General features: G+C 39.4%; 2 protein-coding genes across 2 annotated transcripts; both read right to left on the reverse strand.

Annotated features, from left to right (window-relative positions):
• Positions 1-4,104: 4,104 nt before the first annotated feature.
• On the reverse strand, positions 4,105-119,657 carry ARHGEF10 (Rho guanine nucleotide exchange factor 10; the record flags this gene model as incomplete). Its single annotated transcript, XM_084285218.1, has 29 exons — positions 119,592-119,657; positions 108,448-108,523; positions 88,880-89,050; positions 87,305-87,595; positions 85,938-86,001; positions 85,453-85,532; positions 84,400-84,456; positions 81,463-81,626; positions 78,314-78,430; positions 76,998-77,112; positions 74,938-75,050; positions 71,227-71,304; positions 70,819-70,998; positions 69,385-69,501; positions 67,292-67,384; positions 66,042-66,212; positions 64,061-64,206; positions 60,929-61,104; positions 43,894-44,009; positions 42,066-42,193; positions 41,425-41,525; positions 40,337-40,458; positions 36,907-36,993; positions 35,541-35,764; positions 34,954-35,111; positions 23,579-23,721; positions 14,793-14,967; positions 6,620-6,742; positions 4,105-4,619 (listed from the first exon to the last, which is right to left on the reverse strand). The coding sequence occupies exons 2-29, from the start codon at positions 108,482-108,484 to the stop codon at positions 4,105-4,107; spliced, it is 4,062 nt and encodes a 1,353-aa protein (XP_084141344.1). The 5' UTR covers positions 108,485-108,523; positions 119,592-119,657.
• A 6,124-nt stretch (positions 119,658-125,781) lies between these two features.
• CLN8 (CLN8 transmembrane ER and ERGIC protein) lies at positions 125,782-132,708 on the reverse strand. The gene is made up of 4 exons (XM_084284980.1): positions 132,574-132,708; positions 131,706-131,822; positions 130,680-131,375; positions 125,782-130,265 (listed from the first exon to the last, which is right to left on the reverse strand). The coding sequence occupies exons 3-4, from the start codon at positions 131,220-131,222 to the stop codon at positions 129,954-129,956; spliced, it is 855 nt and encodes a 284-aa protein (XP_084141106.1). The 5' UTR covers positions 131,223-131,375; positions 131,706-131,822; positions 132,574-132,708; the 3' UTR covers positions 125,782-129,953.
• Between the last annotated feature and the right edge of the window lie 11,471 nt (positions 132,709-144,179).

The following is a 144,179-nucleotide window of genomic DNA, read 5'->3' on the forward strand; positions in this document are numbered from 1 at the left end:
TCATTTTGTATCTTTGCTAATGCAAGAATAGGAGTGGCAAGGAAATTTACAAAAATACCAATGATCTTCAGAAGAGGGAATGAAAAGTTGGTGTTTTCCAGAACAATAAATAAAATAGATGTGGTATTAAAAACAAGAACAAAAAAGCAGGCTTTAATAGCTATTCATTTTACTTCAATAACTCTCTTCTTGTTTAGTTATAACAGCGCAGGTACACAAAAAGGCTATTGCTGAGCCTGATGAATACAAGCCTCTGAATTTAAACACAATCAGGGGATTCTGTATGCATCCTTTAGGGCAGATTAATTAGGGTGAATTGCCAGTTACCAACTGAAAATTAATTTCCTCTTTTAATGCTTTTGCTCTGCCATACTCACTTGGAGCATTAATGCATCTCATTTTTCTATACCATATGCACTGCCCTAATGCTGACTCATACTCCCTCTAGGCAGCACAGAAGAAATTTTGCTGCTTGAGTTCTATTCATGTCCATTCATACAGGGGTCAAACTTATTATGAGAGTCTGCATCACTTGCAGAAATTGCACTCGATGGTGCTTAAAACCTAGAAACTATAAAAATTCAAAAATATATCTGTTGTCCTCATTACATATCCTATTTTCCCTTTCATGACTTCATTTATATATATATATTTCTCATTAATGCATGCCATGGATTCCAGCCTTCCTGTTAAAATGACGACCCGAGAAATGTACTTGTGAAGTTAATTTTTATCACATTTTTTATTAAACATTTTTTCAGTTTATACTTTGAACATAAATACATACGTTTTATGGCTCATGTTATAAAAGACCCTACTATGTGTTAGAAAACATATACAGAGTATATCGTAGTGGTTACACTTGCTCCCCTTTTTCCCTAATGTTTTCCATAACTTCTATTAATCTAGAAAAGCAGTATCAGAAAGCAAGATCCAACCTACCCAGCAGCAGTCTGCAACGGCTATGAAGGTTATTTGCCTGCTGTAAAATAAACTTTGGTTCCTCTCTGCTTTCACAGTAAGGTAATACCTTGCTACGTACGCTGTGTATCAGAAGATAAGCATTGCACGTTGTGCTCAGTTCATTACTGAAAATCCAGTTCATGACAGTGTGTGTCTCTAACAAAAGACATACAGCTTCTCTTTCTCTATACCACTCAGTAAGACAAACAGATTCGTTCGTTTTCAAAACAGTGTAATGTAAATGTGGGACCCGGTGCTGGTCTTACTGAGGTCAGTGGCAAAACATTGATGGACTTTCAGAAGAGCAGATTTGGATCTGTTTCTACTGTTCTGTTATCTGAAGAAAGCAACATTTCAGCTGGAAGATAGGATGAACATCACTTAAAACTCTCATGCATCATTGCCAGCAGATTCTGTAATAGCGCCACGCATGGATTTCCAGTTGAATGTGTGGGGGACTCAGCTCACCATATAACGAACTGATAACGAACCACGAGAGAGTGGGCATAATAATGATTCCAGTCCCAAAAGCACGGACATGGAAGCCCACACCCAAGGGGCACGTAGAATCACACCTTTAGTCTTTTTGCTGTAGCGTAGCAAAGGGATGCTAGGTTATATATGCTTTATACACAGAAGAATCTTTTAACATGTTTTTTTCAATATACATACATTAAACTGTACGATTTAGTACTTCCACACAGTGGGCAAAGAGCAACTCCCAGGGCCATAGCTATGGAAGAGTGTAGAAAATGCTACCGGCCTTGATCCCTCAGGCCAGGCAAGACCAGGCACTAGGTCAGGAAGAGGACGAAAATTTGGGGAAAATGTTATTGGCTGATGGCTTAGAGGCATGCTAAATTGTTTTGCACAAGGACTCATGCCAACACTAAGCCCATACCAATGCTGACAACACCCAGCTGAAGCGGTGAGATGTATATGGTGAAAGACACAGTGTAAAAGCATAAAACAGTAAGGAAGGACCTAAACCTACAATCCAATCCATAAGAGATTTCCTTCATGACCTATCCAAGTCCATGTTATTATGGCTTAAGAAGCCCATTCTCATCAGGATGTAGGATGTGGGCCAAACCTCTGAAATGTGTGTGCATATCTGATTTTTGAAATGTCTATTTTCGTGCCAGCCAAGAGGCAAAGGTTCTCCGCAGCAGCATTCCCTCTGTGTGTCACGTGGCAGGAAGACACGATGGTCTTGTACTGCGGTGCTCCATCAGGCTTGGTGAGTCAGCACACCCACTGACTTCGGAGTCAGCTTGACACAGGTTTGCTCTTTAGAGCAGACTGAGAATTTAGAGAGATACAGATTTGGTGAAAAATAGCAGAAGAAATTTCAGGAACGCTTAAAATGCTGCTGCTATTTAAGAAAAACAAAAACAAAACAAAACTATCTTATATTGAACAAACTAATCCAGTCTCTGGTACTGTTTACGTTGAAATATAACGTGCAAGGAAACACTAATTATGGCTAAAGCTGATTAAAATTATGCAGACTGAAACAAAACGTGGTGGAATCAAGGAGTCTGTATTAAAAGTAGCAGAAATAATAATTTTAGGGAAATCCATCCCCTTAGTGGGATAAGAAGAGTGCTGAAGCAGCCAAAACTTGCACTTGACTTTAGTCAATGCAAACATCTGGCAGACTTTCTGCTTTGGACACATTTAATTTATATTTTATTGAACCAATGGACAGTATTTGAGTTCTCAACATATCCAAATGAAACTTGAGAGTCCTAATTTCTCCATGTCTTTCAGTCTATTGACAAGGGAAAAGGATGTTCCCAGTTCCTTCACTCAACACACATTAAATGCATTTTGATTGAATGATGTGTCTCGTCACCATTTTTTGCAATGTCTTTCTGAGCGGAAGGCTTTGTCTTGTATTTCACATGCACAACTAGTGCAAAAAGCAATGTCAGTAGTAATCCCCAAATTCAACATTCCCTTTGGAAATATTTTGATTCATGAAGAAAAGACGATTAATTAGGTCTCTGTTTAGATTTCAGCCCTCTAACAGCACCAAAGCAACACCTTTCCTCACTGAGTGAATGAACGCAAAGAAACGGTGAACACTGTTTCCACAATATCCACTTACAAAACCGTGTTTGGCTGAATCTCTGGGTGAAAAGATAGGACCGTATCTCAGCTGTCTGCAGTTGTGCAGTGACACTATTTGATAGGTGTTTGCCTGAGGATGTAGCAAAAATCAACGGATGCAAGGCAAATGCCCACAATGATTATGTGCGCTTCCTATACGTACTGCAATGTTAGTGTGTTTCTCATTATTTATATACTCGTTAGGCACACCTAATTAAAAACGGCACAGTCCATGTCTAGCTTTGATACCAAGCTGCCAGGAGGGAATGTGTTACCAGCACTACAATGCACAGCTGTTCTACATCTGTATTTTCTATTTGCCCTATGCCATAACATCCTTAGAACTTTATCTATGTGACAGACACAGTGCACCTACTGAGAAAATTAATGCACTTTTTATACTGCAACTTTTTTTTTAATAATACTGAGCATTAGAAATAAAAATTATCTATTTTTTTATGTTGAAATAAACAAGTGTCAATTACAATAACTGCTTTTGTTCAGACCAAAGTCTGGCATATGGAATGATGTTAAAAACTATGATGGTAGTTACCAAATTAATATTAGCTTGCATTAGAATATTTATTGTTTAAAAATATTTGCTATTTTGTTAAAATCTACAGTCCATGCAATATGTCACTTTGGAAAAGGGAACAACCACTGATTTACATAACCGAAAACGGCATGCGACAGAGTACATGTTCCTTGCCTTCCCTAAGTGCTATAGAACATAATGATATTTATAAATGCAAATATAAATAAGGGTTCTAAAGTCTTTAAAAGTGTCTAACAAATCCCTTCTGTTCTAAGTATCAAAGACAGAATCAACAGCTAATTTTTTTCCAATACTCTTAACACTGTAGGATGTTCTAAATATGTGAAGACTCTGCCTTGTATCTGTGATCCAGCCCTACTGAAACTGCTCTCATGTATATAAGGTCTATTGGTTTGGGTCCTAGGCTGGCATTTGCTGTAAAAAATACCAGACTTTGTTTCATAGTAGGAAGTATTTTAGATTTTGTTCGCTCAGATATTTAATAGTGGGATCTGCCAGACCATCACTGAAGATACTAATTCATCTTGTCGTTGCTGCTTGGTCTTCTTGTTCACTCTTCTGTGTCCTTGGCCACCAGAAATGACTAACACTGAAATTGCTTTCATTTTCTTGGATTTCTGTCTTTTACTTTTAAGTGAGAAATTTTGATCCTTCAAAAGCTCATAAATGTTACTGTCCTCTGGTCTATGCTCTAGGGAACTTGATCCATGAGACAAAGTAAGGGATCCTGAAGATGAAGACAAGTCACTTTTTTGTGCAATGGATCCTGCTGAACCTCCCAGCCAAACTGAAGTATCAGGGTTGTTACTCAGGGAAGAGCCTGGTCTGTCATTGTGCAGAACATTCTTTTGGTCATCGTCTTTAGATTCTGAGCCAGGAGGCAGGCTGTTCCTCAACTTGTTTTTGTTTTTCTTGTTTATAGACGTAGCCATTACAAGAAACTTGACTGGCCCATTGTGTGCATGATATGACACCATTCCTCTTCCTGGAGCCAAAAGAAAAAGACAATTACAGGATTAAATATAAATAAATTAATAGAACACATAGCACTCTGCTATAAGTAGTTCATTAAATTTGCTCAGGAATGCATAACTCTTAAAATTCTATTATATGCTTCCAGTCTGTCTGTAGCTTGTCTGTTGCCTTGTATGTACACAATTTACACAAAAAATGTAGAAAGAAAAAATCATCTATTGTGCCATAAGGGTGTTTTAGGACTGTGATAATAAACCAGCTGAAATGTGACAGTATGAATTCAAATTGACTTCTGCTGCATTCACAACAGCGTGAGTACAGAAACTTTCTACTTCTTTCTTTTTTTTTTTTTTTTTGGCATTGACACAAATATAACATTGTGAGTTTTCTCCAGTAATCCACAAAGAAAATATGTGGTTTTCAATTAATCTACTGCAACTCTGTACCTTTCTAGAATAGCATACGAACATCTGTTTTATTGTAATAGAGCTCTCCACACTATAAAGCAGGAACTAAAGCTCATCCTTCTGAAAGCTTTTCTAGTTACCATGGCAGATTCATAAGGAAATGGCTGAACAATTTCAATTATTTTTTTAAGATATTTAAACAGTGGGATGCTGGTAGTACAAAGAGAATTTACACTGTGCAAATCATTAGAATGTATGAAAAAGAAATTGCATAGTGCTAAATTCAGAAGCTCAACCAACATCAGTGTATGCGGCTTTTACGGTTTATACATATATATATACACACATATTATACAAAATCAGCTAAAATATAAAAAAGAATTAGGCTAAAAAACAACTCTATAAATCACTCTGTCCATCCCTAGCTCCCTAATACTTTTCAGGTTATAATAAAAAAAAAATCTGCTTTTACAGCAAGTGCAATGATATTAAGATGAATTATCACTACTGGAAGCACAACTGGAAAAAGTCAGACATTTTTGGTTCAAATTCCAAACACTATATCCGAAGACTACAAAAATGTAATGCCTAGACCTGTGAAATCTGACAAGTCTTGACCCAAAATAAATGCAAGAATATGCAGATGACATAAAACACATCAAAAGAGAAAATGAGAGAATAAAATGAGATGCTTTTTTGACTTGACAACTATGTTTTTTTTTGCTTTTTTTTTTTCTTTATATTTCTAATATTGCTTCCCTATCTTTTAAGAAACATTCATCTGTTGTCATACTGGATTATTGCTGCGTATCTTGCTGAACACAGAGGATTACGTTTTCATTTTGAAAAGTTACATAAGCTTTTTTTTTTTTTTTTCTACCCCTGAAGGAAGTTACAAATAGCTTGCTTCATAAAATCTGCCAGCTTCCCTCCACAGCTCAGCAGCTCTGGCAGAATTCTGAAACCAAAATGCAGAATGGCAAAGGGGTGTTTAATTGGAATACAACATACTTAAACAAATGTTGGTTCTGCTAGCAGCTTAAATACTTGCAAAATGACACAGCAGCATTCAGATATATTTCAAACAGGGCAATGTGAAACTAACTCACGAAAGCATCTCTCAATGCAAAAATACTGATCATTGTCCAAAAACCAAAATGTTCTCACATATACCAAGTCTCCAGTTTTGGAATAAAAGGGTACAAAACCAATTTACCGAATAATCGAACAACATACTACATTTTCAGTACCTATGTCTCTAAACTTAATGCTTTCCCTAAATCTGGAAGAAAGATTGTTTGCATGCACCCTCTTCTTCTTCTTGTATTTTTACTGTACTCTGACAGGATTAATGCCTATCACATTCGTATTCCCTAAATAAAAACATTTGTCCTGACTCAAACAACTGAGAGAAATCTAGAATATCTGTATATATGGTGAAGCTGAGGAAGAGTGACAAATACAATTTCATCACAAAGCTCTGATAAGTATTTGAACAATACATGTAATTTGAACTACTGACAGAAAAAAAAAAAATAAAAAGAAAAAATAAACGTTCAGTATAACACCATTCTACTCAATCCATTTGAGAAATTTCACTCACCAGTTACTTTGGGAATCCCCTGCAGGCGTGGCACTGGCAATGCTACTATTATACCCAGATTTGTTCCAACCAGTAATAACCCATGGCACACCAGAAGGCTGGTCACAGAAACACGCTGCTGCCCTGTGAGGTGTAGGAAGCACTGCATTATTTCAGGGTGATGATCTTTGCCTAGATCAAAGTAACCTCAAACACACAATCAGCTGTACAGTCTCATTCAGCAAAGCACTCATCAAAAAGGCACACATTTTGCTGGGTTGAGGTATTAAACTTTTGTTGCTACGTGGCAATTTAAATACAATTGAACTTCTTATATAGTCTGTCCTAAATCTCTAAAGCACAGTATCTAAAAGTAGACAGAATCACAGAATCATTAGGGTTGGAAAGGACTTTCAAGATCATCTGGTCCAACCATCACCCTACTACCAATGTCACCCACTAACCCATGTCCCTAAGCACCACGTCCAACCTTTCTTTGAACACCCCCAGGGACGGTGACTCCACTACCTCCCTGGGCAACCCGTCCCAATGCCTGACTGCTCTTTCTGAGAAGAAAGGTCTCCTCATTTCCAACCTGAACCTCCCCTGGCGCAACTTGAGGACATTCCCTCTAGTCCTATCACCGTAGGACTCTGTAGTACTATCATCTGTGAGAAGAGGCCGACTCCCAGCTCCCCACACCTTCCTTTCAGGCAGTTGTAGAGAGCAATGAGCCTCCCCTGAGCCTCCTCTTCCCCAGACTAAACAACCCCAGCTCCCCCAGCCGCTCCTCACAGGACTTGTGTTCCAGACCCTTCACCAGCTTCACAGCCCTGCTCTGGACATGCTCTAAGGCCTTGACGCCCTTCTTGTAGTGAGGGGCCCAAGTATGGTTTTGCAAATATACTGTGTGTATTCTCAATTAGAACAAAACAAACAAATAAACAAACAAAACCAAAACAAACTGAAAGGCATTCCACTTCCCAATGTTCAATAATGTATTACTACTACAACACGCCATACTTGAGACTCAAACCTGTTCACAATTACTTTTTTCTCCTAGCTTTTATTTTGTGAAATATTATCAGAAGTACTCTATCCACATTTGGGTTCCCCCATACAAGAGTGACATGGGCATACTGGCGTAAGTCCAACAGAAAGCCACCAAGATGATAAGGAAACTGAAGCAAATAATGAGCATGAAGGGATTAAAAACAACACCTGTCTAATGGGACAGTACACAGAAGACAGAGTCAGACATTTAGATGTGCACACTGACAGGAAAAGACACCATGGACCAAATCTGGGACATGGAATATTGATATTAAATGTAGGGAGAAGCTCCTTCACCATGAAGATGGCCGAACACTAGAACAGGCCACTCAAAAAGGCTGTGGAGCCTCCATCCTCGAAGATTATGAAAATTTGGCTGGACAAGTCCTTGTGGATTGATTTTTTTCTTATGAAAACAAGGTCATTTCTTGCTTATAGTGAGTACTAAATATGTTTGATTCAGTGTAGATGGATTTTCAAAATGATCTTCACAAGTTACATAAATGGAAATACTGCCAGCCCAAACTTCTGGCATGACCCAAGTTTACTCTGAGGAGTATTCAAACTCTGCTAAAGTCATCAAGGTTCAAAGCTTACACATTTTTGGATTTACAATTAACTTTACATGCTAGGGAAGCAGTCATTCCCATCTCTATGATAGCTCTCAAGTTGTTAATCACCTTCATCAGTAAGCAAGGAACTTGGATACTACATCTGATGTAACTGTGATGAACCTATATGTTCCACACTTTGGAAAAGTACCTTAATTACGGTGTATCACAAATTGATGCATTTTCCATCTCTTCCCTTGAAGCTGACCCAATTTACAGCCAAGAACATACGAATCACAGACCCGGTAGGAAAGCAGGGAAGAGCAGCTTGACTGCAGCCCAAAGGTTAAAACACTCATCTGGAAAGCAGCAGGTGGACCACAGTCCAAGTCTTTCCTGACAGAACTTTACAAAACCAAAATATTTATCCAGCAATGGTGTGTTGTCAAAGGCACACGTCAGCTGCAGGGCCAGATCTGGAACCTCGGCTTAGAAAACACATTCTAAAATACCCTACAGGCAATTAGGTCACCCTCGGCAGGTGCAGCAAGCATGAAGAAGTTGAAGAGGCTCCATCTACTCATGCAGGTTTTCAGAGACCAGCTTCCCACCGGTAGGTAGCTCAGCTCCACCACACCACTCTCTCTCTCTCCATCCTCAAAGGAACAGGGGAAGAAAATACGATGAAAAAAGCTCGTGGGTTGAGGTGAGGACAGGGAGATCCCTCAGCAAGTAACATCACAGGCAAACCAGACTCAGTGTAAGGGAGATTAATGTAATTTTTGCCTACTGATAACAGACCAGAGCAGAGACACCTGTATTTTTCCATAAACTGTAGGTATTTATGCGGTATGATGGCATCATCCCTCTTCAGGTAGGTAAGCATAAACGGGTTATGTCTATAGACAAATTACAAGCCTTTTGAAGCCCCCTTTTTTTTAATGAATGAGATTAATTTAGTTTCCAAAACAAAGTACATAGAAACATTCCTTCACCACTGGCTCGATGGAGAGCCCTACGGGGAGACAGATTTCTACCTCTCGAGTCAGAGGGTGAGGGGCAGTAAGGCAACCACACAGTATCGAAAACCACTTCAAAGCCTAGAGTGATGACACAGATGGCAGCCCTGAGAGTGAGAGAAAAACACTGAAAGCCCCACAATAAAAACAAAAGACTGCTTGTGCTGTTTTCAAAGCTGTCCATGTAAGAGGTGATAACCATTCGGCTGTCCTCAATCATTTGCTAATGTAAATTTTGCATTTACCTTTATAACAGGTCAAAAAATACCCTCCATATATTGGATTTGTCAAAAATCAAGCCTCGAGTTTTGTGATTTAAAGCTCAAACCTGCTCAAGTTACATATAATATTCAATGATCTCCCACAACCTGTGTCACAGCAACTGCAAGGTAACTGCAGGTTAGCTTAACCTCACTGCATTTTGCCTACAGCTTGTTTTACAAAGTACAGACAGAAATAATTAAGTACAATTATATTTTATTTTTAAATTGTAAAAAACACCAGGTGTGCTTTTGCCTGTCAGACCCCTTGCAGAAGCAAGATGCTCACATTTTTAACAATCGATCTTTAATGCTTTTTTGACTGTTTAAAATATAAAACAATATGCATGATTTTATACACCAGCCCTGAAGCAACTTCCAATGAGTAATTGTTACCAGTGAGAACCGGTAATGTGCATTACTGTTTCCATAGGTGAAAAGAGCAAATTACAGCCAGCAACCTGGAATCTTAAACACCGAGCACAGCCTCAAGCACGAAACATCTCTAGTGAGGTCAAAAGGAGTAACATGTGCTTTGAAATCTGGGAAGAGCAGGAAACATCTGCATCTGAAAAAATCCTTTGAAATAGCACATAATAGCAGCAAAAAAAATAATATATATATATATAAACAAACTATTAAAATAGATATTAATTTTAAATACCACTTTAACTGTTACCCAAGGATTAACTCATATCTTTCAATGTTATTTTGTGACTTACTTTGATAGATTTCAAATTGAGAGAAAAAAATATAAAACCAATTCTCCAGGAACTTTTAAGCAGTAAGCACAGAAATCAACAGGTTAACAAGGGAAAATCATAAACAGCAATGCCAAAACCAAGTATTGTTATCTTTATATGAAAACTTTTATTTCACTCTGTCCCAGTGCAATGATGCAATTGTTAAACTCATGAAATAATCTTACCAAGATCTTGACTTTACCAAGAGCTGAAGCCAACAATTAAGTTAACACACAGACAAATAGTTTTATTATGTTTCTGCTCTGTGTTCAATCTTTCTCAGGTCTCAACTTCTGACCCAGTCTCAACAACCACATAAATCCTCATGGGTTTCCACAGAGATCTGAATTCAGCTCTAGGTATTTGCAAGGACATAATGGTGCATTATCCTCTTACATGAACTTGCTCTTCCTGTTATATAAAAAAATTGTCTAAAAAGCACACTGCACAAATCTAATGGGCTGACCTCAAATTTTCACCCATCGTTTAATCATTTCTCAGCAGTGAAATCATAAAGCAACCACGTTTTATGGTGTGGCACCTGGTGGGATGGGATCAAAATAAAGCTATAAGTCTCAAAGTATAGTTTGTTTTCTGCAGAGAGGAAATGATATATTTTTCTCTTTGCCCTTTCCATCTGTTTCCAGGAAACAAACATGTGCCATGAGAGGATATATGGATATATACAGAACACAGCAACATCAACAGAATTCACCTCTTTGTTAAACAGGTAACCCTTCATCATCTCCATGAGCAATGAAATTACATCTATCAAGGTCACAGCCATCTCTTTAAAAGACACGCTGGAGGACACTTTTGAATAATGAAATATTTTATACAAGGGTGAAAAACAAGACTACTAATAACAAATGGACTGCATACCCATGCTCTGTACAATTGATTGATTGATTTAATAACCAGGCTATGTGAACAGTGAGGAAGGTGGGTGAAAAGTTGCCTTTGCTGAGATTTCAACCACTGATCATAAATACTAAGCATAAACTTGCTCTACTAGATGAAGCAGATTTCATTAGCAAGGTGTTTCTATTTGACTTCAAATGTTAATAGATTTGTTTCTTTTACTCAGCTTGTCTCCTCTCCAGCTAACAGACAGCTTGTGCCACTTAAAATCAACCTCACTGTACTGTACTGTTGTGTGACCTATAATGATGATGATCTTCTCCAACTCAACAATTATCTTGTGGTTTTTTGTTTGTTTGTTTTTCACAATGAATTTGTGCTTTCTGGTGTGTTTTTGTTGTTGTTGTTGCTGCTGTTTTAATAGAACATAAGCTTGTTACATACTATTAGGAAGTATTTTATGGCTTGTATTTTTGATGATGTATGAAGTAAAGGGTCTGTGGAGCATTATGTAGTAAACATATACCCCATAGCTGCTTCAGCAACCCAGATTTACTTTTCAGTCCTGTGTTCCTACATACAAGCTTCCTATAACTCCAGAAAGGCACTGTCTTGAACTCATACCAGGGTTGTTACTTATATCCCTTGGTGTATATGGACTACTATGGACATGGTTGATAGAGGATGTTCTGGGATACAGTAGTTGTTTAATACCTGCTCAGATGTCTCAGCAGATTCACTGTGGTCTTTTTTAAGCCATTTAGCTGACATGTATGACATGAACATTATCATAATCTGATCTATTGACTTGGGGGCATTTTCCCAGTCAAGCTGTCTTTCCTTAGCCAGACTTTTGTAAACAAAAGGTGTAAGAAATCCCCACAAATGAACCATGATAAAACAGTTGATTTAGAAAAAAAATTACTTTTGGTTCACGTTGTGTGTGTCTGTTTGCTTTTCTACATTACTCAACTTGGCCGAATTGTAATGACAATAATTTCCTGTTACATTTCACTTACACTTCATTATTCTGTCCTACCCAGTTGGCTGCTGAGTTATCTTTTTCAAAGTAAAAGAGGCACGTCCTTTAAAACAAGGAGAGAAAGCAGTCATGTTTAAAGCTGTCTTCTCCCCAAAATGGGGAAATCTACTGTTATGAGAACTGCATACTGAGGTTACGAGAACCTCCTACTCCTCTGTCTTAACTGACTGCTACAGCTATCCTTTAAAAATAGCCTTGTAATTCACAGTGACCATTCTTAAAACAGTGACGGTAAATTTTTCTTTTACTTTTACTGTGTAATAACAGAAAAATTATAATTTCATTAAGTTAATGTAGTTATGCTCCTCTCATTTACATTGCTTTAAATGAAGATGCAGATAACTTCTTCAGGTAGCCTATTAGGCAAATATTACATATCATTGCTCCTACTACAAACTTGGCAAATGTAGGCCAGGTTCTTGGGAGTTATTTCACGATCTTGCACTCTCCTTTTTTCTTAAGAACCTTAGAAATATTTTTACATCAATTTCTTCTGTCTCATTTTAATACAAATTGAATTTTTATTCATCTGTTCTTTTTGCATATTAAAGAACTCCTGTTGGATTACAGAAAACTAAGAGTTGTTTCTTTTAAAACTAAATGATGTCCTGTAGCACACTTACCCTTCCAAACGTTAGTTCCTAACTTTTCAGTCCCTAAAAATCCTCAGAAAAGGCACAATGCACAATTCTAACTACGAAGCAGCTTCACTCCTCCTCCTGTTTCAGTTTTTTTCTTCTTTTTTAATCTCAGCATATACTATACAGAGTTTGATTTATTCTTTGTCTTCTTCTTGTTCCAAAAGTTTTTACTGCTGTTTATTATGTAAACCTCCTACTCCTCCATCTTTTAGCCTTTGTTGTTGCAGTATTATTGGTATCATATAAAAAGGCCCAAGACCTGCTGCTAAATAATTGAAATTCATTTCATTTATAGAATGGAGTCTTCCCTTGGAACACTTGCTGTAATAATGTTCTACTCCTGAAATAAATTTCCATTTCCATTCACCGAAGCACATTTTGTGAAGAGACAGAAAAGGAAAAGAAAAAACACCAAGAATCTAAAATGAGTAAGAATGACACCAAGGAGATATAATTAGCTAAAACTCTTTTACAGAAAAAGAAAAAATATCATGTTACATCAGCAGTTTTATTACCATGGCAATGAACATTAAAGCTAAATTTGTTTGAAGATTTTTATATGCAGAAAAGATGTGTAAGGGAGGCCCTACTTCCTTTTTATCCCCCCTATAAACAAGAGAACATCTTGGAAGTTATCTTTTTAAAAATCTAATCTTGATTTCTTTGCATAAGGCTGATGAATTAAATTATGCAACCTATTTAAAACTATTTAAAGGCGGGACATTTGCTGTTGTTCATTGTTGGTGCTACAGTCAAACAACACATGTGAAAAACACCCAGGCTAGAACACTGTAAATGGACACAATTTAAAACACAGCTTTATTGCAAAGCTAACATGCTCTTAAAGAAAACATGGTAAGACTAAGACTGAAGAACTAAAACATTTTGATGCAAGATTTATACCTCATTCTCCTAAGAATATAAATATAATGTCAGTGCTGGAAGATCTGATGTCTACTAAAAGCAAAGCAATGAAGCTGGCACACACATTCCAATAAAAATTGCAGTAGCTTAGTCCATTACAGTTTATAAACAGGGACATACAGAAGGAATGTTTGTCCCCTCACGGACAACTCATGGTCAGCCATGCCAGTATCATTCTTCTGTCTCTGTCTTCTCCTAACATTCTAACATCCCCTACATGATGTGCATCTGCTTAGTACAGAGTAAGCCAAAAGACATCCCAAAGCATTTGCCCTCCAGCACTACACAGTCCATATTCACATTAGCCTACATCAGTCTGTAATAACACCTGTGCATGGCAATTGAAATAAAAGTGCCAGAAACAGGTTTATCTCACGTAAGTACTTCCCTAGTTATTAGAGAGCCACTCACTTCGATACAGGCCAGTGCAAATTCGATACAGGCCAATGCAACTGCCTATGACAATGATGATTTTGGGATGATTAAAAAGCTTCTGTCTTAGAACACTTAAAGATCTGCTAAATGTCAACCCAACACCAACAGGTTCCACTTTTGCCTATAACACTAACCTTTTAATTCAGCAAACTACAGCTCCAAACAGCAAAACATGGAACAAACTCTTAAATGGAAGAATGTGAGTGGTTCAGCTGACTTCACTGGGAATACTGATGTAACTAAAATTAAGTAATTGCCTTGGTGGTTTGGATCCTAGGCTAATTGACTCCATAGTGTACTTTGATATCAAGTTCCAGAAGCAAATACTAAATTTTGCAAAGCAAACACATTTTCTTGGTAGACTGCACTGCCCTCATGTTTTGTAGTCACAAAAAAAAAAAAGAAAGGACAAAACAGAATACTCTGCCTGCTTATCTATATAATTTATAGCCTTTAAGGAGGAAAATTGCTACTCAACAAGCTCAATGCACACATGATTCTTTTGGGAAGGCAACAGACTGCGACTGACTAAAGTAAATAATCACAAGACAGTTATCAAAGCCTGAGACTGATGTTCTGATTCTGGCCTTATCTATAACACTCTGGAAAATAACACTGACAGAGACAAAACAAAAATGTTTTATCATACAGTGTGATTCAACTACCTGGCAACATGTTGTGAACAGGTGTGGCAATGTTAATATCCTGGAGGTGTTTCAGTGTCTCCGTGTGGAACAGCCGAAGCGTAGATCCAGATGTGAAGGCAATCCAGACTCCCACTCCAGCAACAGCCATGTGAGAGATTACCATGCCTTCCTCTTGATGAGCTTCAAAATGGCTCTGTAAGAAAAACAAGATAAATATAATCTTATGCATAAGATCTATTAATTTTTCCTGTTACTTTTTTTTTTTTTTGAAAATACATCATCATTGGTATGGAAAGATTCTCAGCTTTTGAACCAAAGTTCTAACTACAGATAGAGTAACTTCACCATAACTTAGATGGATATTCAAGCGGTGTAGTAGGTTGCTAACTATTTCCCCTTGGATTTTAAAGGCTTCATTCTGCTCCATGCTTCTGTCTTCTAGCTCAGCAAGTTGGATACCCTGAGAAGAATTAGTTGAAGCAATAAAGACTGAGGCAAAAAAGTCATTAAGTATCTTGGGTTTTTCCTCTTATCTTGTCACTATGATTCCCCTCAGATCCAATAAAGGATGCAGATTCTCCTTAGTCCTCCTTTTCTTGTTTATGCACTCAAAAAACATTTTTTTTTTTACTGTTTTTTACTGCAGTGGTGAAGTTAAACTCTGTCTGGGCTTTGGCCCTTCTAATTTCCTCCCTGCATAACCTCACATTGCTGTAGTCCACCTGAGCTGCCTGCCCCTTGTTCCAAAGGTCGTAAACTCTGTTTTTATTCCTGAATTCCAGAAGTTCTCTGTTCAGCCAAGCTGTTCATCTTCCCTGTTAGCTTGTCTTTCAGTACATAGGGATGGCCTGCTCCCGTGCCTTCAAGATTTCATTCTTGAAGAACATCCAGCCGTCCTGGATTTATCTTCTAGAACTGCCTACCAAGAGATCCCATCAACCAGGTCCCTAAATAGACCAAAAGTAGCTCTACAGAAACCCAGAGTAGCAGTTCTACTGACTGCCCTTCTTGCTTCCCCAAGGACTGAGAACTGTATCATCACACAATCACCATACCCAAGAAAGCACCTTTTTGATTCAGACATTTCTGAATTTAGTAGTAGTAGAAGAAGATAATATTTAGAAGTATTAGCTATTTTGTACCCCTGACCTTCAAAATACTGATGCTTCTTGTTAGAAAGATTAAAATGCTCCTTCTGAAGAAAGTAGTAATGCCAGACTTTCAGGATCTAGTGCCAGATTTTTTTCCTTGATCTGGTGATTTCACAGTTACGACTTCTACGTGGCTCCAAGAAGGCTGACACCCCTTTACATGTTTGTATAACACATGAAAGTATAACACATTAAATAAAGTTGTAGTGAAGATCTTTAATCGTTTACAAGAAGTAAAGATTTTTTGTTTCTTTTTTTTTGTCTTGTCAGTAAACTGTCTATAAAGTTAAACAGAGCCTTTTAATATTGCACTAGCTATATCAAATACAGAGAGCTAGTCTGATAAACAAAACTTCTGTGATTAAATAAATGGTAAATTGTTCCTTGTATACAAATCCCTACCTGAAGGATATGTAAGTAAATATCTTCATTAATATTCACAGTACATATTATATTTGCAGATAAAATGCAAAAGTACCTTGTTACTCCATATGAAAGCATACTTCAGTTTTCTCTGTGTTATAATTAAAAGTTATATCTTGGTCATTTTGCATGCAAATCTAAATTACAAATTTAAGATGATTATGTTTTGAATGTATTTGGGTTATATAGTTCAATTTCTTCATCTAAATTCAATGAATAGATGAAGACCACAGACGAAGAATAGAACTTCAAGCTTTCACAAAGCCTAACTTCTGATATTTTACTTAGAGGCCCTTTTTAATTTTATTACTTACCAGTACAAATAAAATCCATAAATTAGTACTTTCCACTGAGAAATTGGCTGCTTAAAAATAATGGGAATTATTTATTTATTTTTGAATTTGTTTATGCTATTCTTTAAATGTTAATTTTTAAAAAAATGAATAGAGAAGTTTCTCTCCAGCTGTTAGGCAGTAGTTCAGATTTAGAGAGCATTGTTACATTACTTTTTGACTCTTCTAATAACAACACTGCAGAATGCAAGGTAAGCACCTCTGACAGGTACATTTATATTCATCGCTTTCCTCAATCTCCACTCATTTTTTATTTTTTTTTAATCACATAACATAGCTTTGAGCACCCTGATCTAGTGGCAGGTGCCCAACCCATGGCAGGGGGGTCGGATCTAGGTGATCTTTAAGGTCCCTTCCAATCCAAACCATTCTGTGATCATGCAATTGATTCAACGGAAGTTACCCATGAACAACATTTTCTGAAGCCAGAAACAGATCTTATGACTAGATTTCACGATATATCATAATGCATGTAAATGTTTTATTGCAGACAGCCCTTTGTAAAAATAGTTTTACCCATCTAGTTGACCAAGGGAAGCCAGCAGAGGTAATCTTTTTGTATTTCAGCAAAGCTTTCAGTACTGTCTCTCACAGTATCCTTCTGGACAAAATGCTGAGCTTACAGCTAGACAAAAACATAATGTGATGGGTGAACAATTGGCTGACAGGTCAGGCTCAAAGAGCTGTAGTAAGTTTGGTTACACCAGGCTTGAAGCCAGTCACTAGTGTGATCCTACAGGGTTCCATTTAAGGGTCAGTTCTCTTTAATGTTTTCAAAAATGATCTGGACACAACAGCCAAATGCTCACAAAGTTTGCAGATGACACTAAATTAGGAGGAGCTGTTGACTCCTTTGAGGATGGAGAGGCCTTGCTTAAAGATCTTGACAAATCAGAGGGTTGGGCAATCACCAACCATATGAAATTTAATAGGCACAAGTGCCAGCTTCTGCACCTGGACACAGGCAACTCTGGCTATACATAATGGGTGATGAGAGGCTCAAGAGCAGCCCCATGGAAAGGGATCTAGGGATTCTGGTTGATGGCAAGTTGAATATGAGCCATCACCGTGTCCTGGCAGCCAGAAAGACATCCATACCCTGGGGTGCATCAGGCACAGTACTGCCAGCCAGTTGAGGGAAGTGACTGTCCTGCTCTGTTCTGTGTTGGTGTGGACTCACCTTGAGTACTATGTGCAGTTTGGGGCACCACAGTATAGAAAGGACATAAAATTATCATAGAGTGTCAAAAGAAGGGCAACAAAGATGGTGAAGAGTCTAGAGGGCAAGATGTACAAGGAGCAGTCGAGGTTCCTTGGTTTGTTCAGCCCAGAGCAGAGCAGGCTGAGGGGAGGCCTCATGGCGGCCTGCAGCTCCCTCACGAGGGGAGCGGAGGGGCAGGCTCTGAGCTCTGCTCTCTGGGGACAACGACAGGACCCGAGGGAATGGCATGGAGCTGGGACAGGGGAGGGTCAGGCTGGGGGTGAGGAAAAGATTCTGCACCAAGAGGGTGGTTGGACACTGGGACAAGCTCCCCAGGGCAGTGGTCACGACACCAAACCTACAAGAGTTCACCAAGTGTTTGGAGATCAGAGTATGAACTTTGGGTGGTCCTGTGTGGAGTCAAGAGTTGGACTCAGTGATCCTTGTAGGCCCCTTACAACTTGGGATATTCTATGCACTTTTGTTTATAGACTCATACACACACTGATCACAGAATCGTTTGGGTGGAAAGGGACCTTAAAGATCACCTAGTTACGACCCCCCTGACATGGGCAGGAACACCTCCCACTAGATGAGGCTGCTCAAAGCCCCATCCTGACTGGCCTTGGCACTTCCATGGATGGGGCATCCACAACTTCTCTGGGCAACCTATGCCAGTGTCTCACTACCCTCAGAGTAAAGAATTTCTTCCTAACATCCAACCTGAATCTCCCCTTTTAGTTTAAAGCCATTACCTCTTGTCCTATCACTGCATGACAAAGAGTCTCTCTTCAGCTTTCTTGTAGGCCCCCCTTAGGTACTAGTAGGCTGCTATAAGGTTACCCTGGAGCCTTCTCTTCTCTAGACTCAACAACTCCAGTTCTCTCAGCCTTGACGGTAACCAATTGACTTAAAAACTTCTCAGGGACAGATCCAAGGCCACTGAAGTGAATTTTAGCAATTTGAATGGCTTGAAATACGAAGAAAACTGAAGCTGATTGTAAAAATTAATTATCTCTGGTTTTCTGACCACAGAGGACAATTCTGTGAGTGCAACTGTAAACAACTTGCACAGGCATTTTTGTCACATTCCATTTTTACCAGCTAACTCATTATACTCCCACTTTGTCTGCCCTGCAGTTGGTACAGCTGTCTGTTGAAACAGACACATTTAAAGGAAAACTGTAATATTGTCAACACCACAAGAAGTATATAAAAAGAACTATTCTTCTCATTCAAAGGGCCTTCTGAGATGGAGCAGGAACATACCCAAACCTGTATATTCTTTTACAAAGCACAAGTTTTTGTATAGAGGATAATGTTGACATCTGTTTCAATTACACATCTATCTGAAATCCAAGAGCCGTCCTTTTTCCTCAAGTTCTTTTTTTACACATTACAGGAAATCCAGATATGCGAGGACAAAAATGTCTCATTCCCTTTGTTATTAAAATAATTGAACTCCATTTTACTTTTTCACTTTTCATAAATACATTAGTCTCTGACTTCTATTCAGTCGTTTTTTTTTTCCCCCCTCAGGCAGTCTTCTCCTAACTCTATGGCAACATCAGAGCTTCAGAACACACTGGATGCCACAGCGAGTCTGTCCTGCAGTGGAGGCTGACATAGCTAACTATTGTTTCAACAGCACGGGGCATAGCTGAAATGTTTCTTTTGAGGGGTTGCCCACTTGTACCATACAGCTGTGCCAAGAACTGAACCACATTAGTTCAAGGTTAATGAGAGATGCATAATGGGTATCATTGTCCACAAGGTGAAAGAAATTGTTTTTACTTCTTTAAAGAAGATACAGTAGTTGGGCAACACACACTCAGGTATAGGGATTTTCATTTGTTTAGTTTATTCAGCTAAATATTTTGGTTTATTCTACTTATACATTGTTAAAACTAGAGCAGCTCATAAATAGTTAGCCAAGTTTTAAAAACAAGACGAAACAGAACAGGATGGAATGCCATTCAATTCTCGACTTTATTCCGTTACATTCTCTGGCTTTTTTGTTGTTGTTTTTAAACGGACTGCCTTTGCAGAGCTTAAGGCTCTACGTGCACAGAGAACTCCGTAGGATCAAGGCTGATACTAAACAGCAATGCAAATGCCAGATCAAGGGTCAAGGCTAAGAACAAGTTTCTTCTTCACAGAAAGAGTATCAGAAAATAAAATTAATACATAACAACAATTGATGCATTTCTCACATGTCCTTTGCCAAGTAGCTTGAGGCATTGTGCCAGTGTGGGGCACTGCGCCGATGAAAATGATTTCCTGTAACACTACAACTACTACAGTAATGTATCATTAAAACAAGTGAATTGAAAGTCTTATCCAAGGGTGGTTTTTTTTTTTTAAAAAAAAAAAAAAAAAGCAGGAAAAGTGTGTAACACCCATAATCAATACATTGGATGCCAAATCTGCTCATTGGGTAACAATTTTTTTTAAAAAAAGTTTAAATCAGAGTCTTAAAAAAGCAGGGAGGTGTGCAATGAGATTGTGTTCAGAGGATAATGTACTTTGCACTTAGCAAATGCACAGGCAGTTAAATTAAATGCTTATGAAGCTGGGAGTGCCTTACAAGGAAGGCATTTATGAAATGATCTTGAATATGCTCTTGGGCTTGCGTGAGTAAGGTCTTCAAAACTTGTCAGGTACCTTTATAAATAGTTTATAATGACCCAGAGCATATAAAATGTATGCACAATAATAGAAAGCAATCAAGAAAAAAGCAGCAGTAACTTGAGGAATATGGAGAAATAAAGGATTTGCACAAAGGGAAGAATAACAGTTGAGCCTTGTGTGACACCTGCATTCCTGTTGACAGAGCAAAAATGAATATTACTGAACTTGATGCCAAAATTCTAGAGTCAAATCTTTACTACTAACTGAATCTCCTCTCAAGAGAGGACACAGAGGAAGAATACACCATTTCTTTGCTGATTTCCCTCCATACAGAAACACTTCTGCTCTGCACAGTACAGAAGAGGTAGCTCAGATATATTTTGTTTCTGATATTGTTAAAATATATCCTACAGAGAGTGCCTAAACTTCCTTGTGTATTAAAGCAATACTGCCAATAAACATGGTATGGGCATCATAGCAGGTAACTTTCAGAAATATAAAACCAGGAAGTTATCAGAACAAGTCAGGTAAGTGAGGACAGCAATAAAAAGCACTGAGCTGTTTTGTCTGGTGAGATGATTAACACAGATCAGTAACTGTGTATATCTTAGGATCAATAAAAAGCAACAGAAAATCAACATTTGTTTGCACTTCTGTGAGGAAGAAAACATGCTATGGTATGAGTATTTCTGTGAAATAAACATGACCATCAGCTAGTCATGCAAAAATTCATCACAGTCTTGAATACAATGATCTGTGCTGCAAAAACATTATTCAACCCAGACACACCATTTCCAGTTGCAGCATTTCTTTATGTTGCTTGCTGCACCATTCATTGCTTGTGTGTTAATTATAGCTATAGAAGTCAGTGGATCTATAACAATGTAGGCTCTGAAAACAACGGATGGGTTAGTTTACAAAGCATTGGGAAATTGAAAGAAACCTCCAGTGATGTTTTTGTAGGAAAACCTGAAGTAAAAGCTAAAAAATGGAACTACTGTGTCTGAGAGAGATTGATAGAATCTTATTTGTCTCTCTCTGAACTTCTGTTTTCACTACTGTAATTGACAATGCCACGCTGTATTTTAGTAGTGTAAACTTAATATGTTCTTTAATCCTCCAAGCTTGTCTGGATTTGTTCTGTGCCAAAATAGCACACCATAATCCCACCTGCAGGCACGCAACCTGACCTGGGAAGAACTTGGTGACTGAATCAGGCCAGAAGTGCCAAAATTATTTACAGTGATCTGGCTGTATAAAACCAATCTCAGGAACAATCTGACTGTGATCTACTACTGCTGCCACGTATAACTTGTGAGAATCAGAGAGTTCAGAAAGATCACAGAATCAAAGAATATCCCAAGCTGGAAGGGGCCCACCAAGGATCATTGAGTCCAACTACTGACTCTACACAGGACCATCCAAAATCAAACCCTACGTCTGAGAGCATTGTCCAAATGCTTCTTGAATTTTGTCAGTTTCGGTGCTGTGACCACTTCCCTGGGGAGCCTGTCCCAGTGCCTGACCACCCTCTCAGTGAAGAACCTTTTCCTAACCGCCAGCCTGACCCTCCCCTGTCCCAGCTCCATGCCATTCCCTTGGGTCCTGTCGCTGTCCCCAGAGAGCAGAGCTCAGCGCCTGCCCCTCCGCTCCCCTCGTGAGGGAGCTGCAGGCCGCCATGAGGCCACCCCTCAGCCTGCTCTGCTCTGGGCTGAACAAACCGAGGGACCTCGACTGCTCCTTGTACATCTTGCCCTCTAGACTCTTCACCATCTTTGTTGCCCTCCTTTGGATGCTAATAGTTTTATATCCTTTTCTTTGGTGCCCTAAACTGCATGCAGTTCTCAAGGTGAGATCACACCAGTGCAGAGCAGAGTAAGAATTCATCACACAAGTCTATGTCAGTAACTCCAGGTGTCCCAGAGGCTACCCCACAATCAAGGTAATTGGAAGTCCATCCACAAGAACCTATTTCAAAACCATTTCAAAACCACCATTTCAAAATCTTTTCTTCCTCATAACATCCAAACCAAGAACAAAACAAGGATAAAAGAAAAATGAAAGGAAAACATAGAAGCAAAATATATGATTCTAGCATTTACTTCGATGAAGCAAGTCACCCAGAAATCACAGATAAAAACAGGAAATTAGGACACTCGCTCTCCCTGCAAACCCATGACAATGACTCACAGAATCAATTGTTCCAAACAGACAATTGTTGGGAGAAAACAGGATCATCAATGAAAAAAAAAAAAGGCAGCAACAAAGCACACACAGAAGGAGGCTGTGATCTCATCACAAATTCCAGCCTGAAAGAATTTCATGGCTGTAAACATCATGGCACTCAGTATAATTGTACCGTAGGTTGAAGGAGAGGCTTTAATCGCTCACATTTCATCAACTCTTAAACTTTAGGCGCTGAGACATTCTTTTGGTGGAGCGCTGCAATTTTAACAGAATGGAAGGCTTCATGCTTTTTGGAAAATGCGGTTGTAAATATGAGTTTGAATCCTTAACATTCTTCTGTCCTTCCAGAAAAGCTGACGTTTGCACGATTATTCATTTGAAAATGTTCTTACACAAAGCACATTTCTGTAGACCACTGAGAAACAGAAGTGATCCGAAATATGCTAAGAAATCCTCAGAAAGTAGAAGTCACATCTAACTATGCAGAGGCAGTCTCTTTGCATCAAAACCTTCTTCTGGAATTAATGGGCAATTCCTACAGGCTGCTTTTGTTGCTGCTTTCTTTTCCTTTCGATCTCATTTTGAAGCAAACCTCTTCCCCCAAATACCCTATAAGCACTTTATGTAGAAACATGGGGGGAAGAAGAAGCATACCTTGATCTAATCAAACATCAGCAAAAAACATTGCGGTAGAATTTCAGGCTGTAGGGGGTGGGATTTAACACAATAAATGAAACCACAGTTTACAAAACGCTTCCTAAATCTTCACGTTTCTTAAAGAGATTTTAATGTTTGAATTTTACCACTTATACATTGCAGCATAGCATGTGAATAATAATTAATTTCAAAAGCACTTACCTCTATGGAATGCGTCACAGTGCTGATTATAAAAATTTGTCCACCACATGCAGCCCAAATGGTATCTTCCATCACAAGCAGACTTCTGACAGGCAGAACCCCCAGCTTAACTGTCTTCTGAGGTTCAGTGTTCCACATCCCATCTTTAAGAAAAAAGAATAAAAAGGACTGTACAACATATTGCAATCATTATTATAAAATACTTTTGGAAACGCTGTTTTAGTTTATTGATAATGACCAAACAGCACCCTCAAAAGGAGCTGCAAACTAATCCAGAGGCTTTAACATGAAAAATTGTAAATACACGAAGAATTGGAACAGTGATACCATAGAGCCTACTATGCAAAACTTTGCAAAGCTGCACTCTGTTTTGCACCTGTTTAATTTTAACTTCGAAGGTAAGTTTGTAAGAATAATCCCCTTACCTTAATGTTTTAAGAGGAAAAAACAATGCTTGTGTATTTGTTAAATGAACAAATTTCATCTGGATTAATTGATAAACATGGAACCAAACCTCACATTGCTCGTATAAACACTTTTCTTTCCAGAAGAAGTACAGTCAGAAAGCCACAACTGACACAGTTTTCTCCCACTCAGAAGGAGCTCACAAGTGAACTGTTTCAGCTGAAACCAAATTCCAACTAGAACAGATTCTTATTTCAAGAAGTTAGGTTTTTGTGGTAGGTTTTAATGAGTTCCAATAACTCTCTAGCAACATATTGATGGGGAATGGATTTTCTGTTACTAGATGCTTTGTGTAAGAAGGTGTTTTTTCATTTGGATGTTTTTTGTTGATGGTGGTTGTTGTTTTTAATTAAAACTGAATTCTGTGCTGTATCTTCACTTTTATTGTTATTCCCCTATTCTGGTTTTGGCAGGGATAGACATGTTTTTTAATTGTTTTTATTTTTTATTATATCATTATGTATTTTTATTATCATTCTATTATTATTTTTATTTTTCATATCATTTTATTCATTATTATTTTATTTATTATTACTATTCACTGTTATTTATTACTATTTATTATTTATTAATATTTATATTTATTATTGTATATTATTTTATTATTACATATTATTTTTATTATTTTTAATTATATATTTTATTATATTATCCTCATCTCAACACTGCATTTTTCAATTTTCTCCCCCACCCCACTGTGGGCTGGAGGGAGTGAACAAACAGCCGCATGGTGTTCAGCTGTCTGCTGGGTTAAACTACAACATCCCCAGCTATAACCCACAGTGTTTTCTGTGGACCACATTTAGCAGATCCAAATTACAATACGCAGTACATGTTGCAGCATCGTTTTTTCAGAGACCTTTTAATAAAAGCTGCATGCCACCGCTTACTGCTGTGGTCACTTACACTTGACATATCTTCAAAACGAGGATTAGCAGATCATTTGTCTAAAAAATGTAACAGCTAGCTATACTGTTGAAGTATTTGTAGCTGTCTTTTATCCATACATTTTGACCTTACCATTTTAATACTTCTATGAGTTTATGTCTATTGTAAGAACTCACTGAACATTCTCTAATACGACCTTTCTGTCCATTACTTAGTATTACTATCACAATCTGATAATGTATCTGCTTTAACGTTGAGATAAAATGCATCCAAAAGGCCCCATTTCTTCATTTGAAAGCCTTCTTCCTGCATAAGCTGCAAAAATGTTGTTTCCTTTACTTACACTGGTTTCAACTCAGTAGCCACTTGAATTTTGATTTATGAGACCAAGGTAAGCACATCTTTAGTCAAGCACTTGAGCACTTTTTTTTTTTTTTTTCCTCCTGTAATGAGTCCACCTTTCATTATCTGCTTAGGCATTATCTGCTTGTACAATAACAACAGCAACAATGATAAGCCTCTGCTTTTTTGGAGTGCTTCTAATTGCTTCTGCCATCTGCATTATGCAGTCTTCACTGAGTCATTCCCGGGATGTGGCTCTGCTCTGAAAGCATCTTTGCAAAAATGGCATTTAGTTTCAGACTGTCAAAATCGTTTTCATGATTTCAGCTTGCAAGTAAGAATGTTTCCAATTATTAGCCTGCACACTCTCCCAGCAATGCAAAGTCACTGTGCTCTTCGTGACTCATGTGTACCATTAGCAATAAAGAAACTTCTGGAAAAGTTTGCATTTGCTAGCAACCACACAATCCTCAAATTAAATTCTTACCTGGAGGCTGCCCATACCCTGTGGATGCTCTAACCACTGTGTGCAGTTCAGTGCACACAGAACTTCACAGAAAAGAGCTGTACGTGTGTGCATATCCTGGCTTTCATTGCCTGTTACACTGACTGCAGAAGCTGTAACAGCATCTAGTACATAGCACCCTCAGCTTTCCTTTTTGGGGATAAACCCAGCATAATTCTACTACTGTCTCTTCTGAAGGATATGCCAAACAACAAGTTATCTTTTTCTTTTTTTTCCCCTGTAGTTATATGGCCCACACGGAACAATTAATGTACAGACAAAACTGCTCAATGAACTCAATAGCTCTTTCTCTTAAACACATTCAATCTATACATTAATCTATATCTAACACATAGTTGACTCTAAAGGGACAAACGAGTGGGGATTTTCAGCATCTCAACTGTGGACTCTGGGATTTAAATTTTGTTTAAATTCCTTTTCAAACATTTTTATTTCATTGAGGATCGTGAGCATCCTCAAGTTCTGTGCAACTCCTCAGGTGGCTTAGCATTAAGCCACCTCATTAATTTTGATCAAGTCTCATTTAAAATCATCATCTAGCATTTGTAGCAGTTTTTGAATAAAAATGAAAATCAGTGCTGCTGTCACATGGATGTCAACTCTGAAAGAAAAAAAACAACATACTACAGGGTAAGGAGGTGGAGTTCAGTGTCACTGACAAATAGCAATGTTATGAATATTTGATTTAACAATTATGAGTATCAAAACCCACTTCTCAAAAACATTTTCTGTTGGTACTTTTAGCATAACGCTTTATCAACCCAGTTACTTTTAAGATTTCAGGGGACTGGAAAAAGGTGAAATAGAGACCTGATGTCTTTTGTGTTTCCATGACTTTATGCAAAGAAACAGCAATCCCACTTGACATCACCCCAGGAAAAATCTGGAGCTCAGTATCACCCTACACAGATAACCTAAATATGAGATAAAGCTATTCTGCAGTACTTTTTTATTTCTTTTTGCAATCATTGTCCTCCAGATCAGCCAACGTCTGAGACAGAAAAGGTTAAAAAAAAGAAAAAAAAAAAAAGAAAAAAAAAAAAGAGGGCAAGTGGGAAGACTCTAGCCTGGTAATGAGGACAGGATTTAAATGATGGGTAAGCTGTATTCTTATCCCTGCCTCAATGAACGCTTAATTAATTATACAAAGTGGGATGACACCAGGAGGAGAAATTAAGCATTGCTTCTTTCTCCTTATTTTGTGACGGCTGTTGAAATCTCTTGAGAGTTGGAACCATGGGTACAAATCCTCTCAAGCAAGGCAAGGGATTAAGCTTGGTAATCCAACACACTTCTGTGAATGCTTTAACCGCAGACTCCTGGCTAAAAGCAAGGTCAGGGCTTCATTCTGCTGACCAAGATTATTCACACTGCTATTCCCCACCCAACCCCCAACCAAATTACTTAACAGATCTGAATCTAGTTCACAAATAGATTCAAGACCATCACAATCACAGTTTTGAGAACACATACTGCTCTCTCTGCCTGTCCTCCCAGATCTCACCAGGTCCTGTTCGATACAGCCTGCACAGATTTCATGTTTGATGTCCGTTTTTTCATGTTATCTGTCTGATCCAAAGTTCATTGCTTCTAAAATCTTAGTGAAATACTATCTCCACCTGTGTAAATGGATGCAAATTCAAGACACAGTTATGTAAGTATGCTCAGTAAGTGGCACTATCTATTCAAAACTATGCACGGCCCTTGCAAAAGAAATGGAAAGGCTTCATATGAAGTTATAAATACTTGGTTAGGTACTCAATTAATATATTGGTTTCCTTGTAAGGAAAAGAAGAAAAAAAAAAAGGTGGGAAAGTAGTAGCTGAAGTAAAACTTTTGTCGGTAAAAAGGCAAGGCATACAACAGGACAAAGCCAGACCAAGGAGCCCAGTGTGACTTCTTGCAAATTGTTTCATGAAAAGCAGGAACTGATCAAAAGAAAAATAAGCAATGGAGATGTATATAATGCAGCTCACAGAGACCTGGCTGGAGAATGCCCTTCAGAGTGTCCACAGAAATGTGGCTTAAAATTCTGTTCTGTCAATGAACAGAATTTGTTCTTGTCTCTGTTCTCTAAATAATCATTGTTTTAATTTTTAAGATTTCCTGGTCATCCTTATCTTTAGACTGCTAAAAAGCTACAGACAATAAATTCTTCTTTAACCTACAAGGTAAGCATATAGATACTACATGAGATACAATATGCAGTACATTTATCCCATAACCAGAGGCTGGTCTGCATGTAGAAAAATCAGTTGTTGCACTCTGAGCAAATACAAGATCGGAGCCTGACACCTGTGGAAACAGGAAGGGGAAACAGTGGGAGAAGAGAGAGGAGTTTTCCTTCTGCTCTGTGAGAAAAGTCTGAAAGTATTAACAACACATAAAGATGAGCATATTTGCAAGTTTTAGCGTACTCAGAGGTTAAACCGAGCACATCAAAGCAGGCATCGACTATTATTACAAATATATCAAATAGCTAGTACATGAGACATGACAGCCTTCACAGACATCACTTGAATAGGAGTCATCAGTATGGACTGCAGGCAAGGTATTCATTTGCAGGAATGAGATCTGTCTACAAAACCTGAATACAGGGTCAAATACATAATTTAGTATAGGGACTTCTAGAAATAAGATGTGATAACTTCTGATATTTTTATCTTTTATTAATATTTAAAACATGAGAACAGTTTTTAAGCACTGTTGTATCCACACACCAATATATTTTATGCCACTGTTTATAATACACTTTGTAAACTACATTTTTCCAACAGTTATGTGCCATAGTTTACATCCCAAAGTTGAACAGTATCTTGCAGTGCTCGTATCAGGCTGCTTAGCTGCATCAGAGTAATATATCTCATGCTCAGAAAATGTTTCTAAGCCCTTTATGTAAAAGGACATTGTTTCTATTAGTGTGTTTTGCTATGTCTCCTGATTTTTAAGTTTTATAAAATCAGTTATCCTGCAACTCACTCAAATTTAATCAAGTAGGCAAGAAACGTTTTAAAACAAATTTCATTTTATAAGACTGAGTAGTGGCTATTTTATGATTCTGTGGTTTGTTTCCGCAAAACCCAATGCATTAATATTACTTTTATAGATGATTATAAAAATAAGTTCATTATTTATTTTTAAAACAATTTATTTTTAATACTTTTATAATTTGTGTGTGTTCTCAAGTCTTGATCTAACCTGATAAAATACAATTTACTTCCTCAGAAAGTCTTTTCAGAGGTTGTAGTAGTTTTCCCTTCCTTTCTGCTTTCAGCAGAGCTGAACTAAACCCGCTTTTTTGTTGGTAACTTCCTCTCTTGCTTAGCAGCACTATTGATGATTTCGACAGAGCTGCCAACACAGCCCTGGGAACAGTGCTTGTTGGTTAATTTGTGCAGTGGAGCACAAACATTTTTCCATCACATGGTACACAAACCAACACAGTTGAGGAGTAAGATAGTAGCTACAGAACTAAAAAGTTCAGCACATTTCTTATCACATGGAAATAAGCCGAAGGACCCAGGTCTGCTCTTCTAAAAACAGGCGTAAATAGGAGTGTCCTGTGCTGCACATGCATATAGTTGATTTTTCATATATATGCAAAAATGCTTCATGTTATATAGCCGACAGAGCCCTACCTAAAATTACAGACAGAGGTGGCACTGGAAGCCCCAGCATGTGATATCCAAATAAGACTGATAGCAATGTCAACACATTTCTGGTAGCAAGTATTTGGAAATATTGCTAACAGTGATAACACAGTCAAGATAACAGTATTTATTTCTTTTTCAGTATCACTGCTTTTCCCTAACAGCTTGGTACCATTCATTACTTTTCATAGCAATACCTCTCATCCCTTTCTACCTCAAGTGTTGATCGTATACCAGAACCACACTCTTCAGACACACTGCAACTGTGCTTAGATACTTGTCCTTCAGACCCAAGCTCTGAGGTTTGATATCAACCCTTTACATTCCACATATTCCCCCTTTCCTGGATTTGTCAAAGTACATATGCCTTGATCAGCTTGGCAAGACATCCACCTTGCTAATGAAATAACCTGCTCTCCCTTAACTTTTTGATCTATTTCCCCCTACTCTTATATTTCGTCTTAATTTTGTTCCTTTTCCTTGATATTAATCCTCTGAAAATAACTAATCCATGTCCTGAGGCCTCTTCAGACAGGTAAGTCATCAAACTCTTGACTAACTTCAGAGCTGCCAACATTTTTCCTGGTGAAGTCTTTGTAAAGAATGCAAAACTCTGCCCCGTTCATGGCCAGAACTGCCCCAGTTCTTGTTTACACAGCACATTAACATTCTATTGCAATACTCAAAGCTGAGCTTTCTGTTATTCCTTAAACCTCAGGGACAGAAACTAGCAGCATACATCTACACAGGATCTAAAAAAACAAACCAAAACAAACAAACAACAACAACAACAAAAACACTGGCAAACACTGCTTTCATTAAAATATATGAGGCTTCCACTTCTAGATGTGTGGGTCATTTCTGGCTATGGCAAAAGATTCAAATCAGCATCTTCTGGATTCCAGGAGAGACCTCCAGCCACCTGGGTGAGCTCCACTCAAAATGGAAATGGCAGCAGACCCAGTCTCTTCTTTGTGTTAAAACTGAGCCACTTTTCAAAAAAGGTGAGAAGGCAACAGAACAAATGAAGTTTAATACAGTTCATGTACTAAATCATCATTGGATAAAACAGAGATCTCTCCACTTGAGAGCTTAGTGCCTTAGCCATTAGGATACAATATGAAAGACTACATGTCCTCTTTCTCCTATCCTGTTTAAAGAGAAGAGGAATGATTCATCCTCAGCTTAAAAAAATAATTATAGATGCAAGCTCTCCACTGTGAATCACAAATGGAGATCGGCACTTCTCTAGCTCTGCAGCACCTGGAAGGAGGATGACATTAAGAAATGCCTTGCTTCAATTCTTTATTAGCTTGCTTGGATATTACTCAAAGAATCACAGAATGGTTGAGGTTGGCAGGGACCACTGGAGGCATCTGGTCCAACCCCTGCTCAAGCAGGGCCACCCAGAGCAGGGTGCCTAGGCCCATGTCCTGGCAGCTTTTGAAGATCTCCAACAAGGAGACTCCACAGCCCCTCTGGGCAACCTGTGCTCAGTCACGCACACGGTAAAAATGTGTTTCCTGATGTTCAGATATTTATCTGTGCCTGCTGACTCTTCTGCTATTCCTGAGCACCGCTGGCTCCATCCACTTTGCACCCTCCCTTCAGGTATTTATGTAAATTGATTAGATCCCCCCTGAACCTTCTGTTCTCCAGGTTGAAGAGTCCCAGCTCTCTCAGCCTCTCCTCATAGCAGAGAGGCTCCAATCCCTTCATCATCTTCATGGCTCTCTGCTGGACTCTCTCCAGTAAGTTCATGTCTCTCTTGTACTGGAGAGCCCAGAACCAGATGCAGTACTCCAGGTGTGGCCTCACCAGTGCTGAGCAGAGCAGAAGGACCTCTGAGCATGCAGAGTGCTGTGAACTTCATTTTCGGGCTGAATATGCAAGGGCTCGCTGCAGGTACTGCAAGTGAGAGGCTACAGATTGCAATTGCATGCTCAGAAGTCAGGCACTGTAATCAGAGCAGCAAGTCTTTTTAGTGTATCTGTTCTCTCATCTGAACCAAACCCTTTCTGAAATTACTAATATATTAACTGTTCTAGTCTTTGCCACAATCATACTGAGATTTTATTTCCTTTTCCTGTTTCTATCCATTCTCTTTATAGACTTCATGGGAAGGAAATGTGCATAAGTGTCCTGAAGAAAGGAAGTACCTGGAACTGACTCCAGTACACCAGGGACAATACACCTACCTTTTATAAAGATTGTGATTTCCTTTTCCTAAGATACTTTTGTGAATGGAAGTCAAACATATGCTGACCTTTTTTGCTATTACGTCACTCAGAAAACACATCTGTTGGTCTGTCTGCAATCAGCACAAAGAGGTTTTTGTTACATTTCTTACACAGACAATGCAACGTACTTTTTCCTTAACCTCATCTAAAAGTGTTTTGCCTGGAAATATTCCTAATAATTTGGTCTGGGGCAAACACTGAATACACAATATTTCAGAACGATAACTGTGCAAACTTCCTAGCACTGTAAACAAGTTCTCAACATGCAAAGTGTCAGATGAACACTACAATCCACATCACTACCATTCCCATATAAACATTTAATGTGCTAGCTGTTTTATGGTTTCTCAAACTAGCTTTCTTACTCACAAAACAAAACAAAACAAAACAAAACAAAAAAAAAACCACGTGCCTAGGCGTAATTATTAAGGCTTCTATTTCTAGGATTAATATTAGTTCACCTACCTCCTAGCTCTTCTGTGACATTTTCTCAGATGACCATGCCAGCTCACATTTTGGAACTGAGTAGATTTTAAGATAACAGTGCCCCATTGCCTTTAATTTATTTTCAAATACATTCAGGTTCAAATACTTTTTAATCCAAAAGTGAAAACCCACCAACACAGAGGTGTCTGAGTAAACATGACTGCCCTCCATGAAGGAGGAAGTTACACTGTGAACCTCCAACTCTCCCATTACCATGCCATGTGGTCCTCAGCTCTTTACTTCCCATTTTAAATTACTCCATGAGAAGACTTCTCTGCAGCCAGAGCATTGCAGATGCTGTCAAATGGACAGAGTTTTCTTGAGAAGAAAGTCAGAGTAGAGTACTTGCTATTTCTAAACAAGCTGGATGCTTTTATGTATTAAGCCATCTGAAAACAATAGGAGCAATTATACTTATTTGGGTGATGAATACCAAATGACAGAAGTCTACATAAGACTACATATGTACAGGCATTGAGCTTCAGTGACTGAACTGATCCACAAAACACTACCTATAACGGAAGAAACAAGGATCATAATTCTAATAGAAACAGGCAGATAGATTTTTCACCCTGAAAGATTACTTACTCCTTCTTATTCATGAAGTACCACAATAGGCTGCACAACTATTTTACCTGTGCATCCCAAAACATTTGTCTTTGAATGCAGGCTTCTAATCAGGATGTCTGGTAATGCAGTTGGTTATATTTCACTTTCACTTTTAATTTTTGCCTTAATCTCCTCTATGCTGACAGACCAAAAAAAAAGAGTTGGTTCCTATATGGTTGGAAGGTAACCCCCTCTGCAGAAGAGAAGGCGACACGGACGAATTACACAAAGCTCTTATTAGGCTGCACTCTCTGTCCCTTCTATTTCCCTGCTCAGATTCCTTTGTTTGGTAAAATAGGTCAGTGCTCATAAAAACACCCCTTCAGGGCTGAAGGATCACATGACAGCAGCAGTGAGCTATAAGGAATCCAAATGCTAATGTGGGGGCAGCTCATTTGCACTACTTTCACAAGGCATGGAGAACTGAAATAACAAACATAGACCAAACTGCAAAGGAAGGCACCACAGGATGAGTCAGGAAAAAAAAAATAAATAAATAAAAAAAAACACATTTCCCATTTGAGCTTCAGCTATCCTGAAAGAGAACGTAACAAGCTCCTTGAATACTCAGCTGCACAAAACCGGTGTCTTAGAGGAAGGGAACACTATGATCCTGGTCAATCCTCCAGCTCACAATTCTGTCTGATTAACAGCTCTGCCCCATTCTTAACTCGCTCTGTAGATATGCAACCCATGCATCCTTTCTTACCTATACTGCTAAGGATGCCACTCTTGTTTTTCAATGGTCTTTTTCAGAAGAAGTTGAGTGACAGCAATCTTAAACACACCCATCGCATTCAGAGAAGATCGCAGTTGCACTTTCTACCCCACACAGGCAAATACAGAAATTGAAGTGTCAAAAAATGATGCTGTGAGACTAGGGTCAAGGCTTCTCTGCCTCTGAAACAAGGATAAATTTGCTATTCAGTGGGGAAAAAAAAAAAAAAGGGGGGGGGGGGCACTGAAATGTAATGTCTGGCTTCAGATAAGAGAAGACAGCTCAAGAAGGAAGGAGGAAACCCACTGAGTTGAAGATGGCACTTGGTGAAAGAAAATCTCTTTCCCAACACTTTGAGATTCTTTGCTGCTTGAAAAGGTATTTCCCAAACTCTTTGTATTATCTAATACTGGACAATACAGGTGGCATATCATTTCTTCCACAAATTTAAGTCACTGAAGTTGGCTTTTCAGTTAGAGGCTCGCAGGATTCAGTAGTTAAGGTGTAGTGCCACACAAACACAGCTGTACTGTTCACAGCACCTGTCATATTAGAGAAGCACAGCAACAACACTTATGCACCTCAAGATAACAAGGTATATTAGGTAGTAGTGCCAGCTCTGCACTTCGCAAGGTTAGGTGTGTCTCTGCTAACATCTCACTTAGAGCTATTTAAAAACTCAGGTGTCGCTGCTCCCCACTGCTTTTTGAGCTGAACTAACTGTACGTGTACGTGGTACTGCAGGAAAGTTCATTAAAAATTCTCAAAGTGCACAGACTTCCACCCAAGCCAGCTCTGAAGAAGACAGTTCTAGTTCAGAAGTGGTACCTGGGATTCTCCTTTACTCAAATTATTTTGAACAATTATTTAGCTAGATAGAGCACAAACGGCCAAAATGGCAATGAAAAATGAGTCCTACTGTGAAATATATGAGATGCACAAAGAGGAATCACTTTCATCTGAAAAATAAAAGCTGACTCATTATTTCAAATGAGATATACAGAAATCTTTACCATTAGGAAATTTTTGTCTTTCATAAACATAACAGTTCATAACAATTGATTTTTCAGGAGTGAAGAAGTGTTGAAGTCGATATTGAGAAGTAGAATGGAATTAGCATACTGCTATGTAAAATACAGCAAACAATGTTATCAAATATAGGGAGTCATGACACTGAATACCTAAGGTTTTAAGCTGGAGCACTGATCAGTTTTCATATGTATTTTATGGTACCAAATAAAAAGAACAGTATCAAATTACCAAGTATTCTTCAAAGTAATAAATGAAAATATGATATTTTTTTTTCATATATATTTTTCCCCTGTAACTGCAGTAACCTTACTTCAGCATTTCTACATGGAGAAACAATATGGTAGTGGAAAACTGCTTGTGCCAAAATATACTGACATGCAAGTTCCTCAGGATGTTATCAAATCATATCACTACATTACCTTCTGCTTTTGTGTAGATTGCAATGTTTCCATTTACCAAGCCAGCAAACAAGTATTGCGACATATACGTTAAGCTCATAACAGTTGATTTTTCAGGAGTGAAGAAGTGTTGAAGTCGAATTTTCTTTGAACCTTGGCAACTTTTGTAAACAGAAATGCTACAAAGAGAAACAAGAAAAAATAAAACTACAAAATTGTATTTTATTTAGATCTTAATATAATATGCATGAAAGAGTATGTAACAAAATACCAGGGGAAAAATTTACAATACCTAAAAATTAGGTTGCAACATTACAAAAATAGTATTTATATTGTTCAGACATTATGTATGATTAATAAAATTTCATCAAAATATAGGTATTATTTTCATCAAATACAGGTATTATTTTCATTTTATATAGTACAAACTATATTTCAAAATCATGTGGAGCGTATTTTTTCTTGATTTAGGTGGAAATGATGAGTTGATGTCATTGGGTATTCATGAATACATTATTAAAAAGAAAACGTGTTCTAGAAAGCATCTCACACATTTTTGCTAGAGTAGTAAAGCTAATCATATATAGTATACTGAAAATGAGAATCACCTTCCTTCTTCCATGCCAAGGCAAATAGTAGGCACATTAGAAGCTTTTGCAGGAACATTTTCAGAATCTAAAGACATATTTCGTTCTTTTAGTTTCTCCTCCTCTGGTATGTAGACCATGCAAAGAATCCGTGATTCCACATTGAAGCACTCAATAACCTTAGGGCCAGAGCTCTGAAATGAGACTATTGCAATCTGGCCCATCTGATTAGTACAACTACCAATCTGAATTGGGAGAAAAAAAAATAAAATAAAAGATGAAGTCTAATGCCTGACTCCAGCAAGACCAGCATTAACAAGAAAGAATACTGGAAAGTAAAAGAGTGCGTCTCTAGTTGAACAAGAAAATAATTCAGCACAAACATGTTTTTAAAGATTACGTAAGAACACAAAATTCCCTCATATACTTACAAAAACACTTTTTTCTTTGAAAACAAATATTATGACCTGGGACGTTTAACTCATATGCATATGTACATACTGAAAATAATGCAATTACAGAAACTAATTGGTATATTTTAGGGAGCTGGGAAGCGTGGAAAACTAAATTATCTGCCTGGGCAGCAATACACATTTATATAGTATACTTAATTTATAACATTTAAAAATACTATTAAAATGTTATATATTATGTTTAATTTATAACATTTTAAAATGTTGTGAACATTTTTATGTTTATACGAAATGAAAAAAACATGGCAAATGAGAAGAAAGAACATTACATTGTAGTAAAAAGGCTTTATTGGCAGGTATTTGTGATGACTGTTTACGAAGACCGAAGACAAAAAGAAATTACACAGGTCATCCTGAAAACGACCGCCAACAAAAACTTTTAACTCTCAAAGGTTCCAGAATATTGCCCCTAAAAAATTTCAGTATTGTATTAAAAAGAAAATCTACTGAAATTGTTTTAAAAACAAATTTTGGCAAATGTCACTTTGTCTGCTGGAATATCAGCATATTTGGGGTTGCAATAAAGTAAGTCAGAATAAAGCTATTTCCTATGTACAAACTTAAACAGATTATTTATGGATAAAACATTTTTAAAATATGGAAACAGACAAAAGGACAGTGTGAGCTCTTATGGGTTTAAGTAGCCCTCATTAGAAATTAGCACATAACTCATGTCTAACTGTGCTCAGCGCTTTGGAATTCATTCTGTGCCACGCTAACAAATCACATACACATAAATGAAACCCTGCAGAGTACAGTGAGATCATGTGGACAAAATTACTATGTATCCTTTACAGAATTCCATCGTAACATGATGGTAACAATAATAATAATTTCAGATCCATATGCTACTAAGAGTCACAATGAACAATTCAAGAAAGAGGAGACAAACCCCTTTGTAAGACTAAGCTTACCCAAAGAAAACCATGTTCCATGGAACAGGAATCTGACTCATTTTCTCCAGAGAGGTATGGTTCAGGATTATAAGCAGCACATTCGATCTTCAAACAAAGAAAAAAGAACAGTTAACACATTAAAAAAAAATAAAAATGCTTGATTCTAGTTAATTTAGTGTGTAATTAACTAAAGCATTTAAGGATATCACAATGACAGAAGAGAAGGCAAGAAGTCAGTCTGGCTCAACCAGCTTCCAGTGGGCAGGGTCAACTGCATGTGCATTAATCCTAACCCATTCTTTATCTACTTTTACAGATATTAAAGATTAAGATTACAAATCATATACCTGATGTGCTCAAATGCTTCATGACTTTTGTTATTTTTTTCCAAACATCCAACCCCAAACCACCCTTTTAGTAATTGCTAGTCTTTACCTCCCATGTTAGCCACTAGGTATTTCCTTCACCTCAGCAGTGCTCTTTTATAAATAAGGCTGCTGTATGTTATGAACCTCCCTGAGTTTCTTCTTCTTTATGCTAAATGAACATTACTGCTTAAATCATTCAATTATTTATAAAATAAAATAAAATAAATCTATTCTATATTTAATTAGTTTATAAAATTCTTGATTGTGATTGCTGTTTTAGAACTGGCATCTCCCCATCAGCTCTGAATATTTGAAAGTGCAAAACTTTCTAGAACTGAACACACTGTTCTAGATGAACTGTTATAGTTCATCTAGAAAATTCTAGATGAACTGTTATAGTTCATCTAGAGTACATAATGAGTACCTTTTCTGAACCCTGTGTAAACCCATTGGTTATTTGCTCTTTGTCACAATATTACATTCTTAACCAATTTTTGCATTGTTGGTTTATTAAAAATTACTTTTACAGACTTTCTACTCAACCACTTCCTCAATCTCAACTTGTGAAGTTATTTATTTCTGCCTGAGCATACCTATCACGTGCCTGTCCTAGTAGCTATCATCCTCATTATTTTTGTTTTTTTCCAGATTATTTCTCCAGGTGTTTTACTCATTTTGAATGACAATGCTATGCTCCAAAGCACTCTCACTCACTCCCAACTGCATGTCATCATATCACTGTCAGTAAAGTAATAACCACACTCATGATTTTATCATCCAGGCCCCTTAAAAAAAGAACAAAAAAAGAAAAAAAGAAAAAAAGAAAAAAAGAAAAAAAGAAAAAAAAAGAAAAAAAGAAAAAAAGAAAAAAAGAAAAAAAGAAAAAAAGAAAAAAAGAAAAAAAAAACATCCTGAAAGCTACATGAGACTCAAGATCTATGCAAGTCTATCCCATCTCAGAAAATCATTCAAGCACCAATATGTAGGCTCTGAAAAAGTCATTTTTATGAGCAGTCACAGATTTCTGTTTTCCCTGATTTATCTAATATCCATGGAAGAGCTGCACAAAGTTTATGTAAACACTTTATAATATATTCAAGCAGTTCATAATAACGTACAGAGTAAAAGGTTCCTGATGAGGTGTGATACTATGTTTTTAGACAAGATCCTCTACAATTCACGCAAATGTTATTGTCTAAGACACCAATGACACTATGATTATATTGCTAATGGCTCTGAAGACTATTTGGTTAGTATGAACTTACACACTTCAACAGAACCTTGCAACATCATCTCTGTACAATGAATAATTTAGAAAAAAAAATAAGGAAACAAGAGTGGGCATAAGTTAGAATTCTAAATTCCCAGTTTATTGAATTTTCAGAAGTGCAAAGAATTTCACAATTCTCCATGAAGTCAGCAGGCATCACCAAGTGAATAGCAGTAGTAAAAATGATGGTTTGTATTCACCAAAGCAATATACTACATGTGTAAGACAGAAAGATCAGAAAAAGAATAAATAAAAAGAAAGCATCTATGCCAGTCTTAGCTTGTCTCATTTAACACATGCTGCAACTATCTTCTCACAAGGGCGATTTGATTTGATTAGCTGAGACAGCTAATCCAAACTGCAGCTGAAGCTGCAGAAAAGCACAAGTAATACTTAGATGATTTCATCCACTAACATCAAGGCCTTAAGAGCATCAAGAGTAACCGTTGGGCTTGCACAGCTCTTTAGGAGCTGTAAAACTGGCAGAGCAGACCTGAAGCTCAGGCAAACTCTGCCATGCAATGTCTTCTGCTGAAGTGATGATAGCAAAGACCATTACACACCTGTATGGGCAACTGACCTCCCCTTCTTTCCAAAACAAACAGATCCTCTTGTAACTTGATTACAGGGGTTAAATCTGGGCTTTCAAGGCAGCTGGCATGGCCCTACAGAATTTGCAAATGCCTAGCTCTATGGAAACGTAAGTATTTTACATTCCCTTACAAAAAATCAATTCTTTTGGTTATTTACCTATGGTGACATTAGAAAGTATTCACTAATGATAAATCTGAGGTTTTAGTAAGATATGAATGATGATGGCTGTATGGGAGACTAGAGACTTTCAGCAGACTGGGTGCAACTGCAGCTCTGCTTGGAAAAACAAAACAAAACACAGGATAATAGGCCTGTCCCCATTTAAAAGTGTTACACATTTCAAATGCATGTCCAGCTAGCAATTTGCCCCTTAACATCCAGCCCTGTATACTCATACTTGCAGTGAAGCTCTCAGATAAACTTCTTTCCTGTTTAGACTGTCCAAGCAACAAGAATCTGCAGACCTATTCAGGCTTCAAGCAGTACTCATGTTATAACATTAAACACTGTCATTCTGGTCACACATATACAATTTTATTTCCATCAGTCTTTTTGTACAAGCCTAACTAACTGATACTCAATAGAAATCCTGCTGATGCACAGGAAAAAACAGCATCCAGCACCCTTTCCTTTCATCTACTAGCTTTGACATGCTGTACTTATTTTCATCATTAAAATCAGTGGTCAATATGACTTCAAACAGATTACTTCGGAAAATGAGCCATTAACACAATTTATGCATCACCTTTCAGAACAGGACTACATTTGATATATGACCCCATAAAGCATAATTTAAAAAAATATTTTAAAATTTGCTCTCTGTGCATTAATTCAAATCAGAAATTTGAGCAGGAGATCAATTTTCTGCCCCAATTGTAACTGAGGTTTACTCTGGAGCTTCAAATAAACACTTGGAAACCTCGAGATAAGTTCAAAACTCCTACTAATTTTGCTTTCATTGAGTGATGAGCTTACACCTGAAAATAAAATTCATATAATATAAAACTAAATACCATGTTCTCTGAAGTCTCAAATACTGCAGGTATTGTTCATTCCTGAGACCCTCCTGGACCTTATATTGCTATTGGTCTTACATCCAAGAATAACTGTAACTCACGAGAATATATGTATATACGCACACACACAATACAGCATTCCTTAAAAGAGAGATCACTGAAGAAAGGCAATTGTAATTTTGCATATCACTTGTGTTCACCTTGAATTCCTGTTGCTTGGCCATCATCACTGGCATGTGTCTAACAAGGAGAGGATGTTTCTCCTTTTTGATCTGATTCCCATCATCTTCTACGCAGAACCAACCTAACAGGTTATCCTCCGCTGTAATGGAAAGAAAATAGCAACAAACATCTCACGATACTTTTACTGAATAATTGCTTACACCTCTCTACAGAACTAGAAAATAATTCTAGAACTGGTTAATAATGACCAGGCTCTTCTCATGCCATATATACTTCTGTTGGTATAAATGACAACTTACAACTATGAGCAGAAATTTGATATAGATTACATAACTATCATTAATGCAAAAAAAAAAAAAACACAAACCAGCCACCTAACGCTAGTGAATTGTTAATGGTGTTTTCATAAGTCAATGATCCTGTCAGTAGGTTATTAAAAGAGGAAAAGGTACATTTGCCTTTTCCCTTTTCAATGCTTGAACACCACCAAACCTTTCCTCAGATTCCAGCAAATCTATCTTCTGCAAATATGACCACTGCTCTACCAGTTAAGTGACATTACTGCCATCTACTATTCATCATAATTACAAGGATCCTCAAAATAAAAACTTTTTTCATGTATCCAACTAGAGAAATGTTTTATTAAAATTGCATAAATGTTTATTTTATGCTCAGAAAGCTAAACACGAACCCAACACCTTTCTGCCATTTCCTAGCTAAAATCATTCTTGAGCTAAAACACAGGAATTTGAACTGAAAGGCGTATGGTTGAAAGGTTTGTAAGATCTGAAAAAATAAATCTACAATGAAGTAAATTTCTCACTTGTCTGTCCTCTAGTGCATTTTGATTTTGATATTACAATTTTGATTTTCGAATTAGAAATGATTATCATAGATTTCATTAAAATACTGTAGAAATTATATTCCTTGACAATGATGTCCAGATCCTAATGTGTCCCTGATGCCTAGATCCTCATTAATTTGTAATGATACACAGTCACTATTACCTATTTTATTGCAGATAGAATTTTGTCCAAAAAATCTAAGAAAAAAATTTCACCGTACATTGAGAACTTGACAGGAAATATAAGTAACCAAGAATTACCAAGGGCTAGTTTAGCCATTTGTAAATTGTTGATCCAAGACTGTTTGATGGCAGGGGTAAATGTATTGAATACAGCTGTAAAGAATGTAGGCCGCCCAGACCTGCAAGACAAATAAATAAATGAATAATAAAAAAATAAAAACAAACTAACAAAACAAAACAAACAAATAAAAAACAAAAACAGGCCATTCTAAATGCACAAAGAGATACAGTCAAGGCTAGAAATGTTGAGCAAGAAGAAATTCCATTATTTTCTAATACTTAGACAAAGACACAGCTATGACAGAAACAGAGGCTATGCAGGCTATGATATGCCATATGCCCCTGTTCCTGCCCTTCACATGAAATGGTATGAAAAGAACAATCCTCCTTGGTGAATTGAAATAACAGAGGCTATTCCCTGCTAACTCTCATTGCCGTAACTCCCATCTTTCATCTTGCATCAAGAACATAAAGCTGAGGAACAAGAGAAAAACTACAGGGCTGTCCTGCAACATGTAAGTTGCCAACACTGTGGCACGACAGCAGAAGTGAGAGGCTAACCTTACAGAGAGTAGAGCAGAAAGAGCTAACGACTCCCAAATACTCCCTGGTACATCCCTACCCATTTGGAAAGTTTTGCAAATTAGATTACTACTGACTTGTCCTGTTTTCCTGGAAGCTGCAGCTGAATTCTACAGCGATCTGCTGCTCTGATTTCATCTTCTTTTTTCAAGATCAGTTTTTGTAAACCTGAGGTCCAGTCATGGGCTACTGATTGGTTTAAGTTCTGAAAGAATAAAAAAAGGTAAGGTTCAACAGCCACTTACTGACCTATTTCCAGTAAACTAAGGTAATCTCCACATATCAGCAAAAAATTCCTGGCACCTGGGTCTCATTTAGTTCTGGATAATGAACTAAATGAATTTCATTTAGTTACTAATGAATCTCATTTAGGTCATGGATAATTTAGCCAGATTTGTAAACGTTTCAAAAATATCTGTAAAAATATCTCAAAAATAACTGTAGACAGGTTGTTAACATATTTTATGTGATGATTTACTCTCACACTGTTCAGTTTGACAATACGTAAATTATGCTCCCAAGCATTTGTCAGATTAAGAAATGTGAATTTGCACCAATTGCAGCAAAACCCTTTTACTTCATTTCAATGAATAGTTATAAAGAACCCCCCAAAATTCAAATGTTTCTAAAGAAATTTCTGTTCTTAAGAACACCTCTATAAAACATACTGCCAATGCTTCTGTACAAATCTTTGAGGCAAAAATATTTATGTAGCCATCACAAAAGCTCTGTGTAGATGCAATCTGCTTGGGTAGGATGCTGCAACAACCACCCTCTGCAACCTCAGTGTTCAGTCACAGAGGGCAAGCAGATCTGAGTGACACTGAAAGCATCAGTAGTAACAAGCTATTTATACAGAAGAGCACATGAAATGCCAATAGTTAGAATTTTATGAAAATTCAAGTATCTTTTAAAAATAAAGAAGCTGACCTCATCTAAATTGTCCTAATTATTTTACATGTCTCAACCTGGAAATATTGATCACATTTTTAGTTTTTAAAAGGTAGTTGGCTCTGACGGGCAGCACAGGTAGAGAGGTTTTGTATATTTTATTGGGTGAAAGTCCCATAGTATTTGATACACACATACTTCCAATAATGCAGCTGAAATTCACCTCCAAATCCTGGTGAAATTTTGTCCAAACTTAAGTACTGCTTCCAAAAGCTTCCTTTGCAGTACACGTTTTCACAAAGTTTTGTGTTTTATTTAATGCCCTTGATTCTGAAGGTAAGATATCCTAAGAAATTCAGATTTCATATACATACTCACATGCATTTATATACTATGGTGTCAAATAAGAGTTTTAAAATCTTTATTTATTAAGTCTTAAGAATGTGGAGAATGGAGAATGCATTCTGAAATTCAGTGTTAAGGTGCTGTATCTGCTTGCCAGAATAAAAGCTAAATGAACGGGATGCAAAAAAAAAAAAAAAAAATCAAAGCAAATTGCTTTCAGAATTCCTCTGAACGTCCATTAATATTTTTGTGATTTGCACTCAGTTTTAAGCACAATTCCATCCTGAAAGCTAGGATTATAAGCTTGTACAAGCATCAAGAGCTTTCTCCAAAAAAACACCCTCCTACTACATTGTCTAACTGTAAGAATCCAATTAATTAAGATCAAAACCTAATTCTGTTTCCATATAAGCTTATCAGCTACTGAGGAAATGCAGACAATTGTAGTATCCACCTACACTGCAAAACAACAAAGTAGATCAATATTAGAAAGACAGTTGTAATCTACTTATAACACTAAACATTTAAAAGTAAATGAATTACTGGAGCTAAACATGATTTCTTTACAGAGAGAATTACATAAGGTCTTGCACAGACCCTAGGGAAAAACAATTATGCTACTTTACAACAGGAACTTATTTGAAAAATAAACCCAGCTTTGTTTATTACCTGATAGTTTCCTTTAAGGCTGCTTATTAATTGACTAATTTGACCAACTACATTCAAGTCATGCAAAAGGTTCTGCAGATCATGGTATAGTTGCCCTGGTCCCATATACAGCTTGTCTAAAATGAATAAGAACAGAAGGTTATATGTAATAAAAAGAGGTAATTCTCAGTTAAAGGATGAAAGCATGGCAAAGATAACACTATTAACATATGTAATTATTTCTTAACACTGAGAAAATTAGGCTTATCTAAATAGGCTTTGCTCCCTCTGGATCATAAAAACAACTAATGCATCAAGGTCCAAGTAGGTTCTTCATTGTTTTATTTATCATGGCCATTTCATTTTGTTGCTCCAGGTGCTTCCAGTGTTCTTAACGACAGATAATTGTAAAATGTGTCATTGGAAATTACAGATAGTAGTATATATTATTGTATGCTAGCTTTGCATATACACAGGTGTTACCACAGCCATTTCCTTTCAGTTCATTAGTTGTCTTTTTCACTTTGTTCATCTATTAGAAAGAAGAGCATCATCTGTAGCTTTAAAGCATGAATGAGAATTGTGACAAATATCAAAGCCTCGCTGGCCTCCAAACCTCTATGTAATACTGAATTTTTGCTTAGCACCGACAACCAAATTTGTTGTTACACATTAGTTTGAACATCCCTTATAAGTATTGCTTTCTGTCATGTGATGAAGCAAAAAAATATATATTTGTAGCTTTCACTATGATGGTTTAAAACTCAAATCTTGTTTTACCTTGAGAGAACGAGAATGCAGGATCATATGCCCACATCCCAACTCTAACACGAATCTGCAATTTCACTGAACCACTTGAAACATTACTGCAATAATGCTAAAATAAGAAAGAAGCTGACCTGAAAACAGCACCAAGTCTTAGCAGCAGCAATATTTTTCCCTAGCCATCAATAAGTATGCTTGTTCACAGAGTAACAGTGACTCAGAAAAATATTCTGACTAGTAGAATAAACTGCCTATTCATATGCACAAAGTTTTCAAAGCCCTGCTAGCACCTTGACTCCCAGACGTGTTAGAAGGATGGCTACGCAGCTCTTGCAGAAACAACTCTCTCCCTCTCCCCCAAAACCTCACACCCTGACTCATAGAGAGTCTGCACATTTCCCGTTGGCTGAATGACAGGAATCAGGCAGGATTATTTTTCCCAGGACGCCCCTGCAGATTATTTAGCTCCTGCAGTGTGCTATCTGAACTATGGCTCCTTTACCAAGCCACAATTTTGGAAGCTAGTCTATGGGCAGCAAACTACCCTGAGCAGTTTTCAACCCTGAGCTGGCAAGAACACGATTTAAATATAATTCTGGCTACGTATGCCCAGTATATAGGCAGCTTCTGCCTAAAAGTAATGCCAAACACTCATTTCACAAGGATTACATGGATATTATTCCTAGGACTGCAGACCACAAAGATGCTCTTAGAGGGTAAAATTACAAGGCCTACGGAAGATGTTACAGGTTACTTTACCTATGAATTCTCCACTGCAGGAAAACATAAACTGGAGATATTATACATGCCCAGAAAATTGCAAGTTATTCCCTTGCCTTTAGGTGTTTTGGTAAATTGAACAAAAGAAAGGATTTCGGAGTATTGCCCTTGAGCACTTATCAGGGCTTACTGCACTTACTACTAGTTACCCAACCACAGAATAGATTCGACTTTCATCCACCCTCCTTTGCCTGTTCTGAATGTTAATTAAAGGCACAATATAGTCTTTCTTATCCTCACAAACAAATCAGTCTGTAAGAAAAGATTGTTACATTCATTAAAAAGAAACAATCCCAAAGTAGTCCTAAGAGCTTCCTCTTAGGTTTTTAACATTATCTTCAGCTGAGAAATGATTTGTTTAAAACAAAAATTTAATACTTTTCTGGAATGGCAGACTGTGCTTTCATTGAGCTGTATTTTCACTTTCTCCAGTACAAATACTTGAATAAAAACAATACCTGAAAACTGTAAACTCTTTTCTCCTTATATCCCTCTTCTGCTAGCTTAAAATCTTTTACTAACGGATGTCTACAGTAATTATAAATTATTAAGCACCAGAATTGCTAGTTCCTAGACACATCAAATTGTTGATTTCAGTGGGGCTACTTGTAAAGAAAAGGACTGTTCAGTGTTAGAAGTCTGGTGAAATCTGGCTGGAAGCCATGATAACATGTTTGTCATTGTAAAGAACACAAATGAAACCATTCTTGCCCCAAATTTCTGTAACAAAAAGTTAGTTTCTGCAAAACAAGATTTAGAGTGATTGTAAGTAATTGGCAGTTAGCTGAGCTTCTGGCAGAAGTCCATTCATTTACCTGTCATTTATAAATCCCACGGTCAAACAAACCAAACTGCTGCACTGAAAAACCTACCACAGATATTTCCAAAATTTATACTTGTGGGTCTGATCCAAGAGAAAATTTAAAACTGTCTTGCTGTGAAAAGCTGGAAGTTTGTGAGAATTCATTTGTAATAGGATGGATATTTTCACTCGAGGGAATTTCAGCTACACCATTTCTAAAGTTTAAAAGCCAGGATCACTCTTTGCAGCCTCATAAAGATGGAGTTCCCTGAGATTTTGTTTTATTACCGAAAGCAGGTCAGAGACAGGACACTAACCTGCAACAAATCAGGCAGCAAGCAAGCAATCTGGCAGCTCTTAGATACTGCAGGATTTTGTGCCATAGGCTTCAACTGAGGCCATAAAGCAAGCTTTAACTACTTACACTGACTGGATTCCCCATTATAGCATATACGTCCACCACACCTGGAAGTAGCTCTTCTCTACCTTCCTCTTCCTGGAGCTTCAAATGCTTCTATACATATCCTAGTTCCAGCATTAAGAGTAAGGCATAAATCTTCAATCCCCTTCACTATTTGTCATCTGAGTCTATTTTGTTTGCATCATGCATATTTTATACAATTTTAATAAATCAAGATTAAAAAGGAAGCAATGAGAATGTCAAAACAAATAAACTAACCTGGCATATGAAATGATTTAGAAAAGCCAAACGGAAGTCAATTCAGGCTCATTCATTAAAGACCAAGTTCTTAGCACAGAGAAGAAAGCCAAAAACCAAACCAATCAATAATTAAAGACAGCCTGCTTCCATCCTCTGATCTCTGATATTCATGTGTGACAAATGGTCACATTAAGAAAAATTTGTAATGGTCAGCCAAGGAAGAAATCAATAGCTGTGGCTATCATCATTCCTCCCTGAAGGTCCTTAGTAGGCACAAACTGAAACAGGGAAAAATAACTGAGATCATAACAATATACACTTCAGAAAATAATTTTCTCAGAATTTACCACTCGATTTGTGCCTCAATACTGAGTTCTAAGTTACAGCAATTTCATCTCTGAATCAGGTCCTGCAAGGGTTACTCAAAATGTCTTTTAAATTAGGATTAGCTTGCTTGGATCCTTGGTGGCTAACAATATGTTAACTATCAGTTGATTTAGCTGAGAATTGTCTAACCAAGGGTTTTTTCCTGGGTGAAGTAGGTGGTGACGGTGGTGGGGAGCACTGCAGTCTGCTCATCAGATGTGTTTCTCAATTCATAGCCAGAGGTTTGCCCACTTCAGCCTCCACATGTTCCTTGACCGTTAGATTGCTGGCGGGTTTGGGTGGGTGTTTGCTCTTTCTTTCCTCCACAGAGAGCACAGATAAACTCTTGGCTTCATTCCAAAGCAGATGATACACTCTTGTGTGGGGGTGGCTTTTTGTACTTTGAAAAGTTTTACAAACGATAAAGTCATTTCCTTCCCTTTTCTAAGCCACTCTTGCGAATTATCAAGTTCCAAAACATATTTTTTTTCCCATTGTGGAAAAAAAGCAGGAATCTAGAGAAAGTTCTTCCCAGCTCTACACATCCTACGTGTTATGCAGAATGGTGTTAGGAGAAAATGCCATGTGCTGTAGCCAATAACCCTGTGTATGGCTTCGGAGGCAAAGCTTTTTGCATTCCGCCTACAGATCAAGGGTGAAATCTTGGCCACATGCAAGTTAGCAGGAATTTTTTTTCATCAACTCCTTTGTTGCTAAGATCTTACCAGAGGAATTCGTGCCTCCCTGCAACAGTCAAGTTTAGTGCCAACAACCAGGAATTCATGCAAAAAAACTCCTGCTCCTTGCTCAGCATTATTTTGAAAGGTACTCAGGACAGATTTAAGGGAAAAACCTGCCACTTATTTTTGAGGGAAAAAAGGAGGTTAACGTTTAATTTAATTTTTGCTGTAAAAAAGTGAAAACTAAAAAGTAAAACTGGGGTGGCAGGAATGTTTTATTAAAGCAACTGATCATTAGTTGAGATACATGTATAGCCCATATATAGATATTGAGTCCAAGGAGTTGGACTCAATGATCCTTTATGGTCCCTTCCAACTCGGGATATTCTGTGATTTGAATATAATACTAAACACTTCTACCTGCTCATTTCTCAGTCTTATGCTCAGAACCACAGCTTTAAACTCACCAGTTTTGCCTGATCTGTAGTAATTCTTGTAAGCGTAGCAGAAACTATTTTAGCCCATTTACATCAAGCCATTTACAAAGCCTGCAGGAAATTCCCTGGGTGTGGTTGAAGTCTGCTCAGTTTGGCTCAAGCAAAATTAGGATTTGGAAGGTTGTGCATAAATACACACATAGATGTGTCTTGGGTGTGGGCAGAAGAGGAAACAATCCCTTACCATCTTTATTTAGAGGATCTCTGCCACGCTTTGGGACCAAGAGGAAACAGGAGCTGAATTCACAACCCTCACAGCATTGGAGGTTTTCCCTTTTCAAAGCAGCCGACCTTCCTGCGAAGAGCCCTCTCTGCCCCCTGTGCATGGCACAGCAGAGCTCTAGCCACACGCTGTTTGCCTCGGGAGCAGAGCCAGCAGCTGTGTCTCTTCCAGCACACAGCCAGCACAGCAGCAGCTGCCTTAATGGGTACCAGCAGTGCAGCCGCTCCCCGGTGATCACCGTCCATCCGGTTCCCCTAAATTTTCAATTCTCACAGGCACCAAGAGCATATTGGGTATTTTAATCCCAAATGGAGCACACCCCATTCTCGCTCTCAAAGAATTACTCAGGGACAGATTTATTTAGCGTGGCGATGTGCTACTTGTACTCAACTCTTCCACAAGCTTTGGCTGTGTTCTGATTCTCAGCTGTGACTTACTAATTTATGACAGATTTATGCTGCTAAATGGGAAATAAAAAAGTGTTACAAAGCCTAGAGTAGATGCAGACACCTATATATTAAGCATCAATGACTGGGTAAACAGGCATAATGGTTTAGGTGGTCCTTTCCAATTCCAAACTCCTGTTTAATTACTGGTTAGGGGGATTTTTGAAAGTAATATCACGTAAATCCAAATGGCATGTAAATAAAATAAAAACTTCATCCAGTATAGTCTCAATATTACAAGTATTCTTGAAAAGATTTCTGAACCATGTGTCATATTAAGCCGAAGATGGTTAACAGACACACACACAGTCACAGGACATCCCGAGCTGGAAGGGACCCACAAGGATCATTGAGTCCAACTCCTGGGTACCTTTTTTACTGCAGAGTAACCAATATTGACATGATCTGCTCTGAGTATGATTATAGTAATGACCTTTTCCCTTTATGGTTCAAAAAACACAACACGTCAATACAATGTGCTTTGAAAAAAAAAAAAAAAAACAAACATACTGACATGAACTGAGAACTGATGTATCAGAGAAATTCAAGGTCCTCAGAGAGGTTACTTCAACTGATAGATGCAGAGCCCTGAAGTCAGATTGTGCAGTATACAGGATGGAAGTTCACAAATAGTCATGTAATAAAAGCAGGGAAAGGCTATTTTCCTGACTATAGTTGCAGCTTTATTGAGGGGCAACACAAAGTTAATGGTACCCTTGCAGAATGTGCCAGATTTGCAGACTACGCTGAAAGGCTGATAAATCCCAAATCTGACTTGCCGTTTGTGATTTGGTCTTTGAGGCTGAGTGCGCTCAAATTGCTTCCTCCCACTGAGCCATCTGTGTGTATCCAGGCAGCATACTGAAACATCAAGTGTTGTGAAGGAAAGAACTCTGGAAAAGATTCAATCCTCATCTTGAGCATAAAAATCATCCGGGATCTGGGGAGAAGTTATATATGTGGGAGGTAACTTTAAAAGTTGCTGTGTCTGAGGAAGGCATAACAAACTGGTAATCGTATAGAACCATGCTCTCGGAACAAATAATAAAAGATAGGCCCCTTCCACAGCATTTAAGTCTACATTAGCACAGAGAAATTTGTGCACTGGGCTGGAAAGCAAATCATCATGATAACAGATGAGTTCTTGATCACCTCATAATAAATTGGACAGATGTCTGAGACAGTTTAGCCTGAACATGTTAACAATGATGATGTAGCAATAATACATGTAAAGCTATTTCAGTGCTATCAGAACTGTCTCACTGTTTTGTTTTAAATGTGACTTCGTGTCTATCCCGGAAATTTTTCACTGATTTCTCATACAGGAACAGTGGACTGAGAGCATCACATTGCTCAGTTCTTGATGGCCAACCTTCAAGAAGGACAAGAATGGAGAGAGAGAGAATTATATCAGAAGTAAGATAGTTTCCTGTTCTCTGAGTATCTTGGGAATTGATTTAAAGAAGGAAAGCCAGAAAGCATTAATAAGGTCCAATTACTGCAATTCAGGAATTCTTCCTCCACATTGGGACCCTGCTCCTACAGATACACTGGAATGTAAAATACACAGGACAAATGCCTTATAGCTGCTCTGGGTAAGGGATCAAGAAAAACAGAAAAAAACATTCCCCCTAAGATGGTCTAGTGAAACTAATTTTCTCGATGCAAGTAGAAAAAGAAGACTTTCATATGACATTTACATACACAAGCCATCTGTTTAAGAACTGATCAACAGAGTTGGCAAAAAGATGATGAATACTCGGAATACTGTCTTTCACTTAGTGATTGGTAGTAATGCCCATTGCTAAATATTACACCCCTTCCCTTTGCAAAAACCTTTGTAATTAAACACTTCACTTTCACTGGAAGGTGGGTGAAGACAATTGCCTCACTGCTCCTAAACTTCCCCTGTACAGAAGACGACAAATGAACTCAGCAGCTGCACACAAGGAAAGTGCCTCCTTAGCTCTAGCTCCTTCTGTCTGAAAATTCTTTACAAACGTGAAAGCCGGTGACAAAGCAGATGAGACCTGATTTTTAGATGCTGAACTACAAGCTTCCTGCACACACTGTTATGTAAGCAGAGTACTTGATAGCTCCCACACAGCACCACTCCTATCTGTGTCTTTCAACTTGCTTACACACATTGTTCCTGTTTCCATAGGCACCTCAGGAAAGCATGCGTGTAGGGTTTGTTTTCTGTTTTTTCTTTTACGAGAGTGTTTTAATAGCCAACTGAAATTCCAGTAAAATACCAAAGAAGTAGGCTTGGGAACCAAAACCCATCTTCATGGAGGGAATCTGAAGACAAACACACCCATAGATCAATTTAAAGTTCATAAAAGAAAAGCAGATTTTTGTCTTAACCCCATTTGTTCTTTCATGCCAAATCAAACTCATGATCTCAGCAGTTGCATGCCCCTGAAAAACCTAAGCCACTGACTGTTGCTCAAACCTAGTTCACCCTAGGTTTCATAAAATTCTCAGATCCAAACTAAATAAATATTCACAGGGTAGTGTTCGTCTCTAGGTTGGGAAGTTGAAGTAAATAGGAAATGAGGAATGATCTCAAGACACAAAAGCTTAGCTGGCAGACATCGGTAAAAGGGTGAGCAGCTGTACTCAATGTAGCTTTTCAGCACAACCCTAAATAAGGTTTATTAATATTATTAACAGCCTTGTACAGGGAAGAAGCAGCACAAACATGTACAGAATATTAAGTGACAAGCAATAAAACACCCTGAGATCAGTAGAACATGAACTGCTAAATCCAGACATGGTGCAAGCAAACCTAATTACCAATACTGTCAGGACAGACCATCATCATCATCCAACATGAAGAGCATTATCATAAACATGAGGAGACATTACTCAGGCTAACCTCTGCAAAGGAAGAAATCTTAATTGCACTTTAATCATATAAGCACCTACAGGTAATTTCTCAGAGCTAAATTACTGAATATGATAATCTGATTTTCTAAAATTCTTTTAATGTATTTATTCTCACTGAATAATGAACCAAGTCCTCAGTGCCACCCAGTACACATAAAACAGACTGGAAAACAAATCGTCCAAGTCTTCATCCTGACAAGTATTTTTTAACATGCTTTGCCTCCCTGCCAGCTCTTAAGTGGTAACTGCATGAATGCTGAGACCTGCCTCAATACATGCTCATTCTATCAGATCTGAACACCAAAGAAATAGGTCGCACAAAAATTTGGACAGAATTACTGTCCAACCACAAACCTGCTTATTCACACAGCTTGAGTAATGTGCAGATAAAATCAGCAGCTTGCAACTGCAAATACTGTACAAGGTATTAAATGCAAGCAATTATAATGCTATACCATTCATGAGTAAAATTATGCAAGAACAACAAGCAAAGCTTTTTAAGAGGGTGAGAAGTAGCTCATACACTGTGAGCATGGTTTAGGGATTACATTAATCTTCAGCTAATCTTGACAGTGCAGGGAATTTTAGAGGTAAAACACCATAAATATTTTTCCTAGTGACAGAAACAGCTATACCAGTAGGGAACAGGAGGGAGGGAAACAGGACGACTGATAGATGAAATTCAGCCCACAGCCCAGTTCCTCTGCAGCACACCAGGAGGACAGATACAAAGTGCCTCCCTGGGCCACCTACTGACTGCAGGTACAAGTCAGAGCACCTCAAGTTCCTGTCTCTGTTTCCATGGGGAAAGAAAATCCTGGAAGCAAAGAGACTGTAGAATGAAAGCAGAGAGGTGCTACAGCTCTTTCCTCACCCTTTCCACCTGCAGGGTCCAACGGGAGGGCAGAAGGAACCTAGAAGCCTCCACCTCATAAGAAGCGAGGGAAGCTGCAAGGAGCCTCTGGAGTGTGACTGCATGGCTGTAAAGGATATGAGAGGAACTGGTGTGTTGGGCTTACACGGCAGTTTTGTAAGCAGGGGGGCTGCAGGGGTGGCCTCTGTGGGCAGAGCCCAGCAGATGCCCCATGTCAGATCGGAGCCAGCTCTGGCTGGCTCCAAAAGGGACCCGCTGTTGCCCAGAGCTGAGCCAGTGAGCGACACTGGGTGGGCCTCTGGGAGAGCAGATTGAAGAAATGGGAAAAAATACCTGCTGTGCAACTGCAGCTCAGAGAGAGGAGTGTGAAAATGAGAGAAGCAGCCCTGCAGCCCCCAAAGTCAGTGCAGCAGGAGGGCAGGCATACAGCAGCAGTTCCCCTGAAGCTTGTGGAGAGGCCCCTGGTGGAGCAGGCTGTCCCCCTGCAGCCCATGGGTCCCACATGGAGCAGATCTCCATGCTGCAGCCCGTGGAGGAGCCCCCGGTGGAGCAGGTGGATGTGGCCTGGAGGAGGCTGCGGCCCATGGAGAGCCCCCGCAGGAGCAGGCCCTGGGCCAGAGCTGCAGCCCGTGGAGAGGAGCCCACACAGGAGCAGGGGGGTTGGGGGGAGCTGCCGCCCACCTGTGGGGGACCCGTGATGGAGAAGCTTGATCCTGGGGGATGGACCCCGTGGTACGGAGCCATGTGGGAGCAGTTCTTGAAGAGCTGCTGCCTGTGGGCAGCCCCTGCAGGATCAGTTCAGGAAGGATGGCATCCCGTGGGAGGGACCCCAAGGGGAGCAGGGGCAGAGAGTGATCGTGAGGGAGCGGCAGAGACAAAGTGTCAGGGACTGACCGCAGCCCCCATTCTCTGTTCCCCTGCGCTGCTTGGGGGGAGGAAGTAGAAGAGCGTAGATAGGGGGAAGGTGGTTTTGGTTTGCTATTTGGTTTGTCACTGTTCTACTCTGCTATCAATAGGCAATAAATTACATTAATCTCCCTGTGCTGAGTCTGTTTTGTCAGTGACAGTAATTGGCAACCAATCTCCCTGCCCTTATCCCTGCCCTTGAGCCCTTTTCATTGTATTTTCTCCTCTCATTCTTTTTAGGAGCGAGAGAGCAGTGTGGTGAAGCTCAGCTGCCCATCAGGGTGAAACTACCACAACTGGATGTGAGAAGATAAACAATGACATGAACAGGCAGTGAAAGTGCGTGTCTGAATGTACTTACATGATCATAGTACTGCAATGAACGATCTTGAGATAGGTCTGCAAGGAACCATACGCTGGCCAGGCTGTCAGTGGTTTCCACTGAATTTGAGACTAGAATATCTGCAACTCATGTGGAAATTGTACTGTGAGGGAGCTCAACCTCCCTTTTTCATACTCGTTTGCTCATAGTTTCTACTCATTTTACTACTCTGTGTCAAGATGTGAATAAGACCTCTGCCAAGCCACAAAAAGGTTTCTGTGAGCTGAATGTCAAAGCCCTACAACCACTAAAAAGGGTATGAAAAGCAAAGCAAAGAGTCTCTTCTAAAGTGAGTGAGATAAAAATGTAACACCTAATTTAATCTATGCATAATCCACCAGTTGAAAACACGTATCTGCTGAGCCAGTGAACTATATAATGTCTCTGGGTTTGCTTGGCTGAACAGGCTGTGTTTGGAGTGAGATTTATTTAAAATCTCTGGTCTTTTGTTCACATATATTAACAACAGTTTACATTTATGCATGTTACATTACTTTAGTATACAGATTATTTTCACTAGTTTTGAAACAAAGATTTACACTGTCAGTGTAAATCATCCCAGAGATGATCCCAGTGTAAATTAATCCCAGCGATGAAAGTTAGGTCACCTAGCAATTCATGCCGTTATCATAATTTTAAAGCCTTATCACCAATGCTAGAGTTGGTGTAATGTCCGCAGTAAGCAAGACTGAGTATTAAATGATGTATTATAATTGTTCAGCCTGAAAGTGATGACAAAGCAGCTTTATTTCCTTCATATTTTCCTTCCCTAACTCCACATTTCTCATTGGACAAAGCAGCAAAAGTCAGTTTCAGTGGTAATGGCTTTTGCAGCAGCATTATTTCTGTTTTTGAGAAAAACTGTTCTTCCATTGAGTAAGAAGACAGTGGCAGAAACACAAGTGCTCACACACTGTAGCCCATCAAACACCCCTACCTGTTTCCCTGGTAACACTCACAGACCTACATGAACCGACTGCACAAAGCAGAAGGAAACGCAGAAGAATCACGTCTGCACTTCAGTGTTGTGTTACGCCTGACAACAAACAAAAACAACAGAGATCAAGACCATAAGCAAGCGGAAATGGAGTAAAATTTATCCCTAGACTGATCAGGAAAGCAGAGAAATCACAATTTAGTGAAGCTGAGGTTTGATTTTTGCAATGAACTGAAAATCTGTGAAACGACAACAAAAAAATAACATTAAAACTCTGCCATAAACTCAAACGTGCTAAACCATTTATTTCATTTTACTGTTATCTCCCACACTCATCACTGCATGATATATATTGTACAGATGGGTCTTGCTCATTTTCTCTTTCAGCTTTTAGCCATATGGTTAAAATTAAATGGTTCTTTGCTTAAGTAATAGCCTATGCTGCATATCACTCCTAATGAATACCACTAGCAGCAGAAAGCCAAGATGCTGCTGACAGGCACGGGCTTCTCACTCAGTGACGGCAGCATGTTTAGGCCACTCTCTTTGCTTCTGAGCCTTTACAGTGCAGTCTTCTTATATTAAACACTGTGTAAAACTTTTACAGCTCACGCTGTTTGTTCTTGAGCTGCCCTGAGCATCAGTAAACAGACAACTCAGGGTGGTCGCTGTCACTGCAGCACCAAACAGAAATTCATCTCAGCACAGAACCCACATTTCACCATCCGTCAACAGCCTGCAGAAATTGCAAACTCATAAAAATACATGCTGGGGTCTAAGAAACAAACTCTGGAGAGTGTATTTACCTATTGTTCCTACATATCCCTTTAAAGAGCTGTGAAATATATATATATTTTTTTTAATCAGTGATTCTATTTACAGAAGGGTGATTTTTAAGTGAAGATCTCATTCTTCTCATTCTTCTAGAATGGAACACAGTACATTTTAATGAGAAGTTACAATTTTGCCTTTGACCCTATTTTTATAACTTTTGGAGACATATTTAGGACTGAATTAAAAAACAATTTGTTCTCACTGCTCTTTCACCCTCCCTCTTTTTCATCACAAGAAGATAAGTAGCATTTAATTTACCTGCCACCCTCTTTCTATAAATTCAGTTGGCTTTTCCTTTTTGATTGAATGATTATCATTTATTACAATGCAACACTGCAATAAACTTCATCAAAAGCCAACAGAAAAAAAATGTAATAAACATGAAGACAAGGAAATAGCCAATAGGTAAATCCTTTCAACTACTAGGGAACATTCAGAATAAAGTAGCATATAATGGTGAAAAAGATAGCAAAACAAATGTATTGATTGCTTTAGATGCTTACATTAAAAAAAAAAAAAAAAAAAAAAAAGACAAATTTAGGTTAGCAATACCTGGTACTTGAATAGCCTTGGATTACTCTTTCAATTCTTCTGTGAGATAATAGGATTATCCAAGATACTGATTTACCTGTGGGTGGTTTTAAGTGAACTGTGGTCTCCATTAGATTTCCACAAGATGCATTACATGCCTGAGATACTTTGACTGCTTAAGGCCTCCCACCCAGACTAGAGATCGTATTATAGGTGAGGAAACCAACGCACAGAACAGTAAGACTGACCCACAAACAGACAGAGCAAATATTAACATTCAGGAGCCCTTAAACTTGATGTTCGTTCCCTCAGGACCATAATAAGCACATACCTGTCTGGGGCAAAAGCAAGCAGAAAAAGAAAGGAAAACCAAACCGAATGAAACTAGTCGTCTAGATGCGAACGTTGAATCTGTCACTGTCAGTAGTGCAGATAGAGGAGGTGAAGTCGATGCAAGTATCAACAAAACTGAATGGAAGAATGGAATTCACTAATTGACATTAAGTATTGAAGATGTGTAATTAAGGTAAGTGTCTCTTCTGAGCTTTTCAACCATTTATTACCTAGGGTTCTCCTCACATAACACAATCCCTTTGCCAAGTTCCTTTTGAGTCCTGAAGCACAGTTCTTGTTTCTTGCACTTTGCAACCTCACCTAGCATTATACCATCTTTCATATCTTACCGTAAAAACAAATCAAATGCTCTCATAACCACTTTAAACATGCTTCAAATACCGATTACTGAAATCCGTTATATGACAATTCTTCCAGCACAAGTGAATCAAAACTTCCTGTTCATAACAACATTAATTTTTTTCCCATTAATTCAATTTTTCAACACCATAAATGTGTCTATGCTTCTTCGCATGAACCAGCACCATTAAAAGGATTGGGATGTAGAGGAGAATCTGTATAGCCGATACAAACAGTATGTGGATTTACTGGGGAAGAACTTCATCCTGCTGCAAATGGTTCCACTGAAGAAAATTAACACATCAGACCTCTTTGGCATACAAAGTTAAGGTAGCTATTTCTACAGGAACCATCTGGTTGGGGTGCCAGAGGCTTACACTCACAGACTTTCAAAGATTAACTCATACAGGGAACAAGGCTCTGCTGGATTCGCTCAAAGAAAGGAGATCCCATAAAACACGATTTTTTTTTTTTGTTCTGTTTTTCCTGAAAATTGAGAATATGAAATGTTTTGTGCTTTAAATATTGTTACAGGAAGCAAACACAAGTTATAATTGTTCCCCATGACAAAACAGTATTAAGTACAGTACAAATATAAGGAATCTGCCAAACAGCTGAGACTTCAATCTTTCTCCATGTTCATAATTAAAAGATCTCATAATCTACTTATGGTGCTAGGGGAGAATAACAGGAATAAGGGAAAAGCACATCAAAGACAGAAGGATCATAGCAGAACAAACTCAGATTTTTTTCTGCTTTCCCCACACACACCCTCAGGCCACACAGTATCTCTTGGCAAGAGACAAGAAAGCCTTAAGAAAAAAAAAAGTTTAACTGAACAGCCCCTAAATGGATTCTCCTCTAAAATTCAGAGATAAACGACTGGTACACAAAACAGAACTGAGTAGAAAACTGCAAATTTATGATTTTGCTAACTGAAAACAATGTTCCTGCAACATTTGTTTTTCTTTAAAACAGTACTAAAGTACACCCTTGATTTATAGGTACTAACAAAACCTTTCAACCTTTCAGCAGTTGCATATTACAACCTATACAGGATTAATTCAAATTCGGCTATTACTTTTCCTGCAACACCCAAAGTAAAATTTGCATCTTTAAAATATTTTTTCTTGCAACGTGGTAGAAAGCTTAGGGTGCCATTTGCATTTAGCTGTTACTAGTGAGATACTACGCTTATGGCAATTGTCTTCTGTCATAGAATTCAAGGATTCTGGTGGGGAAAAAAGTTAATCACATTTTTCTCATCATGGCACAACTTGTAATCCTCACAAGGACACAACCAGACACTATACAGAATTCTTGTTGATCGCAACAGTAATATAAGTAAATAGCCTTAATGGGGGAAATATTTAACCCAGTGTGCTGCAGATACAAACTTTCTTTACTCGGTTCTCCAGAAATGGAAGAGGTGACCCCCCTATTGCTTTTACACAGAATCATCACCATTCTGCTCTTCTCCAGTTTCCACAGAGAGAAATGAGAGGTGAAAACACAGACCTACACATGGTTCTAGTTCAAGGAAACCACGATTTTGCCTCTAGCATCCCAAATTGCTCTCGATCATTAGATGTTTAGGCTGTCTTGCTCTTCAACAGATTAAAAACACATTCCATGAAGCCACAGCAGTTCCTTGGAATACTTCAAAACCAGAGGGAAACGCAACATATGACTATAAAGTGATGTATTTTCAGCCAAGCAATGATTGAATATTTTGCCAGTAATGCTTTGTCATTTGTGTTAAACACCCAAAATATTTCACTGACAATGCAAGACTACAATGATGATGTGTCATCATCAAATATAAAATACGGTACCTTGGTAGGTGCAGCTAAGCAACAGTGAACCACTACTGTCTAACCAATCCCTTCTCTCTGCAAGAAGACTATTTTCTGAGCTTCTTTAATCTTCTGCAGCTAAGAAAACTGGAAATAAGAGAGCACCTCTACAGAAAAACGAACACAATTAAGCGTCTCTTCAAACTTGTCTATACAGGTCATTTCGGACAAGTCTGCATTCAGAGTAACAGCTAGTGCTGACACAGCACTACATGCAAATAGCAAAGCTAAGCTCATCCTATTTCATGACTGATTATAATTGATTTAGTTGGATCATTTCAGAGAAATGCTTGATTAAAGTTGAGAGAAGATTTATTCATTTGTATAACCAGTATCCTTCATAAACTTTTTAATTATTACCTTTCAATCCTTTTTATTAGAAGACTGAATTAATGCAGTGATCAGAGCTTACTAAGTGAACAGCAAATTCACCTTGCCTTTTATCTGTTGAGCACAATTTAATTTAAAGTTTGAGACTACAAATGATGTACAAAGTCTTTTTTTTTTTTTTTTTTTTCTTTTATTGTTACCACACATCATGAAACAGAAACCTCAAAACCAAAAAAATCAAGTAGGTTCTACAGGATAGTTTGGGTAAGGGTTTTTTCTTTCTCCCTTCATCCTCCACTTCCTATGTGATTTTGCTGACAGGAAAGGGCTTGATATAATCAATTATGAAGCTGCTGCATAAAGTTGCGCTAGCAATATTCATAAGCTGTTCCACCTACATACTCTTATGAGGGGAACCAATTCTAAGTTACACGGTCCCTTGTACTCACTCCTCTTGGGGTCATGTATACAGCACCTGTTAATCTATAGTTTAAGAGCTCTAATCTCGTTGTCTAAATAAACCACTAACGTTTTAAAGGAGTTCTAGGAATGAGGTCGTCCTTGAAAAAGAGTCATAAATACCTATAAAAATGTTCTTAGGCTATTTAAAAAGGGAGGAGCAAAAAGGCCTGACACTGTCATTAAGAATAAGGGGGGTATTAAATGCTGCAGCCACACCTCAGTTCTGAAGTATAATATTTATGCCTCCTTACAGCACAACTGTGGAAAAAATAACAAGGCCAAGCATGCAATATTAAATAAACGTAGTGTGAAATAATGCCCAGAGCTAGCACTGAAACCAATCTAAATTACAATCCATTAATATGCTTCACAATCTAGGTATATTAAATATGCTTACAAATACAGAATTTATATATATATATATATAAATATAAGGCTAGCTACTGAGTAAACTCTTGAAATTCATACATCTCTTGAGGGCAGTTGGCAAGCTTGTAGGATGGATTAATGAGCACAGAAAGAACTTGCAAACTTCAGAGCCTTAGGTCATTTTTGGAGAGAGGCTGGGAGGAAGTTCTCTATTGGCATATTTTTTAAAACACTCATCAAAATTAATATTAAAGTGTTTGGGTTTTCTTCCTTGAAGAACTTGATACCATGCTCGAAGGGCGGGATACTATAGACGTCAGAGAAGTAACTTCTGCCCTTCAGTAACCACTTGTGGCCAGACTCTGATGCCACAGCAACAGGGTGGCTTGTCAACTTTATCGAAGAGAAATTCCTCACTGTAACTCTGGGATAAGAACATTTGTACAACCAGCTACCATTGGATAACTGCCCTACTACACCAAGAAAAATCTACTGCATGTCCATACACATTCAGGATTTAAACTTCTAGAATTGTTTATGCATTCATGCATAAAACTCTGAAATAGGACAAACACAACTAATTCACGCTGCAAGGCGAGAGATTGTCTTAGCACTTGAGTTCTCAGTTTCCAAAGGAAGAGATTAAGTTAATGTCCATGTTATAGAATTCTTCTTGCACCAAATGCTTTGTATTCTGTAGCCCACTGCAATGGACATACGTATTTTAGCAAAAAAATGAAATATGTAAATCTGTAACAGCTGTCACTTACTTGGCTTAGAGTTAATGACGACATTTTCAGCAGAGTGCTGGGGTGGAAACCTGCAGTTCTCTCCTTGGCCCTCACTGCTGCCGTACTCTATGACTTCCACTTGTCCCAGTGGTATGCTCCATTTTAATAAATACCTCTGGCCAGTTGTCACAGTGCCACTGCTTTCGTAGGATGAGCTGGAAGATACACATACACAGATTATTGTTGTGGCAAGTCACTGTGTTTTATGGCATTCTATTTATTAATTCAGAAAATCTGCTGTTCAGCAGACTGAGTACTGTGTAAAACTTTAAAGAAATACATGCATCAGGATGACTTTTGTGACTGACCTTTGTTCGAGTACAAAGATAGCTATGCAGGTGCAGATAATCCTGTTTACAGACAGCACAGGACTGCCATCAACAGACCCTACATTTCTATCATTGCAGTTTTTCAGTAGTTAAACAGAACTTAAAAGATGGAGAGATACTCTTTGCTCTATCAGATAATGACAGGACAAGGGGGAATGTTTTTAATCTAACAGAGGGGAAATTCAGATTAGAGATCAGGAGGAAATTCTTCACTCAGAGGGAGGTGAGGCACTGGAACAGGTTGCCCAGAGAACCTGTGGATACCCCATCCCTGGAGGTGTTCAAGGCCAGGTTAGATGGGGCCCTGGGCAACCTGATCTACTGGGAGGTGTCCCTTCCCACGGCAGGAGGGTTGGAACTTGGTGATCTTCAAGGTCCCTTCCAACCCGAGCCATTCTGTGATTGTGGGATCTTTTAAAATCAATATGCATCTTGACATCCAAACACGAGCCCATAGGACAATACTATGGCTCCACTTTTTCCTAGTTCTTTTTGCTTGTACTGTCTTTTAGGACAGTACTTGAAACAGTGCTAAAAAGCAGTAACTGCTGCATTCAAGAAAGCCTGGATGACGGGACCTTGAAACGACTACCAGGAAGAGGAAGGTCAATGCAACCTCGCTTCTGCGAAGCCCAAAGCCCAGGATGTTCTTTACAGCAGACTTTTTGCAATTGCTGTGGTTTCTAAGAGGAATCTACATGTGAACTGCTGCTAATGGATGTGTACATCACAACAGGCATTTCAGAGGAAACAGCACGCTGAGGAAGCTTTACTTGAAATAGAAATGGAATTCACTGGCTCCTTTTCTTTTGTTTCATTCTGTTATTCGCACATTCAAGCATATGTAACAAACATCTACTATCAAGCACAAAAGAGATATGAAAGGAAACAGGAATGTTTCCTTCACAGAAAGCACGGCTGAAGTAAGCAAAATAAAAGCTTTGGAGAAATCGGCCCGGAGTGTTTAGTGAGAACAGTATCTGGACACCAACATTCAGCTAGTCAGCTAATTATTCACCACACAGTCACACTTCTGTTTCAAAGGAGAGACAAGAATGAACAGAAAAAACAAAAGTACCACAACTTAAGCAAATATTTATGAACTCTAGATCTAGTTAAAAAGAAAGAAAACATGACAGGGCAGGACACAGCTGTTCAGTCGCTAGGGATAGCATCCACCCTGTCCAACTCCCGCTGCTTAAAAGTTAGGTCTCCAGTTTAAGCCGGACATCTAGGCTACACGTGAAGAAGGACCTTCTGGGGGTCACGGACTGCAGAAATGCATCTTTTGCCAGCTACAGAATATTGTTCTGGAACCAACGCCTGCCAGGCTCCTGGGATGTCTGACTATTTCTGTAAAGACTGATAAAAGGTGGTTAAGAAAATTGAGCTGACACGTGCTGTTCTGCTACCTGTACATGTAAGTTCTCTGAAGAAGTTTACACCTTCAGCAGTCAATAGGTAGGCGTGCACAAAGCTGAGTTTGAAAACCACTGCTATAACAGAAGCCTAGCTTAGATTAGATGCCTAACTTCTACACAGCTAAAATGAAACTACAGCTCATTTGGACCAAAAATTCTGGACTGTATACTAGTGTAATCAATGAAATTTATCATATTATTTCCTTCATTCCCTAACTATATTTTGCCTGACAAAGTAGTTTCTTCTGCAGTGAAAAAAACAGTTAATGTCAGGAACAACAGTGCTGTTAGTGATAACTGGAACTGTTGACTTAACAAGGAACCCAGAGACTTGGCAAAATCATGAACTTTTCAGATGCCAAGTGAAAACAGAGTGCACATTGCCACTTCAGGACCAACTACAAAAAATCCAAGACAATGATGAAAATAAGTGGTCAAAAGCTACTAAAGAACAGAATTGATTCCTGGGATAATTGGATATAAGCTTTTGCTATGTAATAACTGCTCTTCAGAAAACGTACTTCTTGCTCACTAATGTGAGACCAAGCATTCACACTACTGCAAAAATGTGTGCTGCATTCAGACTGCACCAACGAACTAACGTAACAACTCATATTATGCTTAAGAAAAGCTGTTTTTGGAAGATTTTAACAGTCTACATTTTCTCTGTCAGAATGTACCAACACACAAAGCAATTCATGATACAAGCAACATTGGAATGTGAGTGTGACCTTGGCATACACAGTGCTATAGTAACAGTAATTGCTACAGCCAACTAAAACAGAAGGCATGTTAAAAAAAATGCTTTCTTCAAAGCACCTCAACTTTAATCCTTCAACATTTGGTCTCAGAGATAAAAACCCTTCCCCAGCTGGAATTTCATTAGCGTGTTCCTTTCTTTTTTTTTTTTTTCCTTTTCTCTAGCTACACGCATTAGCTTTGGTTTTGTTTTAACTTCCATATCGTGTCAGGTTACAGATATGTGACAGCACGAATTTAAGGAAGAAGAGAAAAAAAACCTACCGTGGTATATCTGCACTCCACCCTACCCTAATGCACACTGATGATTCTACAGCACATTTCTAACTGCAGTTTCCAACTGAGATGGATATATATATATATATATACACACACACGCACACACACACGTATACATGCTCACACACACAAATTTATTCTGGAACTTCAAAATATCAGCAGGCAATTTAGAAGAGTGTATAAAAGCCAGCTGTCCATTCATTATGACAACTGATAGAGATCATTAGACATAGTAAAAACAACAACAACAAAAACTCTTTTCACTGTCATCATTTCCAGCTTAAACTTGAATGATAATTTAAAAAATATTAGTCAAGTCTTACCGTATGTTTACCGTTGCACACATCAGCACATCATTTAACATGAAAAGTCGCCGTTCTTTGGTTTTGATAATTTCTCCTTTGTCATTGTAAACTGTTTCAACCATATCATCAGTCCGTACGAGGTATCTGTTTCCACTGCTAAGTAACTATATTTTAAAAACAATCAACATCGTCTATTATACATTATTCATCTAACATCTAGAACAACAACAACAATGCAATATTGCCATATGACTACAAATGCTCACAAGTGAATTTGCCAAATGAATTAAGTGTCTTTACTGATTTGCTTTTCATTTCCTGCAGCAGTAACATAACCCCAGGATATGTCCTGCAGGGGTTTTAATTCTTCATATGGAACATGTAATTGTTCTGAAAGTCTTCCATATTGATAAAGATCCTCTAATGAAAAAAAAAAAAGTCATATCTTGACAGTTTCCATTACTTCCTTCCTTCACCTCTTCTTTCATAGTCCGTTTAAACACTACACATGGTTCCAGCCATCACAAAGGGGCAAGTCAGAGTGGGTGCAAGAAGAATGCTTTCAGCTTCTCTGTCTACATTGGCTTACAAAACCAGCGAAGGAATGCAGCTGGCATACTTCCACAGACTGCCAAGAACATGACACACACAAAAGGTGCAGGACATGTAAACTGTTCCTGCAAATTTTCTTCAAGTGCTGAGGCTCAGCCTTGCGTGCAAGCATGAACCAATTCCTTACAGGTCAAATACATCTCCATAGTGGCAGAGAAAACAAAATGGTCTGCAACGCACCCATTTCCTATCTATCCATTTCCTTCACCACCTGCTTCACCTTGCCTGGCATTGTATAATGGCATTGTCGAAATCTGTATAAGCAAACATTAAGTCACAAGTTGCACAAGGCGCTAAATGATTTGAAGTGACTACGCAGCTAGATCTCAAATCTCCTGGTACAGAACATGAGACTTTACAGTTGCTATCAACGGATAAAAAGAAATCTGGACCACCTGCTAAAGGGCACACTCTGTGTCTTTAACTCTTTCAGTCACTTGTAGATAATCATTAGTAGCTAATTCAAAAAGCAGGAGTATGAGAACGAGAAAAAGTAAATTACCTGAACCCATTCTTTAATGCACTTAGAATGGAAATAATATGCCAGGATGACAATAAATTCAGTATTTCTTTTTTCGTAAAGAGCTTAGTAGAAGTATGTTCTGGTTGACTACTTTCTATTCTTAAAACTACCAGGGTTTTTATGAATCACAGACAAAAGCACTCCTTGCACTCCTTTAGCATGCCTCCATTACTCCATGCCAGAATAAGTACAATCATCTATAACTTCATGAAAGCAATAATTGGAGCACTGGGAAAAACAGAAGCATTTATGATGCAAATAAGCATACATATATCTACAATACAGATAGCTACTAACAAACTCAAAGAAAATTGTTCCTTCCCCATAACTGAATGTCTTCCGCAGTTCTTCAAAGACATTTCTATTATAAGATCTAAATATATGAATGAAACAGACTGGGGTGTTCTTCAAGACAGGAAAGATATTGGACATGTTCAATAGCACACTCTCAACCACTCTGCAGTTGGAAGCACTGTGGTGTAAGAAACTGGTTCCTTCCTTTACACAGGAGTAATTCCTTGGTTCTAGGATAAATTTAAGTTGAAGTTTCTCATGCAGAAGATTTCCTTGAAAACTTGATACAGAAAAAGATAACATTGCTATTTTCTACACTGCCACAAAATACCAGCACTCCTGCTGCTATTTCAGCATTTTACCCACCCCAACACACTGTGGTTTAAACCAGTGAACCCATTCTGTCTTGAAGGTAACTCACTTCTCACACCTACCACCAGAACAACCCCATGGTGTCAAGCACTACAGAAAAAAATGCAGGTGCCCCTTCAGAGTCCATTCTAAAGATTGTTCAAGACCCAGAAACTAATAATAAACTGACTCTTCCATCACACATTTCTGCTTCCTAACCTTATTCAGATAACGTTCATTCATTGCTTTTGCTATCTGTTTTATTTCACAGCGTTGATCCGCATCCCTTTTCCTTTCATTTAACTTCTCTGCCAGTGTTTCAAGTTCGGTAAGAGCCATCTGTAGAGGTAATCTGTCAGGATGTCCTTTATTAGTGTTCTTCAACATATCCTTTAGGGAAATCATAAATGAAAACAAAAATCAGAATTAACTCCAAACTCAAGTTCAAAAGAGTATAGGATGTGCTGTGGACTTGTGTGCAGAAGTTACTGCTACATTCCTTACCTGAATACTACTAAAGAATAAGACCAATGAACATCTAATGAATATTCAGACTGTGCATCACTTATTTTCCTGAATATCTTAATAGATATTAAAAAAAGATATTGAATGGGGTCATTATTTATAGGAAGAAAGTACAGAAAAGAAACCTGAAAATAAATGTAAAACCTCCAAATGTAACAAAAAAAGATTAGCAGAAGTTGCACACAATAGAAAACGATTTGAAAAGCAATATTATAATATGGTGTCTAAACAATCATTTAAACTTCTCTGATACTTCTTATTATAATAATGTTCAATTATCTTTATTACTATTATTATTCCTCACTAATACACTGACAGCAATATCATACTAAAGTAGGAGACCATACTTACTCTATGGAGGTTACAACAGCTGCTAAAAAACCCTTCCCTTTTGTAGGCACACGTTGGAACAATTTGAAATTTTTGCTCCTTCCTTACAGCACTTAAAAATCACCACGAATTCGCTATGGCTTCCTGCCACAATAAACTTCATCTCTTGTGCTGTCTCAAAAGCTCTTGCCACAGCTACCTACCCACAACCTCCCACCACAACTTCCTCCAAACCTTATCCTGCATTAATTCCTGGACCTTCATCCTGAAGCCTGCCCTGTGTCACACCTGCATAATGCAGCTAACTTTTAGCTCTCTCTGGGATAGACTTGACATGATCTGGAAGGAGTTTGAAACACTGAAAATTGGTCTGGAGCAGGTCTACAGAGGGGAACTGTGAATTACAGTGAATTGCCTGCCCATGCAATCAGAGATCAGTACGTGATGATGCACTGCAATTTTTTTCCTTGATATTTCCCCTGGATCCAGTGGTCGCTGCCACTGCAGCATAGTCTTTTAGCAGAAGACAGCTACCCAGCAATCCCACAAACAAGCCATGTGAGAATGCAGCAAAAACACTTATTGGGTAAATCTGTTTGGTAAATATTCTTTACCTGCAATAGCAGAATGAACTGTGGAAAGCGCTGGATAGGTTTCATCATTAAACCATACAGTGTAATCCGATCAGGGCTTGACTCCTGGCACTGCTGCAATGCAAGAAAGTCACACTGTTTACTCCCTTAAGTGTATTTCCATCAGTTACAAAATGAAAAGATGTCTTGTAAATATTCTGTATCATTTCATTTATTATAAAAATGCTACTACAAATATTCCTTCTTTTCATTTAGAAGTAGTAATTTATTTTTTTTTAGAATCACTATTAATCACTATGGTGATGTATTTGGTACATAACCAAACTTAAATCTCCTCCTTAAGTAACTGCAGCTGGGATGAAGCCTCACCAGCAATGTGGTACCTATGTATACAGTGATAAACCACATCTTTTCTTTTTTCTTTTCTTTTTAACATAAGCAATGCAATGAAACATCTGCTTAACTTCAAGTACAACAAAATGAACATAATTGTTCCAGTTTTTAAATTTGTAAATCCAAGTGATTTGTCAATTTATACTCTGTAATTTACTATTGCTGATCTGTACCTTGGGCCTAAGAGACCATAAATGTGTGAAAACCAATGCGTTTTTAAGAGGAAATCTAAAGAAAACATTATCTCAGTACTGTGGAAACAAAAAGACTTTCATTTTCTTTATTAGAAGAAACTAGGTAAAAGATCACTGATTTATGCTTGGAAAGAAAAATATCAGAATCCATTACTTTGTTTTTTAGGAGTGGGGGTAAGAACATACAAATTTCATCTGCATGTTCAGAAGCCCTGTTTGTCTAAAATATTTCAACTTTTTGAATATTTTGATCAGAATCACAAAAGATTAAAAAAAAAAAAAAAAGAAGAGTAGAAGAAATATTCAATATTAAAAACCAAACAAACAATATTAAACTTGTGTGCAGTGATTACATTTTCACAACCATTTTTTTGCCTGACCACTGGTGGGGAAAATTCTTGCACAAAGTCTGTTAGTTGCAGTTGGACAAAATAATAATAAAAAAACAGGTGGTACATAAATTTACTCTGTCCTAAGAAGTCAACTGTGACTCCCTAGCTGGGAGCAGCACCAGTGCTGGTACTGACAAGGATTGTCAAGAGCGTAAATGATGCCACTGCTGGAACAATGGGCTTATACCTGTGTGAGAAGTAACCTTACAGAGTTTCATCTTCGTGGTGCCTAGGGCTTCCAGAATACAATCCTGTGTACCGCTGCTGCCATACTTCCAAAATGCTTTGAATTAATTTTAAGATCTGAAGATAGATTAGCAATCAGCTCCCCTGGCCCTCCCTTCCCAATCCTCTAGCAACCTAAAAGCTTCACAGTTTATCTTGCCAAGGGCACCCGACTTCAGCATTTGATGGACCACTGTGGCAGACCTGGCAGAGTGACAGCTCTGAGAGGCCCAGCTCAATCCAAGACTCTCAGGAAAATGGGACAAACTGAGCTTCCAGGCTCTTAGCAGTGTAACACACAGCCTAAAAGCCTTGCAATAGTTTTTGCATACCCTCTGTAGGGCATCACCCCTAAGGCTTCCCAGCAGTTCCACTGCATGTGCCAGGCTCACGATGCACACTATTGCATTCATCAGGGCAGTAAACATTCTGCACAAAAATAATCAATTTTATCTCCAAATTGTAAAAAAAAAAATAAAAATATATTTGCAAAATAATAGTAAATTATTGTGGAATGGAAGTACAGCTATACGACTGCACAACAGAATGAAGAGTTTAGAAGTAAAATAAATCCAAAACAATAGTTCACCATCTGAGTCCTCTTATTTCATGCTCACCTGATAAGAAAGAATCCCAATGTTTTGCCAAGTACAGCGATGTGAACACCAATAAACTGACCTGAACAACAGCAACAAAAAACACCACTCTGCACTTCCAAACACATCCAGGATCTAGAATCAAGTTATCATTCTCAAAGTAGTGAAAGTGAATTCTCTGTAGAGTTTATATGCCTAAGCCATAAAATCAAAGTCACATAATATACAGTATTATAGTCTTATTTTCCCCCTTTTAATTTATAGTGTCTTACTCATATCACATGTGCAGCTGTTTTAAGCTTGAGTGAACTCACCTTTAAGAAATCCAGAAAGGCAGGTTTGGTGGCACATGTTTTCTTAAGAATCCCCACTGCTGTACTGAAGTTGTTTACGTATTCACTGTATGCATCTAATACCATAGATTTGGAAAACTAAAAAGATAAAAAGGTAGACCATAACTATAAGCACAACGGATGCCCAACAGTATTATTTAGAGCCCTGACTCACTTTGTTAGGAGCTAAAGGCTTTTGCTTGGCTCAGTGCTGGATGTACAGAAATACTGAAGATACCCAAAACAACTTTTCTGCAAAACACAGCTTGGAGATGTACAGATGTAGCAGCTATGAATTATAAAATGTAGATTTACAGAAATAGCTTCACCTTGGCTTCAATCCGAGGGCAAAGCCTGGGGACTCTGTGTAATCAAGAAGCCTCCACTGAGATTCAAAGCAGCTAGTGGAATCCCATGACCTTCTCACAGTGGTAATGCACTGCTGCCTGTCTTCCAGATTCAATGAACAAGTGAATTCCCAAAGCCTACACAACCCATCTTTAGCTGATGTTTAGCAAGAAAGCAGGTTTTGTGACCTGCAAACAGCCACATGAAGGGCAAGATCTCTGTCTGCCCATTGCCTCCTCAGTAAAGATTCTGCAGAGCTCGCCTGGTAAGTACACCCTAATTTGCTTCGGTCAAAGCAAGACACATCTGGTTTAAAGACAGACTCTTTAGTAAACGTTTCATTTTCACTGAAATGGGGTCAAAGCACCCAAAAATGCACATCCCTGCTCTCTTTCAGCTGAAATGAAAAGGTGGTAGTTTCCAGCAGCTGGGTGGCAACAAAACAAAGTACGCAAACCAGCCAGTAGGTAGCCTTCCCTTTCCATTCACACACCTGCTGTGGGAATAACATCTTTCTATCAACCATGGCAACTTTTTGTTTCCTGTAATTCAAGCCAGTGGCTAGTCCAGTTCTTCACTGGATGAAGGTCCATTAAGGGATTTACAAATACTCTGTGTGTGTGCTCCAGGCTCAGTTCAAACTCAGGAACTCAGGACATCAAGTACTGCGTTTGTTCTTTCTTTTTTTTTTTTTTTCTATTCCCAGTAAATATGTAAAGTCCCACATACATAAAACTACCTGCTTTTTAAGCGAAACTGAGCTTTGATCTCACCCTTATTATGGTGAGTTTTTGAACCTATTTCCTCCGAAAAAGAAACTGCTTACTTAAGTATCTCAAAGTTTGATCAAGGCCTGAAAATTTTGGCCACAATGCTTTCTCATCTGCTAACCAAGCTGAAGACACCTGTTGGTGCCAGCTTCCTTACCATGATGGTACACATATACTCTGACAGTTACTGCAGGAATTGGAGAACACGGGATATAAAATGGTCAAATTAAACAGAAAGATACAGAGACTGAATAACAATTCTAAAATAAAAATAATATGTTTCAATGCATTTGCTTACTGAAGCAACAAAGACATCACCAATCATTTCAACAGAATCCCATTCAGATACACGACTCGCCAGTGCTATTTGAAACATTGAATGGCACTGAAGAATTTCCTTAATACGGTAAAAGACCATTTTGAGTTTTCTTTCACTCAGTAATTTTGGTTCCATTTCTGACAGGGGCTTCTCATATTGCTGTGGGAAAAAAAAAGATACATAAATATGTTAAAATCGTCTTAAATGGGGTCTTCTATACATAGAAAAAGCCAAACAAATTACGTAACAGCACATACGCACAAAATCTCTCTGAACATTTGGCATAAAGCATCTGTAGCAGAATCTGTGAGTCACGCTACAGATTCTTTAAGAATTTGATTAATTTTCGAATTCCCAAGCCATAGAATGCAAAAGTTATTGCGGTACCTCCAAAATTCTTTTCAGAGCATCCACGTAATTCTTCTCACTATCAACTACAGAGCCCAAAATATATCTTCTCACAACCTGTTGAAGAAATAAAGTTACCTGATTAATTTCAAGGAAAACATGTTTATCATAAGTGGGAATGCTTGTGGTAAAAATCCCACACTGATAAAAAGCAAGAAACACAAGGCAATTTAAATACTGGCACTGCCATACCATAAACACCGTACATCTTCAAGAGTCATTAAAAATAATTTTAGAGTAATAGTAAGTTTAAGACAACAACAGTTATTGTAAGCCTATATAATCTTTGCTGATTGTTTCCAATTTCAAACTCTAATTTTGAAACATCTTTTATTTTTAGATGTATGAATTTATTCATTATGAGGAATTATCTTAGTTGGGATTTTTTTGGGGGGGATATTAACATGCCTAAGTGAAAATCTTATCTATATTTATACCAATCAACAGAATTGTAAGCTTCAGGAAATACTGTCATATTTCATGTTTACAAACTCCAGACTATTCATCACATATCCTTCTTTACTTCCTAATTCTGTGATTTAGCTGAAACATACTGTATACACATGCAGATAACATGAGAGAAAGGACAAAGAAATGGATCTGATTTAAAAGTAAAACTTCTAACTGCTATGGATTATATTTCTTGCTATTTTTAAGGGTTTGTCTTCACCCAAACCCACTTCCTAATCCAACTTTCAAAAGTGATGTTCTGCTTGAGGAAGAAGACGGTAGGAAGCCAGGGACAAGCCACTTACCCAGAAGTATAAGGAAAGGCAAAATTGCTTCTTTTACTACTTTAAGCTAGCCTTGAAATGAGAGGCTAAGACCATGAAATTCACATCTCACACTTGCTTCTCTTGAAACTCCCCTGCTTCTGATCCCCACAGCCTCCTGCTTTCTTCTCCGCAGCTGCCTTTAATTCTTCACACTTGCATTTCATATTATTAAATTATGTGTAGGTCATGTAAGGATTTTCTTTCAAGTGCTGGCATTTCAAAGGAAGACTTCAAAATTATCTGAGGCCTTGCTTAAAGAAATAAGTGGTAAAATTCATTGTGTCTAATTTGTGCTTAGACAAGATTTAAGTTTTTTATTGGGTGTAACGTATTGGTTGCTCTAGTAAAAGATAACATTGCTACTCTTAGTCACAGTTCACACTTTTGAAAAGAATAAATACGTTTGAGTTATGCTTTTTCAGGCTGTACAATACACAAAATAAATGCTTAACAGCGCCTATTGGTCATCATGATATATGTAACTTCCAATAGGCTTGCATGCAAGTCTTACATTTATATTAGCATTGTTGCTAGTAGGAATAGCATATAAACATAAACAACTTAAAATAAGAAATTTGAAAAGAAAAAAATCGAAAGAATTCTAGTCACAGGCTTAAAACGACGTGAAAGCTAACATGATTGAGACCCAAAGCAGGACATAGTATTCAAACAGGAGCTTGCTTTTAAACAAAAGCTACCATGCCACCTACTGTTTAAAGCAGGAACATCCATAAAGACAACTCACTGCAGGGTAATTCAGGTTGGAAGGAGCTTTCCAGTCCAACTGGGATCCCCAGGGCTGCTGGGTAGTCTGTCCCCTGCCTGTGCTGTGTGTGGCACAGGGATACTCTGAACCAAGAGCCAGGACTTGCATTTGCCACTGTTGACATCACTGGAGCTTGCTGTCAGCCCAGCTCCTCAGCCATCCAAGTCACCCTGAACCTTCCAGCATTGTACATGCTGCCTATGTCAATTTGGTTTCTCCTGCAGACATGCTGATGGGAGCACTGCAGCTGGCACCCAGAGAACTGATACAGACATTAAGCAGCACTGGGCCTGTATCACCTCCTGCAGGACAGACACCACTAACACCGGCCACTTGCTGGGCTTTGTACCACTGATTGTACCCCTCTGAGCAGGGCGTTTCAACCTGCTTTCCACTCAATTTATAGTCTGCCTACAGGAATTATATTACACATACAGCTACAAGGATACTTCTGGAGATTGCGCTGAAGGCCTTGCTAAAGCAGAAGTGGAATGACACCCTCCATTTTCCCCATCCACAAGTTAGTCATCCCAAAGGCACACAGGCTGGTCAGGCACTAATGGACTTACTGAAGACTGTTCCTAATCATCCTTCTGTCCCTCCCAAACTCACAAACAGCTACTAGGAGGATTTGCTGCATAACCTCCCAGGGACTGTGATAAGGCCAGCCAGACCCTAGTTTCCCAGACCCTCCTTCTTGAGGATGAGTGTGATAACTAAATTTTTTTGAGTCACTGTCATCTTAGATGATCAAGGCCATACCTTCAGAACCACTAAATATGTGCCACCCAGTTTCATGGACATGGCCATCCAGCCAAAGTACACCTTAGCTGTATCTTCCACCGCAGGTAATGCTTCGCCCTAACACAACCTGCCCCTGGCTTGGGGGCTTCAAAGGCCTGAGAACAAACCTTACCAGTAAGAGCTGAGGCAAAGGTGTCACTGACTTCCTCACTTTTCTCAGCCTGCTTTGTCACTAGGGTCCCCCGTCCCATCAGGCAGGGGACCCATATTTTTATTAGCCTTCCTTTTGCTGTCAGTGTACATATAAGGAACCCTTCTTGTTGTCCTTCACATCTCTCAAGCTCCAGATGAGCTTTGGCTTTCCTAACTCCATCCCTGCTCAGCTGGGCTTCTCTTCACGATACACAATATATATCATGACCTACACAGCAATTAACAGCTTACTCCAAATTAAGAGCTCTCTATCTTTCCTGAAGAAAGTACATCCATTTTTAATTACCTACAGAAAACAGTGAAACTCCCAAACCCATATTTGGAAAGAAGGAAAATACAGCATTCAGTGATGCTGGGATGTTACAGTAATATAATACATTTGGTAGTTGTATCGTTACAAGATCTAGCACTGCATTGTGCTAAACACATTAGAAAAACAGAATTCACCAAGCAAAACAAAAGCCCATACCACTCTCTTCAACTACTCTTTAACTTATTTTTCAAGAATACCATTAGCTTCGCCACTCATTTTTTTAAGGTACTGACCAACTCATGACTTTACGCCACAAGATACTAAAAACTCTCACACAGTCATTATAACTTGTCACAACAATACAGTAACATGAACCAACAGGATTTATTTCCAGCCAAAAATTCAAACTTATGCTGATTTCAGTGTCTACTGACGTGGTTTCCACAGTGACCATAGAAATCTGAGGTAGTGAACAGCAAACTATACTGTTCTGTAGACTTGACTTTACCATGGACAAGTTTTTTTTAGATCAGGAGAAATCTTAAGATGCAGAGACTACACAGAATGTTCTCTGCATTTAAAAGAGAACTCCTAGAGCACCAGCGTCTTCTGACTCAGCAAAAAAATCTTAAACTCTTCTTTTTCACTCAAAACCATCACATTCAGCTTGAAATGTTTAGGCAGAAAAATAAGTAATTACTGTAGTTCCTAATTTTATAATGCAAAACGTTTTGTACCTCTGGCTGAATTCTTTATTGATACATTTCACACACACCAATTTTCAAAAAACTACTTATTCTAGTCTGAATTTAATCTCCCTTTATTTTATATCATATGCCAGAATGTTTGAAGAGGAAGGCACCTGACAGCCATTGATGCAGAAAATAAGGGGGAACAAAAAAAAGAGGTAAAAGACCAGGTTTTGAAAAGCCTTTTACCTGCTGCTGTGATAATCCTTCAGGCATAGGGGTCATAATTGCTTCTGCATGCATACAGTCCACATCAATAAATAAGTTTAGCTCCTCTTCTTCCAGACATGATGATCTATGATCTATAAATAGATGAATAAAAAACTGTCAACTTTGACAACACAGAGATTGAGAGACCCAAGCACAGTATTTACAACATAGCCTTATTTTCACTTCCTGTACAAAAGTAATTTTCTCAGCATTTCTGTATTACCTGTGAAATCACAAAAACACCAGCACTGATAGGTGCTCTAGTACAGAGCATATTTCAAAAGCTATCTCAAAGTCCTAAAATCCACACAGTAGGAGATAGCCTATGCATCTTTTGCATGATTTCTCCTTCCTCTTTACAGCTAAGAGCACAGAGCTGTCCAAATTGCAGGACATGACAACTAGGGTTAAAGCTCTGCAACTACAGGGCCGGCAGTTTTTAAACAAATAACCTTTGGGATGAAATTAAACACAGACATAACATGATTCAGTGCAAGAAAATTCATACAACCTTCCATTGACTGAACTAAAATCAGTAGCCAAACGTATCAAAACATTGGCCTTCAAAAGAAATGAGAGTAAGAAATTAGTCCCTATGGACTTCTCAATGCCACTAATTTCATTTGAGAAGCACCACCAAAGTGCAGTGATAGGTGGCAGTACACAGCCAGCCAAACAGCCCGACACCAGCAGAGGAGAGAGAAGGAACAGTGTGAGAAACTGTGGCTTAGAACACAAAGAGAATTAAGGGAAGCAGTTTTGTTGGCTAGAGGAATTAATGAGATTAATCAGCAAATTTGTCACATGCTCCCTGCTGATTTGGTAACTGGCTAGAGGATTAGATCTTCCATAGATATCCTGCACCTTCTACCTAACCTCTACAACCGTGAGGAGGAGTACTGGGCCCATTGTAACACTAACGAAGATGATTTTCTACTGTGTAACAGCAAGAGGGTGAGGATACATTTTTGCTCAATAAACCTTCTGCAAATAATCTTTTATTTTATGGCTGTGACTCACCTAAATTTAGAACCAGTTATTAGAGACCATAATGAGATGTGCACTAGTCCTTACAGATAGGATGCAGCTTTATGTTAGCTCACTTGCTAAAAACATCTTGTTCCAGTCTTGTGGTTTTGGCTTCTTAAAACTGTAGTTTTAGGAGCTCTGAAGTTACAACCGTTTAATTAGTTGGGCAGAAACTTGAGCAGAAAAACAGACTACCTCTCAGCCTTATCCTGGAGAATAAATTTGTGTATAGTCACTACCACATGCAAAAAGTAGCTGTGGACTGTGGCTGCTGAGGGTCATGACATGGGACTGATGCCTGTTTTAAATTAGAAGAACACAAATACCTCCAGCTTTTTTATTTTAGAGCCTCTTCTGTTGTGACAGTTCCCAACCCAAAAGCCAGCTTTTGCTAGAAATCAGCAAACTGATAAAGCAGAAGACTCTTTCCTTGCTACCACTCTTAGGCACAGTTTTTGTTATCCTTTTTGGTTGTTATAGACTTTTTAAATAGCTATCACTCCACTGAAATCCGGATCATAACAGCAGAATTTCTTACTAACAGACACTCTGGAGTTATTAGATGGAGGGAAGTGGACAGACTTAGTACCTTAACATGATTTCTATAATCCCCATAAACCAGTATCTAACTAGCATCTCTGACACTGTTATTTTTAAGTGGACTCTTCTGTGTTGTCCTCAGGTTCCCTAGGTCACTGAGGCCCGCACCCCAAACATGAAACTACTCAAGATGCACTGACCGCACCATGATCTGAACTGAATGTAACACTATTTGCTGACAGAGCTGATTTGGCAACCTGACCCAGTGGGTGGCATCCCTGCCCACGGCAGGGGGGTTGGAACTGGGTGATCTTCAGGGTCCCTTCCAACCCAAACCATTCTGTGATTCTATGATTTGATGCAACCAGTACTCAGCTACTAGTACAAAAAACTGCTAGGCTATTTGTGTCCTTTGTCAGGAACGACTAGAAAAAAACAACATTAGCACAGCATAACTGACACATACATACCTTGGGAAATAAAAGACTTAGTTCTAATGAAAGAACGACCCTTTTTCACAGCTGCTTTTGTTTTTTCAAGTCCATCTTTGGTACCTTCTCTAGCAGCTCTCATGAGCTTTTGCATCTGTAAGATAAAAAATACATTCTACATGTTCAGTGAATAATACCAACCCGCTTGAGCATAACATGCAGAATGCTTTTGATCCAAATACCTTTTAAAAGAATGCTGTCAAGTGTTTTAGGCTATAAATATAGCCCAAAGTCAATGAAATAGCTATAATAAGTACTCAAATCCATCAAACCATAGATCTGAGCATCTGTACTTCCTAATCAAATCAAACCTTGAGAAAGGATCTCACTTTATGATAACCTTGTATGCACACCCAAAATAACAGGAATGCTTTAAGAATCCTTCTGCTTCAAACATCTGAACTTAAAATAGTCTCAAAAGCTCGACTTTACAATATATAACAAATAAACACTAAGAACATGTCATTAATGGTAAGGGTTCTTATTTATCTTCTAACTCTGCCAAAGTATTTCTGACCTAAAAATTCAGTTCTGTATTAACTATATTCTTAAATAAACACTGTGTTTTGCAGAAAATTTTACAACTAATAATTTCATTAATTGAAGAAATCAGTAAGTTGATCTAATTAAGTATATTTTGTAGTACAATACTACAGCAAAGAAGTTTCATGGAAAAAAAAGTAGTGCTGTTTTGCTAGGACATGTTCATTAAAAACTGCTTTGTACTCTTCCTTTCCTAAATGCTGCCAAGGCAAAAAAGAAAAAAAAATAAAAATAAAACCCCACTACTGCCAGAACCGTGCTGACATCATCAGCTGCACCAGAATACAAACAAAGCTGTCTTGCTGCACTCAGGCAGTTTTTTTCTGTCTGAGCTGAAGTTTTTAGCAAAAAAGCAGCCTTTTCATGCTGGCTCCATTCAGAATGGCCAGCAGCACGATTCTCTGTCCTACAATTTGCTCTGACATGGACAGAGCGCCAGGGTCACGCTAGCCCTGTGGAGCTCCCTGGGGTTTCACAAAGGCACCAGGGCTCACTCCTCGCTCAGGCTCTGGGATAAGGGCAGGCCAATGCCCCACCCGATCTTCTGAAATTGTTACAATTGACAAATAAACATGAGGAAAAGCCCTCGACAAAGCACTTTTAAGACAAACTACATAGCAATCCAGCACATTTAGAACTATTTTAAACAAATCATTGTCCACTTTTTCAAGCTATTATTCAAAGACAATACTGTCTGTGTCGGCAAAGCAATCATTTTAAACATAGCTAATTACAAAAATTAACTACACTACCTTCAGCTCATGTTTTTGCTTTAGTTGCTGAATCTCTACTGCTCCCACAGTGTTTGCCATCAAATCTTTCATCTTTTTCTCATAATGCTCCTTTAAACGCGTTAGGTCATGAGAAAGCTACAGTGCATAAAAAGACACAATCTTTTCAAAAAGCCCGTAGTGCAAACTTAATGCTAAAGTACTAAAACACATCATGCATGTTGCTAATTCTGCCTCCTGACACACAGATAACTGAGAAAACGTTCATTCAGGGAAGCTCCAGCCCGACGAGTGGACTGTTATTGCTGCAGATCGCTGGACTTACCGAAAGTCGGCCAGGCACCTTTGCGCTGTGCTGGCAACTATGTAAAGAGAGGGACAAAGTCACTTAGTCTAAGCTAACTGCATATTAATTATACCATGCACATCTTTTACAAATTGTTTGGAAACGACACATCAGCTTTCAGCTCATCATTCAGAGGAGCACACCTTGCCAGTGCATTTCTGGCTCTTTCAAAACAGCAAATCAGAGGAATTCTCAAGTGCTGAAGGAGCTGTGGCACCTGAGAAAACGCAGATCTACTGTACTAGCAAGTTGGGTAAGGAGAAAATAAGGGAGGATGCACAGGTTTGTAGTTCCCACATGCGTGGGAATTGGGAAGTATGCATCTTTGCTCTGTCACAGCCTCATTGAATGACTGCAGGCATAAGCACCTCGTACATAAGTACAAGCACTTGCAAGGTAAGGAAGTTCTCATGGAGAAATACCCTGGAGTACTCATTAATCCTCACTAAGCATTTTGAGAAAGCAAGATAAAAGCAGCAAAAATTCAATTGGAAAAAAAAATATATTTTTGTGTGCCTTATAACAGAAAAGAAGCCCAATGGAAAAACCCTCAGCTTGATGTCAACAGAATTATCTGGCAAACAATCAAAGCATCAGGAAAGAGAAGGCCGGCTGAGCTGAAAACAAAGGGGCAGGTCCAGCATTCAGCTCTGCTAGGCTGGTCAGGATGCAATTACCTCCAACACGATGATTCTGGCATTACAACAGTGTAATTAAGAACAGCATCCGGTTCACAGCTTAGAAATATTTGATAGTACAAACGTTTTCTCTTCTTAAAAAAATAGAATTTAAGATAACAATTCAAAACTTATAATAAAAGTGACTTTGAGGGAAGTCATACCACCACTTACAATTAAAATCATGCCTCCAACCTTCCCATGCTTTTCAACCAACAGAAAAAAATAATAAGGTAAGTCTCTTACAGGCTATAAAAGACTTTACAAGGAGACATGCTGAGAAAACACTGCTAACGTCCATCATAAGACCTGAGGAGAAGTGAAAGTTAGTCAAAGGAATGGATATAGGGACCAGGTATAAAGGAGAGTGGTTTCTCCCTATACTGAAATGCTGATGCTTGATTATTTGTCTTAACAATTCTGAAATTTCAGTCTTGCCTCATCCTCCTCTAAACCCCTTCTCTAGCTTCCTGACTTTTCCAGCTCCCAGTAAACCCATACAGGTGTGGGTGGTCTCTCCAACTTCTCCATCCACCAGCAAATTTGTTCCTAGGCTCCTCACCCCTAACCTCAGAAGAACAAACCAACAGCCACATTAAGACTTACAAGCTCAAGTGCAAAGTACTTCTCAGTCTCTTCCACAGGTATTCAAAAACCAAACTCAGTTTTCTTCAGGCTAGTCCAACACCTCCCCAGAAAGAAACCGCTGCAATAGCTTAAACTTGTTCTTTCTGATTAGGTCAAAAAAAAAAAAAATCCACACTGAAATGCACAACATCAGCACTCAGCTCACAAAGTGCTGATTTGAGTGGGATCAAGTTTTCCAGCTAATTGCTCACTCCTTGATTTCCAAAGGGCACGCAGCAAGGATGGAGGTCAGGGGAAAGCAGATAAGGGGTACTGGAGGGAGACAGTGAGGCTTTTGTTTTCATTAAGATAAGAAGCCTGCAAAATCAAAATAAGGGTGCTATGGAAGAACAAGTGCTGAGCAAGTTCCCTAATGTTCTTGTACATTTTCTGTTTGAAATTGCAAGTGGACTTGGGGCTGCATTCCCTGGAAGAACGGTGTAAAATGAGGTGGTAGCAGTAGTATTTAAATCAGGATAAAAAAATATGTAGAGCCAAAAGCAGAAAGCAGCTAAAGAAAGCAAGCACACCTACATTACTGAGAAACCCAGCAGAATGGGCAGGTTCAGTCCCCAGCCTTTGAGTTTTCCTCTTCCTACTACTGTGCTACCCCAGCCATGGCAGCCTCCCTACATCCTACTGCCACTGGAGCATTTTGCACGCTGACTATACTCAATTATGAAGTAGCTTACAGCATCTGTTACTGGTTAGCATGTGACTGAGAAGCCCTAAGGTTTTTGCAGTGATTACAGGCACCAAACCCCATCCCCCTTCTCAAACAAGCTGTGTCCAGTCTCTGCACCATGCCTCCATCCTCCAAGCCCTCAGAGCAGGGAACTGGCAGCGGGATGGCTGCCCCAGCTCCCACACAAGACTTTGTTCTCACAGAGAGCGCACAAGGGCAAAAGGAGTGCAGCTGAAGGAGAGAGCACAGGAGGCCAGGTCTCCTCCCAACATGCAGTCAAAAAGATGCAGGGAGAGCACATACCCATGTTGTCAGTGTCTTCCTGGCTCCTGTGGCATGGACCAGAGATGTCACAGAAATAGCATTTTATCCACACAACCTTTCTTCTCTCATTAATAAATGGTACAAACTTCTCTTTCACACACACACACACAAATTCTCACCTTCAAACAACCAAAGTGAATCAAGACAGAACCAAAGTGATCTAGGACAAAAAGGCAGGGAACACTAGCAGAGTTTTGTGACTTTTGAGTGCCCAAAGGATCCCAAAACTTTAAGTTTTGTCAGGCTTATCCCATTTCTTCTTTGCATTATTTTCCATACACATTTACCACTTACATTAATACACCAGCTGCAAAACAGAAACTGTGAGGAACTGCCCACAAGGAAAATTCATCCTATTTTTAAAGACAGTCTCTTTAAAGGAGACAGATTTGTGTGTCCTTTAAAAATATGTTGGTATTTGAAAGTGGATTGAGAAGGGAAATACAGGTGAGAAAGGCAGGTGTTGAAAATCAGGATGACCTCAATGACAGCAGCACTGCAGGATACATACATGTCTTTTGTGGTTGCCTCGCAAAAAGGAGCTGGGCATTCCATTCTTACACTCAGAATCACTTTGTTCTTCATAGCTTTCAAACTCACTTGAACTCCACCCATATTCCAGCGAGCTGTTTCCACCATCATCGCCATTTTCAACATCATCATAAATCATTTCTTCTGCAAGAATTAAACCAAAATAAAAGAAAGCTACACTGAAATACCTTTTTGTTTAAACAAGAAAAACCTCTTGTTCAGATGTACCATAAGGAATTAGGCAGACTTTTGTATGCACACTTTTTAACATGCTTAAAGTAACCCAATATTCAAAAGAGCCAAAATGGGCTATCTCTGTTGTAAGAGATTACTGTAACAGGACATGATTGGTGTTCTGGGTACACACCATGATACCTTTAGAAACATGCCATGCTCAAATTATGCTGTTCTGTCCAAATGCCACAATATTTTTAAAAGAAATTCAATGGAAGCTCAAACTGTAGCTGTGCTAGGAACTTTTCATGATCAGTTCAAACAACAAATGCTAAAACACTGAGAATCAAATGAAGACGTTACTATTTCAAGCAGAACAGACCAAAGTAACAAGAAATACATTACAAAACTCTGGTACTTTATGACTCATTCTTGCAGTTATACTGGCACTCCTCCTTTGACTAGGCTTCTCTCCTCTCTTACCTTGTCCATCAAGTCTAAGAACTTGAAATATTAACCTTCTCAAGATCTAGGAAGCTATTATTTCAGAGGTTGACCAAAGTACCACCTATTAAAGTCATTGGAAAAATGTTTCCAAAATAGTTACTGAAAAAAAAAAATACTACAAATAATCACACTGTTTGGGCAACTTTTTTTTTTTTTTTAACTTTAAGCTTTCCATCATTATTACCTCAGCTGCTGTTTTAGTTGGCACAGACATCTAGTAACTCAAAACAAAATGGAAAAATTTTATTGCCAAATATTTTTCAGGAAACAAGCATGCAGCCTACACTAACAGAATCCTTTGTTAATACAAGTAGAAAAGTATGGATAGCTCTGCCAGGAATCCCTACTGTCAGAGGTTACAACTTAGCATTTAAAACTGTCTCACATTAGCCATGCTTTTATTCCAAGACTAAAGTTTTATGTAAATTGAGAAAAAATATATATACTTGAAAGAAAAGCTGACATATTTTACATATCTGGCTGATCCCAGGATTCTATTATTTAAAAAAAAATACATTTTGAGCAATAAAAATCTTCCATTATTAGCATGAATGAAACTATTTTGAATTATCACAGAAGAATCTCCTCTCACTTGGAATAACAAAAATTTAAGTTTTTTTTTTTTTTTTGTCTCCATGCATATCAAGATTGTCCTTAAAATAAACTGCCTGAAGGACCACATTTTAGTGGTAAACTAGCACAATGAATAATTTAAAAGAATTATCATAGTAAATCAAAATAATTCAAGACTTAAAAAGGCCAAAATTTTGCAATGCAATTATTGGGACACACTATACCCAGTGATTTAGCGGATGTATCTTGTTCACCTACTGATGTAGAATGAGCTCAGACAGATTTTTTTTCTTGAAATAGGAGTGTCTGCCTATCAAACTATATAATCAATAAACATAAAGAACATGAACGTACAAATATGAAATTTCCCCTGCTACCTATTTTCTCAGAAATTTTCAGTAACTCTGGGAACAAATAGAATGTCAAAATTTTAATTACTGATTTATGGCATAAGGTGAAAATTCTGACAGAGATGTTCAGCAGAGCATCCATGACATGTATATCTCCTCAGGTTAGCCTCTGGCCTCAGTCTATGTGCTTCTGGACCAAGCAAACACGGTGCGAAGACATCCCTGCCCAGAGTGGCACAGTCCACTATGGGACCTTCCAGTACTAAAAGCATTCATGCCATTAAATGCAACATGATAGACTGAAATAATAAATAAATGTGAGTAATAAAATAGTAATAAAATTTGCAAAATGTCTTGCCTGGATAGCACTAATAGCAAGAAATAAAAAAGTTAAGGCTTTAAAGACAATTGTGTGTTTCATAGCAGAAGTCCCAAGTGTTTGCTTGAACCATTAACATGGTCATAGCCAACTTCAGAATCAAATAAATGCCTATACCCTGAGAGCCATGACAAGTAAATGTAGAGTTCCCAATAAGCAGATCCATTCAAACAGTTCGTTGGCAGCAACCAAGCCTTAAGCACAGGCACTGTGAAGAAAAATCACTCAACAAACCTGACCAAAAACTTGTTTAAATAGCCTTCTTGACCCCTAACTCCACTATTCCTACCCAGTAAAGGTAAAATCTAGGCTTCAGCTACTGTTTTAAGATCTATTCTGCCTCTTCCAAACATGGTCACACAATAAGGAGCTAAACCACTCCAAAGCTGAAGAAAAAGCATTTCTGGAGAGTCACAGTCAGAAAGGTGAATAGCTGCCCTGAACCTCCTCTTCAAGTAATGTTCAGAGAGCTGAACATGTTTCCATCTAACAGGTATTATTATGTGACAGGGTGCTTCCCAGAATAGAGCAGTTCTCTGTGCAACTATGATAATGCTGCATTGTACTAGATAAGTATTTAAAACACTCTTTCCCTACTTTGCTTTCTTTAGGTCACTACAACTACAACACCCACCACTGCAATTCTCTAATGCACAGAACACAACCAGTTAGGGATTTCCCAGAGTACCTATAAAACACAGCAGAATTCAGCTTATGGGCAGAGAGGTGTAGGAGACCTGCTGAGACAAGACCGTGCTAAAAGTTAGTTTTAATTTTGAACTTTGTAAGAGCTATTGATTACTGTTAGAATGCTAATTCTGTTTACATGGAACTTAGTTAATGTGTCTATTCATTATATATGCACAGAGGCCATATGACATTGCTTTCAATTTAAACTAAAACCTGCATGGTCTGTATTACAAAGACTTCAAACCTGGTTCAGAGTCTGAATTTTCTCTTGGTACATCATCATAAATTACTTCATCTGGGTCTAAAAGCAAAACAAAACAAAAAAAGGCATGAGAAATCACCCATAATCTGAACAGAAGCAACAGAGTATATTGGTTATACTGGCATATATGAATACAATGGAGATACGACCCATTCTCCATCAGCATTTTACTAGTATATCTAATCAAGGTTACCCAAGTAAAGGAATAATGCATAGCAACAGTAACAGTAATGTATTTGTGAAAATTCAAGCAGTTTTATCTATATTGTATATTATGAGCCTTGGTAGCTTGAAAATAGAAATCTATTTCCACACTCAGTATTTCTCACTTCTTTTCACAACAGTAGAGGTGTTTCTCAGGTGCTGCTTATTATCTTATTAATTAGCTGTAAGAAACTGTAATAGACATTTTTAGAAAAATAATCAAAACTGTACATAACATAATGATCATCTCAAAAAGTTAAGAGGCAGGACAGGAACGCAAATTCTTCAATTCTTTCAAGTGACATTTAGATGACTCTCCAGCCCAGTGGGATCCCTCACATTGTCCCAGGTGAGAACAGCCAGGATAACCTGTCCTCAAACCACACAGGCTCTGTTCTGGCTTCAAATGCACCCACTAGCCAAGGGCACATGTTGAGAAAATGCGTTAAGCAAACAGTTGCCAATTACTTCATGAGAAGATTTCACATACAGCCACAGAGCAGACTGTGAAGTTGAGCAAATTTCCACCACAGACATACTGAAATAGCCAAATGATTTCTGTGATTTCCTGTAGAAAGTGATGAACTATTCCATAGACCCCAAAAAGCACTTCATGGAAAAGTCGATGTTAATTTTGTTTTAAAATACAAATTTTTGTTATGCTGATGAATATTTTAACTATGTATAAATGGGCTCCAGAACATACCTGAGAAAACACAATAAAAGTGAACACTGACATTCCCATAAAACATACATGATTACATACACAGTTTATCACAACTTAAAACTGACCTTCTTCTATAGTTTAACTCTGAACTCACTGATACTTACTTTCCATCCATGCAGTGTTTGCAGGATCTGCAACCCACTTTGCCAGAGCATCATCCTCTCTCTTGACCTGGTTATCTTCACTGATGGGGAAAAAAAGGAGGGGGGGGGGAAGACATAAAATCATTAAAAGCTACGCAATGATGCTTTTAAACAACCATGAAAACAAGTCAATAAATAAAAACATCTCACTGCCTTCCAGTTCTCATTTTGAGGTTGCTGATTACTCAAAAACTCTGCTTCAGTATGTAGTTAGGATTTAATAATCTATTCTATCTGACAATTTTAGTCAATAGATTGAAAACACTTCCCTTCCAACCTCAAGAAATGCAAGAGATTTTTGGTAAATAAGCAAAGTTATGGAGTTAAGAAGATGAAAATAAAACATGGAAGCATCAGACATGAAAAATGAAGTATTTATCAAATGCAAGTTTTCTCAGGAATTGAGGTTTTAGAGATCATTAAAAACATACTGAACTGGCAATCACCTATTTTGGGGTTCCTCTGAGTTTATAGAGTTACAGTGACATTCTTCAGTTGCTGACTGCATACCTGCTAAGTAGAAAAAATACATATAATCAACAAAATGCTTGGAATAATGTCAGTGGGGTTCAAACGGTACACTTCAGTATAAGAAAGCAGTTTTACTAATAGTTAACAAATGATTTACTTCCACACAGCACTTTTATTCTTAAGAATCTCTAAAAATAGTGTGAGTTTCTTCACACTATCTTACCTATTTTCGCAACTGAAAGAATTCACACAGGCACAGCAATTTGGTATAGGAGCTAGTAAAAGGAAGCTACAGTATCTGGTGCATTTAATTCTAATCTCTCAATCATATATTCCTCTTCAGGCAATAACAACACAAAAATTTTGGGTTTACTCTCCTATATGCCTAACAGAAGTAGATAGCAAAGGCTGCAAAAAACATATAGTACACAGAATTACAGTACAATTGCCTCCTAGCTAAAGAGTAATATATTCAAAACAAAACAAATTAAAAAAAAAAAAAAGACAAGATATGGAAAGCTTTCTGCTCTTCCTGCTCTCTTGACATTAAGCTGTCAACTTTGCTAATTCTGGTTACAACATATGGGGACTGTTCCTGTTTCTGCAATAATCCATAGTTATTCCCCTTTCCAGTTTCCCCTTCCATCTTAAAATCATACTAAAGGACAAAGAGAATGCACCAAATTATCAAGTAAAAAATCCCGCAGCAATTCTAAATCGACAAGGTCTGAAAAAAAAACCACAACAACAACAACAATAAAAAAAAAAAAAAAAACACCAGAAGTGCATATAGAAAAGGTAAAAGGGACAGGAACTCTGCCAGGACCCAGATCAAGCATGATAAGGGTTTGCAAAGAAATCAGTTGGCCTTAGCACTGAATTATTACTCTGGAAATTATTTCATGACATTAAGGGGGAATTAACATTAATCATTTTTAATGGCAAGATAAGACAGGAGAGTCCTGACTCGTGCTTTATGTTGTGATACAGTGCCAGCAAACTAAAGGTCAACCATCATGGACTTAAAAGGTTTGAAAAGAACTGGCCGTGTACATTCATTTTTTTCTTACACATCTTAATTTAGCTATCTCAATCCTAATATGGCAAACAGAGTCCCATTAAAATGTTTACTTTTTCCCTGTCTTTTTGTTTTAATAAACCGATACTTCTGAGTCCGTCAAAATTTTAGTTCCTACTCCACAACAGAGTTATTCTATTTTGACACCAAATCCCCCAGAGATGTCAAGGCTGAGTGGTACATAAGCATTTACAAAGCAGCACAGGTATCTGAAGTTAAACAAGGATTCCCCATCAAATAAAATAAGCTGTGTAAATACAGTACCTTCTTCATCTACAGAAACACTGCGTATTATAACAGGGCTGGAGTATGCTGGCAGTATCAAAGGTAAATTGGATGGCACAGCATAGCCACAGGGCACGGGGACAGAATAGCCACCAGACACGTTCGGACTTGGAGGTTCTTCTTGAGGACTTGGTTCTGGGGAGGAGGATGGATCCTTTTCTTGCATTGGGGAAATATTTATGACTGAGTAGGGATTTACTTTTGTTGGAATGCCTTCTGCAGCAGGTTCTGATGCTCGCATCTCCCCATTTCTTTCTAAGGTATCAGCACCTTTAGTTAAAAAAAAATAAAGGTTTTATTTTTTATACCTTTTCAAGGTGCTATGTTCATATTGTTCTTTGCAAATATCCTAAACATTTATATGACCCCCACTATACAATCTGCTTACAGTTGTAAGTTTTGCTGATGTAGAGCATCCCACACAGTAATGCTCTACAGCAGCAAAACAACTGGGTTACAAGAATGCCTTACAGAAAAACAATAATTTGATCCTAAATACAGGATAAGATTTCTGACCAGTGGCTAGGGTCCACTCTTGCTTGCCATAAGCACACAGCTGAAAACTGTCTTAAGCCCTCATGTTGCAAGTCATATTTTAGAGATATTTGTGTCTTATATACACAAATACAAGAAACATTTTAGCAATAGCCATGAGCAAAGAAAAAGCTCACTGGAGGGATGCTCCTCAGAGAGCTGTCCTGAAAATGCTCTGATAAGAACAGGGGAAAGAAAATAACTTTTGAAGTTTTCCTCCTTGAAAATAAACTATTTTCTGATACACAAACTCCTCGGTATCTCTAGAGACAAGCTGGGGCACAGCGCAACCAAAGGCTACTCTGAAGCAAGCTACAGAATTGGATCCCAAGTGATCAGAAGCTTTCAAGCTGTAAGCACGTCTTCACAACAGGATGAGCAAACAAGAATTTTTCAGAGAAAAGTCATGTTTTAAGTTCCAGGTTGTCAATCTGCTCAGTCACCTGACGAGTTATTTATCTCTCATTGCCATGAGCACAATGACTGTTTACAAAAGGAAACTGGATCAAAGTCAACCAAATCAGCTGTTGTCAATTTGAACAGAATAGAGCGATTTCCAGAGCATACCTCAGCACTGGGAACATCTGCAAGTGCTGTAAAAAATATTTTAATGTCTAATAAAATAAGACCCCTGTTATGAACAAGATTCTTACATTCTGACTTTTTTTTTTTATGCACGTCATACGATCAGCAACCATCAAGCTTAGCTGTGAAGGCAGACTATCTTGAGCCATCTTCTTGCTATTACAGGTCCAAGGGCATAGAAGGTTTCCTGGAGCATGGCATTATGACTGAGACAAGTACGTTGTTTTACACTGAACATGGATGGGAAACCTCAGAGGAATTGTGTGTGATCATCACTTGCCTTGTCAAATCTACCACGAGTACAGCTAGCACAAATAATCAAAACATTTGCACAGCTATTCCATAGATCTCTCTTTTTTGCAAGTATTTTTATTCCATCATCAATCTTGCCTCTTTACTTAGCCTAGAGATGCAGAGCCCGTCGCGGTGACTTACCGGTGCCATTAGCCTCTTGGTGCTCTGTGTTACTTCCAGGATCAGGAGGAGGTGGCACAAGGGCTTGTCTGTCTGCTTCTGGTATCTCATCTCCACTGTCAAAGTCAAACTGCTCTCCCTCGTCCTCTTCATCATCATTCGTACCCGTGGCTTTAGGCTCTTGCTCTAGAACTATGCAGAAAGACAAGCTTTGTTTTTTTTGCTCTCAGTAATGATGTCAGACATTAGGCAGGTGCTCTATGTTATGAATGAAGCCCATAAAATGACGCCCAAAAATGTTAGGTCACTGGAACTTTCTCAACATGTTGATACCCTCTGGCAATTTACAACAAACCCTTTAATATAACTAAATTACCTAGAAAGCGAGAGAAACTGGTAATACAGATACCTTTTTGTCCTAGTTCATTATGGCAAAAGCAGACAAGATTTATAAAAACATTAAAGCAGCTGATTCTTTAAACAAGAAAAGTTCATGAATTAATGTAGCTGGATAGGGACTCTTCTATATCAAATCACTCTCCCTTTCTAATTCCAATTTTCTATGCCCTTTCTTTCTTAACAGAATCAAAATGACAGCGACCGTAACTTTCTTCATGCACATTAAAGAGCAGCAGATTGTTTTCCCTACCCCAATCTGAGACGGTGTGTTACGTGATGTCATTGGTTTAAATCTGTGGTAACCCCATTACCACACACTTCAGTCATCGAGGTGTATTTTGGTATGGGGGTTTTTAGCTGTGAAAAGCTAATGGCTTAAACAAATTACATCCCAGCGTGGCTGGGACCTGAAGCATGTGGGCTATTTTTTTGTCTTTACCTATGAGCACCCTGCAGCACACCCCTGCTACCCCATGCAGGGGTGGGGAGCAGGAAGAAGAGCTGAGCAGTTTCCCTTGGTGCTGTTGTTCTTATCCACATGAGCATGAAGAACCCCTGAGGATTTAAAACCTCTCACTGCATTATTTACTGCTGTTTTTACCACGTATTTGCATCGCATGAAACCTGAGTGCAGGATCCAAAGCTGCTGCTGGAGATGCTCTGCAGAGCATAGGGGGCCACTGCAGCTGCAAGGAGGGAAGCCCAAACCCCTCAGACCCTTCTGTTTCTACAAAAGGGCTTCACCCCTCCTTCCCTAGACCTGCCACAGCTGCTCTGCTACCATCTGCAAGGAAAATTTGTTATCAGACTTCTCCTTGCAGAAACATCTGTGGAAATTCTTCAGCCCAACCAACCTCCCAAGCTCCTCCCCAACGCCATTCTTATGCAGGAGTTCAACAACGCATTAAAATGTAATAAAAACACATAATTATAGGACAAAAATATATTTTAATAATGTCAATACACAAATATTTTATAAACATATTACTGAGGTTCATAGGGTTTTTCCCCCTCCTGCAGGTAACACGATATTAAAAACAAAGTCACGCAAGGACGGCTGGATCTCCTGAATCTGGACGCTTATCAGCTGTTCTGCCATGCAGGACTGCTTGGATTGTCATGGTAATCAGCATTCTTGCCAAGGCTTCTGTTTCTTCGGGCAGGCTGAGCCAGCATATTTTATCGCAGCCTCAAATAACAAGATCTTTCACGCAGTCTATCTGTAGGAGAGAAAGCGAACTAATTGCAAAAATATTAAGGAACAAAAAAGGGGGTTCCCTGCATTTACGGTCACGGTCTGTGGCTGAGGCAGCAGGACGTTCAGTTTAATTTTGATGCTTTTTAAAACCCTTTTGTCAGAATGCCTTTGGATTGAGGCTTTTCATACTTGCTTTTGTCCATTAGCAATACTTTTTTTTCTGAAAGACGAAAAAATGCTACTGAGCTCTTCCAAACGACTCAAGAAAACCCCATAATTCTTCCTGATTCAGCATCCACCTGAACTGCCTCTGTACTCCTTGCTGCTCGCCAGGAAGGGGGAAAAAAAGAAAAGAGGGGTTTTATTATTGTCGGTAGGTTTTTGTTCATTTTTTAAAGCTTTCAGTTTCTCTCTATAGTTCAAATTTAGTACTTCACAGGTTTTTGTTTTCCAAGTAGAGTGTTTTTTGGGATTACCAGTGCATGAAATAGTGGTTAGTCATCCAGACTAGGTAGACAAGTGAGAAGATGTCAGTCAGAAGTCAGTAACAGCCAGAGTATCACAACTTAAAGTGTGTGCACGGGCTACTCCTCTGGCTGTTCTATACAAGTGAGCATCAGCAGCAAACCCTACCAACACATAAAAAAGCTCTTCTGCATTTTGTGTAGCGGGAGAAGGAAGATGAGATAACCAGAAGGGGTTAAACTTGCTCTGCTCACTTCTATAGGGTTAGGCCACACTCCAAACTTAGGTGTTGCTTGAGCAGGGCTGAAGTAAGAGCAGTGAGCCCACCTGCTCACCAGAGGTCAGCTCTAGAATCCATACATTTAATTTACGAAATATTCACACCACGCAGGCAAACATCTAGGAAGCAACGCGAAGTTTTGTGGCTGCTAGTTACAGAGCTTCTGGATCCATTTTTTTTTTCTTAGGTATCTTAGGTAGCTTAGGTATCATATGCCTGGTTATTCTCTGCTCCAGCACTTTCACATTGATGCAATTCCCCAGGCACCTGAATCCAGCACAGTGTCATTTATCAGAGACGGACAAAAACTGCCACTGGCAAAAAAAGGTAATTTGAGACACTAAAAGCAAAAGGAATGACTCAGGAGCCAGGAGCAAACCCTGGTCGGCTGAGACACAATTTCCCTTCAATTTTCCTCTCCATCTCCCCCCAACAACCCAACCAACTCACACGTTATGACTGAGGGCAGAAAACCTAACAGAGAGTTGAGTTTCTCAACTTAGATTACAAACAAATAAATTGAAAGGTACTACCTGATCTTTTTTTTTTTTTTCCTGTCATGTTTGCTAATGCTGCCCTGTTGTGTTTCCATTTACTTTGCATTGGAAATAAACAAGATGCAGAACTCTGTAATTGGGCACTACTGGATGGAAAGAGCCCCTAAACTGAATCAGTGGTGGGTTAGGATGAAAAAAAAAAGACATAAAGAAAGAAGTAGAGTTCTTTCCCAGATCATACATCCTTTAGTGATGGGCTACTGGAGACAAATAACCTCCCACCAAATAGTTTCAAAACTGTATTTTGGCTTTGCATCGCTCCCACTTTTGTTTAATCCTGCAGGTTAAATTAATTCTTTGAATTTAGTGATCCTGCCAGTTTCATATGCAAAAGCATTCTCCTTTGAACTTCTAATTTTATGGAAACAATTTATTTTAATAACAAAAATAAACAGAGGGTGGGGGTGATTTCCATTTGCTTCATGTGAAGAACTTCTCAGCGCTGCAGATAGAGACTGTTATACAAAAAAGACATTATGAGTAACTACAGTTTAGAAAATATGTACTGTTTCTACATTTTTTTTTTTGTGTTACATCAAAACAGCACTAACAAGAAAACACATTTTTGCTCTTGGAAAGTTCTACGGCAAATTAGGAAGACACAAAACATAGTTAAGCTTGACCTGAATCTGACTACCAAAAAAAACCACCATGTATCTTGCAAAATGTAATGCCCGTGAAGACAGTTACAGTTCCTCCAATCCTTTAGGTGTAAAGCAGAAAGTGGATTTCCAGGCAATTGTGACTGCAGAAAAATACGTGGTGGGAGGGGAAAGTGATAAGTGGTGTCCAAAGATGACAACTTTTTAACATCACTTTAAAATTCATTATTTTTTGGCCTAAGTAATATTCATTTGGCATTATAGAGTCTGCCTGAAATTGCTTTGAATAATTAAATTGGTTACTAAAAATCCAATTTGCCTTTTCACTACTACTCACATTCTTAACTTTCCAAGTGCCAGCCAGAGCAATGAGAATACAATAATTGATTAAACCTCTTCATCCTATGCCAATACCATTCTGTGGGGAATTACTTCTCTTCCTTTAAATCTATATTTGGAGTTTTCAAACATGGGAAAAGAAATCTGAAATACAAAAATTTCCTTCAGGGTTAAATGTGAAAATGTGAATTTTGAATTAAAAGAAGGAATAAATACTCTCATAATCGTTAGCACAGCACATGAATTTATGACTTTTCTGTGGTATGTTATTCAGGGAAATTACTTTTTCTTAAGCTGACTTCAAAAACAAGCTAACTTAGGCTATGTTTACAGAGACCTGCTGGGGCATAAGCAAATTTAAACAACTTTATTTTGTTCTACCAATTGTGAAACATTCTTGGCACCATCTGCTTTCCCATTCATTTTCCTTAAACTATTTATAGTTTAATAGCACAGATAAATAGTTAGATAAATAGAGTGGCATTAATTTTAAAGCTGAGATGAGGCTAGTGAAGCTTCACTAATAATTTTCTTTTAGAGATAATACATAATTAAAACAAAATAGATCAGCACTTACCCTTTGAATGTGTGTGAAGCAAACACACTTTGAATACAGTGCAAACAAAGGAGAAAGTGAAAAAAAAGTAAAACTGACTTTCCTTGCAATCACATAAATCAGAGATGATCCTAAAGAAGTCAGTTGAGTTTTTTTCACAGAAAACAAAGATAAATGAAGAAATGATCAGAACCCTAAGCAGGAACAATTCAGCAGTCTGGGACACTGTGACAATAACCCTGGAAGCCGTGGACATAAGAAGACACACCACCATCAAAAATACTTGCATTTGAACATGCCTGTTTTAAGGTTTTAACAGTGCCTTTGCAGACTGAAAGAAGGCTTCTACATAATCAGGAGCGTAGTCATTGCAATCTGCTGTAGTTTTTTTGTTTTGTTTTTAAATAAAGGTTAGCAAAGAACTATGGAACGAAAAGAGAAAATGCATCTACTATATTTGAAAAACTCCACAACAAAGAATGGCCCAAAGACTGCAGGACATAGTAGATATCCATGCTGCCAGAAGGGAAAAATCCTTTCCCTTTTTCCCTTTAGCAAGCAGTTTTCTTCCAATGCACTTTTTTTTCTCCTCCTCAATTTTGCCTCTGGAATGTCTGTGATCTCTGTCATATATTCACTGAATGCCAAATTCTCTTTTTTTTTTTTTTTTTTCTTAAGGATATGATAAAAGTGACTGAAATATTTATCATCAACTACACTGACCAAAAGAAGTAGACATTGTTTCAGATGGAAAATATCATTTAGTGAAAAAATATTAATGCAGTTGAAACTAAAGCAAACTGGAAGGAGCTGCTTGTTCTTATTCTGATGTGCAATCTGAAAACATTTCTCTTTTCCACTCATGTAATTTGGATTGTCACTAGATGTTTAGGACAACACAGACCTGCCGTCTTCCTTCAAACTGAACTCCATGAATACTGTAACTTGCTACAAATTCTTGAGTATCCTGAAATAGGAAAAAGTTTTCACTAAAATCATTTACTAGCTTAAATACATTTAGATATTACAAAATGTAAAAGCAAAGCTTACAAATTAAAGCAAACAGCCAGGGATAACAATTCAAGTATTTATTATTTAACCTTGATGCATTCCAGAGATGTTCTCCTCAGCTCTCTTTTAAAGTGAAAGATATGTTTGCTATTTCAAACCCTTATTTCTCGGTAGTTAGAGTCTGCCCAGTTCCTTATGTAAGTATACCAGACACCACACAGAAACAAGGAATGGAACTGTCCGGATTTTAGTGCTCTGCTGTATTCTAACCAGGAAAGTGCTCTTCATTAAAGTAACTGAAATAAATAGAAGTAAAAATATCTTCATGAAAATAAAGGAAAGCCTCAAAATGTAACTTTCTACTGGAATATATATTAAAAAAATCTTGATTCCAGGATAAAAATCCTGACTCCAGAAGGAAAAAGAATTACTCTCCCCCAACCTGAAAACAATTCCAGAAACTGTAATGTTTCTGGAATACCCACTTCCCATGTGGCTAAGTATATAAGCAGGAATAGATGAAAGTAGATACTTATTTTTCTGTCTCTTTCAAAGCCAGCCTCAAGACAGAACTACTATTACAGCTGTAGAAAGAGAAAAAATGCACATAATTATGAATATAATCTCTCCTTAACAAAGGTAGAGCTGTGAGCTCTGTTTCTTTTTAGAGTATCATAACAGTAAATAACTGTTTTTAAAATTATTATTACTTTTGTAAAACTAACAATTTGGGCCCCGATACATCATGCTGACCACACTCCAAAATGAATGGGCGCTAGAGCTGTTCAGTTTATATTTCAGGTGAAATTTTGTAACAGACACTTGATACTTGTCTGTCCTGAGAAATGATAGGAATTACAAGGAAGAAGCTTAATTGCTACTGCAAAAATTTTCCAATTTGGCCAACTTGCAAACCTTTGAAAAACTGCCGTTGATTCATATTCAGCTGAAACTTTTAAAAGGCTGTTAAAAGATTCGGTCACCACTCGATTAATCCTCACAGCTTTTCAGTGCTGATTAGATTGCATTACTACAGCTAGAAAGCAACAAAATATTTTCTAGCTGCTCACATCTCCCACTTGAGACAGGGACTTCTTCAGTACCAGGAGAGAGAACTGCACTTGAACATTCTTTCGCTGTGGTACTTGGCCTGAGTGCCTCTCTCCTGCTTTCGTCCCCGAGCACCTATGCAGGGAGAAAGGTGAAGAAGAAAGCCAGCTGGCTCACATGTGCCTTGCTAAATAGCTGGATAGGGAAGGATGGGGACAAGTAAGGTGACTGGTGAGGCTGGAGTTCTGGGTGAGAGGGAGACAGCACTTCTGTGGTTAAGGAGGTCTGGCACCAGCAGAAGAAACAAGGACTCATACAGGAGACACCACTGCAACAGCTCCTTTAAAAATAATAGGCAGTCAAGCCATTATAAACTGTTTCCACAATGAAAAAATAAAAAAGCACAACTTTTTAAATTATTCAAGTAACTTTCATGCTTGGAATTTCTAATGCCCATTCAAGATCCCCTGGAGCATGCTGTGCTAAGAGCAAGCAGAAGCAATGGCAGCCTCTGAGGTACTGCATCAGTACTTAAACGAACCAAAGGGCAGAAGAGGACAGCTGGCTTTCAGGAACCACCATTTACTGGCACTTCAAGGCCACTAACTGACCATTTCCATAAGTATGCCCTTCTGGGTGTGCATATCTGCAACTCTTTTTCCAGAATGTTCTCGAGCACCAACCTCCACACTGCTCAGTGACCTCCAACTGCTGAGCACGGCTTTAAAGGATGAAGCCAGGCTGCAGAGATACTGTAATGGAGCATTTTTGCTCAAGACATCTTCAACAAGACACAAACATCCAGGAACAAACATCCAGGAGCTACCTCATCACGCCAGGACTCAGCAAACTCAGATGCTCTCCCTCAGTCCTACACCTGTGGAAAGGACGGCGGTGCATGGCCTCCTCCTCTCCCTGTGTGTAGCCTCCGGGCCCTATCTCCTCCACAGCGCTGGCAGGAGGAGCCCTGAGGCCTGTCCTGGTTCCTGCCAAGATGCCACCACGATGTGTCACCACAACAAGATGTCATCACGACAGCTGAGCACCCTCCATGCCACGGCATGGGGTCAGACATGATGGCAGTTGAGGAGAAAGGCCCTCCACAAACAGGTGCCTCAGCTGTGCTTCTTACGCTTTTCCAGCACACCACTAATACCCACAAATCAGCTCCTTGTACAGTCACACAGGTGGAAAGCGTCTCCTTTGCTGGAAAGGAGAAAAAAAGTCTAACCCAAAACCCAAAAACACGTGAACTCAGTTTACTTCCCTGGAAAGCAGATGGGAGCCAGAGGCTTTCATTCCCCACTCACATGCAGTTGGGCTAAGCTGGTGTTACAGGAAACCCAGGTCCCCGTGGCATAAAAGCGTTGCTAATTACTCAAAGCTCACACACATCCAAAGCATGACCACAACGTGAGCATTAAAGGTCTCTACGGGAAACAGTCACGAAAAACAAAACAAAACAAAACAAACAGCACATATTCAGAACAAGGAGCGTTTCCAGTGGTGGAAACAAAAGCAAAACCACACAAATTAACAGGCTCTCCCTTCAAATAAACAACAAAGAAATAAGTAAAAACCTCTCTTCAGTATTTCATAAACATACAAATTACATACTAATTACATTGTCAAGAATGTTCAACAGAAACTACTCTTCTGGATAAAAAGCAAACTTCAACCTCAAGTCAGAAGAACGATGAATCTGCCTGTTCAAGCTTAAGAAAGAGGCTGCTACCAACAGCAGCAGATATTCGGAAAGATTTACACAGATGGCTCACAATGCTAAAAATTAAGCTTGAAGTTAGCTAAAAATTAAGAGTTGCAAAAACCAAAGAGGTTAAAACAAAAACCTTAGGTATGAACTAGGCTGCCCAGAGAGTACCAGCAGCAACATGAACAGACCTGTTCTCCCTGACTCCACAGGATGCACTTCAACGCTGGCTATACTTATGTTTTGACAGGACAAGGGGCAATGGCCACAAAATGGAGCACAGGAAGTTCTGCACCAATATGAGAAAGAACTTCTCCATGGTGAGGGTGACGGATCACTGGGACAGGCTGCCCAGGGAGGTTGTGGAGTCCCTTTCTCTGGAGATATTCAAGGCCCGTCTGGATGCCTACCTGGGCAACCTGCTCTAGGGAATCTGCTTTGGCAGGGCAGTTGGACCCGATGATCTCTGGAGGTCCCTTCCAACCCCTACAGTGCTGTGATTTACAAAGGCTGCTACATGAAACCAGCATTTCGTGGCTGTTTAACTGCCTTCATACTCTGCACACTGACGATCACTGGTATTGAGTGCCACTACCAGAGGCCAAATGCTGGTCCCTGGAAGAAACCATCTTTTCCACCTCAGAAGTGTATGTGTAGGTTCTGCCATTAATATTTCACCAAGAAACGTCACTGATGTACAGAGAGGCAAGTCTTTAAAATGAGAGGCTGCTAGGACAGTATGGATGGATATTATTTTGAAATCTGCATGAATGCATGATAGATCCCTGTCACATCAGTATTAAAGGCTATTGACTTTCCATTGGTACTGAAGGGGTTCCACCACATCACACTGCTGTGGTCACTGGACTGAATCCATGTAAATGCCACCTCATCTAACACGAGGAAGAGACATCAAAACAGAGAAACTACACATACAGCATGACATGGCTGTTGCTAGTGATACGTGTAGCTGAGCACAGCCAACGCTGTCGTTTATAGGAATTGCTGAACTCGCCCTGCAACATGCTGCCAAAAGCACAGCCCGTACATGGAAAAAAACAGTGAGCGTTCATAAAATGGAAATCAAACAGCAGAAGGACAAGTCACTGGGAAAAATGAAGCATCCAGCTCTGGAAGAGGAGAGAAGGAGCATGTTGGCTAACCACAGGATGCAAGCGTCATGTGAAGAAAGAAAGACAAATGAGGATTTTCTAGGAAAACTTTTTGACCACACAGTTGATATATTTGTGGGAAAATTACCATTTTTTTAATAATATCTCCACAAGAAAGCACAATCTGGCTTGTCCTTTACTTCTCTACTTTTTCATCTATTATATATAGTTTTCCAAATGATTGTTTTTAAACTGAAGCAGTTCTTGTTTAATTGTTTAAGGAATATGCCTTTCTCTACTACAGCCTGTTTAATTCTAATTAGCAGTCAGAAGCTGCTGCATCATCTGATAATAGTTTGAACTGAAATGACTTGGGAGTCCCGCAAGGCAGGAAGTGTCACTTATTCTAGGGGTCAAAAGCAGACCATGAGAGATCCTACTTCCACAGAAAGAAAACACACAGTTCAGGTACATAAACTGTATATCATACAAAAAAGAGCTAGAACCCACACAAAGCAAAAGCCGAAGTACTTTAGGTCTTGGACTGTGTTTAGCAACATCCGTCCATCAGCCTGACACATTTTGGATATGAAGTAGCAAGGGGTTTGCCTTCAACTTTGGATTACATTTCTTTCTCCTACTCTGTCAGCACCATGCCTTCACGTGATGTAGGCAAAAGGAAATCTGTACTCTGGATCATTAGGCCAGGGCTCAACAACCATTTATCCAGCAATGTCAAAACGGAAACATTTGCAGCCACTCCCAAAAGCAGAGCTTTTAACACCTAAAAACCTTGACCTTCCTTGGAAGTGTTCACACGCTTAGCCTCCTTCCTTCAGTGGTAATGGCCGAGGTGAGGTCCAGAAGCTGCCTGCTGCTTTGGAGATTGATTTGTCTTTTTGGACACACTGCAATAGGTTACTTTTCCCCAAAGATAATTCTACCTAACACTGCTCTCAAAGCAGTGCAGGCAACCTTTATCTTCTCAATTTACTCTAAACAAGGAAAGACTTTAGAGACGCATCTTTTAACAGAGACTATCATCTGGTACTACAGAAAAATGTATATGCTAGTACAGAATGGTTTTGTGTTGTAAACTTAGGAAAAGCACTGGAAATATGTTGGGTTTTAGCTGGCTTCTCACCTAATTTCTGTTGTTCTTTCTTTCCTCAGACTACAGAGCACTAAAAGATAAACTGACATGTAAACGAACTTTAATACACACACTGAAGTATGATAAATTCATTATCCCAGAAACTAATGGGGAAGAAGTAGTTAACATTAATGCAGGGTTTCAATCCCCTGTTTTTAAGCTCTTTTCCACCTTGTTACATTAACAATAAGGATCAACAGTATTGCCTGCCTGATTTCAAACTTTATTTCAGGCTACCACGGGTATGAATCATCTGATCTCTGGCTTTGGTTTACAGGCTCAGTGGGGGAACTCCCCTAGGCACAGTCAGCAGGAGTCCAGCTGCTCACAAATCCTGGCTACCACAGCTCACTGAGGTGGGCATGGGTGATTGCTACAGCCTGCCAAGCTCGAGTTTTATAGCATTCCCACCAAGTATTGTTTCACTGTGTCTTTGGAGCTCTTCTTTGTCCTAACATACGAAGGTTCTGCTGTAATTCAAAGTACATCTGTGGACTTCAAGCAAACTCATGAAAAAACAGCAATTCTTACCATCCAGATTCACTAACCAAGCTCTCCAAAATTCTGTTTCACAATATCCTTTTAACAAAGCTTTCACCAGAAACTCCATCACCTCAGTATATATATAGGCTTGAGCTGGGCAATGGTGGTGTTTCCCTGGGATCTTACACTCCACTGGCATCAGAGTCCTTCTCATCACCTCATTTCATCAGCTATGGAAGGGAAAGAAAGCTCTGCATTGGCTCCAGAACCGGCCATAGACAGCTGACATAACCAAACCTCGTGCTTCATTGCTGTAGCCAGTCCACTTGGGAAATCACAAAGGGATTCCTTCCAACATGAGGAGTCATCTTAAGCACTCAGCTGGCAAACATTCCTCATATGCAAACATGAGAGGGTCACTGAAACAGATAATCAGATATGCAAGAGCACTCACAGCCAATGTTAATTTTACTTCCACTGTACTCTGCAATACCAGAGACCACAAAGACCCCCTGGACACTTTCACTGAACCAATTCACCACTCCCGGGACAACTTCAAGTGTCAGCATCTGGATTTCCCTTTGTCTCCCCCTGCAACAGCCACACACACTCAGTGAAAGCCACTTCTCAGCATGTGCATCTCCATGGCCCAGCAACGCAAAGATCCTTCTTTCAGTTCCTGGCAAAACCTGTGCGAGCTTAAGAAGATTTTTCAGGAACTTTCATGCTTTCACCTAATCAGTTACTGAGCAACAACGGACTGTTTAACAACAGGATGTATTCCTACAAAGACCCTTCTTTAACTGCCTAAATCATCTTCTGGATTTCACAAAACCATGACAAGGTCTCATTTCCTTCAGTGAGAAAGGAGAAACTATACGGAGGGTTGTAGGGCTTTTTCCCCAAAATATTCATGAAGTGCATTTTCTAGGCGTAGCTTCAGTTCCTCTCTGCAGAGAAAGCAAGCAGCACCTAATAAATGTTTCATTCAATAATTCAGACACTCTATCTAACATATCATAATGCAAACAAGTTTTTGCTGGCTCTCATACACAAGATAAAAGAATTCTAACAATGTATAAAAAAAACTAATCTCTCTACGTAAACTCTACAGTTGGAGTCATTGCAGCAGTCTAAGGCATGGTTAGTGAGTATTTACTGGGATCTGTGACATGGAACTAAACCAAGCCAAACAAAAATCCCTCAGTTATTTGGCAGCAATTTATCCTGGCCAGTTAGCACTGGATACAAATCCCAAAAAGGCAAAAAGAGGCAAAGAAGAAAAAAAAATATTCATAACTTTATTTGTGTGCTGGCTCATTGTTGGAAATTAAAATTTTGGAACTTAGCTTCCATAAATATTCCTTGCAAGATACCCCTAATTCCTTTAAAGTTTGCTTCTTCATCTTCATATTCTTTCTTCAGAAAGAATATTAATTACCCCAGAAAAAAAAAATAAAAAAATTGTTGTGTTGGCATCCCTAGAATCCCCTTATCTCTTCATCAACTGTCCTTTTCAATCAGTATATCTGGACCTTCTCCCTACACATAGCTGAGCAAGTTAAATCCAGATGTGAAGTCATATTACAAAGCAGCTGAATGAATAAGAAAAAAAATACACCCTAAAAGTTATTATTCAGAAATAAAGCATTAAATATGATCAAAATGATAAAGTTAACCTCTCAGTTCCATGACAGTGAATCACATTTCATCTAACAAATTATAAACATCCAACAAAAAAAAATTACAGCATTACTTCTAAGAAAAGAAAATATAATTAAATCTTAAATTTTGTTTTCTTTGTAGATAATAAAAACAGTAATAAGTTTAATTAATCTATTTCTCTTCATTTTTTCCCCAACTCTCAAATATGTTTGGCTTGAAGAAAAACACATGATTAGGAGGGACGTGTGACACTGTAACTGCATTTCTGCAATGGAAATATTCTTGTTACTCTTTGTTACACAACTTGTCTTAATTGTCACACGAAATAATTGATCCTTACCTTAACCAGTGCATTTTCCTTTATTTACTGAGAGCAACGTGATCTTTAGAAACAAATAAATTGTTCTATTACAAATGGGATGTCAGACACCAGCAAGCTATTGCTGGCTTCAGAAACAAGGGACCATTCATAACTACAATTCATATTCTGTTCTCATTCTCCTGAAATCTTGGCTCCCCCTTTACCATCATTTGTAACTGTCTGCATGCTGAAAATAGATATCTAACAAACAATGCCATTTAGCCTAAGACCAACTCCCTTTATAGCTGCAGTTTAATTTAAACAATGTTCTTATTTCAATCCCCCAATCATGCTAAGTAACATCTTTTTGTCCTACTTTAGCCTGAAACACAAGCACATTTTCCCCACTGTTCTTTGCTTCCATAAACTAAACCGTAAAATAGACAAGTGATTTTCTTGACAAAAGCCCCTGTTTAACTGCCTCTGATTTCTGTGTCAGTCACAAAATCAGCTTGTTACAACAGCTAAAACCTAAATAAACTATGAGATCCTTCACTAAACAGGACAAAAGTTAACTGAATCATCTAAATTATTTTTATATAAATACATAAATACATATTTCATGGAATAAAAAGTTCCCCTAGCAGAGAAATACAGTTATCTCTTCAGTACAACATTGCAACTACTCAGCTGCTCCTTAATCCCTAACCAAGGGTTCTTCTGATTATTTTTTTTCTTGGAATATGCAGTCACCTCAATGGGACCTTTCATGAAAGTACAGTTATTCCTACTTTTGTCTTACTGGAGAGCGCACTGAGATTCAAGGCAGACTTCCTTGTCAGGGACAGAGGAATGACGACTACTTTACTGTTCCAGCACTGACAGGAAAACAAACAAACAAAAAAAAAAAGCAGGAAGACACAATCACAGCACTTGGTCACATACAGGATATCCAGATTTAAGCCCTTGGCCTCCTCGCTTTATATCTTGCCGTAATGGGAATAAAGAAATATCCCACTTGCAGCCCTAGAGAGCCGATCATTTACATATAAAGTTGTATAAAATCTCCTAGACACCGGTTGTGAAAACATATATTTATTTTTTTTCAGCTTAAAAAACACATGGAAATGTCTCTGTTTCAACCCACTGAAGCACATTTAAATCCACAATCTTCGGCAGAACAGAACAAAATTTCTCACCTGGCTTTACTCAAAGCATTGGAGACAGCGGTGCAAGTCAGTAAAAGAGGTGAGAAAACACACCGGCAGCTTTAACAGCACCTCGTGTTTCCCAAATGAAGTAGAGTGACGGATAATTGTCTCTCAGGTACAGAGTGTTTGGCATTCAACTACACAGTTGAATTTTGCACATGGAAATTTGCACACGGAGAATAAGGAGGTGGTTGGTGACAGCCAACACAACTTCACTAAGTGCCATGTTCTGCCTGACAAATCTGGTGGCCTTCTACGCTGAGTTTGTAGCATTGGTGGATAGCAGAAAAGCAACTGGCATTACCTACCTGGACTTGTACAAAACATCTGACACTGTCCCCTGTGATATCCTTGTCTCTAAATTGGAGAGACATGGATTTGATGGGTGGACCACTTGGTGTGTGAGGAATTGGCTGGACGGTGACACCCAAAGAGTGGTGGTCAACGGCTCAATGTCCAGGAGGAGATCAGTAACAACTGTGCGATGCAGTTGACACCCTGGACGGAGGGGATGCCATCCAGAGGGACCTGGGCAGGCCTGAGAGGTGGGCCTCTCAGTGGGTGTTGAACCTCATGAGTTTCAGCAAGGCCAAGTGCAAGGTCCTGCACCTGGGCCAAAGCAATCCTAACCACAAATATAGGCTGGGCAGAGAACGGATTGAGAGCAGCCCTGAGAAGGACCTGGGGACCTGGGGGTGTTGGTTGACAAGCAGCTCACCGTGAGCCAGCAATGTGTGCTTGCTGCCCAGAGAGCCAACCGTATCCTGGGTTGTATCAAAAGCAGTGTGGCCAGCAGGGTGAGGGAGGTGATTCTCCCCCTCTGCTCTGCTCTCATGAGACCCCACCTGGAGTGCTGCGTTCAGCTCTGGGGCCCACAGCACAAGAAGGACATGGATGGATTAGAATAAGTCCAGAGAAGGGTCACAAAAATGTGCAAAGGGCTGGAGCACCTCTCTTACAAAGACAGGTTTGAGGGAGTTAGGGTTGTTCAGCCCGGAGAAGAGAAGACTCCAAGGAGACCTTACAGTGGCCTTTCAGTAAAGGGGCCTACAGGAAAGCTGGGGAGGGACTCTTTGTCAGGGGGTGTTGTGATAGGACAAGGAGTAATGGCTTTAAACTAAAAGATGGTAAATTTAGATTAGATATAAAGGAGAAATTCTTTACTCAGAGGGTGGTGAGGCACTGGCACAGGTTGCCCAGAGGAGCTGTGGATGCCCCATCCCTGGAGGTGCTCAAGGCCAGGCTGGATGGGGCTTTGGGCAACCTGGTCTGGTGGGAAGTGTCCCTGCCCATGGCAGGAGGGTTGGAACTAGGTTATCGTTAAGGTTCCTTCCAACCCAAACCATTTCTGTGATTCTAACAAATTCATTCCCATGATGTTCTTGTATTGAATACTGAAATTCTACTATTTCATTTTAACATAAATAATTTTCATTTCCTCTAAATACATAGCAAAACATACCATCTGCTCCTGACTCCAGAACTGTACTACAATGGAGCCATGCTCCAAGCCTCCTCACTACACATAAACCTACCTTGAAAGACTCAATTAATTACAGAACAGAGCATAGGTCTTAAAAATGTTGTAAAAGGCAACTTAGTTTAGGGTAACTGGGATGAATTGTTGACAAGCATACTCAGGAAGTAAACCCAATGTTTCTAATAATTTTCACAGAGAAATCACATGAGACCATGTCACATGAATGTGAAGAATACGGGAACAGAGAAAAAGGGACACATTCAGAGAATGAAGTGCAAAACCAGGAGCCTGTCAGACACAGAGTCCCTACCCTGCCCCACTTCCCTTAGGCAAGAAGCTTCTCAGGTGTCCATCCCCTGGGACTAACAGAGATGCCTTCCCTTGTAAAACAGGCCTGATAAAGACCCAAACACTTAAGGAAAAAGGCTTTCACTTTGCATGTCCTTGCTGTAGGGACAGGTTTGGTTAACTCCACACCAATGCAGCAATCAATTAAAAACATTCTTGTAACTTACAGCCAGGATAAAATCTGTTTTTGTTCAGATTTTAAAGAAGAAAATGATTTCTATTTTATTTCACAAAATAGCCAGGGAAATTCCTATGCATATACACATTGACGAAGTGAACCCAAGCTAGTACTGTCATCTCAAGTGCCAATTTTGAAGCAGCTTCCAGGTTATTCTCTTAGCCAAGGAAGCCTTTGCATTGACTCCCCTCCAGCAGCACTGTGGCTACTAACACATACATTCATTCAGAATATGTACAGAGAAAAATAGCAGGCAGTTTTTAATCACTGCTAGAAGAATTACTTTTTAAAAACATTCTGGAGGAAGGAACATACAGGCATGTAAGACTTTTTTTTATTTTTTTTAATTTTTATTTTTTTTTACTGAAGTTCTTCAGTACTTGAATTTGCTCTGGGGTAAAGGAATTAACTAGCACAAACTTGTCATTGCCTAATTAACCATGCATGAATGGAATGTCCAAACAGCTATAAGCAGCTATGTTGCATAAGGATAATAAATGAAATAAATAAAGGTTAAATTCCTTTTTTTTGTGGTCATATTTTCCTATCATATGTAGGTTTTTCCTTTCAAGAAGTGGAAGAAGCTGCCCTATTACTGACCTTAACTGCACCTGAACTCACATTTCTCAAACAAGGTAGAGATTCAGATGATTATTGCTAAAGAGAAGACGTTATTTAATATGAATTTAATTGCATAGCTTTCACATATATTCTTACAATATCCCTATTGCAAAGATGAAGGCTTACCATTATTTTACCCCTTTTTATACATAAGGACTGATACAAATAAGTTTGTGGAAGTTACTTGCCCAAAGACACAGGAAACCTATCAGGTAAGTACAAAAATGAGATTTATAGTACAGGGTATACACTATAAGTTAGAAAAGAATCCACATCACTTTCAACTTATGACAAAATAGTTTGCTATTTGAATTGTCACCACAGTTCAGGACTTTAGTTATGCAACAGCTAAAAAGATATGTAGTATGTTGCAGAGGGTCCTGGATGCAGCACACCATGGGAACTTCATCCTCACTGCAAATCACAATAATCACCCATCTGCCCACATTCTGCTGAGCACCTCTGAACAGACCCTATGGGTCTGGCAGAGTATATGCACACCAAGAAAAAAAACCTCAACCATTATAAAGCAGTTCTATACCTTTTCGTCTTTTAATCCAGGTATGTGAATTTGCAGTTGTACTTGGCCCTAAAATTTCCACCTGCTACCCAACTGCAAAATAAGAACTACCTAGGAAGTGAATTAAAGTGTATTTTAGTGTAATTAAAATTTACATTCACTGAGATACCCTTTATAAATATGCTTTTAAAAAGAAATTGCATTGGTAAAGTTAAAAAAATATTATAATTCTGATAACTTTGGACAAAACTTTTTCAAATGACAGGGAAAGAATCCACTGACACAAGATGAGGCAGAATAGTACCTTGAGCAGAATCTCAATTTATGTTAACAAGTCTAATGCCAGCATATTAAGGAGAAACAGGTCTGAAAATAAGCATGGTATACATAGTTCCATATGGCATGAAGAGCTTTGCAGCTGAATTCTGGAATCCTATTGAACTATGTGGCCCTGAATTTTTGTCAGTGCCCCAAGTACTGACAAGCTGTACGAAGTTCGGGCTGTTGCCACAATTATTAGAAGTCTTCAAACAATGGCAGCTCCTCCTCAAGTGGAAATATTGATTCCTTACGGATGACTCCTTCTCCACAGCACTACATTTCTTTGGAGATGGATTATCTGATAAAAGACAATTTCACAGTAACTGTCACTAAACAAAACAGTTAAAATCAGAGTCCTGACCACAATGGGTTAGGACAAGGACAGGAAAAGCATTTTGCCAGCAATAACCTCAGTGGTATCTTGGAGCGTAAATAAAACTGTCAACAACTTTGTTCAAAAAGCGAACCCATTAAAAGCTGATTTCACAATTCTCTGCTTCTCTCACATTCCCAGTTTCCTAGGTAGTATCTAGTAACAGACCTCTGCCTGTGGCAGCGTCCAAGCTAGTGGGAAAGCAATTTTGACCTAGGATGTTTATTCCAAAATTCCTAAAGAGTTATGACTGAACAGAACCAAGATAAACCCTCTTTCATACTGAAAAAGGTTTATGTAGCTATGGTATGAGTTAGTCTGTGAATAAACAATAATACGCTTATAGGACATTTTATTTAAAGTGACCTATACGTGTATTATTAATATACATGTGCTAGCACATACTTTATAATATACACTACCATATAAATTTATATACATCTCACTGAACACGCAAGTCCAATGTCAATATGACAGACAGAGCAGAAATTCATGGGAAGACTACAGAAAGTCACTATCTATATGAACTGTATTAGCAACGTTACCAAAATAAGAACAGCTGCAATGGGTTCAGCCACAGGTCTACATAATCCATGTCTCCATAAGTTAATGCTTTGGGAAGAGCAAGGTGAGGACAAGCATATATGATACTTCTCTTAAGAAGTCTCCCAGCACCCAACTATTAAAAGCCAAATCCTTTCAAGACTTAAAATATATTAATACCAAACGACATTCAAAGGTGTGTTTTTGCAGGAAATCAAACAAGGGGAAGAACAGCTACAGGCAATATTCTTTTAGAGCAAGCAAAAGCGGAGAAGACAATGATACAGTGTTTTGTAAATCCAGCCTCTGTGCCCTCTGAAACCTGGGCTGACCTAGCAACCATATGGCTGCCAGTACATAGCAGCCAAGTAGCACCAAGGGCTAACTTTACAGAAACAGCCCTGCATGCACAATAATATTTCATAAGTTCATGTGCTCTGACCACAGAGAGGTTTAGCCACGCACACTTCCCCTCTGCTTCCCACTGGGACATGTGTTGGCTGAGCACAGAACTGAAGATATGGGGCTAGAGAACTGCAGCATCAGAAGATCTTCCGTCCACAGCCCTCAGCAGACATCGTCCTGATTAAGCATGCCCTGTGGAAGCAGCACGTGCCCTACCAGAGAACAGCTCACTCCCCTCCATCCTCCCAGTTCTGACTCCAAATCTGTCCAGGCATTTCAGACATTGACCCAAATATCTTTGCTTGCTTGTTCTCTACAGGGCAGCACTTGCTGGAGGACTCATAGCCAACGAAGAACAAGGTGAAGGTGTGATGATATGATCCAGCCTAAGCTACCTTAGAAAATGTGTTTTTTTTTTTTTTTTTGTTTGTTTGTTTGTTTTTTTTTTTTTTTCTTTTACGATTTGGACTGTAAAGAACAATCCTCTCCCCGTTTCTTCCTCTTACAACACCAGTGAGCAACCTCCAAGAATAAATCAGGGAGGATGGCAGGCACACAGGTTTCAGTGGAGGCATAGTTAAATACCTCCAGGAGCAAGCCTCAGAGTGATATGCAGGGAGGGAGCACTGGGGAGGTAAAAATACTTTTGAAAATATAACCACATTGTTACTAGGAAAGTTACCACCAAAATAAAAATTATTTGTTACCTTCTGGAGGTGGGGGAGGGAATTCTTCTGTGTCCATCCTAGTGTATCCACTGCACCTTCAGCAGACTGAAAAACCCTGCAAAAATAAAGGGAGAATGTTTTTTAGATGAACACGATTTTCCGATATACAGACACTCCTTTTTCAATTTGGCCAAGCTCAAACCTATTAGCTAATTCCATTATGGAAGAGAGGAAATGTGCTTGGCCTCTTGCTTCAGAACACATCTAGTCCAAATTTTTATGTACATAGTCCTCAGTATTGGAGCCAGTTCATGTAATGATCTCAATAAACCAGCTGAATAAAGATGAAGTTTTCAAACTGTTTAATATTCTGCAGGTCCCACTGTGACAATCGCAAACAGATTATTAAAACATGTTGTTTCAGTGTCTGTTTGTGGCATGTATTCTGCTTCAAAATCTTAATGGGAGAAAAGGAATTCCAGGAAGCTCAGAAGTTTTAATCATCCCTTTCTCCATTTGGGAATTGGAAATCTTAAGTTCTACCTTAGGAGAGGAGAGGATTATCTTAAAAAACTCTTTTTGAGCCACTTCATTTCAACCTCACCACTGCTGAGCGAAATAGTTCAAGCCCTTACAAAGCCTCTACAGCCAAGGTATGGAAAGGGTAAGTTGAAGGAGATGGCGAAATTCAGGAACAGCAGAGAAACAATCAGCTAAATGAATCAGGATGCGGAGGTCAACTCATTTGCCACCTGCAGAGAAGTTGGCAGTGGATGAAAGGAAATGCCTCAAAATAGGATCCAACCGCAGAAGGTAGTCGAACCCTGGACAAGAACAAGGAACTTCACAGCCAGGGCTCAGAAAGGGCTCATACACACACACATCTGTCTGTAACACACAAAATGCTCTACGACACGCCTTCGCTATACTGCGTCCCCTCTAAAGCCTCTCTCCTTATCAGTTGTATCTGTAGAGCTCAAAGGCGTGTTCCTACTTACAAATGCCTGGAATGCATTTTGCCACACCAAAACTGACAGGCAAAATAAGGGAAAAAAATAGTTTGAAGAGAAAGCTATTTTTCTTTTTTCTTTTAAAATTGAATCATCACCAGAACATAGGTTTTCAAATATGAAACATGCAATAAATGGTAAACCTCGGGAAGTTTGTCTCAACACCTCTGCCAAACGCATCTTTAGAAGGGGAGCTAAAAAGTCCCCCATTTTATTTTATTTTTAAACAGGTTGTTAGTTTTTAAACGCATATGGAACTTACTTCCGCAATGATTTCGAAAATAATCATCTTCCTCAAAAGCAAATCCTAACAATTAGCATACAGAACGGAGCTGTGGAAGCTTTCAATTTGCCTTCTGTGTTCATCTGGCTCACTGACATGCTTCACATTACCCAAGAACTGTGTAGAGGAAGGTCACAGACCCGGTGATCGAGTCCTAACCACTGACCTGCTTTCTCTCATACGAACACTGCAGTTATTCACAAGAAGAAAGACACACTTGCTCTGCCTTATGGGTTGCATTATATGTTGCATTAATTCATTTTCAAGTTCCACAGATTTTTATCTACTTTTTAGACATGGAAAAAAACATTCTAGCAGCAAAGTGAGCTTGTGTATTGTGAATTCCACTAATACCTTCCATAAAATGGCAATTATTTTATTTTTATGTGCCCGATATAACCATGCCAGTGTTCACAGAACACCTTCCAACACCACCATACACAAAACTTTTTTGCCCTTCTGCTGAGAGACAGAGGAGCTAACTCTAACCAAAGGGATTTAGATCAAGATTAAGCCAGGCAATTTGACTTGGCTAGGAGTACACAATCTGTTTGCCACTTGTAAGCTCCAGTATTTTTTCCCCGATTGATTCCAGTGACTATTACCGCCAACAGAAGTTTCAAACTGTGTAGATATTTATTTAAGAATAATCACAGAAATCAAAGAACAAATTAAATTGGAAGGCACTGCTGAATGTTCTCTCATACTCTCGAGACAGGTCTAACTTCAAAATTAGATCAGGTTGCTTTCCTGTTCAGGCAAATTTTGAAAGCCCCCAAAGGTGGAGATTTCACCATCTGCCCCTGTACTTCACCAGACACGGCAGCAAGAACTCCTCCAACACATCCAACTGGAATTTCCCTTGCAGCAGCTTGTGGCCATCAGCTCTCATTCTCTAGCTGTGCACCTCTGAATGAAATCTGGCTCCATCTTCTTCACAACAACCCCTTCTTTTGGGAGTAGATTCTGTCTGCCTTGAGAGGATTCTATCCTTTCCACGTACAACTAAACAAACTCTGTTCCTGCAGCCTCTCCTGAACTGGCATGATGCTCCAACCATGGCAGCAGCCCTGACTGGACTAGCTCCAGTTTGCCAGTCTTTCTCACACTGGGTGACCCAAACCAAACATTCCAGATGCAACATCATAGGTGTTGAGTAGGTGTTACTCAGTTTAACATAGAATCATTTAAGAAACTCAACTCTGTCCTTTTAAACCACAGAATACCAAAAACTTGTTCCAAAGTGTTTTGTTTTTTTTAAATTGCAGATAGAAAAAATAGCATAACAAACATGAAACACATGAGCTATTATAATTGTGCTTATCACATCATAAAATTATGTACCTGAGTAGCTGAACAATTGGCCTGAAAAATTAGGTATGACAAAGTACCAAAATGCAGAGCTTTTTTTTGTGGCTTTTTTTTTTTTTTCCATTTAAAATTGATTTATCAGGCACAGCATTACCACTAATTACTCAATTACTCAAACCACTTCCTTCCAGGCTTCACTGAAATCACAGAAACACAGGGATAGAAAGAACCTCTTGAAGTTACCTAGCCCAGAAGTTAAGATTTCCTGAACAGCTGCCCGAACAGTTCACCTGACTCAGTGCCCATCACCTTTTTTCCTTCGGTTGCAGGTTAAGAGGTAGCAGTGGGTGCTGTGGACCATGGTGGTGCTCTACTGACTGTCTCATTTTCATCTCTTTCTGCGCATTTCCCCTGCGTGCCCCAACATACAGCAGATACAGGGAACAAGGTCAAGGTACACCCTTTCACAAAGGCCGGCGACCCTTCCTGTCCAAAGTTCTCTCTGCTTTCTCGTATTCTCACCTGGTCCTCTTCTCCCAAACCATTATGAACAATAGGTAATGTTCGTATTTACAGAATGAAAGAGGAAAGGGAGTTTTCTAACTTTCTAAGTTCCCAATTTAATTCTCCACTTGGAATGGTTAGCCACTGAAACTATCTATTCAAGCAGATCTACACAAAGGAAAAATTCTGAACCTAAGAGCAGCCTAATTACTGCCGTTAAAAAAATTTGTAGCAGTGCAGCATGCTCTTATTCCAGAAGCTTAGCTAATAACTTTGTAAGTTTGACTATCTTTAAAAATCAATAGCCATGTTAAACACAAGTATTTTGGAAGAAAAAGAATCCTACCACCTTAATACACTGCAATACACAAAGGATTTCAAAATGCAGGTATCATGATGTAGTTGGTAAATTGATGCTTAAGAAAATATATGTATATTTACAATACCACATTAAAATCAGATTTTCTTGGGTGATGTTTCTAATGGAGAGAAATCATACGCAGTGAAAGCAGTCAGATCTGGAATGGAACTCAAACCAGAAACTTATGAAACAAAATTGACAGCATGTGTCTCCACAATGTGTCTGCAATGTCCCACAACAACCCTTAGAATTTCAGGAGCAGCAACACCTCCATAACACAGATGAGCCGCCTGACATTCAGAAAACTGAAGTTCTGATTCCACTGCCAACAGCAATTTTAGCAAAGAAAACAAAGGCACCTTTGTGCTTGTCCAAAGGCTATAAAAGAAAGTTGTATTCCTCTCTGTGACTCAGTTTCCCCTCTTGTGACATTGCTGGGATTACCTATTGTAGAAGGTCTCCGTGATGAGGCAGTGCATCAATAATTTCCTCTAACTGTGGGATAAACAACAGACCACCAGTTTTCGGCTATCAGGATACAAGTAATGATTGACTTCTATTATTATCACTAAGAAAATTACATTTTCTTTAAGGAATGTGCATTATAACTTCAGTGACATCAAGATTCTTTATTCTTAATGGTACGGAAAGAATAAGCCAGTGAGCATTAATAAAATTAATACAAAACAGAAAAGGTGAAGCTAGGAGATTGACTTCAAAGATTGATCGACTGTGATTCATAGAGTGCTTAGTGTAGGCAAGCGGCAAAGTAACTTCTCTGGGGAAGCGTGCAAGCCTAAAAATTGAATTAAAACAAAACAACCAAACTGTGAAGATAAAGCCTGTGAATGTCCAAGATACTTTTATGCCCTTGTCACCTACTCAATACAGCTGCGTAACACCCAATTGAGTTTCAGCCTGTTCAGCCTATAACTCCAGAACTCCCACTCAGTAAATCTTCCTGAAATTTGATGGATAGCCTCTTTTGGGGGTGCAGAGAAGCAAGAAGAGAAAATAATCCAGGAGGAGGAAGGTAAATTTCTTTTGTGTGTACGTATTTATTTATTTATAGGAAGCCTAATGCCTGGCTCAGCTAAAGCCAGGGGAAGTTTTCTTACCAGCTACAATGCAAACAAGGTCAGATCCACAGATCTGACATTTTTCGGAGCACATATGGAATCCACTTGCCTGAAAGCCACCTCATTTCTTTTTCTACCACCCTTTCCCACACCAAGCAACATCCTGCTCAAAAGCTAGAGAAAACACGGCAGCAAGCACTGAACAAGAACCAATCTACAGGGACGCTCAAAGAACACGGCTGAAGATCAGTATTCTCTTCCCCCTCTTTTTAGGCAACATTTCTTCATCTAGAGTGAATTCTTGCCCAGTACATCATCCGAAGGTGTCTTGATAACCTGCTGGTGGGTGGGTGCAGGCTGCCGTGAGGCCCCCATGAAGCCTCCCTCAGCCTCTCCCGACAGGGCAGTGCTACGGCCTGCAGCCATCATGGCGGCCTGCTGCCTGACTCCCTCCTGTTTATCCACATCTTGTAGTGGGCAGGGTGAGGTGAGGACTCAAAATCGGACACAATGCTCTAGGTTTGGTCTGAGAAGTGCTGAGTGAAAAGAATCCTTCCCCCTGCAGGAGCTTTTCCTTCCCAGGTGCACAACCTTGCTCCTGTCCTTGCTGAATTTCACTCAGCTCCTGTCAGCCCATCCCGCCCCCCTGCCCAGGTCCTGTTGATTTCAGGAACATCCACTGCTGCTCCCCTCTTCCCCCAGTCTGGTGTCACCTGAAGCAAGGGCTGGTTGCCTTTCAAGTCATGCATAATGCTAAAAAGACACATCCTACAACAGACAACTAGTGCATTCCTCTTGTAACCAGTCCCCAAAGAGGGTACAACAAAAATGACCTCTAAACCCCGTTGTCCAGTCAGTTTTCATCCTTCTAGTAGTATACCCCCCAGATGGCAACATTATTCTGTAGAAGACCCTGCTCCATCCAAAATAAACATTAACACAAACATTAAGAAACATTATTAAGCTCAGTAGCACTATGCTCAGTTTACAGATGGGAAAGCTGAGACCTACAAATATTTATGGAATGAGTGGGAGTATGGATGAAAAGTAATTGAAACCAGGAAACGGAATAGGTTCCTGAGCATGCTCTTAGGGAATTTGACTTCTGGTGAATAAGCCTTTGCTTCTGTCTCTTCTGATAGAAACAGCTTGAATACACAAGAGTAAAACAGAGGCATCACTCTGGGTTTGGGATTCCATCCTGGCAGTCAGCTGTACCAAAACAACCACAAGCACCAAAGGAGCTAAAAGCGAATGCTGGTGCCACCTTTCAGCAAGGACTGACTTCTTTGTTCTGTGCCACACAAAACAGCAGTTGCTGGTTGTTGTTGCTGGTTCAGGACCATGACTTTCTGTGTCACACACACAAGCAAAATGGAAGCATATTAATATCAGGAGCATATTTCTTAATTTGCCCTAAATTTCATTAAAATCAAGTAACTAACTTTATCTGGAAAAGTAATCTCATTTCCATAATGTCCACTTTCAACCTTCTTTCAGATTATTCTCTCCCAATACTGGAGATCAAGCATGATATTCAGTAGAAACATTCTAATGAAGATTTCTGGTTTTAAACCAGAGAGGATCCTCACATACTGCATAACGCTGCAGCTGCAATGCAAATTTATGTATGGTTTACATGTATACATGTTATTATAATACACATAGAAGTATTATGCAGAGACTTTATAAATGTTATTACAAAATATGCATTTACTCTGGTAATTCTTATCAGCCTCACATGTAAAAAACAGTTATTTTTCTCACAGGGAAAGTGTCCCCTTCTGAAAACAGGTTCTTACTCCAGATGAATCTTAGCTTGCAAAAAGAAGGAGGAAGAGGAGGAGACTGAGGGTCATAGTGGATCAGATACACAGAATGCTTTAAAGTGGTGTAAAATACAAAGTCAAGAGCCATAAACTCAAGGCTCAGTGCTCCTAGAAGGACATTCACATACGGCTGTCTAGTTCTTAGTAACTTATGATCCCATTTTACAGATAAGGAAATAATGTTTATTCACTCAAAATTTCTGAGATGCATACTTGTTATGTATCTTTAATAAGTTGATCACATGAAAAAAACTGAAATCTTAGAAAACACTCACAACTTCCTACATTTTTTCCAGAAAACAATATTCAAATGATTTTTGCAATTTTTTTTTTTGAAAGCATTTCTAAAAAACAGATTAGAGAACAGAAATGAGAGTGAATGTTTGACCTCGAGCTTGGGTCCTAATGTCTTGGATTCATGGTTCAGTCCCAAGTCGCAAGTATTGTACAGTACAGTAAGTCACAAACAGATTTTCCCGAAGATAATGCCCCTATTCACCACCACATAAGTAGAACAATTTATTTTGCTCTGGTTAACTACTTCACCCACACATTTGACATTAAGCTTCAGGCTTTCTGACTGAGCAGTAAATGTGTAGGACATGAATCAATGTTGTCCAGTTATGCATCACTTCCCACAGACTTGCTGATTCGGGCAATTCAGAATAAAAACATGAATCAAGTTTTTGATCTAAAAACCACAAATTTGCAAAAATATTTTTCAGATCTTGTTTAACATTACTTGTCATCATTCCCCTTGAAAACAAGTTGTATTTTACGTGACTCTGGTTTCATGATCAACTTAAGCATTTTGATGAGAGTAAAAGCCAGATTCCTGACTATAAGAAAATATGCAAGTGATTTAAATCTCGGAAGATGTTCCTAATGCAACAGCCTCCTTCCACAGATGTGACAGCTCTTGACTCCCAAGATCCTGTTCTCTTCAAACCAAAACAGAAAATATTAAATCACAGTTTCGTACAGGACCATAACAAGAAATTTGCTCTGTCTTCCTACTGTATATCCCTCCTTCATCACAAAGAGCCCCTCAGATCATGTTTGCAGTCTCCCTAACTAATTCTCAGGCTTTGGTTCACGAACTCCTGATAATTGTCAGGTTGGAGAGGTTTGGGAGGTATGTCTCTCCTGCACTTTTCAACTCTTGAAACTACTTGTAGAGTCAGAACAGAATTTCCCAACGTTAATTTTCCAGTAAGAGCATAGTATCAAGGGGGGCTTAATACAAATAGGAACAAGGATGAAAAAACATCCATGAGTTCCTATTTTAACAAAAGGAGAACTTGGATAAGACAAAAAAAAAGGATGCCTCACTTTTTTGTGAATAAAAGTAAAGAATAATTTTTATTCACAAAAATAATTTTTGTGAATAAAAGAATACCTACAAACCGAAAGACTGATTCATGTCATTATCAGTGAAGCCTCACTTACTGCCCAGTTAGAACATGTAAAACATTCAAAAAGTAAGACGCACTCATCACTTACGTTCACAGCACTTAACATTGCAACTCCAAGTGAAGTTTCTATAGGGGACAACTACTACAACATATATTCCACAAGATGCATCCAAGCACAGCATGGAAATGCAACTGCAGCTCAAAAAGCCATCAGAAAGCTGAACTTACTAAAAGTAAATTTCAAAAGTGCCTTTAGAGGCTGTACAACAACCGTCCCCATTATATCCCTTTTACAGTTATAAACTAAAACTGCAAAATGGGAAGACATGATTAAATAAGACAAAAATGGAACAGGTGTCACTTGACAGAAGCAGAAAGAAAACTATCCATGTATGTGAAGACAAGTAAATACTACACACTGCTAATTTCTCCCTCACATACAAAACTGAGAGCAGTGCAGTATTAAAAATGCACAAAAAATAAACTGACTACAGCTCTGCACAGTACACAAACTTGAATGTCAAAGTCTGAATCAAAAATATTCCTCTTCCTTCAGATCGCAGAATTTGTTTCCTGGTTTGTTCAGAAATAGACTGAAGTTTATATATTTTCTACAACAGATCTAAAAATAATTTCTCCTTTATATAGAAGCAATTAAAAGACTTCCCGTTATACCAATGAGTAATGTACTATTCCCAGTTGCATTAAATTCCATTAATATTTATGAAGTTAGAAAATAGTTTTATAGGTTTTAGACAAGCTTGTTGTATTCCTTCAAACATTTATAGATTACGCGAGAAACTCTAAACAGCTCAGAATCAAATGAAGTCCTTTGGTGCTGGTATTTCTTCAGAACAGCATTTATTAATGCTGACACTAAATATCTTTAAGCAAAATTAAAAAAAAAAAAAAAAAGAAAAGTAAAGCAAAAGAGAACCATTCCCCATGAAGGAGTAAGCAGTAGTATGTCCAGGCAAAAAGTACAATCAGTACAAGCTTTTACACACATAAAAGGACAACCAGAAAGCAAACAACAACAACAAAAAAAAACAATGCTGAGAAAAGCAGCTTATATCGACAGACATAGATAACAAAAATCACCAAAAACATTTCAAATAAGCTGTCATGTCTGAATTAAAAAATCAACCTACTCAAAACTAAGGCTGCATACGTTATAAAGTTTGGATCCTGGAAATCTGTACTTAAGACATGTCATTGAGCTACTAGGTTTAGGACAATCAGAACCACTTAGTATTTGACATATTGACTAAAATAAGTATTTAGACTTAGTATTTCAACCTGGTGTAAATCAGCACACTTCCACTGAAGTTAACAGGGTAGCAGAAGAAAAAAGCCAAGATGCTGAGGAACCTAGACCCTTAATTTATTTTTCAAATATAATAAAAGATGAGAACTTTAATAGTATTTACTTAATACTATGGATTTTTTTTTAAACTTAGACTCAAGAAACATTAAAGTTTGTTTCATAGTATTCCACTCCAGGAATGTTGTGCCAGGAAATTGCTGATGAGCAGAACCATACCCTGTCTGCAGAGAGGAGCTGTAGATCCTGTCCAGAGAGGGCACAGAATGGGCATCTCTTTACAGGGGAAAGAGTGTTTCCCATACTTTGCTGTGCTAACCACTGACCTGCCAAATCCAACAGCGCAAGACTTGCACATTTGGTCTCAATGTCACTCAGCTGCTCTGCTCCATACCCCATTGCATACAGATCCCCAGATCCAGGAGATCCTGCTGTGTCTGTGTGCTCAGCAGAAGCTACCGGACAGCACATTCCTCAAGCACCCACCTGCTTCCACAACCCTTTGTGCACCTACATCCACATGTGGGCTTCAGCCACAAAAGCCTCATGCTCTGGACATGCAGTGCCTTTCCGCCACAAGACACCTGCAACATGACATGTCTCACGTACTACCCACCCCACAGGTAAATCAAGATGTCCACAGCTTGCACTGAAATCTCCCTGGAAAGCCTTCAGAAATATCAAATTTCAAGATAGTGTCTGAAGAGCTACTGTTCATAGGCAGATAAACACATGTAACTAGTTCATGGGCTACCGAGCCTGAGGGTGGAAAGAAAGAAAAAAAAAGACAAGATGGATTAAACAAAGCAAGTCAGAGAGATTATCAAGATCAAATGGATCACCCAAGTGAAAGGAAGGAGACCACTGAAGGAGAAAGCCGAAGAGCCAGAATCCCCGTGTAAGTAATGGGCTTGCAACTGTAGACACCCAACACACCCCGTGCTCAGGCAATAAATCTGTTCCTCCTAAGTGCCAACAGAAAATGTAAAAAATGTAATATTTCACTTCTACAGCAGTACAGATTGCTCACCAGGTTTCTCTAGTAAAGAGCAAAGGCTTTTGGAAAACATTTATTTTCTTGACAGTAGTCACCAACTCATATATGTTGGTATATCCTCACCGCATTTATTCAGCATTGAACAGTTTTTAAATGGACAATCTTTCTTATTCTTGACTCAAATCCTTCTTATTCTGTGATTCACGCAGCAAGATGTATACATATACAAACCTTTTCGCTGTAACAGTAAAATTGCACAACTGAAAATAAAACAAAATACTTTTACGTTGCAATTAAACAACTTCACAACTGCTACCATGAGATATACACCATGACCTCAGTAGCTTTGGAAAAATACAAAAGGATCGAATAAAGGCTTAAATGGAAGAGAACAGGATCTAGGGTGATAAAATCTTTTTGGTCAAAGACCAAGCACCACCTGAGGGGCTTTAAAACAAGCCCTTGGGGTGGGCAGATCCTCAATAGCTGCCTTCACGAACACCTGGTGTTGGCCAGCGCCAAGGCTCACCTGCCCACCAGGTGCCTGGCCGTCCCTACAGCTCCCCTCGCCTCACGCCGCCAGCACCCGGCATCCTTCAGGAGCAGCTACGTGGGCTGCGATCACCACAGGCAACTCGGGAACTACTTCGACAGTTCAAGCGTTAACGACGAAGAAATGGAGCACGATTTTAATGCCTCCTTCGAAAAAGAAATGAAAATGAGCGGTGCCAGAGCGTCTTCCCTTGTTTCGAGAAAGCCAACTCAGCTGCTGATTACAAAGTTGGTGTTGAATAGATAGGTTTAAAACAAGGAAAGTGGGGGAAGGAGAGGAACTCCGGGCAGCGCCAAGCCCAGCGCCTGGCTTCCCGCAGCTCTGTGCACCCCAGTCCCGAGCACACCCCCACGCGTGGGTGCCCGCACCCCAAAATCCTGGGATTTTGGGGCTGGGATTTGGGGCAAGCCGTCGCGGGGTCCGCCCGCACCCTGTCTCCCACACCCCGCCTCTGCTGCCCACCCCACCCGCTGCCAGCCGAGCGCAAAACACCGCGGGCCGGGGGGCTCGCACTCACCGCCGCCCGGAGCCGCCGAGTCCCGGCGGGGAGCCGCTCGCCCCCGCCCCGCTGCAGCCCCCTTCCTCCTCCTCCTCCTCCTGGTTCTCGTCGTCCTCCTCCTCCTCCTCCCCGCCCCGCCGCCATTGGGGCCGCCCGGTTGGCGCAGCGGCCCGCCGCTCGCCATGAGGCGGGGCCCGGCCCCACCGCCCCATTCCTGCCTCAGCCTCCAGCCAGGGGCCCCAGGCACCTGCGGGATGAGGGGGAGCGGGAGGAGGAGGCGGCTGCCTCGCTGCAGGCCTTCAGGAGGGCCGGGATGGAGAAATCGGGACAAAAATGGGCTTTTTTTAACGCCCCCCTTCCTCCCCCCGACCTCATTCTCAGGAGGAGCCCGCTGGCGTGCGCTAGGCCACCGTGGCTGTTTTAGAGCTTCATCTCATTTATCACTCTTGCATAGTTTGTGAAATTGAGCCTGTTTAAGCATACCGAAATAAAGGTTTCCTAAAGATGCTGCCAAGTCCTCCTTAACCTGCAGGTCTTCGCTGCCCTCTCCTCTCTCGCTGCAGAGCCGTGTTGACCAAGCCAGTGGTCAGGCTGTGCAGTGCAGGCACGTAATGCTTATCCCAAAAGTAATCCACCCGAGCTAACCCTCTGAACGCTCACATGGATATGAGTCAGCACCCCCTTCATAATTCACAATCATTTTGAAAATGTACTGTACTATACATCCATGTAACTCATATGTACTATACATCCAAGGTACCGCCGTACCTTGGGGTGAAATGTGTTCTTAAATACCTTATAATTTCTCAATCCCTGATATCAATTGCCATTATTTAATGGCAATTAATATTCATAAACCCCATTTAAAATTCCTGGAGGAGTTTTAAATATGAAAATGCCAAACTAAATGTTATTCAAAGATGTTATTCAAAGATCTATGCATCACACAGTGATGACCCTTGCCTATTTAAGGGCATTCATGCTATGGCCAGTCATGAAATATGCCCAAATATAGTAAATTCCTTACCATTACAGGAAACCACTATGCTATTTCTACCACTTATGTTAGAAAATGATAGCATTTCAAAGGAAAATTGATTATTCCAACTTTTCCCCACATTCTTCATTTGTCTGTACGACTGTCCAACAGCAGGTACACACACAACTGCCCCATGTATTCATATGGGTCCATGCAAACTGAATTCCAAATTAAATATTTGAAAGTATTACTTTGATACATTTTTGAGTTTTTGCCAAGTCATTTGTTTTTCATGCAATTTGTTACAGTACCACCTCAAAATAGTTTTCACATAGCTTTATAGGCCCTCCGTGAGAAAGAAAATGAGAGGAGAAAGTTGAGCCATATAGAAAGGTCAAGGTCAGAAATCCCATTATAGCATTCAGTCCAATTTCCAGTAGAGACCACTTTATTCTGTCCTTTCTGTAACTTTTAAAATATGCTGTATTTCACTCACATACAGCTACCATCTGAAGAGCTGAAATGGCAGAGAATCTGTTTAGCAAACTGTTCAGTAAGTACATGTCATTAAAGGCCACACTAAAGAACAGGCATATATCTAGATTACGTGCAACTTGCTGAATTCCATGATTAAAAACATCATCTACAAGCAATACACTTCTTTCAGCAGCCACCTCCTTATCCATGTGCATTTACCTGTCCATTTCGCATGTATGTTTCACCATCAGAGCAGCAAACTTCAAATCCTTCCTCTAATTCTTTTCTGAACCCTTTTGACTTTTGACAACTGCTTCTTGGATTCTGGTGACCATGCTTAAATATACTTCTCTGATTCCAGTAAAAAGTTGCTGGGGAAATCTGAGTATAACAAAGCAAGATACTACATTCCAAAATAACTTCCTCTCTTCCTAATAGTTTCTACAACAATCTCCTATAAGCAGCGGTCATCTAATTCAAAATTCATTATTTATCTATGTATTTGTCTATATGACAAATTCATTATTTATCCATAATTAGTTGTCAATAATTATAATGCAGCTCATTCCATTCTCATTATGTAGTTTCTTGTTTTGTTTTGTTTTTTCCTTCTGTTTACCAGCTGACAAAGCAGGCAATTTCTCTTACAGAGTTTTCATCCACTGAAAATTCAGGAATTGTTTCTCCTGTTGCTCTTAACCACGTCCCCCACAAAGAACGTATGTCACCTGTAGTCCAGAAACCCCTCAGAGCCAGGACAGCCTTGCTCAACTTGAGCACCTGCAGAGCTCATGCTGGAGCTTCCTAGAATATAGTTCCCCTCCATTTCCCTCATCAAACATGAGTGATGAAACATATATATATTTAAAAATAACATCTTAAATCCAGACTATTATATCAGAATAGCATTTGGTTTAATAACAGCATTGCTCATCTTTCTGATACGATGTCTGCTGCTTCCCAGTCTTCCAGGTCCCCCTGAAGCATCAGCACTACTCCTGGGAGACAATCTGTTACTTCTGAGCATCCCAACACTTACCCTAACAACTTAGTTTTACGATACCATGCTGTTTTACCAGCACTAGCACCTTCTTTATGAATGCCTTCAGGAGCTCTCTGCTTATGAGGAGTCTTTGCAAGTCAAATTCTCTGACTGCCGATTCAGACAGACGAGGCACACATCTCCATAAATTTTAATACTTCCCAGTACCAGAACCCATGTGACATCAGCTCCTTGTTGCTGAGGGTGGCACAAGTTACAGAACAGCTGATGCCGCAACTTACCATGGTGGGTTGACCTTGGCCAGCAGCCAGAGCCCACCCAGCCACTCTCTCACTCCCTCTTCTCCACGGGATGAGGAATAGGATGGAAAGCTCCTGGGTTGAGATAAAGGCAGGGAGATGGCTTACCAATTACCATTACAAGCAAAACAGATTCAACTTGGGGAAAATTAATCGAATGCATTGCCGTTTCAAACAATAGAGTAGGATGGTGAGAAAAAGACAAAAATAAAGCACCTTCCCTCACCCTTTTCCCCAGGTTTAAATTCATCCTTCATCCCCAACCCTTTCCTCCTGTCCCCAAGCAGCACAGGGGAGATGGACAATGGGGTTCACGGTCAGTCCAAGGCCATTCCTCTCTGCTGCTCCTTTCTCCTCATGCTTTTCCCCTCCTTCACCATGGTCTTCTCCATGAACTGCAGGGGAATCTCCTAATCTCCAACACTGGTGCTCACAGGGCTGTTTCTCACTGTTTTTTCTTCCTCCCTCTGCCTGTGTAGTGTTTTTTTTGTTGTTGTTTCTTTGTTTTTTAATGTATTTTTTGTTTTTAATGTGGTTTTTACCATTTTCTTAAATAGTTTTCCCCAGAGGTGCCACCATTTTGGCTGCTGGGCCCAGCCGTGCCAAAGTCCTAACACAGCAAAAAAACATCAACACACTAACTATATCAAGGATGGATATCTGACTGAGCTGTAAACTTTTCTAGGAACAGGGCAAGACCAAGAAGTGTGGAATAGTCTTATATCTAGGGACTTAAGAAAAAATTGCTACTTTTAGCTGGAATGTCTTCTATGGATAAAGCAACAAGGAAGGAAAAAGGTGGCATGAATTAGCTGCCATGGGAGGACTACAAAGAACTAAGTATATACAAATGTAAAAGAAAGAGAAATGCAACCTTGGGCTGAAACAAAGCTATTTTCAGTGAGGAAACTTAAATAGTAATGTAATACAAGTTAAAGAAAAGACTTTATATGAAATACTATGTATAACTCAAAGCTACCAATATTTAAGAGGAGTTCAAGTGGGAAAAGTGGCAAATAATAAGTATGAGGATAGACAGGAAAATAAAAGAGCAGATTGTTTTGTTCTCATGAATATGCAAGAGAGCCTCCAGGGGTAAAATTAATTATGTAAGATAAAAAGGCAATGATAGTACAAGAGTAAAGTATTATGAATTAGAACTCACTGTAGGCTTTTTTTGGCCTTGGGCTATACGTTGCTTGAGAGTTCTGATGTCCTAAAAGGAGTCCTCAAACTTGGCCTCATCCAATATGTATAGGGTTTTGATACTCAAAACATGCTGCTGAGAAAAAAAGGAGTTAAAGCATCAGACAACCAACTTATTCAAAGCCCAGCTGCAACCTGGTCAGCACTGTATAACACAATTGGTCTCAGCCATCTCATCCAAAGCCTCTTAATTTTTTTCATACTTACTCCCTATGGCTCCTCAAAAAGGCTGCTGCTGCTTTCAAGGACACTTTTGCCCTGTAAATACAACTTTTAAGACGAACTGACCAAGCTTGTTAGATGCCCCCTGTCCATTCTACACAAACCACTTGATCCTACTTTTATAGTTTGTCGGCATGGCTTTGCTTTTCAAGGTATTGTAGTTATCACCTTGATGTCTCTTACAACTTTCTGCCAGCAGAACTGCACAGTCCAGAAATGCAGTAAAGTCAGCCCTGTACCTTATACATCAGGAAAAAATATGTGAATGTACAACCACAAGGGCACACTTAGTCCTTTCTCGGGTGTATTTTTTCCCCATTTGGTGCAAGCATTTGCTATACAGCATTTACAATGTGAAAAAACAGGCCCAGGTGAGCAGCTGGAGCTGCTCTGATCAAACCAATACTAAAACCATGCACACACTCACAAGTCTTTAAATTAAGTATCAGAAGACGTTTTGGTGAAAACAGTGTCCCTTTTAATGCGATGTGAGCATTCAAAGCAGCAGAGGAAGCTGAAAAGAGGATCATGTGAGGAAATAAACATTCCAGACCAGAAGTAACACGTACTGTATCAGATGAATCTAGCATTAAACTTCTGCTCCCTCTGCTCAGGTCATGCCCTGAAGGACCCAGAAGTGACCCTGGCTGACTCACGCGAACACGCACAGACAGGGCAGCAGGTGAAGCACAGCCCATCTGCTTCATTTCTTCTTCGTGCACATGTGAGCAGGTCCCACTCCTTTCAAATTAAGCTCATCTCTGCCACCTTGAACGTTGCTGTGTTCTTGTACATGCTCACTGCGTTATTATCTCTGTCATCGACCTCACTCAGCATTGTTTTGCTCAGGGAAAACAGGAAGGCACAATGTGCTGCTACAAGAACGCTCGTTTCTGTGACACCACCACTAGCGGAACACACTAATTAGTCGATCAGATCAGAGCCTGCAATGTCTCTTCCAACATTGCAAACCCATCTGGGGGCTGACAACTAAAGCAACAGGCATAATTTTCTTAATTAAAGACTTTCACTTATTTTTTTTTGTTCCAAATTATCAGCTTAAATACCAGTGCCACGACACGGGATCAAAAGATTGCGACTGCTGAGTAACGCTGTCAGCATAACTGTGCGCTCATACATTTCCGGGAATATGGCAAGAGCTACAAAGTAAAACATATTTATCTATTAATTGAGAACAGCTGAGTAGCAAAATATTAGCAACATGTTCCTTTCACAGATTGTTTACAAGGACGGACTTTATTCATACAAGCATTGTTCTCCTCACCCCAGTCCGTGCCCACACACATTCCACAGCTAGTGGAGCTTTGCACATGAACATCTTTGCTTCTGCCTCACTGAATCTCAGGGACTTCTCTGCAGAGGCAGCTACCAAAATTATGCCAGCCAGTTGCTTGTACAGTGCATTCTTACAAGAATAGTTGAAATGCCAGTAATGGTGATATTTCCCTTTAGCTCAGTAATGCTAAAAAGCATCAGGAATTAAGTCCTGCAGAGCACCACTCAAGATGAGCATGTTCAATATTTATAACTGTATTTTGCTACTCAGCAATTGAACATCTTTTTTAAAAAAAGTGATGCTAAACTATGAAGCATCACGTGGCACCAAATGAAGTGTCTACATAGGTACAGCCTAACGCAAAAAAAACCAAACAATCACATGTTTCAAATACACAAACAAGAGTTACCAAGTGATACTTTTTAGGCATTTTTAGTACATACCCACATACACAGGGCACTTTCTAGAGTTTTAACCCAAACGTGCTAACGTTAAATGTTGACGGTGAAAGGACATTAGTTTACAAGGCTTTAGAGCTATTGCCATGGGTACGACATTACCCTTATCAAGTTTGGGAGACTACTTCAAGATAAGTAGGTCTGATATATACATATTTAAAGATGACTATCAGCTACAAACAGCCAGTAAAAATAGTTGAGGCATTATTTTCATCAGTAAAAAAAACAGTAGACAATGTTCAATAAAATACTTTTATTTATGCACTCACTATAAAGACGCATTCAACAAACGTTGCACTGTACACGGAACAGACTTGAATTTATTAATTCATTAACACTTCTAAATTCACTTTAAGTGGGAATCTCCCTGAGGTTAAGAAGGGTGTCTTTCGTAACTGTACAATATCAATATTTAAACAGTGTTATCAGGAAAAAAAAGCCGAAAACCTGAAAGATTTGGACTTAGGTATGTAACAGAAGAAGAGATCAACAGTAAGTGCTGGAAACTGTTAGCCAAAAACATCGCTGTGGTACCGTGACTGCTGCAGGATCATGACCAGGTAAGAATAAATGTAACAGGTTTGGGAAAAAAAAAAACATAGGATGTAAGACACAAATGGAGGACAACAAACTGTGATTTAGGAAGGCTGTATGAACACAGCTACAACCAGATGTCTGGCCAGTGTGCCTCAGATCAGACACTTTTTGGTTTATTTTTAAAAACAACAGAAACACTCCCAAAACAAACAACAACCAAAACAATAAAAAACACCACAAACCAAAACACAGGTTATCTTTTTAAAAAAACTTCACCTAGAAAGGTGACACAAACAGCACTCCTTGGATAAGCCTGCCCAAAAAGAAAGCAGGATGAAGTGTCTAACAGTCACCTTGGCAGGCAGAAAATTCACCCCCAAAAAAACTATGCCAAAGGTTTCCAAATCACGGCAGCGGCACCCCCTGTGACCTCATCCTGTTCCTGCTGAAGCTGATGGTGAATTTTTTCTACATCAGACTGCACGTGAGACCTTACAAAAGAGGCCTGAGAAGGACTGGGATTAATTCCATATTTAAAAAAAAACAAAACAAAACTGTTTTTTCGGGTTGAAATGAAGCACTCAATTATAAGAGTAATTAAACAGAACCTTCAAAGAATTTTTTTTCTTCAGAGCAGTAAGAGTCATAAACCCACAGTCATAAACCAGGAAAGGTTCTTCTGAAGGGAGCAGCCAAAGAAGAAAAAGGAAGTAAAGAAAACACTTCAGTAGGAAAAAAAAAAAAAAAAAAAAAGAGGCCCTGTGTAACAGAACTGATAACTCCACCTGCTGCCCTTCAAGATGGAGAAGGAAGGTTGTCTGTATTTCCATGTCGTGTTGTATTTCTAGCTGGACTGTGAAATCCCTTCACCCCTCAAACCAACAGAAATATGAAGTGAATGCTGTCATTTGTATTGCTTAGCTCTTCTGTTCTAGCAGGTGTAGCAGTGGTTAGGTTAGCAGGTGCTCTTAGGTATTCATTATATAGTAAGACATGCAAAAAGTTTTAGAGATGTACTATGAAGTGGTCATTACATGGAAAAAAAAACTTGCACAGAGATGCGTATTAAAAGATTGCCCTATTCTGATCACAGTACTTTTAATGTAAGATTTAAAGTCCACTTAAATTAATAATTAACACATCAATTAATAATACAAATATTAAGCATTAGAAGTCTGGTGTCACTGACTTAACTATCCACCTGTCTGCCTTGACCACACCTAACCTTATTTTTCAGCCCCAAATTCACTAATCTCAACCTTTCAAACTGTTTTACCACATAAAAATTTCACTTCCTTTAGCCAGCTCCTGTAACAAACTGAGCACTTTGCCCAAACTCACTTCTTTTCTGATGGTAATTTTCTATTAGGATTCTTCACACTTCTGTAGCTAGGATTTTTAGTAATTGCCATGCTTTATTGAATCCAAACCTTTAAATTCTGAGCTGCAAAGAGTGCAGCATCACCCTGAGGTCTAGTGACTTAGCATCCCCCTTCCCCAGGCTCATATTCTGCATGATGTGCATTTGGATCATGTTTATTGGGGACTGCCCAGCTGGAAAGAAGCTTTGCAGAAAAGGTCCTGAGAGCCATGGTGGACACCAAGTTGAACATAAGCCAGCAGTGTGCCCTTGCTGCAAAGAAGGCTGATGGCATTCCTGGCTGCAGAGTGCTGCCAGCAGGTCAAGAGAGGTGATCCTTCCCCACTATCCAGCACTGGAGAGATGTACCTGAAATGCTGGCTGCAGTTTTGGGCTCCCCAGTACAAGAAAGACATGGGCATACTGGAGAGTCCAGGTTGCCCAGGTTGTGGAGTCTCCCTCCTTGGAGATCTTCAAAAGCCACCTGGATGTGGTCCTGGGCACCTTGCTCTGAGTGGCCCTGCTTGAGCTGGGGTTGGAGCAGATGCCTCCAGAGGTCCCTGCCAACCTCAGCCATCCTGTGATTCAGTTCTGTTTCTGAGGAACTCATTCCTCTTCTTTCTCCTAAAGCACTTTCATTATTACTCTCTCATGTAACCCCTCAGGAGAAGTACACAATTTCTAACTTCAGAGTACTCTTTTTTTTTTTTTTTTTTCCCCTACAGTATGACATCTGTGCAGGCCATACTGCCAAAACATTATGAGCTCATTCTGGCCCGCTTAGAAATAAGAAGATAGCACAAGATTTACATTTTCTGTACTGAATATCAGCAAGATAATAGATATGGTTGCTGTGTAAAATTAAGATGATCCTCTCAGCCTAGTTTTGAACAGGCAATTTTGGACATTCACCACTTCATCACTATCAAGATCTGGATATAAATTTGTGACCTAACAGAGAAAGATTCCTCACCCTACGAGCAGCTCTTCAACTCTGTGCTCATGTAAAGTGAATTAGGAAACATTGCAACCTCAACACTAGTTTACCTAACCTAACAAAATCCAAGACATTTCTGCCAAAATGAATTAAATGGACTTGTTTACACCAAAAAGTGCTCCCCCACCTTAATTTAAAACAGTATGCTCCACCACAGATCAGCAGACAAAGCGTCATCCTAAAGTTCTTCACAGCCTGGGCTTGTCCAGTCATATCACCTTGGAAAATAAACCTGTGTAGCAGCCTTGTCACAGCAGATGACAGTTTCAAAAGACACTCTTTTTTTTTTCTCAATAGTTCAGTGCAACAGTAATTGAGCATATTTGTCACTCTCCTGCCACTAGGTGTCACTCTCTTCTATCGTGATCTTTATGCCCTGGTCGGCTGTCCAAAATTATATCCAGGACTGAGTATTATTAGTGGGAGAAACACCACCACAATTTGCTAAACCCCAATCTAAAAAGCAGCTCTGTTCCCTAGGTCAAGGAAAGATTTCGAGATGTGGTAGATAAAGTGCAAAGGACTGTTAGTCTCACTTTGAGTGTTCTTCAAAGTAAAATAAAAACATGACAAATCAAAATACTAAAAGAACAACAGAACTTCTAAAAGAGGTGGTATGGGCTTTCCTCCAAAGAGGAATCACCTCAGATTCTAAAATCCTCTATAACTAAGAGGCTTTCCAAAAATACGAGGAACTATAACAGGACTACTAGTGGAACTAATTGCACGACTACTCATCTGGGACCCACAAAGAAGATAATCTCACCAATCAACCAGCATTTTTTTTCAAGGATTAAACAGCCAAACGTTTTGTCATTGACTCCTGTATCTCAAGTCCAGAAAGGAGCACCATGATTACCTAGCTCGACCACGAGCATAAAGAACTGACACTCCCATTCCTTGCTACATACATGTTTGTGGTGGATACGAACTCCCATACAACTCACTTGGACAGCAAACACTCAACTCCTTTTCATCCTGTGCACTTCAAAAAAAATAAAAATCCAGCCATGACTACATTCTGCCACATGACCAATACAACCACCGGGAACAATTTAATAGCACACAGGAACTAGGTACCCACACATACCTCATATGGGCCACCGTTTATCTTAATAAACTCCTTAACATGATTTTCAGTATCAGTATGTCCTGCACAGATGAAACGGGAATCAAGCTAAACTTGATTCAAGCTGAGATCAGTGGACAAGTTAACTACAAAGCCACTTAGAAGCATTAGGACAAAAGATACCATTAGAGAGCATGTCATTGCTAAATCATGAAATACCAATTGCTAAATCATGAAGTACTGTTCAACCTGACAAAACAGCTGGCGTAATTCTTCACTAAGATGTTGAAGATCTTGTGTACATACGAAATACAGACAATGATTTTAAATACTTCTCATGCTTACAGAATACTAACAGCAAGGAATGACTTCGTTAATGAGCTTCTTGCAAAAGCTTCTACTTCATGGGCAGATTACTTCGCAGTGTGTTTTTCTGCTGCATGCTACAATCATACTAGGAAACAGATGTTTCAGAGTTACATCTTCTTTTGATGTGTGTCACCGTTTAATTTTCCATTTTCTGTCGTTTTACTTTCAAAGTTCCAGTCAACTGGGCTGAGGAGCTGCTGAGTTTTTTTGTATGTCCAGTACGGGTTAAGTATTAGTGTGACGGCAAATAATCCAGAGAATAAAACAATAAAATGTAGAAGTCCCAGATTTTCTATCACAGAACTCCAGTTGAAAATGAGCACCCACCACATGTGGTAGGTAAGAATCATGCGGCAGTGGAACAGGTGGATCATCACCCACTGGTTGGCCTTCCAGAAAAAGGTATTTGCACGGCCAGCCTAGAAAAACAAGAACAGAAAGTATACAGAAGTGAGATTGTTATTTCAAGATAAGGAATCACTAGAACTAATGCAAACACCCAGCTTTTGCATACACATCCCCTCCGGCATTTTTTCACGTAGAGATATGGTGTTTTGTCACGTAGAGCTATGGTATTTTTTCCACATATACATGATCCCAAACCCAAACTCCAAACCATCCCACTATCCACACGCAGACACCACCACACAGAAATCTACTTGGAGGACTACAGAAATGTGATCATGACAGAAACAGGTATCACAATGACATGGATGTCAGTTAAATGAACAGCCCGGCTGCAAAGTTATGTAGGCAAACCACGCAGATTATTTACGGAGAAGTGAGATGCACGAAAACCTACAAACATAACTTGGAAATTATCAAGTTCTTACCTTTAGTAGCATCCAGGAAATGCACGTTGAGGGAGTGCTCATCTCCAGCAACATTCCCATCAAAGGTAGATAATGTCCAGATTCTACATTGATTACTAGACCAGCCAAGCCGCCAAAAGCAAGCAGGTGATGAACTACCAAGAACACATCAAATGTTCTGAAAACAATGTTGGACACGTGAACAGCTACATTTTCAAGCAAGAAAAATCCAGCAGCTATTAAACAGTTAAACCAGCTCCACTTTTGCTGTGAATACACTTTGTCTGCATGAAAAACGGGATCTATGAGCAAAGCCCATAGGCCAGAAACACAGCTCTGAAGTCCAAATACAGCACGTGTGACCGCCATATTCCAAAACACCTTCTCCTTTGCATGCAAGGCACGGTAAGTGGTACTTATCCAGGAAGACAACGAGTGGGACAGAAGAAATACTCCCAGGTAGATTAAAAAACCAGCAGCCAAAAATGTCAAACGAACTTCCCATAAGAGGTAGTCCCAGTCAAAAATGGTCCCAAACGCTGGATCATCATTTGTGGGATTCATTTCTTCTTCTTTTTGTTTTGTTTTGTTTTTCCTTGTAATAGATCGAAGTCTTGCAGGGGGCTGGACACTTCTTGCCCACACTATTGTCTCCTTTAGGCCTAGTCAGCCTCTGCTAATATGCAAACCAGAAACCACGAACTCTTCTTTTTCCATCTGGAAGAAGAAGAAAAAAAATAAAGTGAGTCTTTTTAATAAGTCACCTGTATACACAACTCCTGAACTATATGGAACTCCCTTTTATTGCAGTAAGACTTTGGTCCTGTTGCCATTAGGCACAGTCATCCCAAAGACAGGTAAATAAATTAAAAAAAAAAAAAAACAATTATTATTATTATTTTTTTTTAAGATTAACAATTGGCCTGGAAAATCTCTACTAGTGCAAAGTAACTCACTGAAGCAGAAGAAGAGGGCAAAGAAGGAAGGCAAGAAAGAGGAAGAGAAAACACAAGAAGCAAATCCTGTTTTCTTACTCACGAAACTCACATTTCAACAGCAGCGTGCTGTCACTAACCATTATTCTTCTGCTCCTCTGCTGTTCCCTCACTGATTTTCCACAACTTCTTAGAGTTTTGGGCACGATTCAGAATCTCACAGACACACCTGGGACATAAAAATATGAAAAGTTATCCCTGCATGTGAAATAAGTCACATGGGATAATGCACAGGAGAAGTCACATGGGTAACTCACATGGGATAAGACACGGAATAACTCACATGGGTTAACACCACTTACAAAGAAAAGGGTTTTCAAGATCACGTCTCAAAACAAGGCTTAGCCGGCAGCCTCCAAAGATTAAACAACTTTCCAACAGAAAATCTATTCCAAAAATGCGAGAAGAGCGCGGAATGCAGACAAGCAACGTTAATGTGTGTTATTAGCAGCATTATCATAATTAACCGAACAGTCCTGCAGCAGGCACCCCGAGTTCGCTGAAACTTCCTGAACACGCCGTAGGTGATGATCGTGGACTTGTGGGGAGGGGATACCAGGGAAACACGCGAGTGCCACTTCATATTCCTTACAGTTTAGACGACACCAGCAGGACCACCAGCCCCACCACCACCCGCAGACCGTGGCATGAGCTGGGTTTTGGGGCTCAGAGACCCCAGAGAGCTGCACCCCCCTCACCTCACCCTACAAAACGCCCCCACCACGGGCCGGGTCGGGCTGGGACCAGGTGTTGGGCGCTGCAGGGACCTGCTCCCCCCACAGCTCCCCCCACAGCTCCCCCCGAGCCCCTCGACCCCACACGGGCAGGGCAGCGCCCGGCGGCCCCGACCCCAAACCCCCGACCCCAAACCCCCTCCCCTCGCCCCTAAGAGCCCAGGGGCGGCGCCGCCGCGCACACACCTCGCTCGCACCCGCCGCTCCTCGCCGGCAGCGCTGCCCGAGACGGCGGCCGGGCCCTTCCCGGCTCCGGGGCCGCCTGCGGCCGCCGAGACGCCCCCCAGCCCCCCGCCTCGGCTCCGCCACCACCCGGCTCGGCTCCGCCGGCGCCATGCACCCAGCGCGCAGGCGCCAACACCGCCCTCCTCCTCCTCCTCCTCCTCCTGCTCCTGCTCCCCCCCCAGCGTGCCGGCCCGGTGGTACGAACCGCACCGTGCTGCGCCGCGCGGGTAGGGCCCGGCCGTACCACTGCGACCCGGACGGGGGGGGACCGTCCGGTCTCGTAGGGGGGGCTCCAGGCTGCAGGGGCCCCGAAGTCTCTTGGCACAGAAAGGGCTGCAGGAGCAGCAGCCACCCTTGCGATTTTCCTCAGAGGAAATCCATGAGGAGTTTTTTTTTTTTTTTTTAACTATTTTTTTTTCCATTTTAAGTTTGAAAACAGCCTTGTTTACATTTCCCCACACACACTGAAACAAGCTCCTCACTACCGCTAAAAAGTTAATGGTATTTACTAGATGCCTGTTTGGAATAAATAAATAAAACAAGTAAAAAGCACCCATGCCACAGCGAGTACCCTTACCTGTAATTATCCAATTTCATTAAGGACAGCGAATTACAAAAGGGATGTCACAGACTGCTGCTACATGATTCTTTCCATACTTGTCAAAAATGATCTTGTCATCCCCGTGACTCAAGCTGCCCGGTTCTGAGAGCAACACGGGAGGGCCCAGGGAAACCACGCATGGAGGTTTCCTCAGCAGTGGTGTAAAGCCGTGCCTGGGTTTCAGTTTGAAATACAAGTCTTATGAGGAGCGGCTGAGGGCACTGGGGTTGTTTAATCTGGAGAAGAGGAAACTCAAGAGAGACCTTATTGCTCTCTACAGCTACCTGAAAGGAAGGTGTGGAGAGCTGGGGGTCAGCCTCTTCTCGCAGATAATTAGTGATAGGACTAGAAGGAATGGCCTCAAGTTGCAACAGGGGAGGTTCAGGTTGGAAATGAGGAGACATTTCTGCTCAGAAAGAGCAGTCATGCATTGGAACGAGTTGCCCAGGGAAGTGGTGGAGTCACCGTCCCTGGGGGTGTTTAAGGAAAGGTTGGATCTGATGCTTAGGGACATGGTTTAGTGGGTGACATTGGTAGTAGGGGATGGTTGGACCTGATGATCTTCAAGGACTTTTCCAACCATACTGTTTCTGTGATTCTACACAAGTCACCGAGCTGGCTGAGGCTTTTGCCAAGGGGAAGCTCAGTCCCATGGCTGACCACATGATTCCACTGAAAAATAAAAATCAAACCACAACTTCCTTTACACGGAGAATTGGTCTAGAACAGCTGAAATGCTAAGCTGGGCCTGCCTGTAGTGAAAGACCACACCTGGGAAATAAAAGTCCTCAGGCTTCAGGTGCTCAGCTTCCAGCCTGAGAGGCAAGCACTGTCATTGGTGGTGGAAAACTGGGTCCTGTCAAAGTAGAGGGATATATGAGTAGAGGAGGTTGGTTTTCGTTTTTTTTTTTTTTTTTTTTTTCTTTGTTTGTTTGTTTGTTTGTTTGTTTTCATGCGTTTGTAATTGCTAATGTGAAAACTGTCCCTGATGGACTCCCTGAGCTTTCTGAAAAGTTAAATCTGTTTATGTGCCACCTCAAGAGTTTAGACATGAGCAGCTGCCATCCTCTGTTGTTCATATGAAAAATCCAGAAATAAAATCTACTGCCTTGTACATGGTGGTTGTGAGGCACTGCAAGCTGCCAGTAGGCCTTCTCTGAGCTCCTCTATAGACAGCCCCAAGGGACACCGGGCTTTGGTTGAAGTCTCGGGATGCCTTGCCCACACACCCAGACACTATGTGTCATTTGGTGAGTCACGTGTTGGAGCATTCCTGCCACATCACTACAAGCAACCTCATCCCTGCCCAAGAGGCCCAGACTCAGCAGTAAGTCAAGGCCAAGAGATTTCAGCTAAAATAGTTGTTTTGTACAGAGCGCACAGTCATGATTAAATGTCAGAGATCCTAACAACATGCATTGGCACGTTGCTCTTGTAGGTACAAGGATTTGTCTTTGCACAATAGGAAATTTGCAAATAGAGGAAATTTGTTGCAAAGCTTTGTGGCCCCACTTGGAGTACTGCATCCAGGTCTGGGGCCCCCAGCACAAGAAAGATGAGGATCTGGTACAACAGGTCCAGAAGAGGACTACAAAGTTGATCACAGGGCTAGAGCACCTCTTTTATGAAGAAAAGCTGAGAGAGCTGGGGATGTTATAGTGATATAGAATCATTGGATATCCTGAGTTGGGAGGGACCCACAAGGATCACTGAGTCCAACATCTGACTCCACACAGGACCGCCCCAAAATCAGACCCTATGTCTGAGAGCATTGTCCAAACATTTATTGAACTCCAGCAGCTCGGTGCCGTGACCACTGCCCTGGGGAGCCTGTCCCAGTGCCCGACCACACTCTGGGTGCAGAACCTTTCCCTAACCCCCAGCCTGACCCTCCCCTGTCCCAGCTCCATGCCGTTCCCTCGGGTCCTGTCGCTGTCCCCAGTGAGCAGAGCTCAGAGCCTGCCCCTCTGCTCCCCTCATGAGGGAGCTGCAGGCTGCCATGAGGCCTCCCCTCAGTCTGCTCTGCTCTGGGCTGAACAAACCAAGGGACCACAGCCGCTCCGCATAAGTCTTGTCCTCTAGACCCTTTTATACTGTGGTGCTCAAAACTGCACACAGTACTTGAGGTGAGGGCACACTGGCACAGAGCAGAGGAGGAGAATCCCTTCCCTCAACTGGCTAGCAATGCCATGCCTGATACACCCCAGGGTACAGTAGGCTCTTCTGGCTGCCAGGGCACACTGTTGACTCATATTCAACAAACCAGAACCCCCGGATCCCTTTCTGCAGGGGTGCTCTCAAGCCTCTCATTCCCCAGTCTGTACGTATAGCCAATGTTGCCCCATCACAGGAGCAGAATCCTGCATTTATTCTTGCTAAATTTCATGTGGCTGGTGATTGCCTGGCCCTCTAGTCTGTCAAGATATCTCTGCAAGGCTCAAGAGAGCCAACAGCTCCTTCTAATTTAGTGTCGTCTGCAAACTTACAGAGTATGCGTTTGACTCCTGTGTCCAGATCATTTACAAAAACATTGAAGAGAAGTGGCTCCAAAAATGAGCCCTGGGGAACCCCCCTAGTGACTGGCTGCCAGCCTGATGTAACCACATTTACTATAACCCTTTGAGCCCGACCCATCAGCCAATTGTTCATCCATTATATTATGCACTTGTCTAGCTGTATGCTGGACATTTTGTCCAGAAGGATATTGTGAGAGACAGTACTAAAAGCTTTGCTGAAGTCCAAAAAGATTACATCTGCTTGCTTCCCTTGGTCAACTAGGTGGGTTGCTGGAGCTGTCACAGTGCAGGCTGCTGTTCTGGCTTCCCCTAATTTTATTTTTCTCATGGTTGTTTTTAAGGAATTCCTTTAAATTGTAACATGTTGAGGCAGGAGATTTGAGTTTTATGTACATATAAGTTGCTCTGATCATACTGTAAAAATAAGGTCACAGATATGTTGTTTTTCTTATTTTTTTCTTCTCTGCTGCCTTTCTTGCCATTCTCAAGCAAAATCTAATTTTTAAGAGCTACTAGTTATGATGTAATAGTTTAGCGTTACTTTCTCAATCTACTGATACTACAACCCTACTTAGTGACAACTTTTTAATAGCTGTCTCATTATGGTAATTATGATCACTTCAAGTATTTCAAAATAGTTCTTCCTGTAATGAGTCTCATCTTCCATTTTATGTCATGTTCAGTCCTCCCTTTTACAGGCAATCAAGCTGGATCCTACGCCATTCCCTGTTCAAAGCTCAGTTTCCTGATTGTCTGCACTGTCTTGGTTTTGGGCGATTTTCCTGGCATCTTCTGAATGCCACTGCTGGAGGAGCAAAGAGCACCTCCAGTCAGGGAGCCCTGCACATATGCTCTGGATGACCTCCCCATCGTAGCTCAGAGCCTTTTTATAATGGCAGGGGTAGTGGTTGCCTGCTGTTGAGAACTGAACAGTATTTTTTGCACAATATTCATGTTTCGTTGCCTCAATGGCTACATTTATACTCCTAGATAAAGAAGGCCAAGGTCCATGTGGGGGCTGCCTGTTACTTTGAAATAGGGCAGCTACATCCACACTGTCCACTGAATTTGGCATGAGCTATCCCCCAAAACATCCATAGAAATTCTGACTTCTGAGGGTCATTTTGATCAGACTCCTGCTCAAAATGAGACCAATGCCCCAAACCATGACCTATGTAGAGAAGTACCAGTTGGCACAGGCCAGACTTCCTCCAGCCAGCATACTAATAATTAAGTACTTGCATGCAGTAATGAATCAGTAGCTCCTCTGTTGTATTTACTAATATACAGATAGCCGATGATAGTTAACAATGTCTTTAGTTTTATCACTTTTCTTCTTCATTCTGCAAATCAGAGTGCCACAGTTCCATGTCCTTTTACAAGTCCTTGTTCTCCCAGAGACAGATACCCTCTCACTGGGGCATCCACAGCCTCTCTGGGCAATCTGTTCCAGTGCCTCACCACCCTCTGAGTGAATAATTTCCTCCTAAAATCTAATCTAAATCTCCCCTCTTTTAGTTTAAAGCCATTCTCCCTTGTTCTATCATTATCTGCCCATACAAAAGTTTCTCTCCATCTTTTTAATATCCTTCTAATATGTGAGGAATATATATTAGAAGGAATCCTGCCTGATGAGGTGGGTCTCTGATCATTTTATACCTTGCCAGTGACCTCCATCATATTGCCACAACTGTTGATGGCATTCTTTATGCTTCTTGTTGAGCCTACCATACAGCCAATGCTACAAGACTTTCCTCTGACTTGAGGTACACTTGACAAATATGAGACAGGAGCTGGCACCGTGACAGAGCTCCCTATGGGTCCAGCTCTAGGGAAACCTGCAGCTCTACCTTAAGTTCCCACTGGAACAACATCACCTGTGATGGCAAGAACCTTATATTATTATATTATTTTAAATAATCATTAACCCCTTAAAGGAACACTGGGTAAAATAGTCATATATGCTCTGCTGCAGGAATGCTGTTTTGATTACCAATCAAAACTAGTGCAGAAATATCAGTGTGGCTAGACTAAATAACAGATGGGACCTTTAATCCCTTGTTCATGTTTCACACATGGTTCAAATGAGACCACACTTTCAGGAGAACCACAACAACTTGGCTGATAAGGATAGGAAAAGTTGGTATTACATCTGTGGTGAAGACTGTCCTATGTGTGTTGCAGTCTCAACATGACTTGTGCTCTCTGACAGTCATATTTAAGCCTGCAGCATGAATATGAATGAAATGTTTGAAAATTGGCCAATCTTTCTGGGGCAGCACTCAAGAGCTGTGCTATTGATCAGTATAGATGAGTCCCGGACAAAGTCTCTTTTTCTTCATATCTCTACTGGTTTTGGTGAAGTCTAAAAATCTCAACTCCCTGAGAAAATGGAATTAATGAATGAACAGAGAGGGGAAAAAAATCTCTCTGAGTAGCATTTGAAAGTTACTGCCTTAGGTTCTCTTAGTTTTAAATTCCAGTATACCAAATAGCTGTAGTCAGTGGTACTATATGTAGAACTAAGTCCTATCAGTATAAATAAAACATGAGCTGACAATCTTCCCCATAGCAGATTAAAGGTCTGCAACTACTTGAAAAGTCAAGACCCCATTGACTTTTCAAAATGTTTTAGCCCTCTCTTCCCAAAAGAAAAAGCCTGCCTATTTGCAGACACAGGTATGTACATACACAAACAACTTCTGCTGACCTGTCACATAAGCATAAATTTTCAGTGGCATGCTTCTTGAATTCTTTTTTTTTAAACCAAAATTTGTTCTTTTACCACTTGCTAGTCTGCTGTCTACATTCAGATCTGTGGGAGCTGTACCACGTACACCCTGCCTGAAGGAACTCTGTGGCAATACCAAATGTGTAATCTCACTTTGTTAATATTTTACATATACTCTCGAAGTTCTCCTGATTCTTGTCCAACAGGTACTTATGCCGTATTCCTACATGCAAACTACAGTTATTCCAAGGAGCACTTTGAACGTGCTTGTTGAAGGCATTTTGCCTCTTAGCTAATAGGAACCATGCTCAACTTCTTCCAGAAAACCTGTATTACAAGGCTTTCATGTGTGCAAAGGATTCAGAAAGTCTTTACGTTGCATAACATATTCATCTGCCCACGCTGGTTTGCTTTCTTCAGTACTTGTAGATCAGCAGGAGTTTCTGCAAACTCGTTTTCTATCTTACAGTCATTTTTAAATGAGTTAATCAACTTTAACTCCGTATGCTCCAGAACAGATAGAGATAATAGTTGTCTTTGTGAAGCACTTGATAGCCTCAAAATTTTAGAAAATTCAGATTTGCTGAGCATCCAGATTTGGAACTAAAATTTATAGGAAAAATAGCAGCAAACAAACAGGCTGTTTCAGCCTGCTTCCAGACAATTCAGACAATGTAGAACAACTGGAGATTCTTGGCACAATCCCTCTCAAGATTATCACCCATTTCTGTTTTTCCTATAAACACGTTATGAAAATGCTGGATGTATACAACCGCTGTTGAGTAGCACTCTACTACATGAGTAGACACAGTTCAGGATGTTTACCCAGCCCCTGCTGACCCTGTGACATCTGGCCACTGTTTAATTGAACCTCACCAAGTACAACCTTTGGGCAATTATTCTTTCAGCCCTTCCTTCCTTCTCATTCTTCTACTTCCTTTCAAGGTGAGATATCCTACCCCTTTTTCTTCTAATCCCCATTTATTTCCATTTTGATAAAAGACACTCTCAAGCTCTCTTCTGCTTGGCCCAACCATTTCTCTCAAGAGTTTCTCTGAATCTCAGCTTCTCTTTCCCTTTAATCCTGCATCTAATCTGCAATACCTAAGGTGCTGCTGCTTCACCTCTTCTTTGTCTCCTTAAGTTCACAACTCACTCCAAATTTTTCTTTTTCTGTATTTTGCAAGCTTCTCTTTATGTTCTATTTATCATAAACATGTCTTTTAAATCATTACTTACATATATTTCATCATGTAATTTTTTCTCTCTTCTCCCCAGCTCTGAGAGGGAGAGCCGTGGCCAGTCAGTACCTCCCTGAAGATTTATGCTCCTCCCTGAAGATTTTCACCTGCTAGTGCCCAGCATCACTCATGACACTATAACCACTTCCCATAGAAGTAATAAATAAGAATAATACTGACTGTGTCCAGTCCTGGATGCAAGTTCCTTGGTTGCTTCTGGTTGGCTTCAGGTAACTAGCATGATGTGATGATACAAGCTTGGGTTTCCAGTTGAACCTTTTTATTCCTCCCTCACAAATCCACATGTCTTAACAATGTTAACAGGAACAAGTTATTCTGCATTAGTAGTTAGGTTCTTGCTTCACAGCTGTGGTCATGAAGTGTGATCTAACTGGTGTTTCAGGTTTCTCCAGAATCTCTAGCCCTTCTTCCCCATTTCTCACGCAGGTACCTCCAATGTCTCTTCAGGAATCAAAAGAAAATCCCATATCCGCCCAATGGACTATACGCTTATCATTTTTGAGTTTTGTTTAGCTCCACATAATCTCACTTTCAATATAAACTAAGGGCTTCACCAGGAGGCAAAATACTGTTTGCCAAGTTAGGAACAGAGCAGTCGGTAGCTTGCTTAGATGCAGGTTTCTGCCAAGGATCTGATCCCACATTACTACCCCAGACCATCTTTTTAGTTGTGTGTAGACAACTTCAAACAGCTCTATGGAAACTATCTGAGATGAAGTCAAAGACTTTACAATTAATGCATGGTAATGATGGGTGGAAACCACAAACATTTCTGTGGCCTCAGTCACCAATCTAATAAGTTTACTCTTGGGGATTTCAGGAAAATGACAGCAAATCCACCACGTGGACTAGGTTCCCAACAGCTTAGGTGACTTCTTCGAATGAATAGTCCATAAGTGATAAGGAGTTGGTAAGGCGATGAGTTGTTTTCTATTTTCAACTTCGTCCAGTTGGAGACACTCGAGCATTTCGCAATTTGCAGTACTGTGCAATAATGACAACAATATAAAGCTGATATCCTTGAGAATGAGGCAGATATCCAAATTTAGCAAAGCAACAATTAATTTTAAAAAAAATGGAGAACAGATGAAAAGAAAAAGGAATTTTATTAAAATTAGAGATTGCTAGATATGGTTGGGAGAAACATAAGAGGTGTTTGAAACATCAGGGGAGAATGAGCTTCTTTCATGGCAGGTTATTCTTGACTTGCAAAAGATAGAGATCCTTTTATATGTAATATATTTAAATGTATTTAGAATAAGAAGATTCTAACTATGTACTTCAGGTATTCCTAAAAATAAATTATACTAACCCGAACAGCAATAATCCTGTCTCTTTTAATTGTTCATACAATGTAATTTATCTAAGCCTCTGATGAGGAACAACCTTTTTAATGTCTCCTTTCTCTCCAATGCTTGGTTCATATGCAGCAGTCAAGAGTCAAGCATTTGATCTTTGCCACAAATCTGTCGGTGTTGGATGACCTTAGAGTTTTCATGGTCTGCTATGTGCACTACAGCAGTTCTGTGGTGTACAGAAACAGTGGACATCATCCAGCACACGACCAATGAAATGATTTATATCAGCCCATGGTCAGGCCCTGTAAGGGCTTTTTGCATTTCTTTGTACTTCATACTTCCTGAATTTTCACTTTCAGTAAAATGTGAACTGGCCTTCATAGTGTTTTGCTAGACTCTTCCATACTACCATAGGTTCTTCAGACAGTTTAATGTGAAGGCTAAAATTTTAGGCCTTCCATTTACGAGTGTCTTACCCACAGAGAGGAAAGAACATATTTCAAGAGTGAGAAAAAAAAGGAAGAGAAATGTGGTAGAGAACATTCTGCCAAGTTATTCTCTCCTATTTCTTGCAAACTTAATCAAAACCCACTGAAATAAATCATGACAGGTTACAGATATAACTCATTGTAGTAGCCTTTAAAATATTTTAAGGAGATTTAAAGGAAAAACAACAACAACCACAACTAAAAATGATAAAATTTAAGGGAAATGAGATTTTATATAATCTTACCCTTTGTGCATAAGGCCATAGGAGATTTTCATAGTACATTTTCAACCAATTGGCCAGTTTCATCCAAAGTAAATATGTTCTTAAAAGATACATTAAAAAATCAGCAGAAAAAAACCTCCAGACTAGTACCCTATGAAAAGAAAGGTTACACCATGAAAAAGTAGTTCTCTGTTCTGTTTGGCTACAGGTCACCAGTCTTCACAGCTAGCCCCAAAAGCAGAACCAGCCACAGGAGCACCTCGTTCTGCAAGTTAAGGACCACAGAAGACAGATGGGAGTAATATATTGAGAAAGTATGAGAAATATGTGTGGCAGAAAAATATCAGGAAACAAGTTTCCTTTGCTTTGCTTTTCAAAACAACTTGATCTGGTGATTAGTGATGACTACTGGTGACTGGCAGATGATGGAAGGACCAGTTCTTAGTGGTCTGAAGGCTAAGCGGTGCTACAGTTATGTACGCACCCTCCTTTCTTCAAAAATGATGATGCTGCAACACAACGCTTTATCTATTTACTAGGTGCACACAGGATATCTGACATGGATATCTGTTAGTGCTTGCTGCATCCTTTCATTTTGGAAGACTTAGGTATTTGGAAGGAGAGCATAAGGCAAATCAGAATATAGTCTGTGTCGTTCTGCAGTTCTAAGCTGATGGAGACATCTAAATGAAGCAGGCCTTAGTGCAATTAAAAACTTTTTACTAGATGCTATCTTTTCATTTGCACAGCTTGATTATGTATGAAGTCAGCCTGGTCTTCTTGTTCTTTTAAAAGGATCTCCATTTTATAAGTATTTGTTTTAACTAGTTTGTAGTCTTTCTATATAAATCTTCCATGTAAGTCTTCTATGTTAAGGAAAGGAAAAACAAAAACAAAACAAAACAAAACAAAAACAAATAATAAAAAACCACTGAGGGCTATACTAGAGGTCTTCACTGTAACCATAGCATTTTATTTTCTGCAACGGTGGTTGTACTAAACTTTGTACTGAAGTTGCTATTTTTGTGAATTGGTGTAAAAAGTTATACTCGCTCAGACAAGCTGCAGAAGTCAGTGGCCCTTATCAGTGGCAACCTGCTCTAGTTGGCAACCTGCCTGAGCAGGGGGGTTGGACCAGCTGACTTCCAGAGGTCCTTTCCAACCCCAGCCATTCTGTGGTTGTGTGTAATTATTCACCAGTTACTTGAAACAGAAAAACAAACCCCTTCACATCAGTCTTATCATATATATGAAGGAATCCAAATGAAATAAATGTTTGAAAAAAAGACACTGTAGGCAGAAGAAGCTGATTAATTAGCCAAAACCTCAATGGTAGGGAGACAGTTTTTACAGCAGCAAGGTGCAGGATCTTTGCTATTCCAACATCTCCAGCTGATAGGTTATCCTCAGGAACTAGATCTTATCTGACAAGTAATTCTCATTCTGATTCGGTCTTGAGGCACTTCCAAGTTTCCTAAGGGACAAATAAAAAATCCCCCAGGAAACGTACTTCCAGCTCAGGAACAGAAAGGGGTGAGTGAAATGGTTGTGGGGAATAAAAGCTCCCTTAAGGTTTTTCAGCAGGAGTGAGCTCACTTTTTGCTATAAAATGAAACCTAAATTTCCTCTTTTACCTACACTACCAGAAATCAAACTGAGTACCAAGTAGATAGCAGGTGTGCTCATGAAATCATTTTAGGAGAGTTTGCTGAGCATTCAAGCCCTCAGCACGTATAAAGAGACTCTGCTCTGACAAGGCCATAGATTCCCATTTGCTAAGGTTATAGTTTCATTCTGCTGAAGTCACTGGATTTAAAACTGTGTGCCAAGAGAATGAGATTAATCATTACCCCTGCAGAAGAGGATAAACTCAAAGACAAAAAAATACTGTAAGTATGTAAGAATGACAGATTTCTAAGTACATTTGATCTTCAGCAGCATTTGGCAAAAGCAATAAGTAATAAAATGCCAGCTTTGCCTGAAGCCTGACCATAAGGATCCAGATACCCTCCTCTTATTTTACCCTCTTTTTAAAAGTAGTTATATGTTCCCTGTTCTCCATGTTGTTTTTACTGCAGAGCTGGGACTGGTAGTTGGAAGCAGCATGAAAGAAGTGAGTACATTGGCCATAAGCAACAAATCACTTGTTAAGGGCAAGTTGTTAAATTAAGTTTTTGTGACTTGAGTTATTATGACTCGTAAAGTCGTCATCTATCACAGAAAGTGACTTTTTCATGAACAGACCTGAAGAATAGAAATGAGAAAATACCTCCAGCTTCATCCAAAGTAACAGGAATATGTCCAAGTACTAATTAGAGTGGTACTGCTGCATAACATAAGTCACAACATGATCAAGACCAGTGTCTTTAGAAGTGAGTGGGAAGTGAATAAGAACAAAGAAGGGAGTTTTAGAGCGCTCTGTGGGCAAATTCCAATTCCACATTAAA

The sequence above is a fragment of the Netta rufina genome (assembly GCF_964035555.1).
Source record: "Netta rufina genome assembly, chromosome: 3".
NCBI classification, from domain to species: Eukaryota; Metazoa; Chordata; class Aves; order Anseriformes; family Anatidae; genus Netta; species Netta rufina.

What these genes read in the sequence shown, in the direction of transcription:
- CLN8 (XM_084284980.1), bottom strand. Translation starts at nt 131,222, where the DNA reads ATGAATCCCACAAATGATGATCCAGCGTTTGGGACCATTTTTGACTGG. An exon ending in TTTCCTGGATGCTACTAAAG is followed by an intron (nt 130,266 to 130,679) that starts GTAAGAACTTGA and finishes TTGTTTTTCTAG; the next exon opens with GCTGGCCGTGCAAATACCTT.